At 51.6% G+C, this 128,695-nt stretch overlaps 45 protein-coding genes and 1 non-coding gene across 46 annotated transcripts in view; 21 read left to right on the top strand and 25 right to left on the bottom strand.

Annotated features, from left to right (window-relative positions):
* Positions 1-1,318, top strand: part of BDQ94DRAFT_161678 (general substrate transporter) — a gene marked incomplete at both ends in the record, with an annotated part of 1,647 nt that extends 329 nt beyond the window's left edge. The window contains 3 exons of the mRNA XM_026769412.1: positions 1-210; positions 250-576; positions 639-1,318. The exon at positions 1-210 is cut by the window's left edge and continues 120 nt beyond it. Coding sequence (XP_026622918.1) covers positions 1-210; positions 250-576; positions 639-1,318 — 1,217 coding nt within the window. The remainder of the gene's footprint in view (positions 211-249; positions 577-638) is intronic.
* Positions 1,319-1,551: 233 nt separating this feature from the next.
* psoB (hydrolase psoB) lies at positions 1,552-2,948 on the bottom strand. The gene has a single exon (XM_026767432.1). The coding sequence runs from the start codon at positions 2,856-2,858 to the stop codon at positions 1,638-1,640; it is 1,221 nt and encodes a 406-aa protein (XP_026622917.1). The 5' UTR covers positions 2,859-2,948; the 3' UTR covers positions 1,552-1,637.
* An 817-nt stretch (positions 2,949-3,765) lies between these two features.
* Positions 3,766-6,948, top strand: BDQ94DRAFT_181914 (Zn(II)2Cys6 transcription factor; the record flags this gene model as incomplete). The annotated part of the gene is made up of 9 exons (XM_026774012.1): positions 3,766-3,796; positions 3,886-4,061; positions 4,140-4,538; positions 4,614-4,855; positions 4,929-5,161; positions 5,262-5,601; positions 5,674-6,313; positions 6,398-6,482; positions 6,566-6,948. 9 exons carry the CDS (start codon positions 3,766-3,768, stop codon positions 6,946-6,948), a joined length of 2,529 nt encoding a protein of 842 aa, XP_026622916.1.
* A 318-nt stretch (positions 6,949-7,266) lies between these two features.
* BDQ94DRAFT_161675 (MFS transporter) lies at positions 7,267-8,813 on the bottom strand (the record flags this gene model as incomplete). Its single annotated transcript, XM_026769411.1, has 3 exons — positions 7,267-8,377; positions 8,439-8,628; positions 8,699-8,813. 3 exons carry the CDS (start codon positions 8,811-8,813, stop codon positions 7,267-7,269), a joined length of 1,416 nt encoding a protein of 471 aa, XP_026622915.1.
* Positions 8,814-13,573: 4,760 nt separating this feature from the next.
* Positions 13,574-14,443, bottom strand: BDQ94DRAFT_149670 (uncharacterized protein). The gene has a single exon (XM_026767431.1). It carries the CDS (start codon positions 14,087-14,089, stop codon positions 13,847-13,849), a length of 243 nt encoding a protein of 80 aa, XP_026622914.1. The 5' UTR covers positions 14,090-14,443; the 3' UTR covers positions 13,574-13,846.
* A 1,302-nt stretch (positions 14,444-15,745) lies between these two features.
* On the bottom strand, positions 15,746-16,237 carry BDQ94DRAFT_149669 (uncharacterized protein). The gene has a single exon (XM_026767430.1). The coding sequence runs from the start codon at positions 16,094-16,096 to the stop codon at positions 15,806-15,808; it is 291 nt and encodes a 96-aa protein (XP_026622913.1). The 5' UTR covers positions 16,097-16,237; the 3' UTR covers positions 15,746-15,805.
* A 136-nt stretch (positions 16,238-16,373) lies between these two features.
* Positions 16,374-18,414, top strand: BDQ94DRAFT_149667 (arylsulfotransferase family protein). The gene is made up of 2 exons (XM_026767429.1): positions 16,374-16,958; positions 17,009-18,414. Exons 1-2 carry the CDS (start codon positions 16,485-16,487, stop codon positions 18,308-18,310), a joined length of 1,776 nt encoding a protein of 591 aa, XP_026622912.1. The 5' UTR covers positions 16,374-16,484; the 3' UTR covers positions 18,311-18,414.
* Positions 18,415-18,921: 507 nt separating this feature from the next.
* BDQ94DRAFT_149666 (alpha-ketoacid dehydrogenase subunit beta) lies at positions 18,922-20,430 on the top strand. The gene is made up of 3 exons (XM_026767428.1): positions 18,922-19,568; positions 19,641-20,203; positions 20,253-20,430. The coding sequence occupies exons 1-3, from the start codon at positions 19,006-19,008 to the stop codon at positions 20,288-20,290; spliced, it is 1,164 nt and encodes a 387-aa protein (XP_026622911.1). The 5' UTR covers positions 18,922-19,005; the 3' UTR covers positions 20,291-20,430.
* A 333-nt stretch (positions 20,431-20,763) lies between these two features.
* On the bottom strand, positions 20,764-22,146 carry BDQ94DRAFT_149664 (uncharacterized protein). The gene is made up of 6 exons (XM_026767427.1): positions 21,629-22,146; positions 21,521-21,576; positions 21,409-21,468; positions 21,274-21,345; positions 21,127-21,210; positions 20,764-21,054 (listed from the first exon to the last, which is right to left on the bottom strand). The coding sequence occupies exons 1-6, from the start codon at positions 21,919-21,921 to the stop codon at positions 20,882-20,884; spliced, it is 738 nt and encodes a 245-aa protein (XP_026622910.1). The 5' UTR covers positions 21,922-22,146; the 3' UTR covers positions 20,764-20,881.
* Positions 22,147-22,839: 693 nt separating this feature from the next.
* Positions 22,840-25,645, bottom strand: BDQ94DRAFT_79723 (uncharacterized protein). Its single transcript, XM_026776576.1, has 6 exons — positions 25,313-25,645; positions 24,934-25,099; positions 24,681-24,848; positions 24,125-24,606; positions 23,942-24,076; positions 22,840-23,890 (listed from the first exon to the last, which is right to left on the bottom strand). Exons 1-6 carry the CDS (start codon positions 25,436-25,438, stop codon positions 23,120-23,122), a joined length of 1,848 nt encoding a protein of 615 aa, XP_026622909.1. The 5' UTR covers positions 25,439-25,645; the 3' UTR covers positions 22,840-23,119.
* Positions 25,646-26,031: 386 nt separating this feature from the next.
* BDQ94DRAFT_149660 (uncharacterized protein) lies at positions 26,032-27,291 on the bottom strand. Its single transcript, XM_026767426.1, has 2 exons — positions 26,400-27,291; positions 26,032-26,283 (listed from the first exon to the last, which is right to left on the bottom strand). Exon 1 carries the CDS (start codon positions 26,887-26,889, stop codon positions 26,470-26,472), a length of 420 nt encoding a protein of 139 aa, XP_026622908.1. The 5' UTR covers positions 26,890-27,291; the 3' UTR covers positions 26,032-26,283; positions 26,400-26,469.
* Positions 27,292-27,295: 4 nt separating this feature from the next.
* On the top strand, positions 27,296-28,989 carry BDQ94DRAFT_79717 (putative MFS transporter). Its single transcript, XM_026776575.1, has 2 exons — positions 27,296-27,559; positions 27,627-28,989. Exons 1-2 carry the CDS (start codon positions 27,372-27,374, stop codon positions 28,966-28,968), a joined length of 1,530 nt encoding a protein of 509 aa, XP_026622907.1. The 5' UTR covers positions 27,296-27,371; the 3' UTR covers positions 28,969-28,989.
* A 347-nt stretch (positions 28,990-29,336) lies between these two features.
* BDQ94DRAFT_181907 (potassium channel family protein) lies at positions 29,337-31,097 on the top strand (the record flags this gene model as incomplete). The annotated part of the gene is made up of 3 exons (XM_026774011.1): positions 29,337-29,381; positions 29,433-29,542; positions 29,609-31,097. 3 exons carry the CDS (start codon positions 29,337-29,339, stop codon positions 31,095-31,097), a joined length of 1,644 nt encoding a protein of 547 aa, XP_026622906.1.
* Positions 31,098-31,758: 661 nt separating this feature from the next.
* BDQ94DRAFT_149658 (uncharacterized protein) lies at positions 31,759-33,230 on the bottom strand. Its single transcript, XM_026767425.1, has one exon. It carries the CDS (start codon positions 32,379-32,381, stop codon positions 32,061-32,063), a length of 321 nt encoding a protein of 106 aa, XP_026622905.1. The 5' UTR covers positions 32,382-33,230; the 3' UTR covers positions 31,759-32,060.
* Positions 33,231-33,366: 136 nt separating this feature from the next.
* Positions 33,367-33,875, top strand: BDQ94DRAFT_173378 (uncharacterized protein; the record flags this gene model as incomplete). Its single annotated transcript, XM_026772134.1, has 2 exons — positions 33,367-33,497; positions 33,722-33,875. The coding sequence occupies 2 exons, from the start codon at positions 33,367-33,369 to the stop codon at positions 33,873-33,875; spliced, it is 285 nt and encodes a 94-aa protein (XP_026622904.1).
* A 2,499-nt stretch (positions 33,876-36,374) lies between these two features.
* Positions 36,375-41,348, top strand: BDQ94DRAFT_181905 (putative ABC multidrug transporter). Its single transcript, XM_026774010.1, has 2 exons — positions 36,375-38,255; positions 38,315-41,348. The coding sequence occupies exons 1-2, from the start codon at positions 36,516-36,518 to the stop codon at positions 40,835-40,837; spliced, it is 4,263 nt and encodes a 1,420-aa protein (XP_026622903.1). The 5' UTR covers positions 36,375-36,515; the 3' UTR covers positions 40,838-41,348.
* Positions 41,349-42,337: 989 nt separating this feature from the next.
* BDQ94DRAFT_173376 (uncharacterized protein) lies at positions 42,338-43,342 on the bottom strand (the record flags this gene model as incomplete). Its single annotated transcript, XM_026772133.1, has 3 exons — positions 42,338-42,474; positions 42,550-42,992; positions 43,059-43,342. 3 exons carry the CDS (start codon positions 43,340-43,342, stop codon positions 42,338-42,340), a joined length of 864 nt encoding a protein of 287 aa, XP_026622902.1.
* A 1,109-nt stretch (positions 43,343-44,451) lies between these two features.
* BDQ94DRAFT_173375 (non-ribosomal peptide synthetase) lies at positions 44,452-48,699 on the top strand (the record flags this gene model as incomplete). The annotated part of the gene is made up of 1 exon (XM_026772132.1): positions 44,452-48,699. One exon carries the CDS (start codon positions 44,452-44,454, stop codon positions 48,697-48,699), a length of 4,248 nt encoding a protein of 1,415 aa, XP_026622901.1.
* Positions 48,700-49,323: 624 nt separating this feature from the next.
* Positions 49,324-51,607, bottom strand: BDQ94DRAFT_173374 (Zn(II)2Cys6 transcription factor; the record flags this gene model as incomplete). The annotated part of the gene is made up of 2 exons (XM_026772131.1): positions 49,324-51,438; positions 51,548-51,607. The coding sequence occupies 2 exons, from the start codon at positions 51,605-51,607 to the stop codon at positions 49,324-49,326; spliced, it is 2,175 nt and encodes a 724-aa protein (XP_026622900.1).
* Positions 51,608-52,406: 799 nt separating this feature from the next.
* BDQ94DRAFT_149643 (uncharacterized protein) lies at positions 52,407-52,904 on the top strand. Its single transcript, XM_026767424.1, has one exon. The coding sequence runs from the start codon at positions 52,573-52,575 to the stop codon at positions 52,849-52,851; it is 279 nt and encodes a 92-aa protein (XP_026622899.1). The 5' UTR covers positions 52,407-52,572; the 3' UTR covers positions 52,852-52,904.
* Positions 52,905-56,288: 3,384 nt separating this feature from the next.
* Positions 56,289-58,775, top strand: BDQ94DRAFT_79627 (cytochrome P450). The gene is made up of 2 exons (XM_026776574.1): positions 56,289-57,126; positions 57,203-58,775. The coding sequence occupies exons 1-2, from the start codon at positions 56,725-56,727 to the stop codon at positions 58,391-58,393; spliced, it is 1,593 nt and encodes a 530-aa protein (XP_026622898.1). The 5' UTR covers positions 56,289-56,724; the 3' UTR covers positions 58,394-58,775.
* A 181-nt stretch (positions 58,776-58,956) lies between these two features.
* Positions 58,957-60,649, bottom strand: BDQ94DRAFT_181898 (uncharacterized protein; the record flags this gene model as incomplete). The annotated part of the gene is made up of 4 exons (XM_026774009.1): positions 58,957-59,082; positions 59,120-59,918; positions 59,979-60,572; positions 60,621-60,649. The coding sequence occupies 4 exons, from the start codon at positions 60,647-60,649 to the stop codon at positions 58,957-58,959; spliced, it is 1,548 nt and encodes a 515-aa protein (XP_026622897.1).
* Positions 60,650-61,686: 1,037 nt separating this feature from the next.
* Positions 61,687-62,292, top strand: BDQ94DRAFT_173371 (uncharacterized protein; the record flags this gene model as incomplete). Its single annotated transcript, XM_026772130.1, has 2 exons — positions 61,687-61,740; positions 61,804-62,292. 2 exons carry the CDS (start codon positions 61,687-61,689, stop codon positions 62,290-62,292), a joined length of 543 nt encoding a protein of 180 aa, XP_026622896.1.
* An 886-nt stretch (positions 62,293-63,178) lies between these two features.
* Positions 63,179-75,114, bottom strand: BDQ94DRAFT_181897 (uncharacterized protein; the record flags this gene model as incomplete). Its single annotated transcript, XM_026774008.1, has 3 exons — positions 63,179-66,105; positions 66,184-74,412; positions 74,484-75,114. The coding sequence occupies 3 exons, from the start codon at positions 75,112-75,114 to the stop codon at positions 63,179-63,181; spliced, it is 11,787 nt and encodes a 3,928-aa protein (XP_026622895.1).
* A 2,159-nt stretch (positions 75,115-77,273) lies between these two features.
* On the top strand, positions 77,274-78,356 carry BDQ94DRAFT_181896 (zinc-binding alcohol dehydrogenase family protein; the record flags this gene model as incomplete). Its single annotated transcript, XM_026774007.1, has 1 exon — positions 77,274-78,356. The coding sequence occupies one exon, from the start codon at positions 77,274-77,276 to the stop codon at positions 78,354-78,356; it is 1,083 nt and encodes a 360-aa protein (XP_026622894.1).
* Positions 78,357-79,940: 1,584 nt separating this feature from the next.
* Positions 79,941-80,954, bottom strand: BDQ94DRAFT_79595 (uncharacterized protein). The gene is made up of 2 exons (XM_026776572.1): positions 80,390-80,954; positions 79,941-80,246 (listed from the first exon to the last, which is right to left on the bottom strand). Exons 1-2 carry the CDS (start codon positions 80,712-80,714, stop codon positions 80,134-80,136), a joined length of 438 nt encoding a protein of 145 aa, XP_026622893.1. The 5' UTR covers positions 80,715-80,954; the 3' UTR covers positions 79,941-80,133.
* A 592-nt stretch (positions 80,955-81,546) lies between these two features.
* On the bottom strand, positions 81,547-82,157 carry BDQ94DRAFT_79611 (uncharacterized protein). Its single transcript, XM_026776573.1, has one exon. The coding sequence runs from the start codon at positions 82,007-82,009 to the stop codon at positions 81,677-81,679; it is 333 nt and encodes a 110-aa protein (XP_026622892.1). The 5' UTR covers positions 82,010-82,157; the 3' UTR covers positions 81,547-81,676.
* A 905-nt stretch (positions 82,158-83,062) lies between these two features.
* BDQ94DRAFT_149636 (uncharacterized protein) lies at positions 83,063-83,814 on the top strand. Its single transcript, XM_026767423.1, has one exon. The coding sequence runs from the start codon at positions 83,342-83,344 to the stop codon at positions 83,525-83,527; it is 186 nt and encodes a 61-aa protein (XP_026622891.1). The 5' UTR covers positions 83,063-83,341; the 3' UTR covers positions 83,528-83,814.
* Positions 83,815-84,159: 345 nt separating this feature from the next.
* BDQ94DRAFT_181894 (threonine/serine exporter family protein) lies at positions 84,160-87,037 on the top strand. Its single transcript, XM_026774006.1, has one exon. The coding sequence runs from the start codon at positions 84,188-84,190 to the stop codon at positions 86,744-86,746; it is 2,559 nt and encodes an 852-aa protein (XP_026622890.1). The 5' UTR covers positions 84,160-84,187; the 3' UTR covers positions 86,747-87,037.
* Positions 87,038-91,963: 4,926 nt separating this feature from the next.
* BDQ94DRAFT_181890 (uncharacterized protein) lies at positions 91,964-92,900 on the bottom strand (the record flags this gene model as incomplete). Its single annotated transcript, XM_026774005.1, has 3 exons — positions 91,964-92,542; positions 92,593-92,751; positions 92,829-92,900. 3 exons carry the CDS (start codon positions 92,898-92,900, stop codon positions 92,192-92,194), a joined length of 582 nt encoding a protein of 193 aa, XP_026622889.1. The 3' UTR covers positions 91,964-92,191.
* Positions 92,901-96,741: 3,841 nt separating this feature from the next.
* On the top strand, positions 96,742-97,575 carry BDQ94DRAFT_173366 (esterase/lipase family protein; the record flags this gene model as incomplete). Its single annotated transcript, XM_026772129.1, has 1 exon — positions 96,742-97,575. One exon carries the CDS (start codon positions 96,742-96,744, stop codon positions 97,573-97,575), a length of 834 nt encoding a protein of 277 aa, XP_026622888.1.
* BDQ94DRAFT_149629 (putative siderochrome-iron transporter) lies at positions 97,553-100,018 on the bottom strand. The gene is made up of 7 exons (XM_026767422.1): positions 99,984-100,018; positions 99,541-99,908; positions 99,469-99,492; positions 98,038-99,412; positions 97,972-97,988; positions 97,846-97,923; positions 97,553-97,793 (listed from the first exon to the last, which is right to left on the bottom strand). Exons 2-7 carry the CDS (start codon positions 99,744-99,746, stop codon positions 97,685-97,687), a joined length of 1,809 nt encoding a protein of 602 aa, XP_026622887.1. The 5' UTR covers positions 99,747-99,908; positions 99,984-100,018; the 3' UTR covers positions 97,553-97,684.
* Positions 100,019-100,041: 23 nt separating this feature from the next.
* On the bottom strand, positions 100,042-100,436 carry BDQ94DRAFT_149627 (uncharacterized protein). Its single transcript, XM_026767421.1, has one exon. The coding sequence runs from the start codon at positions 100,265-100,267 to the stop codon at positions 100,097-100,099; it is 171 nt and encodes a 56-aa protein (XP_026622886.1). The 5' UTR covers positions 100,268-100,436; the 3' UTR covers positions 100,042-100,096.
* A 1,684-nt stretch (positions 100,437-102,120) lies between these two features.
* BDQ94DRAFT_161659 (putative proteinase) lies at positions 102,121-104,365 on the top strand (the record flags this gene model as incomplete). Its single annotated transcript, XM_026769410.1, has 6 exons — positions 102,121-102,318; positions 102,364-102,553; positions 102,604-103,854; positions 103,902-103,977; positions 104,029-104,089; positions 104,138-104,365. The coding sequence occupies 6 exons, from the start codon at positions 102,121-102,123 to the stop codon at positions 104,363-104,365; spliced, it is 2,004 nt and encodes a 667-aa protein (XP_026622885.1).
* A 416-nt stretch (positions 104,366-104,781) lies between these two features.
* On the top strand, positions 104,782-105,779 carry BDQ94DRAFT_173363 (arad-like aldolase/epimerase; the record flags this gene model as incomplete). Its single annotated transcript, XM_026772128.1, has 3 exons — positions 104,782-105,001; positions 105,069-105,376; positions 105,423-105,779. The coding sequence occupies 3 exons, from the start codon at positions 104,782-104,784 to the stop codon at positions 105,777-105,779; spliced, it is 885 nt and encodes a 294-aa protein (XP_026622884.1).
* Positions 105,780-106,067: 288 nt separating this feature from the next.
* Positions 106,068-106,975, bottom strand: BDQ94DRAFT_173362 (D-mandelate dehydrogenase-like dehydrogenase; the record flags this gene model as incomplete). The annotated part of the gene is made up of 2 exons (XM_026772127.1): positions 106,068-106,776; positions 106,830-106,975. The coding sequence occupies 2 exons, from the start codon at positions 106,973-106,975 to the stop codon at positions 106,068-106,070; spliced, it is 855 nt and encodes a 284-aa protein (XP_026622883.1).
* Positions 106,976-108,369: 1,394 nt separating this feature from the next.
* On the bottom strand, positions 108,370-108,441 carry BDQ94DRAFT_t215. Its single transcript has one exon. It is a non-coding gene; the product is annotated as a tRNA-Arg (tRNA).
* A 5-nt stretch (positions 108,442-108,446) lies between these two features.
* BDQ94DRAFT_149623 (uncharacterized protein) lies at positions 108,447-108,691 on the top strand. The gene has a single exon (XM_026767420.1). It carries the CDS (start codon positions 108,513-108,515, stop codon positions 108,684-108,686), a length of 174 nt encoding a protein of 57 aa, XP_026622882.1. The 5' UTR covers positions 108,447-108,512; the 3' UTR covers positions 108,687-108,691.
* Positions 108,692-109,652: 961 nt separating this feature from the next.
* On the bottom strand, positions 109,653-110,132 carry BDQ94DRAFT_149622 (uncharacterized protein; the record flags this gene model as incomplete). The annotated part of the gene is made up of 2 exons (XM_026767419.1): positions 110,074-110,132; positions 109,653-109,988 (listed from the first exon to the last, which is right to left on the bottom strand). Exon 2 carries the CDS (start codon positions 109,955-109,957, stop codon positions 109,655-109,657), a length of 303 nt encoding a protein of 100 aa, XP_026622881.1. The 5' UTR covers positions 109,958-109,988; positions 110,074-110,132.
* Positions 110,002-110,581, bottom strand: BDQ94DRAFT_149621 (uncharacterized protein). Its single transcript, XM_026767418.1, has 2 exons — positions 110,365-110,581; positions 110,002-110,300 (listed from the first exon to the last, which is right to left on the bottom strand). Exons 1-2 carry the CDS (start codon positions 110,465-110,467, stop codon positions 110,161-110,163), a joined length of 243 nt encoding a protein of 80 aa, XP_026622880.1. The 5' UTR covers positions 110,468-110,581; the 3' UTR covers positions 110,002-110,160.
* Positions 110,582-112,299: 1,718 nt separating this feature from the next.
* BDQ94DRAFT_173360 (uncharacterized protein) lies at positions 112,300-113,140 on the top strand (the record flags this gene model as incomplete). The annotated part of the gene is made up of 2 exons (XM_026772126.1): positions 112,300-112,575; positions 112,640-113,140. The coding sequence occupies 2 exons, from the start codon at positions 112,300-112,302 to the stop codon at positions 113,138-113,140; spliced, it is 777 nt and encodes a 258-aa protein (XP_026622879.1).
* Positions 113,141-113,692: 552 nt separating this feature from the next.
* On the bottom strand, positions 113,693-115,022 carry BDQ94DRAFT_181885 (TauD/TfdA dioxygenase family protein; the record flags this gene model as incomplete). Its single annotated transcript, XM_026774004.1, has 3 exons — positions 113,693-113,915; positions 113,967-114,508; positions 114,579-115,022. 3 exons carry the CDS (start codon positions 115,020-115,022, stop codon positions 113,744-113,746), a joined length of 1,158 nt encoding a protein of 385 aa, XP_026622878.1. The 3' UTR covers positions 113,693-113,743.
* Positions 115,023-115,690: 668 nt separating this feature from the next.
* BDQ94DRAFT_181883 (putative FAD dependent oxidoreductase) lies at positions 115,691-120,087 on the top strand (the record flags this gene model as incomplete). Its single annotated transcript, XM_026774003.1, has 17 exons — positions 115,691-115,821; positions 115,880-116,005; positions 116,052-116,325; positions 116,377-116,523; positions 116,583-117,368; positions 117,934-118,123; positions 118,188-118,245; positions 118,296-118,434; positions 118,482-118,560; positions 118,606-118,792; positions 118,838-119,068; positions 119,124-119,168; positions 119,222-119,325; positions 119,377-119,432; positions 119,494-119,609; positions 119,676-119,897; positions 119,964-120,087. The coding sequence occupies 17 exons, from the start codon at positions 115,691-115,693 to the stop codon at positions 120,085-120,087; spliced, it is 3,015 nt and encodes a 1,004-aa protein (XP_026622877.1).
* Positions 120,088-120,806: 719 nt separating this feature from the next.
* Positions 120,807-122,000, bottom strand: BDQ94DRAFT_173356 (extracelular proline-glycine rich protein; the record flags this gene model as incomplete). Its single annotated transcript, XM_026772125.1, has 1 exon — positions 120,807-122,000. The coding sequence occupies one exon, from the start codon at positions 121,998-122,000 to the stop codon at positions 120,807-120,809; it is 1,194 nt and encodes a 397-aa protein (XP_026622876.1).
* A 1,756-nt stretch (positions 122,001-123,756) lies between these two features.
* Positions 123,757-124,173, bottom strand: BDQ94DRAFT_149618 (uncharacterized protein). The gene has a single exon (XM_026767417.1). It carries the CDS (start codon positions 124,032-124,034, stop codon positions 123,825-123,827), a length of 210 nt encoding a protein of 69 aa, XP_026622875.1. The 5' UTR covers positions 124,035-124,173; the 3' UTR covers positions 123,757-123,824.
* A 313-nt stretch (positions 124,174-124,486) lies between these two features.
* On the bottom strand, positions 124,487-124,902 carry BDQ94DRAFT_149617 (uncharacterized protein). The gene is made up of 2 exons (XM_026767416.1): positions 124,577-124,902; positions 124,487-124,513 (listed from the first exon to the last, which is right to left on the bottom strand). Exon 1 carries the CDS (start codon positions 124,854-124,856, stop codon positions 124,602-124,604), a length of 255 nt encoding a protein of 84 aa, XP_026622874.1. The 5' UTR covers positions 124,857-124,902; the 3' UTR covers positions 124,487-124,513; positions 124,577-124,601.
* Positions 124,903-128,695: the final 3,793 nt, after the last annotated feature.

Below are 128,695 nucleotides of genomic sequence, written 5' to 3'. Positions count from 1 at the left end.
CATTCCTAGGAAACCTCTGCGACTGGTATGGTCGCAAGCCGATTCTATTTACCGGACTTGTCCTCATCTGCATTGCCGCAACTATCCAATGTGCGTCGGTAAATCTGGCTATGTTCATAGTAGCCCGCATTTTGATTGGAATTGGAGGGATGTTCAGCTCCCAGCCAAGCCCGATGCTGATTGCGGAATTGGCATACCCTACACATCGTGGTAAATATACTTCGGCTTATTGAACTATGTACTACCTAGGTGCCATTCTATCCTCATGGTGCACGTTTGGCACACAATCACTATCTGGAAGCTGGTCTTGGCGCACCCCGTCCATCTTGCAAGCAGGGTATCCTGTGGTGCAGCTAGCCTTCCTCTACTGGGTTCCAGAATCCCCTCGCTGGCTGGTAGCCCAGAACCGGATCCAAGAGGCTACTGATATTCTAAAGATATACCACGCGGGCCAAAGGAATCCGGATGAAGTGCCTTCACCACTTGTTGCAGTGGAGATAGCCGAGATCACACATGCCATCGAATTCGAGAAGAGCTTCGAAGCCACGGGATGGTCCACTTTAGTAGCAACACCAGGTAATTTCGCCTATTCTCTCCCTTGTTTAGACCGGACACCGATACTAACAACAAAAACAAAGGCAACCGCAAACGAACCACGATCGCAATTTGCGTCGGCGCCTTCGCACAATGGAACGGCATAGCCGTAGTCTCGTACTACCTCTCCCTGGTCCTAGACTCCGTCGGTATTACATCCTCCTACACGCAAACCTTAATCAACGGCTTCCTCCAAGTTTTCAACTTCGCCGCTGCACTAATGGCCGCCTTCCTCGTTGATCGACTCGGTCGCCGCACGTTATTTGTCTGGAGCAGCATAGGCATGTTCATCTCCTTTATAGTATGGACAATTTGTTCGGCCCTCAACAGCGAGACCGGCTCCAAAGCCGCAGGCTACGTCGTCATAGTCTGTGTCTTCGTCGTATACTTCCACTATGATATCGCCTGGACTCCCTTACTCCTCGGGTACCCCACAGAAATCTTTCCTTACTCGCTTCGCTCGAAGGGACTAGCCGTCGAGATGATGTCCGTTTACGGATCACTTATCATTGCATCGTTCTGCAACCCGATAGGAATGGAGAACCTGGGATGGAGGTATTATATTGTGTTCTGTGTCTTCCTTATGTGGATCTTGGCCACGGTTTATTTCTATTTTCCGGAGACAAAGGGTCATACGCTGGAAGAAATTGCCGTTATTTTTGATGGGGATCGATCGGATCTGCGGCACGGTGATGATGATTGTCTCGCGGAGGGGAAGAAATGAAGGCTATCTAATATGGGTCCCGTACAACTACTAACCTCTCGGCGTGCGGCTTAAGTACAGCTGAGTGGACGAGAAGCCCTGTTCTCCAGACCCTGTGGTTGTATGTACTTGTTTTATTCTAGCATTATCATAAATCTCTCCCAGGTGTAAAACCCATAAATTAGTCCGAAAATTATTCAGCGTGTACTTTCTATTGCGTATCTAAGTTCTTTGTTATACAATAATACTAAACGATGTATTCAATGTTCAGACAGCGATCATACTATGTTAACCATAATACTTATAATTGCAAAACAAGGGGAGACACATTGGCGCAAAATTAGAGTGTCCTTTCCGGTTGCAGCCGGGACTCCAAAAAATCAAATACAACCTGATGCAGGCGAAAGAAGGCCCCTTGGTGGCAATGCGTGTCTCCGCCCTCTTCAGCCCCCAGACTAACAAGTTCACATTCACAGCTTAAATTCCTTCTCAGCAATTCCGGTTGGCCCTTTAAAAAGTGGTCATTTTCAGCGTCAACAATAAGACACGGCGTCACGATATCATGACTGATCCCTTCCAACGTATATTTGCTGGTTGCACGGCTAAGCTCTGCTGCTGAGTCCACACCAAAGGTCCATTTGCCATTACGCAAAGCCCAACGAGTCCCCGTCGAGAAGGAAGACACGAACTCAAATAGCAGATTGGGAACAGCGTCATATTTCCGCTCCACGAGCTTCTGGACGAGAAGTGGCTGCGCATTTCGAAATGCAGAACCAAAATCATACACGCCATCATCGAGCACGATCGCAGCCGCGCGATGTTCCTGCGTAGCCGCCCTAGCCACTAAGTACCCACCCATGCTCCATCCGAAGAGAACTATGCCATTAGCGTTAATTTCTGGGCGAGATATAGCATAGTTCACAACAGGCGTGAGCACCTTCTCCCAATCGTGTCGAAAGTGCATCCCTTGGCTTCGGATCGCCGCACCCTGTCCGGGACCATCGAAGGCGAGGAAGTTATACCCCCTAGCCAGAGCCGCTGCCCCAATTGCAAACCATCCCTCGCTCGCCGTTGAGTCAAACCCGCCATTGAAGATAACCGTGCGTCGTGGCTTGTCTGTCCTGTCAAATCGTACAAAATATCCTGGTAGAGATGTCTCCTCGTAAGGAATACTAATCGGCTCATAGCAAAACTCCGAAACCTCCATCGCCTTGACGAACGAACTTTCGGAGCTTTTATAGAGAGACTGTGATAATTCATCTTCGTCGACATTTTCTCGGCGGTAGAATTCCGCCGTTCGGAAGTAATTTGATGCACGAAGGTATCCATGGTAGGCACTTTCACTGTTTTTGGCTGTTTTGGAGTGGTCTGCGTTGGAAACTGCTCGCTGTGCGGCATTCCGCCACTCGCGGACCCAGTCTTCTTCATTTCCAGGCCGGATTTTGGAACATATTGCTATCACTTCCCCAAGATCTGCACCACCGTAATTGCTGTAGCCAGCGGCCCGGAGCGCTTCATAGCTGAAGGACCCGTTGGATTCGAAGAAGTGATTAATAAGCATTGCTGGTATGTAGGTCAATAAAACTATGAAAGAGACTGAGACGATGCGAGAAGGTCACTTTAACATGGAGATCCAGGAAGTGGTTCTGATGTGGAGATGCAAAGGCCATCTTGATTTGTTTGCAGTCTTCTTTTATACAGAGACAATGGTGAGCCGGGTGGTCTGACTTGAATTATTCGGGCCGAATTCATGAACTAGCCATTCTTAACCTGTGATGACAAACCAATTATGATTGACTAAATAGTAAATAACATTTACTGATCCTGACAGTTTGCCTGTCCCCTCATACCTCCAAGTAAACACCTCTTGAGAGTCGTCGCACATTGCTCACTTCACGATCCATACGGAACTTTTCTTGGGGTTTTGCCCGTTGGGCTGGATTCGGCCCGACTCAGTAATCGGGGTACGTTGCGAAAACTGGATCTGCTTGAGATGCTCCTGGCTGTAGTTTCAAGGAAAGAATTGCTGTTTATGCTATGCTTCTTACCCCTCGGCTCAACTCTATTTACAAATAGCACCTATAGCCTTACGACCGGTTGGACCTCTACAACCGCAGATTCATGGTAAAGTCCCTAAATCTTAATTGCATTTTTCTCTCCTTTTTTTTTCGTTTTCTTCTTCTTTTTGTTTCTTTTGGGCTTTTTTTTTTTTTTTTTTTTTTTTTTTTTTTTTTTTTTTTTTTTTTTTTTTTTTTTTTATCATTACTCGGGACATCTTTGAACTCGCTGTGCTTCTGGGACCTGGTCACCTACTATCAAATCATAATGATAGCTCCACAACAACAGCCCTTCGCCGCGCTTAAAATTGTCTCGAAATATAGCAACGGCTACCAAAGTATTTATATTCCCGCCAGCTTGATTCAATGTGGTACTACGGGGAAGCCAGTTGGGTCGAGAAACGACCCACTATGGGGAGGCTGATGGTTGATGAGTGCCTAGGTACATGTGATTCGGCCCGAATTTCGTTATCTTTGACGTCAGCTCCGAACCAAACAAAAAGAAGCCTCGGTATTCGTCGACCTCTTCAGATCTCTCGTTTCGAATTTCAAAATTCGGTCCGATAAGCAGCGACAGAATAGCGCCAATTACTTACTTCCAATCTACTCATGCAGACCGATTATGGACCCCTCCAAAACCCAAGAAAGAGACCAGAGACAAGCAAGCGCTGGGAGTCGCCCATCCATTACTGCATGTTTGCGATGTCGTACGCAGAAGGTGATTACAACACTAATTATTTCTGTACCCGGATATGCCTCTTTTCCTGATAATTAACTCTGCCCAGCTCAAGTGTGGCCGTCAGCGCCCCGTGTGTGCTCGATGCCAACGAGTGGACGCGACATGCTCTTATCCTTTGCCCCCGAACCGTCGGGGCCCACGCCCACGCTCACAACGCGCTCGGCTCCCAGAAAGGGCAACTGAACGCAGCCACCCGCAGGAACATATTCGCCCTCGGCGAAGACCCCTTCAGCAGCCTTACATCGATCAGCCATCGCCATTACAACAGACATCGCCTTCGAGGATTGAGCCGCTGGGCCAGACCATTCTCACCCGAGGCCAAAGCGCGACCCCGAACCCCGTTGGCTTTGATGAGGGTCTTGAAGGGATATCGCATCCTCGCAGCGACACCGCAGTGCATGACGCTTCCGTAGTGTTAGCTACAGGAACGCCCGTATTGCTCGATGTACGCGCTAAGTTGACGCGTGGGGCTTGATACTATAGCGACTCTGGGCTGATTCCCGATTTGATATCTTTATAGTCCTATCCAAATCAGCTACGCACGATGTGCTCAATCGAAAACGCAACAGACTCAGTACATACCCCAAACGGAGACCAGCCACCTCTACCTCCCACTGCCCTTGGTCTCTCTCTACTGGAACTCTACTTCACGCGCATATATAATGCACCTCTACTATTCCACAAGTCTGTTTTATTTCAACAATATCTGGAGCAAAAGCTTCATGGCGCGCTTCTTAGAGCCTTATTGGCATTGGCAACACTGTGCGTTCTCCTGTGGTCCATGCTACCACTGCTTTCTGCTGGAGAATATCCTTTGCTTAACGACTATGTCCAGTTTTCTTCAACCCTGCGATTCCGAGAATGGAAAAGACCTCATTGGAGAACATGCTGAGTTGAAAGTCCTGAGTATATATCACTCTTCTGGACTTCCATGGGCGAAAGCTGCTGAAAAGGAAGCCATTGTTGCTGCCGTAGACAGTCCGTCTCTCATGGTCATTCAAGCACTTGCGTGTCTTCAACACTATTGGTTCGGTATTGGACAGCCTTATCGGGGCAATCTTTGTCTTGGTAAGTTTCCATCCGTCACTTACCGTCAAAAACGAATAACACACACATCGCTGGCAATGTGTAATTTATGGGAAATGCAAACTTTAACAGATTTTAACAGCATTAGCCTATCGTGCCTGCCATCTTCTTGGGTATACCAATAATTCGAATGGTGTCGTTGGTCTTGATCATGACATGAGCCTTGAATCGGAGCTGGCCCGGCGATGTTTCTGGGCCTGCTGGACGTCGACATGCATCGTCATGGAGCCCGAGCCATATATCAAATCCTCCTGGCAGGAAGTCGCCATGCTGCCGCTTCCCGGGGAAATTCGATCCACACCATCAGGGTACAGAATAATGCCTGGCGAAACGATGGATGAAAAATGGAATTCTCGCGCTCTGACGCCGGCAGCAAACTCAGGATCAGTCCCAGCGAACTTGATGAAAATGGTGGGTGTCTGGTAGGTCAGGAGAACTATTTTGCTACCCTGGAGACATGGCAAACATCAGTTAATAATGACGTTACTTGGCAGGGCAAAGGTACAACTGCTGTGCAAAGACAATAAGACCGGCTCTTTACTCTCGGAAAGGTTCGAGTCTGGGCGGAAATTGTCTCAATTAGCAACCTCATTTTACGACGCTGCAGACCATTATAGGAACTCTTATTCAGTTTCTAATGACGAGGGTAACCATCACCAGACTTCAATACCCCAGGACCAAGTCTTATTGCTCGTGCACGATACTCTCTATCACCAGTGCCAAATTAGTATCCATTCAATGATCGTGCCCTTATTTTCGGGCATCGAAAATGAAAACAGCTCGGAAACAATAGACGCAGCCGACCGGAGGCAAAGCGCAACAACTGTTGCAAAGCACGCTGATCTACTATGTCGCCTATTAGAACCGTATCTCTCGGGTCAGCGTCATGTTTCATTCTTACCTCCTCTCGTCGGCTATGCGGCGTTTGTCGTGGGCATCGTTCTTCTTCTCATGGAGATTTCATGCCCAAACAGAAGAAATGGAGTGAATGTGAATGGATTCGGCGTCGAAACCAGTGGGAATGGGAATGAGGAAAAGAATGGTTATGGTCAGGGCTGCAGATTAAGCGCCGTGAAATCAATATTGCATCTAGTTGATCGTCATAGAGTTTATTGGAGGGCATTGCAACGTCCGGTGCGTCTTCTCTGGTATTTTCTCATGCCGTTGACACTCTGGATAGATCCGGCATTGTTCAAGGGGTTGACGATCGGTTTATAGTGGAAAATACTGCAGACTGCACTGCAGGGAGAATCTCAGAAGCATTCAACACAAAATCTACATCAACCGACGAATCTTCAAGATTGTACGTCAACTGAGCCAAGTATCTCTTACAACGTCCTTTATGGAGAGGAAACACCATTGGGTAACTAATGTGCATCTATTCAGGTCATCTCCCGGCACCCAGCCGTGAAAGCGAAAATCCCCAGACGTCCGCCGCAGGATACTCTCAAGTGATGGAGCCCTCAAGTGAAAATCCACGCCCCATTGCTAGTATGCTGAATAACACTGCAGAGGGCGGACCATCATCGGCAGTAGCTCAACATAGCTCTTGCTTGGCTAATAATGTTAACAACAACAATAATTCTGAAACAGCCGCAAATGAAACAGAAGCAAACGCGATTGATCCATTGATTAGTGGGATTAATGTCAATGTACCACAGGACTATGATTGGTATAACCTGTCATTTGCAGACGCTGGGTTCGAGCAATTCGCTGGTCTTGAACCTTTGGCTCTTTTTCAACACGGGTGGCGGAGGACATTTGGGTAGTTGGATTCGCGAGGGCCAGATAGTAATGCCTACATAGGAACTTGCACAATTCTTGAAGTAGCTTGGGCAATAGCCACACCCTGTGGTCGTATGTACCTATTGCATCTATGATATTCTTTGAGTAGAGCTAGAGTGTATTGCACTGGGTATGCGACGCGGTGCAGGGTACTATATTCATGTCTTGATGTAGAGAGGAGATTCTGAGAGACCAGTTTCCGGTCGGACATATTCGGAGTCTCATGTCTCCAATTACATTTCCTTTGCAGCAGGAATAAAATTAATCATAACTATTTAGCCACTTCAGGTCGAGATCAGTCTCTATAACCCCTGAGACTTCATCATCATATGATACTTGCTTCTCATGCGAATCCTCGGCCCAAAGTGATAAAACACCCATGGGAGGGGAGCAAACGCCAGGGCAAAGAATCCTAACAAGCTAGAGCCCCAGGGTACCCCCAAGCCGTCATACAGATACGGGCCAAACAGTGGGAAGACTGCTCCGAAAACCGAACGGAACACTGCATTGGCCGCAAGCGCACTTGCGCCATATGGCCCGTAACAATCCGTGAGATATGAAGTGATGGCGAGAAAGAGTAGAATGAGACTGAAGCCGAACGGTGCCCCTGATACAATGCCCACGATCCAGTGTATCGGGGGCATCGCGGTCCAACCAAACCAGAATAAGCTGGCGGGGATCAGCCAGGCCAAGATGATAATGTGGGGGAGTCGAGCTTCTGGCTCCGGGCCAAGTTTGGTGACATATGTCGCGTGAATCTTGTTCACGTATGGTGAGGCTATTGTGGCTATTGCCATACCTGTGCCCATGCCTAGAAAGGAAAGCCCGGCGATACCGGGGGTCCAGTCACGGGACTGTTCATATACGATCGGGTAGGCTGTGAAGTCCAGGTATAGGATCCCATAGATGAACGCCATATAGAGGGATAGTAGAAAAAGGATGGGCTCCGCGAATAGCATCAGCCAAGGGCGGGTTAAAGAGGTCATAAGTTGTGAGTTTAGAGAGGGACCAGTCTGGACGATGCCCTGGCGACGAGCCTTGTCTCGTAGAAGCTTGGGGGCATATGTTTCTGGCAGGAAGAGCACACACGCCGCATAAACTACGCCACTGACGATGAGGACCACCCAAAAGTTCCATCTCCAGGAGAGATACTCGGAAATGAACCCGCCAGCAACTGGCGCGAAGACGGGTCCAAGAAAGCTACCTGCGGAAAACAAAGCCAAGGGAACAGACCGTTCGCTTTGCGGCCAGAGATCTGTGATAGACCCGCCCGAGTTGGTGACCGACGGAGAACCGAAAAAGCCGGCGAAGAATCGAAAAATGATGAGCGATGAGATATTTGGTGCCAACGCACAGCCGATCTGGAAAAGAACAAATAGTCCTAGAGTAACCCGGAAAATGTGGTTGCGGCCGCTAGATCAACCCTAGACGCATGAGCCAGCAGCCACAGGACAGAGGGATTCGACAGACTGACTAGACTTCAGACAGAGGAGCGAAGATGAGGGGCCCTGATGCAAATCCCAACAGAAATGTCGTCACTCCAAGAGTGGCAACGGTGCGTGAACAGCCATATGTGGCAGTGATGAGGCTGGTTCCAGCGGTGTAAATACTCGAACAAAAGGCGATTACTCCCGTCATCACCGCCACGATCACCGTACACACCCCTAAATCATCGTTGGATGTTGATTAACTCCATGATCCCACTGTCACAGACCAAATAGGAGCATTTCTTACACTTTCTGGCTTTTGGCCATTGTCTGGGATCTTCCTTCTCATCGAGCTGGAGAAGCCCCTCACTTGCATTAGTAATGCACTGACCAGGGGTCTCGGTCGCTTCCGGATGACCCATTGATCAACTCGTGGCTAGCTGGCGCTGGCCCCAATTGAAGGATAGCGGTGGAAGAAGGAGAATTGAATACTGAGCGATTCAAGGCTACCTAAGGCCGGGGTGGCTCTTTAAGTAGAAACATGGTAGCGCATTAGGAATCCGGTGAGGCTGGTAGTCCTTCCAAGTGACTAATTGCGATAATCCTTTGGCGCCTGTAACCCAACAGGTCTTAGCATAGGGCTATTTCGAAACTAGAGCAAACCAAGCCAGGTACCCTGGTTCAAGCTGACGTGGCGCGCAAAGCTAATGATCGGAAGCTTATCTCCCCGCCGTCAGCATGCCGGAGGAAACTATTGTTGGCGCATCTCATGATATAGATGGTGTCATCCTCTCCTAGATGTCCCTGAAAAGCACCAATGACAAATACATTGTGCCTTGTAGCGACGCTCTCTTTCCTTTTTTACGCAATTCTTCGTACTCGTCGACACAGGTACGTGTTATGGGCTGATGAGGTCTAGTATCCTTTCTCTGCCACTCCCTCAACCTTCAGCTCCATTAAAGGTCTGAGTTTGTTCCTGGCATAGCCGGGCGTTGAAGTTACGTTGGCCACCCAATTTTAACTTTTGTTCCTCCGTTTCAGTGCCATTATGGACACTGGCATTGTTGGTTCAGGCATAGCCGATCTATATCTGGTCCTCTTTCTTCAATGTCTTGTCCGACGGATCAAGGCAGAATAATTGCCCACTGGTGTGACGAAAGGGTGTATATTGTATCGGGAGCAATACTCTGGTCAAATTGCGCTGGCGTGTCTCTCACCATCAACACAAGTCAGGATGGGCAAGCGGTGCTTATCCCCAACATACAAGGACACCCCTCAAAACCGGTGATCCCGAAGTTTCGTCCGATCTCAAGGTACCATTGTCACCGAATACTAGAGAATGTGCGCAAGGGAGCCTCGGGAGGACCGATCACCCCTTGGCTGAATTTGTTGCACGCAGATTCCGATGTAGGGCTTGATCGGGTCCTGCAGTATGACGTTATATCCCCCCAGCCTTGTTCCATCTTATTACTGGGTGGCTTTATACAGTGGCCGATTCCTTGAGGTTGGCGACGAGTCAATCGAACCAGTTTGAGCTCAGCTTCTAATCAAGCGAATTATTGATGATGATGCACGAATCTGAGCCATTCTGCAAAGATGAAATCCCTTTCTCATTGTAACTGCTGTACAGCTTGTAAGTACTGAAAATATACATATCGAGAAGGGCGAACCCGATGGTTGATCACTCGGACGAGAGAGTCACCTTGCGACCATCCTCGCCTTTGTACACCAGGCCGACCGTGGAGGAGATTAATGAGCGATGACGGCTTTTGCATTCCGCATGCCAGGATTACAGATAATATGAATGATGTCTATGACGATCAGGGCCCTGGTTTCGGGTTGAGATTAAACATGCAAGGGACTTGCCCTTCCTTCGACATACCTTCCGCCTTCGGAATTGATTTACTTCCCTTGCTATGCATTTGTCAACCCGACTTGATCAGCAGTATAGCAATAAGACCGTCGCACTCTCCCATCCTTTATAAGTGGGCTCTTCGGAGAATTACGGGACCCTGATCGTCATCAAGTTGAAGGTTAGTAACCAAGTCAGCATCAAAAATGGAGCCGAAGGGCACCCGCATCGCCGCAGTCAGACTCTTATCGGAAAAGCCAGCAGTATACTATAATCGAGCATCATCTAAGCCGCAGGCCCCAGTCTCTGACTATGGTCAAGCGAAGGACGCCGATATGTTGGTGCATTTGGCTGGCAGTTGCATTATTTCCCACTTTCAAGTTTCCGTTCGAAGCAGCTATTCACCTTCCTTTTCAAACGGACACTCGACAATGGACGAGTATGTGCTTCCTTCATCAGTGTGAGTAACCGAATAGCAGAATGAGGTGATTATATACCTGGAAAATTTGGATGCCTCGAAGATGACTCCGGGTCTTGCTTAAACATCATCTGAAGCATCTGACATAAACTGCCAGTAATGGAGATTACGCCAACCCCTATAAGGGTGGCTTACCACTGCTAGCCACATTGAATCAACGTCGCTGACTATGTGGAGTGGTCGTCTACACGTGATATAACCAAGTGAATTGAAAGCCTTCTTTGTCTTTACGATTCATCAAGTAGCGACGCTCTCCCGCTTTTCCCCACGGAGCAGGAGCAATTTCCCTCCAATGCTCATGACATTCCAGGATTAATTCATTCCACATATCTCTCTTTCAAAGATGCAGAGACGCTACCGGAAGAAGAGGCAGCCCAAGTCTCGCCAGGTGAGTACGAGCCTCTTAGATGGACTGATCGGAGTTACCTAGCACTCCTCAGAGCGACTTCCTCATATGCAATCCGGTAGCAGTGTAACTGACCGATTCAACCAGGGCACGCCCGAGAGCCTCCACACGGAGGAAAAGCACAGTGATTGTCGCAGCTCTCTGTCTAGTCGCGAAACAGATGGAACCTCCACTTCATCTCCCCCAAAGCCGGCACAGGCAGGCTCCGTCCCAAGCCGCCGATTTAACCCGGACGAGCTATACCCAAAACACTTCACTTTGAGCGACATCGAGGTTCCAGCACACAACATGGTCTTTCTCGCTTGCCCAGGCTCGGAAAGAAAATGCCCCCACTGCAAACGCCACACGCGTCACCTGGGCTGTATCGTGATTGCCATAGATGGAGCGTGCCGCAATAATGGCAGATACGGAGCCCGGGCGTCAACTGGGGTCTACCACGGCCACGACCATCCCTTAAACGGAAGTGCCAGTCTTTCCCCCAATCTCAAGCAAACAAGCCAGGTCGCCGAACTCGCGGCCTGCGAGAGGGCTCTGCTTGGTGCGTACGTCATGCAAAAGTGCTGGGATGGATTATCCGAAATGACAGGAGATGGAGAAGAAAGGCTTCACACCGTGGTGATCAAGTCAGACTCGGAGTATGTGGTGCGCGGAATGACCGAATGGATCTTCAAATGGAAAGCCAATGATTGGACTACCGCGAAGGGCTTGCCCGTCGCCAATCAAGAGCACTTTAAGAAGATTGATTCTCTTGTCGAATCTCTTCAAAATGAGCAGGTCCCTGTCCAGTTCTGGCAGGTTCCGAGAGATTTAACCAGGAGGCGGATAGGCTGGCAGCGTCTGCTCTGGATGATGATTGAATCACTATACTCGCCGTTGGAAATAGCTTCACTTAGTGTCGATGTGTGGGTTGACTCTGTGGATACTAGTTATTCTCTAAGCTTGTGCTGTCATATCCATAATATCTTTCAATTAGCTTATCCAACACCGTGCAGTAAGCATGCGTACGCTTTTTCGAGTACCAACCTAAGTAGGTACAAGAGACCCCACTATCCCCATTTTATCCAAATTTAAATATGAGTGATGATGGTAAATTGATACAAGCAGTACATAGAAAGATTCACATTCATCATAAACCCATGTCAACAATGCCAGCACTGACGTCGATGCAACTAACAAATTTGACTATCCGAGATTGTAGCGCATCCCCTTAGTAGACCCTTTGTCATACAACAGCACCATAATATCATCCCACTAAAGCCACGTGCTAAGGGCTCAACAAATCTTTTGGATCTACCAAGAACAGTGCCCGGAATCAATCCTCAAATCCGCCCTGGTCATAAGATTACTCTCATCCTCTAGTATACAATACCGAAGCCCGGAACTCATCGATAGTACTCAAACTAAACAGCATATTATTCCCAACTCACCGTCTGTAGATTCCTGGTTTCTGGAGCGCCTCCGCCGTAGCCGCCGAGAGAAGATGTACAATGAGATGCACTCCCTACCAGATGATGTTCCTGTAGACTATCAAACTCGTAATGTTTCTCTTGGGAAGACACATCACTTGTGAAAGGCCAGCTCCTGTGTCGTTGGCCTGTGTCTGTTCTGTAAGGATTCAGCCATCCTACTTCGTTCTGCAGACTCAAGTGTTAAGCAATGACATTTAGCATCGGCAAATGGAGATGATGGATCGTTAATCAGTGGTCCACAATAGTTGGATGTCTGGCAGACATTCATGAACCGTTCAAGAGGCGCGTTTGGGATACATCAGCGCCATCTGTTGGATAGGAACAGTCGTTGGGGCCCTTGTCGCCGCCTGGACATGCGATCTATCTGGTCGGAGAGTAGGAATCTACGTCAGAATATTTCTTGTTACTGTCGGCATTTTACTACAATCCGAAGAACCGGATTATACTGTCTTCAAACTTGGTCGCTTTATGGTCGGTAAGAGCAGCGGGTTTATGAGCAATGCAGCCCCATTGTTGTTCTATGAAACTTCTATCCAAATCAGCATCATCGCCTAAGTGAACATAGTCTTTGCCAGAACAACAATCCTTGGAAATATTGAACCATCTTGTTTGAGGGGTGCGTACGCATCAGACAGAGCAGCATCTGCTGAAAGGTACAACAGCTATCAGTATAAACGCTTGCACGTTGATGGGAACAAATCTTCTCACTTCTGTTTCCAAAGGTATACGTGTTGTAGTAAGGCACTGAATTCAACTAGCAACCATTGATCCATGGAGGGCTTTTATTGCCAAGAGGGATGGGCACTCATAGCGCTTACAACTAGCGGGGTCGAATCCACAGATATTAATCAGGGGATAAATTGGAATATCCACCCGAGCCAAAGAGGGAAAGAAACACGGGTACGAGATAAATCGTATCTAGATACTTCTGTATCTGTACATAGTAGAGAGATAAAGTGTAAATCTCTACCTAATGCATGCTCTCTACTCACCGTTGCATATGCACCCCACAATATTTTTCCGGGATAACCTCGGCCCCTATGGCACGCGACCAACAGGCACAATACACTTTTGCAACTGCATTGGCATCTTGGCAAGCATGGTCTCCATGCGTACTGCGTCCAAAGTGACCAGATAAGTTATGATGGCCAAAGATAACACGCAATCCAAGTCTACTTTTACCAACACACTATCCGGGTACGGTTCCCTAGTCCAGTAAAGTCTCCACTGCCTGAGTCAGCGCCTGGACGCTAAATTTGATTTCCTGGGTTAGCGCCAAGCAGTACATTGAGCACTGCATACTGTTCGAAGACCTGCACAACATCGGATAATTCTGGCCTTGGCAGATGCTGTTTACACGGCAATGTGAGCACTCTGTCACCGAGTCCTACGAGGTCAGAGAAATTCAACAATGTTCTTAGCGAGCCAGTCAGCACATATTGACTTGCGCAGGATGACCGAAGCTCATGACAGAGAACTGTTCGAAGGACCATTGCCTGATGTATACCGGTTCCTTCGTTAGTATGGGGCTGCCAAATCTGCCACGGGCATAGCAGATTAGATCAAATGAGCATCGATTTCGGCCATCTAAGAACGGCGCAATCGGGGAGAGTATGCGTTAGCCATCGATGAGCACCTCTGCTTTTCGCTAGCTTTCAAATGGCCTTCAGTAATAGCTAGAATTGTTAATGGCGCATCCCGGATCGCTCAGGGCGCGCATTTCTGGGGCCCACGCTTCGGCCCGCTCTGTGAGCATAAGCGCCAAGCCCGGCCGACAAAGGACAGATGGATTCCTCGGGCTTTGTAAACTGGTTAGAGCATCCTCAGTAGCCTAGAAAAGATTGTACTGGGATCCCCAGGAACAGATCGCAAATAATTGCCAGATCAGGACCAGAAGACAGCACGCATGCCACCGGTCGAACCACCTCGGGTTCTCGGGTTCGGGGCAGATTACCGAATCGACGTTAGACCCAGTCATATTTGACGGTGCAGTTCAGACATATCATACATTATAGCAGGGTGTGATTGCTGCCAGGGCCAGATTAAGCTCAGAAGCAATTAGAAGGTGCGCTGCACACGAAATGCTGTGTTGAGTTCGTGCGATGGCGTCATCTTGGCACTGCAAGTGACCATGCTAGTTGTGCTTGATTCCGGATATACCGGATTATTATCTCTTCTGCCTAACGAGCCCCTTATGCTGATTTGTTGGCTCTAAAGCACTGTTGATACTTGGTCAGATGCCGGTATGGCATCAATGCCGAAACGGAATTGACTGTTGGTGCTTGGGTCTCGTTTTTGGCTTTGTCCCCGCCTGTACCCCATGTCTGCTATCGCTAGCCTCTGAGCGGTGTCTTGATGTTGAGCACTGGAATAATATCATTCGCCAGTGTACCTGCTGCTAGCTGGGCGCCATGATAAACGAAGGATCAGATCGCGTTTGTACACTATACAAAGTAGCTTCCAAGCCAAGGAACTAATTCTCCGGATTCTCGGAGCAGCCACAAACATCATTGCGCTCCGTTGTCCGACTGTTGGCTCACTCCGCTTCCACTAGGATTGGACGTCCTTCCAGAAGGATCCGCCCATAATGAACGGCTTCCAGGCTTCACCATCGTCAATTTGGATGCTCTGCGTTCATTGGCGATAAAGTGCTGACCCTATCTGATTGGGGGCAAGCCGTCTTGCCGAGGCCTCATCACGCGTGCTGCCCCACTGTCAATCTAGGGGCCAATCATTAACGAGTGTAGACTAGCGGGTAGGCCGAATCGGTTTCACGCGCATGGCAAGGAGTCCAGGTTGTCTCAATCAATAGTCCGCCAGTGATCGTCCAGCTCTCTCCTGTTTCACCTGAGGTGGTAGTGCGCGTCCTCAAAAAAGAGCCAAGCATTGAATGTCACGCATGGAATAATGTATGCATTCTGTAATGGCGCGGTGGTCATTGATCCTGACCAACTGGGCGCTAACCAATCCGCCTTGGAAAACGGTAAACTTTACGGATACGTACTGCGGTAGATGACGAAGCGAGCGGGTCCGAGTGGCTGTCAGCGGTGGCACTTATCGCTCGTCACTCGCCAGTCGACCGTCATCACAAATCAAGCAGGCCACTCGCAGGATAGCATCCGCCACAGATCAGATTATTGCCCCGGATAAAGACACTTTTGAGTTTCCTTGCTTTCCCCAAATGTCACAGCCGAAGTGTTGTCTTGGCCTCACGCGGGCAACCTCGAGTACCAAATCCAGGCAGCGTGGCCAATTGTATCTCGGAAATAAAACAACCTTGCGCGGTTGTGCCAAGAACAACAGATTGAAAGTATCTCGCAGCGCTGGGGCTGGTGCCGCCACTCAAGCGGGGAAAAATTAATTGCCAACGACCGTCCCAAGGCCCCCAATGGTGCGAAAGGGAAGAATTCACAGACAGGATAAGTGATAACCTCTACAGTGGATCCAGCTTCAGGTCCGGATCCACGGTGGCTTGCTTGGCGGTGCTGGAGAATTCCCATCGAGGCCAATCACGGCCAACTGCGACTCGTTCGCGTCGTCGTTGGTCTCCGCCGCGAATGGATATCGGCTTCGATGGATCGCTTCGACGCCGCGTGGATGGGGCGCTTTGGTATCCGTTTCGGGGGTTGAAGCTGTTGGAGCCACCCTCTCCTGAACGACTAACCCGACCGTATGCGACATTCTTATTCTCGCCGGTGCTCCGCCTGCCTCGAGGCAAAATTCGATGATATGATGAGTGCCGACTCTCCGCCCTGCCGTCGCTCCCGAGAACACTATCTTCCCAGATAGTTCCTTTTGTTCCGCCTTACCCCAGATCCGAAACTTTGTCTCCTTTCCTCCCTCCTCCCTTGGACAGCTCTCGTCGCTCTGGCCATCCGCGATGATCCAATGTCCTCGTGGACTTCTGCCCTCTCTCGCGCCAATCGCCTGCGTTCAAGGCTCTCAGCCCTCCATGTCGTTACGGTTGGCGCCATAATCAGTCTCTCCTATCTCTTCTACACCTTCGCCGTTCCCCAGCTGAATCGACTGAGGCTTCGCGCGGATCTGAGTTGGTATGACCTGGGCCTGTACGGTTTCGGTCCGTCGAAAAGTTATGTTTCCTTCGATTATGAATCTCCCGCGGTACAGATCTCAGAATGGGAGTCGGGCTGCGACTTGCGATATACCTTTCTAGCCCCTAGGGGTGACTCGGTGGCCCAGCCGGGGCCTATGATCCTCGATTCCAAGGGGGAGCTGGTGTGGATGAAATACAACTGGGACGTGACTCAGGACTTCAAGGTCCAGCGATATCAGGACACTGACTATCTGACATACTGGGAAGGTGGTGAAACCGAAGGTCGGGGCTATGGGGCATGGTATATGGTAGGTGGTACACAACCCTGTCGTATGGTGTAGCGTGCTGATCTAGACAGCTGGATTCGACATATACCCAGCGATATGTGATTTCCCCAGTAGGGAATTATGGTGGTGATCTCCACGAATTTACCATCACCCCCGAAGGAACGGCTCTCGTTACGATATACGATCCAGTGCCGGCCGACCTCACTCCCGTTGGAGGCCCCGAACTGGGCTGGGTATATGATGGCGTCTTCCAGGAAATTGATATCTCTACGGGCGAGCTGATCTTCGAATGGCGCGCGTCAAAGCATTATCCCATTAACAGCACGTACGAGCACTTAGGCAAGTCGGGAAGAGTGCGCGGGTATGCGTTTGACTTCTACCACATCAACAGTGTGGACAAGGATGACAATGGGAACTATATTGTTTCCGCACGCCATACTCATACCGTGAGCTGCATAGACAAGGACACTGGTGAAGTCTTATGGACCCTGGGCGGCAAGTTGAATGAGTTCCACGATCTTTCAGATGGGCAGGCCACCAATTTCGCCTGGCAGCATGATGCACGGTGGCACGCCAACAATACCTTGACTCTTTTTGACAATGCATCACATTCAAACGATGATCCGGATAACGAAAGTCGTGGAGTGGTTATCGATCTTGACGTTGCCGCTCGCCAAGCGTCATTGCGCGCTGAGTACTATCATCCTCAGCAAATGCGGTCCTTGTCACAGGGAAACGTCCAAGTTCTGGACGATAGTGGCCGAGTTCTCGTCGAGTGGGGCCACAGCGCAGCTTTCAGCGAGTTTAGTGCCGACGGGCAACTGCTATGCAACACTCATTTCGGCGCCTCTGCCTTCTTTGGGTTTGGCAGAGTAGTATCTTACCGTGCCTTCAAGGGCACCTGGGTTGGTAGACCGCAGACGGTCCCCGACGCTGAAGTCTTAGGAAACCACGTGTATGTGAGCTGGAACGGCGCAACAGAGGTTGTTGCGTGGCGACTGGAAGTTTGGGACTCGGATGACTTGAATGACAATACGTTTCGTGTTGTGTCCCAATTCCAAAAAGATGGCTTCGAGACGGAGATAGAGATTCCCGAGGGTCTTGAGCTTCCTTTGTTCCGACTGGCAGCGCTGGATTCCGATGGGAATGTTCTAGGCGCCACCGAGCTGCTCCAGCGAGAGCAGGGTGGGAGCTTTGAGCAGGTCATGAACCCTCAGTACTGGGTTATTGTCATGGCCTTTGTCATCAGTGGAGTTGGTTTGTTTGTTGGTCTCTATACGTGCTGCGGCTGGGGCCGTTATTTCCGTCGGTGTCGCTCACGGTCCAGCGAGTACCAATTGGTTGCCTTCAGCGACAGCGATGGTTCCGTTTGAGGTCTTTTGCGGATCGGATGTGGCAGGCCGCTCCGTTTGTATATATCTGTCTCAACCTGTACATATGATACCCTCATTCCAAAATGTCATTGGATGCATTACTGGCTTATTGCAAATGTTCACGTGTTGATCGATGGGTGTAGGACAGAAGACCCATCTAAGAGGACATAGAATGAGACTTCTTTATCCCTATAATGATGAAGTGGATACCGCTGCGCCTGGGACACTCACAGCAGAGAATTGTCAAGGTCGGCCTTCCAAATGTTGACGGTCAGCTGCTGGCGTCTGGCGAGCGATCCATGTGGATGGCAGAACATTAGCTAAGAGGATATCCAGAGTGGGATGAAAAGCGCTAAAACGTGATGAAAATGAAGCACGCATGAGAGGGAGGAAAGTTGGTAAGTCTTATGCAGAACGAGAGTATAGATTCACCTGGCTGTCCCAGTTAGGCAACTAATCGTGCTAGTCCTGAACCGGATCAAGCTGACTCAGCCTCCCCGGTAGGCACACAGGCACCAAGGCACCAAGGCCGCCAACCCCGGTTATCCACGGGGATCGGGGCGCATTCCCCGCATGAAGCAAGATGCCTTTATTGATAAACCAAGGGGGGGGGAGGATTTCCCCGTACCTCCCTCGTCCTCCAGGCGTTCTCATTCTACTATCTGAGCCTCCGAATCCCTTCAGAGTCCTCCACGATGCCTTCACTCCGTCTTCCCAAACTACCAATACCCCGACCCTCCTACCGGGGCTACTCCACCTCCGCACCTTCCCCTTCCTCACGCCTGAACCTCCCCATCGACTACAGATCGACACCGCTCCTCCACCACACGGCCTCCAGCCTCTCAAACCACCCAGACCTCCCTAGCAATGCGACCTCCAAATCCATCAACTTATATCAAGCCATCAACTCCGCATTACGCACCGCCCTCTCCACCTCCAACAAGGTGATGCTCTTCGGCGAAGATGTCGCTTTTGGCGGCGTCTTCCGCTGCTCGATGGATCTACAAACCGAATTCGGCTCTGAACGGGTCTTCAACACGCCCCTAACAGAGCAAGGCATCGTCGGCTTTGCAATCGGTGCAGCGGCACAGGGAATGAAGCCTGTTGCGGAGATTCAGTTCGCAGACTACGTGTTCCCAGCGTTCGATCAAATCGTGAACGAGGCGGCGAAATTCCGGTTCCGGGAGGGAGCAACCGGTGTGGATATTGGGGGGATGGTGGTGCGGATGCCGTGTGGTGCGGTCGGACATGGTGCTTTGTGGGTGGCATACTATATTCCTGTTTGCTGAGTAGGGGAAGAAGATGGCTAACGCTGTGGACTACAAACTAGGTACCACTCCCAATCACCAGAAGCACTGTTCGCACATGTTCCTGGCGTACAAGTCGTCATGCCTCGCTCTCCATCCCAAGCTAAAGGCCTTCTCTTGTCCTCGATCTTCGAGTCTCAGAATCCCGTCATCTTCATGGAACCGAAAATCCTCTATCGTGCCGCGGTAGAACACGTCCCGAGCGAGTACTACACCATCCCATTGAACACGGCGGAGGTTATTAAGCCAGGGAACGACCTGACGATAGTCTCGTACGGACAGCCACTATACCTCTGCTCCGCGGCCATCGAAGCAGCCGAAAGGGCATTCGGGGCGAGTATCGAGCTGATCGATCTGCGCACGATCTACCCGTGGGACAGACCAACGGTATTGGATAGTGTGAAGAAGACGGGACGGGCGATCGTCGTCCACGAGAGCATGATCAACTACGGAGTCGGCGCCGAGGTGGCTGCTACCATACAGGATGGAGCGTTCTTGCGTCTAGAGGCACCAGTTAAGAGAGTCGCGGGGTGGAGTACGCATACCGGACTGATGTATGAGAAGTTCGTGATTCCGGATGTTGCGAGTACGTATATCTATCCCATACACGCCTGAAATATGCTAACGATACCCAGGGATATACGATGCGATCAAGCAGACTCTTGAGTATTGATTGACAGAGACATATCAGCGAAGTGAGAATAATGTACATACCAGGATCAAAGATCCAACATGTGAGTGCTGTTGCCTATAGGACTACTATAAAGCGGCATCATGATAGACAATATCAATCTACCTACATACATTTTCCTGTCTTCCAAATTATTTCATACCATGTGCCCACACCTCAGCTACGTCGTAAACTACATGCGCACAATGTCCACGTCACGATTATTTACACCATACCTCCGGGAGATTCCCCAAACTACCCGACCGGCAAACGGCGAAGAGAAACCCGAAGATGCCGTGTATTCCGGCACCCCAACGAATCTCCCTAGCCAGGAAGGCTGATTGATATATACTAGTAGCTTACAGAATATCAAATTTTTATTGCCAGTATCTTTTTCTTCTGAAACCAAGATGATGTCGATGTTACATGTGTAACTAGATTTTATATTCTATCATACATCCCTCCCACGAGCTAACAACAAGCATGAGGAAGAACCCAAAGAATAGAATGAATTGCAACTGACTAGCAGCCACAAATCCCCAAATTACATACATCTCAACCAACTTCAATAATATCTCAAATAAAACCCACTGTTTAAGCCTCAACATTGGCAAAGGTGTCCTTGGAGATCTTGATAGCATCGGTGTGCCAGGTTTTGCCCTTGTCGGAGGTGGTGAGGCCGTTAGAGGCAGAGCCGCTGTACAGGGAGAGAGTGTCACCGAAGTTCTCGTCGGCAGCGCTGAGGTGGATGGTGATGTTGTTCCAGCCTATTTAATTCCATATTAGGTCAGGTATCCGCTGATGTAGAAGGGTGCAGGGGGTGAGAGAAGTAGCCGTACTGTAGGATTGGAGAGTACCGCAGTCACCGGAGCCGGTGTAGCACTCGTCTCCGGAGTAGAGGTAGAGGAGGGGGTTGTCGAGGGCTGGATTATTGGCAGTTAGTATGATGTTAAACAAGTTTGAGGATGGTACTGGGAACAACGGACCGTCGCTCTCCTTGGAGACGGTTTTGCCGTTCATGGTGACGACCTGGTACACCTTGTCGTTTTCGACGTAGACTGTTTGTAGTCAGTGTTAGGACAATTGCTCACACTGTTGTTTGACTTGATGTTTGAACATACCCTCAAAGTCCACCTGGGTGTCCGCGGGAACAGTCACGTAGGCCTGGCCATTCTGACCATCTAGACACAGCATTAGTATATGGAACCGGGACATTTGAGCTAGTTCACTAACCAGGAGTGTACGTGCTCGCAGCGACACACCACTCGTCATCCGGGGCGGGGCATCCCCTTTGATCGTTAACATACACTTCCTAAATCATTGAGGAGTTGATGAACGTACTGGGACTCGTTGTCGGGAGACCAGTTCAGCAGGGGCTGGTAGAGATCGGCGTCGTAGTCACCCGCAGTAGAGGACAAGCCAATCCACAGCGACACCCAGACCTCGTCGTCGGAGTTCTTCACAGTGACGTTCGAGGGAACATCGGGAGGCACCAAGGACCAGGTGGCCCTGGTGATGTGCGCGTTCGTGGGGGGACCGGTGTAGAACCCGTTTCCGAAGGCCCAGGCATCACTGGTGACGGCAGCGGCACGGGCAGCAAAGGCCAGAGGGACGGCGACGGAGGAGTAGCGCATGTTGATCAATACGAAGGAATTCTTAAAGAACGTAGAATTGGAAGCGAACCGGTCGCAGAGAAAAAGAGTGACAATGCAGAAAAATGAACGAGTGTAGAAAGGATGAAGCGATGAGCCAATATGGTCTCCAAGATGCCGCGGGCCCAATTATAAAGGCCTCGAGGCCTGATGGAGGCCATCTCCAACTTGGGGTCAGGAAGACTTCAAATCCGTTCTGGCGCGAAGATTGTCTCAGGAGCAATGGTGGATCCACCAGGGAGCGGAGTCGGCAGTCAAGCTTGTTTTAAGTTGAAACGTTAAATAATGCCGCCCTTGAACCGTGCTCGCCACAATTTCTTTTCAACCCTGCTGGGTTGAACGCGTCAGGGTTCGGATGTTAACCTTCCAGTACACATTTTGCACTCTAGCGATGACTTGACGATCGTTGGGCCTCGTTCGTTTCTCTATCTTCGGGAGAACTAGCGCGGGCCTACTCCAGTTGCGAGACCATCCAACCCCATCCCCATCTATCATGTCCGCAGCCCTATAAGGAATCAACCCATGATCCGATGGATATCCACACACCCCTGAGCCCCTGTTATTATGGGCCCGGTCAACTCCGGCAAAATGAATGCCGCTTACTACACAAGTATCCGCCATCAGGGACTGGGTATACGCAATAATAATTGTCTCGACCAATCGAGGGAGTGTTTCCTGGGTTGGCCTAGACCTGCCATTTTAATGGACATGGCTTTGGTGCTAGTTAGGCTCTAAGCTAGTAGCGTTTTGGTTGACGGTCCTAAGTCAATGACATGATTCCAATCCTGTCCGGTATTTATTGACTTGATATCTCCACCATCAATATGGAACAGACTCCGAGGGTATGCCGAGGCATATATGGAGCCAGTAATAAGTCCAGTGTTCCTTAAGTCTCCATGCGTATATGGAGTCATCCCCTACGGGTAATTGACCCGGCATTCATCGACGAAAGCCTTGCGTGCTGTTTGAAAGCCTTTCCCGTAGATACCGGAAGATCAATTAGGACGGTACTCTCAGCAGGGAAGGCGAAGCCGATATGGCAAACTCTCTGAATGGAGCTGCGCTATATATCAGCTGCCACAAAAGTCCCACCCACCGGCATACGCGGAGACAGGAAAAGGCCGTGAAATGTGTACAGTGAGATTCGTCCAGCGACCCACAGACCTTGATCTTCCATCCATCATGCTCCTGTAGCCATCTCAGGGGACTGACTCCGTGGGGGTCCGGCCCGAGGAGAAATCTCGGACATGTTGCTCCCCCACAGGCCTAGGGCATGTCGCTTCTCAACCAGTTTCAACACCTCGTACATGAACTGCCGTTCCGGTCCTCCATCCGGGAACACCTCCCAGGCCACCCTGACCGGAAACGCAAGTCGGTTAATCATGTTTCCTGGGGCATTGACTATGTACCATTCCAAGGAGCGGCAGATGCCACAACCCAGGGAGTATTGTTCCAAAGGTCCAACGCGATCCGTTGGTCGCGTGTCAGCGGACGAGAGAATTAACCGCGTGGAGTAATAAAGACACATGGTTTGTGCGAGCCGGAGGTCCCGATAGACAAACATTGGAGGTGTGATTATACCTCCGGTGCGAAAGTCCCGGCAATGGAATCGGGGGAATGGGTCGTCCGGTGAGACTTCCACTTCTTGGGGTGGCCCGTCCGGGTTGTTATCAACCCATTGAACTTTCCATTGGCGGAAGCGGTTTGTTAGGTCAGCGACACCGCTCCATAGTGAGGCTTGCTTCATGCTAATCTCATGTGCACTGTACATGTTCGATTTGAGGGTAGCCTCGATGTCATCGAATTGCCAAAGCAGAGCAGGAATCTCAACCGCCAGGTCTAGCAAGTAATGCAGGATGTCTCTTCGGTCAGGGTTAGCTGACCAAGGCAGGTTGATCCAGTCTGCACTTGCGAGGGCGGAGGGAGTTCGACTGACAATGGCCGCAGCGACCTGCTTCTATCTCAGCAAATGGATCTTAGAGAAACTAAAATGGATACGTACCCAATAAGGACGCAGCTCGGTATACAGCAAATGCTCCACACCATGTATGTGATTCTCTGGTCCTCGATGCTCAATCAGGCGCAGTGCACCGTGGACATGAGCAATCAGCGACACTTGTGTAGTTCGTTCCACACTCTACAAGCAGTCAGAACATTTCCTAGAATTGAAGATCGAGACTTATACCTCAAACGCCATCAAGAGGGTGACCGTCACTAGAGTCGACTCAGCCTTGCTGCGCTGGGGATCTTGCAACGCCTGCTGCAAACTCCGCAGCACACGGGGGTATAGGCGGAAGCCAGCTGCTTCGAGATTCTTATCCTGAACAGACCGCCCAAAGTATGCTATGGAGACAGATTCGAACGCATCCATGAGAATCGGCGAGAACATGCGTATCTCAGCAGCCCGTCGTAATGCACCAGCCTGTCCTGTCTTGGATTGGACTACCGGACTAAAAGCATCCACGAAGCGTTCAATAAACACATCCAGCATCGGCTTCCACGATCCAATGTGACTTATCGGATCATAGCTTGAGTCATCGCTCTCTTCTGATGAAGACCGACTATCGCTATTACGGCCAGAGAGCGAAAATACCTCGTCTTCCGAACCGAGGGAATCGTCATCGCTATCGTATGAATGGGACCGACGAAGAACGACAGGGCCATGTTCTGCTGTGGAACATGGCACCGTTTAGCCCCCAAATCAATAGTCTGTACCCCACCAGGATGCGAGGGACACCCACCTTCCAATTCATTCAAGGGTCCCACCGGGATTGCCACTTCGTTTGTTTCCCCGCGAGGCTTTCGGATTTGGGCGACGAGCCGATTGACGGTATTTGGCGGGGCTGAGCGGATGGCGTTGACGAGGCCTTGTAGCTGGGCTCGTCGCCGTGAAGTCTTGATCCGGTGTTCTAGAACGCCAATGTCAATGGTTTCCACTGCAGAGGCAGCTCCAAAGCCACCGAGACGATCCGGGCTCCAGATTGGGGCACGCACCACAGTTATGAAGGCTGGCTGTTAGCTCGCGGATTTCCTCACGGAGATTACGGATCTCATCGGCTTGACTGATGGGTTGCAGGACATCTTCGGGACTGGTATCGTAGTGGCATTTTGACGGGTAGCCATGCGCACAGCATGCATGACAGGGTTTAACTCGATCACACTGTCTCTCACGATCGTCAATTAGGTCGGATTACACACATGCAGGTAAGCCAGCAAAGTGCGTTGCACGGGCCTCCTCCCACCCCAACTAGCAGCGCATTTCGCTCCATATTCTTGTTTCCCTCCATCATCCTATTCGTCTGAACAACTGTATTGTTTTATTCCCCCATAACGGAGACCCATGCCCACACCTTAGTATCGGGTCGGGACGCACCTTGACTTTCCGGAACCGGCAGGCCTTGCAGGATCGCAATTGACGGGTCAATTGACCCGACGTAAGGGCGGGCTTACTGCGGATGTGATCGGGGACCAAGACTGGCTGCGAATCGTGGGTGGCCATGTGCGGCAAGCTTAGACAACGAGCTCCAGTCGTACCAGGCCACGAGGTCACGATAGGGGAAGGTCAACGTCGAGCTTGAGCGGAAATGGGGCCAACAGAACGGCGAGATCACAACCAGCAAGATCTGGGCAGACATGACCGAATTCCTCCGAAATTTCCACCTTCGCTTACGCCGAGCCCCGCGACAACCGTTGCTAGTTGTGGCTTGAGAAGACCAATAACAAGTTGCGCTGAAGGCGATGGCGGCCGCAGAAGTGGGTTCGGTGGAGGACTAGTTATTCCCCTTCAAGCGCTCTTCCTGGGATCACCATTGGGACCCTCTGTAAGTCGGGCATAGCGCAAATAGAGAGCTTCCAGAATTGCCACGGAAAATCCAGGCGAAGGAAGAAGATAAACGGAACGAAGGCCAATCGATCTCATTCGTTACCAACCACTTAATATTTGGAGAAAGGAGAGATTTAGTGGATGATGTTGAACGGGAAATAGTATCCAGCCTGAGGCACCAATCAGGCCGATCAGCGGGTGCTGGTTAGCGTCATCCGAGGAGCAATAAATAGTAGCAGTGGCAAGGAGAAAAATGATGATTGATCCAGTGATTATCTCACTTATTAGATGGATATTGTAGTATGGGGGATTCAGAATTGAAATTCAGTTACAATTGTAAGTAAAAACGGTCCCATCTTCATGAAACATAAATGATGTTGAGAACTACTACCATTTGTAGTCGGATATATATTTCGTGAACTACTTATAGCGCCCCCCAAAACAAGAGGGAAAGAGGAGGCAACGAGGAACTTCATAGTACAAGTGTACTGCGAAGGCAAAAGTTCAGCTTGCTGCAACTAGTAAGTATCCAGGGTCAACTGGTCTGGAAATTCACAGGTAGTATTACTAGTGTTGAGTACCGCCAGGAATCCTTCGTCCACACGTGCCTAGATCACCTGACTGACAATCACATGAGCCCCTCAAGGCCAAGCCAGTTAGCAGAAGTTGAACTCTCCTCGGCTTCTCCGTGCGATGAAATTTTCGAGTCAGCTGCGTGGAATCGGCATGTCACTGACTACTACTATGTAGGAAGAAATGCCGACGGGAAGACGGGACGGATGTAACTTGCAGGGTGTGACGACATCAAGAAATTCGAGCTGACCTGCTGGCCGGAAGATCACCGACATTACCCCAGAACGTGGAGCTGCACGGATATTCTGCGAGCCAATCCTCGCCTTCCCTGAGGTGAACAAACACGGGAGCTCAACAGTTTTTGCCCGAATGACCAGAAATGCATGTCTCCACGAGCGGACTTGTGTACAGCGAGGATGCAAGTTGCGAAACAGACTACTTCCCCCCGATGATGGAGCCATGGACAGTGGATCCCAACAACATTGGGAACTGCCAAGTATACGTCGATTCGCTGCTGAAGGCGGGGATTTCAAACAAACTTTCCCCAGACCCATCCCCACCCGAGTTATAGGAACAAAGATACGAAGCGTCAGGGGAGGCCCGAGAGACACCAACGAGTCGATCGACTCCACTTCCCCGGACGATGTCCGACAGGAGAGCTTCTGTCGCACGATGGATGAAGAAGAATAGCACGGGAGGTGGCTAGCGGCGTGGGGGTGAGAATCAGCCGAGCAGCTTCTGGTTCGAATGTTAACTGTCTTCCCCGCATTTGTGCATCCAACCAGGAGTCTGGATGGCGAAAGCTGGGTAGAAGGTTTCCCCCACGCTTTGCCCCTCCCCCGGATTTGCAGGTGGTTTGGCCCTTCTCATGTTGTTTCCTAGAGCTCATTCACCTTATACCAAGCATCAAGCTTCTTCCCTTTTCTTGGGACATATATAGCTGAAGCTTTCCCTCCTTCTATGATGGAGTCGCAACAGCATTGTCCGTGCACACTGTCTCTCCCTGCATCTTGACTCGCCTCCCAGAAGTATCATCATGGCGGAAGGAGTCATCACCGACCATGACGCCATGGGCGAAAAGGCTGAGATCTCTCATGAGGAGGTTGTCCATTTGGCGCAGTTGACGCCGGAGGAAAAGATTTTGGAGAGGCAATTGCGGCGACGGATTGACACCCTCATTATGCCGTTGGTAATCCTTGTTTATCTAATGAATTACATCGACCGGTACGTCTCACAGATTCCTGGCATCGGATTGTTTTGAGTTGCGATGTGCTGACGTCTTTCTTGGTAGGAATAATTACGCCGCTGCAAAGCTTCAAGGATTAGAACAGGACCTCTCCCTCGATGAGGCCAAGTACGAGACAGGACTGTCCATTCTATTTGTGGGCTATATCCTGATGCAGGTCCCATCGAACCTGCTCCTCAACTACATGGGCCGTCCTTCACTATACCTTGGCTTCTTCACCACAGCGTGGGGCCTTGTCTCGGCCTTGACCAGCCAGGTCTCAAGCTACGGTGGCATCGTGGCGTGTCGATTTATTCTCGGCTTGGTCGAGGCACCATTCTTTGCAGGTGTCCTATTTTACCTCTCCAAATGGTACACCAAGAAAGAGTTGGCCCTCCGCATGAGTATCTTCTACTCTGGCTCATTGCTCAGCGGTGCCTTTGGAAACCTGATCGCTGCGGGCATCCTTAATGGTCTTGCCGGAAAGAGAGGCATGTCGGCCTGGCAGTGGTTATACATCATTGAGGGTACCATCACTGTCGCAATCGGTCTGGCCATCTGCGCTGTGCTGCCCGACTTTCCCGATACCTGGAAACTGTTGTCGCCGGAGATGAAGCATGTCGCCAATCGTCGCTTGGCCATTGAGGCAGCCGAAGCGGATGTCGATGACGGCGACAAGATGACCCAAATCAAGGGTCTGAAGCTGGCCTTCACGGACGTCAAGACTTACGCCCTGGCCATTGCATACATGTCTCTCACGGCCGCAAGTGGCTTCCAGAACTTCTTTCCGACTCTGACAGAGACCCTGGGGTACAACCATATCATCTCTCTGCTCTTGGTAGCGCCGCCATACATATTCATGGTGGTATACAGTCTCTTCCACTCCTATCTCTCTGATCGTTTCGCCCATCGATTCTGGTTCTTTGTCGGCCCCATCCCCATCACCATCGTGGGGTTTATTATCTTCATGACCACCCACTCCTTCGGGCCTCGGTATTTCTCGTTTTTCCTCATGGTCTTTGTCTTTGCTCAGAACGGCACGATATACTCGTGGATCGCGAATGCGATTCCACGGCCTCCTGCCAAACGGGCTGCTGCGTATGCCTTTATCAACTCGCTGGGAAACTCGGCCAGTATCTGGACTCCGTATACCTATCTGGAACGAGAGGCACCGTATTACTATACAGCTTTGGGAGTGTGCATTGGCATGCAAGTTCTTGGCACTATAATGGCGACGTTCCTGTACTTCCATCTGCGGTCGCAAAACAAGCGACTGGCACGCCTGGAGGATGAGGATGCAGTTTTGACTGATAAGGAGCTTCGTCGGCTACAGAAGACGGCGGATGTAGAGGGCATCGACATCGCTGCCGCCCGCCGGCTCCAGAAGGGGTTCCGATATGTTACCTAAGTTTTTACAAGCAATTAATCGATCGTTCTCTTGATCTGTTCAAAATTTATTTTAACCCCACTTGGGTTACGCTGAAGCTTCGAAAATGAATGCAAATGGCAGTAGTGTATAGAGTAATCAGTATAGGATTACGCAAGTACAACTAAGGGGAAGATGGCGCTTAAGACATTCACCTCCTTGATCAGTGTACTTCCAGTGAAGCTACTACTACTGTAAAAGGCATAAGTATGAGTACACCGGGAACGTGTTGGTCCCCGTGATGTCAACCTCGTATCCCGACTTCAGACGCAGAACGGACCACAGCACGTCTCAGATTTCGGACTACAGAGTCTACTATTCTGCTGCTCAAGTAGAATTACTCGGTCGGAATGTCTCGATGGTGGCTTGCGTCTACCAGTTTCCCCGTTCTGGCGGTATTTTTCCATCTCAATCGGATCAGTGATGATAATCGCTAAGATGTCCAGGGAACCATCAGCGCCATGGCAACAATATTCGGTATATGTGCAGTTAGCCACGGTTGGCAGGAAATTGTTTCTTCAGACGCAGGGACTGCGATGGCAGCGCAGACTACTCGGTGTGTCACCATAAACTACGATACTTGAGTTTTAGTTTCCCAGTACCGCTTCTAATAACCCAACAGGGCCGTGACTCTCAAGACTATATCGTTGGCCCTTTCGGCTACCGCAGACCTTGCCCTCCTGCTGACCATGCTGCTAAAATGGAACGCAGTCAGAGGATACCTTGCGACAGCACTAGTTTACTTCATATCCTCAATGCTTCTCTTCAGTCTCATCGGCGTGACCGTGCAGCAACCACCCCAAATTATCGCCTCCCAGACATGGCACCACACACAGAATTTCTACTACGGCATCTTCGCCGCTACTTCCTACCTCTTCGTTGCAGTTCTTTTAACAATCTACGCATGCAGCGTCCGTACCATCCACCTAAGCATCCAAGATCGCCGCATCATCGAAAACACGAGCATCATCCTCCGCGCATTCACCCTCGCTACTTTCCTCCTCGGCGGCGCAGCCATCTACATTCCCATCGAAGGATGGTCCCTAGCAGATGCACTCTACTGGTCCGCATACACCATTCTAACAGTCGGGATTGGCAACATCGTCCCGAAAACTCACCTGGGACGAAGCCTTCTAATCCCCTACGCTACGGGGGGGATCACCTGTCTAGGCTTATTCGTCAGCTCGATTGCCTCGTTCTCAAGAAAGATGGGCGAGCTACGACTGAAATTCGAGCTCGAACAAGAAGGTATTCACCTCCACAAGACACCACATCCCGACATCGTCAAAATCAAACAAATCAAATCCCACTGGCAGCGCCGCCACCGCTGGATCATCTTCTCCTTCTACTTCTGCGCATGGCTTCTCCTCTGGCTCGTCAGCGCCCGTATCTTCAAGTCCTCCGAGCGCAGTCAGGGATGGACGTATTTCGAGTCTTTGTATTTCACGTTCGTGTCGCTGACAACCATCGGGTATGGGGATTTCTATCCGACTAGTAATCTGGGGAAGTCATTCTTTGTGTTTTGGGCGCTGCTGGCGGTGCCGGTTATGACGACGTTGGTTGGGGTCGTGGGTCAGGTGGGGTTTCATACGGTGGTTTATTTTGTGCGGAGAATTGGGAAGGGGTGGTCCTGGGGAGGATTTATGAGACGGGTAGGTGTGTTTGTGGATGGGAGGAGGCTTGATTTGTCTGCTCCTGCTGGGAGAGGGGCAGATGTGAGGGTGGCAGGTGGTGATGTGGAGGTCGATATAGAGAGACAGACCTGCCCAACTCTTGACATAGTGACTCTGCCACTTGAGAGACCGCGTCCAGGACAACACAAACTGCACCTGTGTGAAGAGATCAAATCTCTCGTGGACATCCTCAAAGATGACGACAGAGACGTAGATCTACATCGTGAATGGGCACGTATTGTGTCTCTCCTCAGTGTTGATGAGGGTGACGGAGAAGTGTTTGGGGCTGAGAGTCATCGGCAGCAAGTAATCAGAGAGGTGGTATCTGCGAATCAGTCCGCGACGGATAGAGACAAGGAAATTTTGTGGATGGCCAAGTTGCTGGTTGAGAAGTTGTGCTTGTGTTTGAGGGAGGATGTGAGGTGTGAGGGTAGATAGGGGGGTACATGGTGAGATAACTATGGGTAATTTGGTTTCATCCCTTGCTACCAGCCCAGTAGGCAGGGTACATAGTGTATTAATTACCTTACCGGTAACTATACAGCATGCGTGTCTCAGCCTTTGATGATTAATTACATGAATATTTGGAAGGAATTGCTCATAGCAACTAAGTCAAGTTGACTGCAGTTTCAACAGATAGTTTCAGTGCAGTATACATCATGTATGAGAACGAGAGATTGTACTCCGCACAGCACACTTAATTGATAATTAGTTATGAAAAGTAGAATAACGGCATATATGACTAATAATGCACGCATGCATGCACAACCCTTCATAACTAGTTGTACAGTGTTGCCCAGACACATACACACCCCAAATGTTTGAGTTCGCTTCATCACAGATTTGACCAACTATGAAGTCTGTAGCATTAATTCCGTAGTTTTCTCTATGCAACGATCGTAGAAAGACTGGTATCGCTTGAAGTCTGCTGACTGGCAGTACACGATGAGTATTGCTGCTAATGGTAGAAGATGATGGATGGAAGCTCTTATAGAGGAAACGATCAATAAGATTGTTCTTATTGATTACTACTTACCTAGTAGTGCTAGTATCTAGCGTGTTCGAATGTACTAGTCTGACGAAGTGGAGTCCGTGCTGAACAGCATGATTGTAACAACTGTTACTATTGGTAGTATTATATATTTTACTACTGGTAAGTAGTGGTGGTTCTTACCTCAAGTCAGAGGGCAACCCAGCATGATGATATTTTCAAGCTGGCAATATTTCAACTGTTAGCGTAATAGTACTGGATGATACTCTGTACATATATCTACTATGTAGTATACTGTAGAACTGAGAAGAGAGCCCCTCTACTATGCATACTGCCTACTACTTTGCATGGGCTAGTCTCAGCAGTGACCCGCCCGAGGAGCCCCCGGTACTAGCCGCCCGCGATCATCTTTAACCAAAGCTCGCCTTCAGGCGATGATGAAGGCAAAGTGTGACGCTGACAAGGTACGCACCCAGGGATACAATCGGTGGAATTAGCAGTTGAGTTTGCCAGCACCAGTTTGAGTAACTTGGGTATTCTCCTGATACGCTGCAGCGGAAAAAGTAAGAACGCGCGCACTCTTCGGATGACCTTCCCTTGGTATCGAGGTTCTGGAACCCTTTTTCGCTCAAACTGGCGGGCAGGAGTTTGGATCCCATTCTTTCGAAGCCATGTGGCTGTTTAGGGGATGGAGGCGGAAGCAGAATGACGTCGATTGTCACATTCACCATCAACCAAGCTTGAGCACTGGAAAGCAGCTTGAGAAGCGCATTTCGGTTTGTTTTTGGACGTTTAATTAGGAATTCAAACTGGGTGAGGTATTTAGTACCATTGCGTTGGTGGCATGCAGGATTATCACCGCGGCCTTTTTTGGCAGGGTAGGACAGATAGCTGTGATGTTGCAGATTCGCATACTACCTTCGTATACCTTCCGTGCCAGCAGCCAGAACGTTGGCCCGAGCTGGCTGTTCTGGTGCCGTGGGAAATGCCAGAGACCGGCAATCATTTGTCGTGGCAATATGGGCTGTCATTGGCCGGAGCAGAGGTGTCCTGGCAGAGTTGCAGCCGACCAGGAGTGACACAGCTCACCCATAGGACCGTCTTTGCAGAGATTGGCATGTCCATCCCCGCAGATGATATCATACCACATGGTTGATAAACAGAGCACCACCAATCCCACCACTGATCGTAGTAAACTGGGGGAGAAAAAGGAAAGGAAGTGCTCATCCCTTGCTTCCCCGGGCCTTTCTCTTCCTGTCCAATGATGCAAAGCAATGACCATCACTTGTCTGGCGCGGGGACGTCAAGGCCGGGGGATGAGAAGGATGCCGATCCGGGGATTCGTCGATCGTGGCGGTGGCGGAGGACACTGGTCCGTTGTTGTGATGGGAGATGAAAGATTGGTCTCAGGGCAAACAATTTGGTTCGCCTGAAAATGGGAAGCTGAATTGCTGCATCAATCCGAACTTTGGTTTCAGCATCGCCGGATTGAGAGGGGAGCCGAGTCACATGACGTTCACGGGACAATCAAGTGGTTGTATATAATCAGCCAGTCGCCCAATCGTCCATTGCTCGTTCTTCTCATTGAATAACGCTACTGCTCATTTAGACGTCTTCTAACTGATATTTTGATCTTACTGCGACGGTCACTCCTTCCAACGGCTTCCCGTGCTTTGCATCAGCTCCAAGAGATACCCATCAATCTATACCGTCATCATGTCGCCTCTCAGCCAAATGTCACGTCCCCTTGTCCGCAGTTCCAGCAACATGCGATCTTTCTCGATTGCCGTCCCTGCTCGACGCGAGGGACAAGTGATCAATCCCAAGCCCCGTGGATATCTGGCCGAGTAAGTGTGAACCTGACTGTTATCAAAGTATCTATCCCCTTGTGTTGGTGGTTGTTGTTCCCCTTTTCGGAGTGCCGTGGGGACCACTGCCGGGCCCTGTTGCAATGACGTCATGGACTGTTTCGGAGCACAGTGATCCACTCTTGTTCCCTCCAGTTGCAAACAGCACCACCACCACCCTCAGCTCAGCAACACCCGCAGCTAACCGTCACATTCACATGTAGCAAAGAGCCAATCACCCGCCGTGAAGCTACCAGCGAGCGATACTTTGTCAGGACCCAGCCGACGCAACCTGAACAGCCCGAGACATACCAGATGGTGCGGCAGAAGATGCTCGAACATCGTCGTCATCTCGACGAACTGGACCAATATCTGTGAGTGATACTGCTGAACGTAAAAAAAGGGAGCAGTTTACTGACTGGTCGGTTTGTTCCAGCCAAATTCTCGGTAGAAAGCAGGGTCCCACGAGCTATTATTAGATGGCTTGAGCTCTGTTTTGTCGGCTTCTTGTCCTCGCATTCTTCGTCCTTGTTCTTATCTTCGCTTTCCGATGGAACCTTGATGGTTCCCGCTCCTTATATTTTATAACACCCACCCAACGGTCACGATGAGTTAGTTCCTAGTGAAGTAACTTGTATTCTGACCACCCCAAACGAACCCCCGCCGGATTGTCAAGCAGGATCTTATGATGATGACAGTAGGGGGATTGCGATCTGGGGGAATTGAACTAGACTGAACTGGATTTGTAAATAAGTACTACTACTGGTATGTGGTATGTGGTCAACGGACCAAGGTTATGGTGTGAATGAGAAATGTCAATTATTACCCCTTATTCAAAAGTTACGATGCAAAAAGTAATTCAAGGTTGAAGTAGTGGTACTAGCTGGAGTACACCTTACTATTCTATAATTATTTGGACAATATTGAGCAAATTGGAATTGTTCAATCTTCCGTCCGAAGCCTGCTGGTGTCGTACCAAAATACACTTTACTATTACAGCCAGGAACAATTTCTGAAGAAGAATGGTGAGCACGGTCGGGGCTCACCATTGAATGACAAATCCAGAGTACCAAGCACAGCTATCAACAATTTTAGTCGGAATATATCATGATATAACTGCATAGCAAGAACACAAGAGTTCGCCCAGCTTCTATCTTGCCTACGAATGAGGCATAAGGGACTATAGAAACTCCGAATTGGTTACCTAATAAGTAAGCTCACACTACACCAAGGCAGCTAAGGCAACCAACCAGGTGGAACATTATTCCGCAATAGAGGAACAACATTTCTTTCCCATGTTCATAATCAACTTCATAAGTTTTATCTTGTACTGCGCATGACTGACAGCTGGTTGTCGTGTGACTAGCTGTCAAAGGTTCGGGTTGCGACCGTAGTAAACAGTCACATAAGGCTGACTGGGCTCGGAAGCGGCCCGGTCGGCAAGCTGGACAGGAGAGGGACAGCAGGGACAGCAGGGACAGGGTCACCAGTCACCACACCCTCTCTGCTGCAGCTGCAAGTCGTAATCACCACCCAAACAGGTATAGATCCACAAGTAAGGTAGAAGGAACTGTGACCGGAGATAAGACAGCTGAAAGGAAAATCCCGAGGCAGATCGGCATCTCGGAGGATGGCATGAGCGAGGTTGTGATTCAATATTATTAATGCGCTAGAGGTTGGAACAATGAGTTAGTGGTTGACTTTGGTGGCGTTGCTCGTGTCAGGCTGATGATCCCGGATTGACAGCTTGGTATACTATTTTGAGGATGGATCGGATGTGCCATTGCAGGGATTCGATGTGTTTATCTGATGGGATGACTGAGGTGGTAATCAGTCGACTAGACTAGATTAGTTTGTTAGGTTGCGAAGTAGTAGGTAGATGTACACAGCATGTATGGCTGCTGCGTGGCTGCATGTGAATAATCCAGTGAGATTTTAAAGCGAGGCGAAGTAAATAGCTCACGTCTCATGTACTAAATAATTCAGGCAGACTGGAATGGATGCTCTAGAAACCATGTCCAGCATCTGTGTGTCAGTAGACAGCACCCCGTAGAGATGTAGATCTTGTTCAAGAGGTGATTTCAAGATGGGTGCTTGGTGACATACTGTCTAACACCATCAGCCCAGTTCCACAGCACATCATTGACCCTGAAGGTCCAAGCTCCAAGCTCGAAGCTCGCCAGAACGATGAGACAGGTTCCATGCCCAAACGTTCTGGAACAAGGCAATGGATCGCAGGCGCCACTAGGATCCATGATACGAGAAAGTCCAAAGGCCGAAACGGCAGGGGATCGTGGTTAGGAGAGCCGCACTGTTCCGCTGAGTCATTGGAGACACGAGAGTGACTGTGAAGCAATTCACCAATAGGAATGCATGCAGTAGGGGTTCATCCGCTGACTCAGAGGAAAGAAGGAAAAGAGAGAATCCCGTCGAGCGGAAATTCGGCGCTTGGATGGCGCCGACTTGATAAAGTCGGGCCTGATTAGTCTGATTAGTAGTCGCAGAGATTGACAGGGAGCCACTCACGGCCGTGGATTTTCCCGAAAGACCCACTAATCTTGCACGAAAGAGGAAAAATCAGCGGAAGTGGCCCGCATTACGATTCTGAGGGACAAAAAGAAAACAAATTCTGCTTGCAGAAGCCACGGAACCGATCCCCAGGCCCCATAATGGCAGGCCGCGAACTATCTCTTACATTCCACTAGTCCACCTAATCGCCTTTCCTTACGTACCTCGGTCCCTGCTCTGCCTGATGTGTCGAAATCCTCCTGACTCAGCGGAGCTTTTCACGCTCCCGAAATGTCCGGTGGATCTCGGAGATGGCCTGGATCCCGATTCCCTGAGGGAAGTTTTCTGGACCCCCCCCACCGGCTCCCCCCCGAGTTGGATGGGAGGAGTATATGAGCTTCTCGCACCCCCAAAGGGCCCCCGGTCGAAATGATTATCCCTACTCCCGATCAACAGGGTGACCCTTGACTTTCACAGTATCGTCAAGTCGCCCATTATCCCAATCCCACCATGGCGGAGGATCAGGAGAAGATCGCCTACACCCTCGGGGCCCCCGAAGGCAGAGATGATACCGACAGCACCGCTACCGTCCTCGATGAAGATCCCACCGTCACTCCTCGCAACCCCGGTGCCAGTCGGGCCGAAGGCTGGGCCTTGATGTCACAGGTTAAGCAGCAGAATGAGCGGGACATGCAATCCGGCTTCAAACGCAAGGAGCTCGGTGTCACCTGGAAGAACCTCTCCGTCGAAGTCGTCAGCGCCGAGGCCGCCGTCAACGAGAATTTCCTGTCCCAATTCAACATCCCTCAGCACATCAAGGAGTCCAAGAACAAGCCGCCATTGCGTTCCATCCTCTCCAACAGCCATGGCTGTGTCAAGCCCGGAGAGATGCTTTTGGTTCTGGGTCGGCCCGGCTCCGGTTGCACCACCCTGTTGAAGATGCTGTCCAATCGACGCCTCGGTTACAGGTCAATTGAAGGTGATGTTCGCTATGGTTCGTTGACATCGGACGAGGCGGCCCAGTACCGCGGCCAGATCGTCATGAACACTGAGGAGGAAATCTTCTTCCCCACCTTGACGGTGGGCCAGACGATGGATTTCGCGACTCGTCTCAAGGTCCCCTTCAACCTGCCGAACGGCGTCGAGTCCCCCGAAGCTTACCGCCAAGAAGCGAAGAAGTTCCTCCTCGAATCCATGGGCATCTCGCATACGAACGATACCAAGGTGGGCAATGAATACGTACGTGGTGTCTCCGGTGGTGAGCGGAAGCGTGTCTCCATCATTGAGTGCCTTGCGACTCGTGGTTCCGTTTTCTGCTGGGATAACAGTACGCGTGGTTTGGATGCCAGCACGGCTCTCGAATGGACCAAAGCTGTTCGTGCCATGACAGATGTCTTGGGTCTGTCTTCCATTGTCACCCTCTACCAGGCCGGAAACGGTATCTACGACCTGTTCGACAAGGTGCTCGTGTTGGATGAAGGCAAGGAAATCTACTACGGCCCCATGGCCCAGGCGCGTCCCTTCATGGAGGATCTGGGCTTTGTTTGCCGCGAGGGCTCCAACGTCGCAGATTACCTTACCGGTGTCACGGTCCCCACCGAACGCATCATCAGACCGGGCTACGAGAATCGCTTCCCTCGCAACGCGGACATGATTCTTGCTGAATACCAGAAGTCGCCTATTTATACGCAGATGACCTCCGAATATGACTACCCCGACTCCGATCTGGCACGCCAGCGCACTGCCGATTTCAAGGAATCCGTCGCGCAAGAGAAGAACAAGAAACTTCCCAAGACGAGTCCCTTGACGGTTGATTTTATCGACCAGGTCAAGACCTGCATTGCCCGCCAGTACCAAATCATCTGGGGTGACAAAGCCACCTTCGTCATCAAGCAGGTCTCTACTTTGGTGCAAGCGTTGATTGCTGGTTCACTGTTCTACAATGCCCCTAATAACTCGGGTGGTTTGTTCGTCAAGTCCGGTGCTCTGTTCTTTTCCCTGCTCTATAACAGTCTTTTGGCCATGTCCGAAGTCACCGACTCTTTCAGTGGTCGCCCGGTTCTGATCAAACACAAAAGCTTCGCATACTTCCACCCTGCCGCCTTTTGTATCGCGCAGATTACTGCTGATATCCCGGTTCTCTTGTTCCAAGTCAGCGTGTTCTCCCTCGTGGTCTACTTCATGGTTGGCCTCACCATGTCCGCCAGCGCTTTCTTCACCTATTGGATCCTTGTTTTCACTGCAACTATGGTGAGTTGACGCGAAATACTGCTTATTAACCAAAACTGTACTGACTCGTTCTCGCTTAGGTCATGACAGCACTGTTCCGCGCGGTCGGCGCCCTTTTCAGCACGTTCGATGGCGCCTCCAAGGTCTCTGGTTTTCTCATCTCTGCTCTGATCATGTACACCGGTTATATGATCAAAAAGCCCCAGATGCACCCTTGGTTCGGCTGGATTTACTGGATCAATCCTTTAGCCTACGGTTTCGATGCGCTCCTGTCCAACGAGTTTCACGGCAAGATCATTCCTTGTGTCGGAACGAACCTCATTCCCAGTGGAGAGGGCTACGGTGGAGATGGACATCAATCGTGCGCTGGTGTCGGTGGCGCCGTCCCCGGAAGCACCTATGTCACCGGTGATCAATACCTGGCTTCCCTGTCTTACAGCCACTCCCATGTCTGGCGCAACTTTGGTATCCTCTGGGCTTGGTGGGCGCTCTTTGCTGTTGCCACCATCATCGCGACGTCCCGCTGGAAGTCCCCCGGTGAGAGCGGCTCCTCCCTTCTCATCCCCCGCGAAAGAGTCGATGCCCATCGCCAGGTTGCCCGCCCCGACGAGGAATCTCAGGTTGACGAGAAAGCCAAGAAGCCTCATGGTGACAACTGCCAGAGTGAAAGCGATCTTGACAAGCAGCTCGTCCGAAACACCTCCGTTTTCACCTGGAAGGATCTCACGTACACGGTCAAGACCCCTACTGGCGATCGCGTGCTCCTCGACAAGGTATACGGATGGGTGAAGCCTGGCATGCTGGGTGCCTTGATGGGTTCCTCCGGTGCTGGTAAAACCACTCTTCTGGACGTGTTGGCTCAGCGCAAGACCGAAGGTACTATCCACGGCTCCGTTCTTGTCGACGGTCGTCCTCTGCCTGTCTCCTTCCAGCGCTCTGCCGGTTACTGTGAACAGCTCGATGTCCATGAGCCTTTTGCCACTGTCCGTGAGGCATTGGAATTCTCTGCTCTGCTCCGCCAGCCACGCCATGTGCCCTCTGAGGAGAAGCTCAAGTACGTTGACACTATTATTGAACTTCTGGAACTGCACGATATCGCCGATACTCTCATTGGACGTGTCGGAAACGGATTGAGCGTTGAACAACGCAAGCGTGTCACCATCGGTGTCGAGTTGGTCTCGAAGCCCAGCATTCTCATCTTCCTGGACGAACCCACCTCCGGTCTTGATGGTCAATCCGCATACAACACCGTCCGTTTCCTACGTAAGCTCGCCGACGTCGGCCAAGCTGTTCTCGTCACTATCCACCAGCCCTCCGCGCAACTCTTTGCCGAATTCGACACCCTGCTTCTCCTCGCCAAGGGTGGTAAGATGGTCTACTTCGGTGACATCGGTGACAACGGCCAAACCGTCAAGGACTACTTCGCTCGTTACGGTGCCCCCTGTCCCGCAGAAGCCAACCCAGCCGAGCACATGATTGACGTTGTCTCTGGCGCGCTCTCCCAAGGTCGCGACTGGCACCAAGTTTGGAAGGACTCCCCCGAGCACACCAACTCCCTGAAGGAACTTGACTCTATCGTCGATGAGGCCGCCTCCAAGCCCCCCGGCACCGTCGATGACGGCAACGAATTCGCCATGCCCCTCTGGCAGCAAACCCTCATCGTGACCAAGCGCTCCTGCGTCGCAGTTTACCGCAACACTGACTACGTGAACAACAAGCTGGCTCTCCACGTCGGCTCGGCCCTCTTCAACGGTTTCTCCTTCTGGATGATCGGTAATCATATCGGCGCCCTTCAACTCCGTCTCTTCACCATCTTCAACTTCATTTTCGTCGCCCCGGGTGTCATCAACCAGCTGCAGCCCCTCTTCCTCGAACGTCGCGACATCTACGACGCTCGTGAGAAGAAATCCAAAATGTACTCCTGGATCGCCTTCGTGACCGGTCTTATCGTCTCCGAAATTCCCTATCTCTGCATCTGCGCTGTCCTCTACTTCGCCTGCTGGTACTACACCGTGGGCTTCCCATCAGACAGCGACAAATCCGGTGCTGTCTTCTTTGTCATGCTGATGTACGAGTTCGTCTACACCGGTATTGGCCAATTCGTCTCCGCCTACGCCCCCAACGCCATCTTCGCCTCACTCATTAACCCAGTAATTATCGGAACCCTCGCCTCCTTCTGCGGTGTCTTGGTCCCCTACACCCAGATTCAAGAGTTCTGGCGCTACTGGATCTACTACCTCGACCCCTTCAACTACCTTATGGGCAGTCTCCTGGTCTTCACCACCTTTGACACCCCCGTCCGCTGCAAGGAATCTGAATTCGCCATCTTCGATCCCACCAACGGCTCGACCTGTGCCGAGTACCTGCAGGATTACATGATGGGTGCCGGCGCGCGCATGAACCTCATCAACCCTGACGCCACGGCCGATTGCCACGTCTGCGAATACAGCCGCGGAAGTGACTACCTGTATACCATCAACCTGAAGGATTATTACTACGGGTGGAGAGATGCCGCAATCGTCGCTTTGTTCGCTATTAGTTCATATGCCTTGGTGTATGTGCTGATGAAGTTGAGGACCAAGGCGTCGAAGCAGGCTGAGTAGGATGTGTCTTTCTCACCTTGCTGTTCCCTGTTGGCATTCAAATCTGCCAGTCATGTCTTGACTGGTCGATCACTATAGACATACATATGCATACATACCCCTTTGTTTTTGAGTTACATTACCCCCATCACTATCTGTTGCATATAGACTGATACACCTTTTCTTTCTCTTCTCTTCACTTACTCCTTTCTTGATTACACATTTTCTTCTTTTCTTTCTTACGGATGATTGTCATCGTCTGTTAATCTGGGGAAACAATTGCGTTACGCGTGTTCGCGTCTTGACTGTTGCACCCTTTTTCTTTCGGCTTCATTTCATCTCATTCTGAGATTCAGAGAATCAGACTCCCCCCACCTCTGTCTTGCACGCATTGTGGAGTTGATCTGTTCTATTTTTCACTAAAAGACATTGATTTTTGATCTTTGATTTTGCCCCATAGATGGATATGTGTTGATGCGTAATGCTGCATGTGGATGGCTAATGTATAGTAATAGATGAATCCTTAGCTAGATTTCGAATTTCATTATATTGAAAAGAAAACCAGTCAGTGTTGTTGAATAAATGTTTATTACCATCTCCCGTAGCTCCACCGCATAGTTCCAAAATAATAATTAGTAGATATTAAGGAATGAATGTTTCAGACTCAAGAAGGATAGTAGATAGATAAACAGACCACTCTTGCGTAATAGAGGCAATAGTATTGCCTCCATTATGAAACTCCTGCTCAAGCTGCTATTCAACCAATGCCCGATATCGAGGTCGTTCTTTAGAAAGTCTGACTACTTACGAATCAGGATAAAAGACTAGAAGTAACCGGGTATGATGGGGCTGTGCAATTAAAAACTACGCTTGTAATACATTATACCTAACTATTCACTTGAAAGAATTTCATATGCCAGGAGAATCAGTGCGGTTCGCATCTATGAGCTCTGATCGAGTACGGCCTGACCCATATGTGGATGTGGAGGTCACATAAGTTCTGGTCGTTCATTGAAAAGGTCAGGCCAGCTGACGAAGTGCTCGATGTGCTGAATAGAATTCGCAACTTGAGCCAACGCGACACCCCCTCGGCCTGTATACACACTAACAATTTCAATTTCGTGATATCTGTCCGACCATTGAACCTTTTCTGGCCCTTGCAATTCAACAGTACTCAGTGCATTATGTCGCAAGACTCAGGACCATAACCCTGCTTTGTCCACTTCATGTCAAGGGCCATTATCAATTCCAGAGATTCGCAAAGAGAGAGACAGAAAAATTCCTAGAAAGGGGTATTTGGTATTTAGCAATTGCTAACAAACTACTCTAGTTCTCGAAGTTTTGTTTCAAATGAATGAACGGGTGCTAAACGCTAAAAAAACATACCAAATCAAAACAGATTCGCCAGATCTCTGGACTTGCCCGCAGGGGCCAATCCCAAAGGGTTTATTATCAATCCGACACAGTGCATGGGTATAGGCGGGCGCGCTTTGTGACGAGTGGAAGGGAAAGCCCAGATCTTTACATAGCCTCGACAGGCGAGGTGGTTCCCATGCGTCCCTCCTCGGCACTTTTCTCCTTGTTCAAAGTGTGGTTGGGGGAAGAGGAGCGTCTCTCCACAATGGTGGACTCGTCCGAGTTCCTTGTCTCGGAAGCTTCTACGAATTTGTCAGCGTGTGTATTCGTCATGGGAAAGAATCGAGATCACGCTAGAACATGATGATAGGACTTACCAGGCTCGGGCTCCTTGGGCGGGGGGCAGTAAAAGCCAACAGCGAGGCAGATGATCATGAGGAAAATCTCCTCGAGGACGCCCATGCAGAGATTGACGGTGGGGTTGGGCTCAAACAGGTTGAACCGCTCGATGTCCGTGTAGTCGCCCAGGCAGCCGTAGATGGTGCGCACGATGAGCAGCGGGGCACAGGCGTAGACGGAGTACAGGATGATTCTCTCGTTGCGAGGCATCTCGTGGCGGTAGACGGTCAGGTACCCCAGAATGGCCAGCAGGAGACCCAAGCAGCCGACGAACATGCCCAATGCGGCTTGGAGCATTGGGGGGATGGTGTAGGTGTCAAGGGCCTTGATCGCGCCGGCGATACCAAGGGCCAGTCCGACCAAGCTGACGATGCTGACGAAGATGAAGATCCATTTGGAGAGTTTGTTGATCGAGGCGTTTCTGAAACAAGACATGTCTATGTTAATCTCGAGTCACGCGTAGGTGGATATCAGGGTTGCGACTTACACTCTTTGCAGCAAACCCACAGCCGCCAGGGTTAGGGGAGCGATACCCAACAAGTCGCAGGTGATTTTGGTGGTGATAACATCGATCGATTCGTCAGTGATGGTGATGAGCTGGCATACAGCGCCGGCGATTCGGAGACAGGCGAGGATAATGAGGAATCTCCAACATGATGCCACGGCCTTCATTCCTTGCTGGTAACACAACAGAAGGGCGAGGAAGAGGCAGGGCACGAAGGCGATGAGCTGCAACAACGCGATACCATCTTCATAGGTAAATTTCCCCATCTTGGATCGAGCGGGGCCGGAGCGGCGGAGATAGCGGATGGCTGATTGATGGGCAGTCTAGACTAAGAGGTCAGGGCAGGTATGGAAGGCCCCGGAGAACTGGTATGATCTGATAAAACAAGTATCAAGGATAGGGCTGAAGTCGGGAGTTATTCGAACACCAGCTCCTTCTGCCTTGGAGGAGAAAATGATCCGAGTGGAATAAATGAAATAAACGTCGAGGGGTGTAAAATGAGAGAGAGCGAATTCCCGTGGTGAAGCAGGTTTAAGATGAAAAGCGATTGAAATGCGTTCGGGCTGTGCACCTGAACACAAAGACGAACGAGGTATTCAGTGACATCTTGAGGGTTTGCGGGCATCTCCATGTGGAACCCTTAACATCGAGCATACCCCATTAGGAATAGATTGAAGATGTAAGGGCATGTGGATAGCTGCCGGCTAGACTAATCTAGTCCTAACTGAACTACTGAACTACCTGGTCATCGCCCCCCTCCAAGATCTCCTTCCCCTGTCATCTTTGGCACCGCTATTCTGTTTCCGTCATCGTTTGGTTCCTTTCGCCGGACTTCGAGCTGTCCATTTCGGGTAACATTTCCCCCAACCTCACAACTCTTGTCTCTTACCTCGCACTTTGCAAGCCACACCCATTCTACGTAGCCATCCCTCCCTTAAGGCTTGACAGCTGAAGCACTGCCACTAAACCTCACCAGCTGCCCACTAGCCCCATTTTAGTGTGATTGATCCTACGAAGCCCCCCCATCCTACTAGAAACACAGTGCAATCTCCGTCTCCTTCCTTTGAACAGCTTACTTTCCGCGTGGTTCGTATTTCCTCTGACTAAACTATAATCTTACACCACTCTTCAAGATCGTTACTACATGCAGACAATGTCAGTCCGGAGGATCATGAGTTAGGGTTCGGTTTCTACTTGTAGCAATCCCCCTAGGAACACTGCTGACAACATGATCGCTTTCCCGTCTATATAAAAGACAACATGACCGGGATGTCTGCTTTGTGGGGCTGAACATGTGTTGACGATCCATCCTCTCGGCCTTCCATCGTCCTGGCCTTTTCATTCTTTACCAATAACAAAAGATTAATCCATCACAATGGCCGAGACCGAGCAGTATCAGCTCGCGTACTGGCTAGAGCAGCTCCAGGGAAGCCAGCCCGCCCAGCTGCTCTGCGACAAGCCCCGGTCGGCCATTCTCTCGGGCAAGGCGCAGGTCCACCACTTCGCCCTCGATGACCAGCTTTACCAAAAGCTTCAGGCCTTCTGCCAGACACATCAAGTCACTCCCTTTGTAGTGCTCCTCGCCGCTTTCCGGGCGACGCACTACCGCCTCACCGGCGTCGACGATGCCACCATTGGCACACCCACTTCAAGAAACACCAACCTCCTATGCCTTCGCACCACCGTTGAGCCAGAGGACTCGTTCCATGCTCTCGTCCAGCACGTCCAGCAAGCCAACAGCGCGGCCTCTAGCAACCAGGATGTCCCCTTCCAGAAGATCGTCTCGAAGCTGCGTCCTGGCGCCGCCGACCAGTCCCGTCACCCGCTCGTTCAGACGACATTTGCAATTCACTCGTCAGAAGATGCCAACAGCCCCCGGTTCGACGGTGTGACGGTAGCCACGTCCAACTTCGACATTGAATTCCATCTCATCCAGGAGGCTCAGCGCATGACCGGTCACATCCTCTTCTCGGATGACCTGTTTGAAGCTTCGTCCATCCGCTTGGTCGAGTCCGTCTTCACTGAGATCCTCGGCCGTGGCCTCCAGACCCCGGAGGCCCTCGTCTCGACCATGCCTCTCACCCAGGGTCTCTCAGCACTGACCGATATGGGCCTCGCAGATGTTGCGCGCACCGATTACCCGCGCGACGCGAGCGTCGTCGAGCTCTTCCGGAAACAGGTCTCTCTCAGCCCCAACGCCGTGGCCGTCAAAAACGCCTACTCGGCTTCTCAGCTCACGTACGCCGAGCTGGATCGGCAATCGGACCAGCTCGCCCACTGGCTGGTCCAGCGCGGGCTCGCCCCGGAAACCATGGTCGCAGTGCTGGCACCGCGGTCGTGCGAGACCATCATGGCCCTGTTGGCCATTCTCAAGGCCAATCTCGCCTATTTGCCTCTCGACATCAACGTTCCCGTTGGCCGCCTCGAGGCTATCCTCTCTGCCGTCCAGGGAGACAAGCTCGTCCTCCTCGGTGCCGGCGTCACGCCTCCCACTCTGCAGCTCAAGGACGTGAGCTTCCGCCACATTGCCCAGGCCCTGGACGAGCAAGGCCAGCTCTGCGCTGGCGCTCTGCCGACGCCCACAGCTTTGAGCCTCGCCTACGTCATGTTCACGTCCGGGTCAACGGGCAAGCCCAAGGGCGTCCAAGTGGAACACCGCGGTATCGTGCGCCTGGTGCGTGAGACTAACGTGGCCTCCAAGACGCAGTCAAGTGGCAACATTGCGCACGTTGCCAACCTGGCCTTTGACGCCGCCACGTGGGAGATCTACGCCGCGCTGCTCAACGGCGGCACGCTCGTTTGCATCGACTACATGACGGTCGTCGATCCCATCACTCTGGGACAGGTGATGCAGCGGGAAGCCGTGCGTTCCTGCATGCTCACGCCGGCCCTCCTCAAGCAGTGCCTTGCCAACGCGCCATGGGGTCTCTCCGGCCTGGAACTCCTCTTCGCTGCCGGAGACCGCTTCGACCCCCGCGATGCGGCCCAGGCCAAGGGAATCATCAAGGGTGACCTCGTCAACGCCTACGGTCCCACCGAGAACACCACCTTCAGCACCATCTACAAGGTCCCGGCCGACGAGAAGTGTGTCAACGGCATGCCCATCGGCGTGGCCATCAGCAACTCGGGCGCCTTCGTCATGGACCCGGAGCAGCGCCTCGTGCCTCCTGGCGTCATGGGTGAGCTCATCGTCACGGGCGACGGTCTTGCCCGTGGATACACCGACGCGGCGCTCAACAAGAACCGCTTCGTGAATGTGGTCATCAACGGCCAGTCTGTCCGCGCCTACCGCACCGGTGACCGAGTGCGCCACCGCCCTTCGGACGGCATGATTGAGTTCTTTGGCCGCATGGACTTCCAGGTCAAGATCCGTGGTCACCGCGTGGAGCTGCCCGAGATCGAGCATGCTCTTCTGCGCATCGAGTCTGTCACCGATGCCGTGGCTCTGGTGCACCAACCTGAGGGCGCGCTGGCGGAGCTTGCTAGCTTTGTCACTGTTCAGGATGACATCGTGGATGCCGCTGCTCAGCAGGACTCTCAGGACGCCGGCCACGACGGCCGACTCGAGAACCAGGCCGAGGCTCGGCTCAAGGCGGCGCTGCAGGCCTCGCTGCCCAAGTACATGATCCCGGCACGCATCGTCGTGCTGGACAAGATGCCCATCAACGCCAACGGCAAGGTCGACCGCAAGGAGCTGGCCAGACTGGCGAGCGTGTTCGGCAAGGCGGCCAAGGGCTCTCGCCAGATCGTGGAGCCGCGCACCGAAGTGGAGCGTGCCGTGTGCGAGGAGCTCTCCAGTGTGCTCAACGTCGATGCCGTCGGCATCACCGACAACTTCTTCGACCTTGGCGGCCACTCGCTCATGGCCCCCCGTGTTGCCCAGCGCATCAACCAGCGCCTGAATACCACTATCCTCCTGCGTGACGTGTTCGCCTACCCGGTGGTTGCGGACCTGGCGAAGAAGATTGGCGAGTTGCTGGCCGATTCGTCCCAGGACCAGCTGGACCAGGACTTCGGCGAGGACGAGGCCATTGAGATCGAGGACGAGGAAGAGCTGCTGACCATGTCGCTGGCCACAAAGCTGCGACACTTCAACTCGGTTGCCCGTCCGCAGTGCGTCGAGTCGCTCGGCATCGCCAGCGAAGACATCGAGGAGGTTCTGCCCGCCACCGGGGTCCAGACCCGCATGCTCGTCTTCGTCGAGGAGGCCGAGGAGATGAACATCACCAAGCCCTGCATCGAGCACTTTGTCTACCACGTTCCCGACGAGCTCGACCCCATCCGCCTGGAGCAGGCCATCCTCGACGTCACCAAGCGCCACGACGCCTTCCGCACCGTCTGGGTGCAGGTCCAGCATCCCCTGAGCCCCTACGCCCAGTGCATCCTCAACCCTGCACACCCCCGTGCCCAGCTGCCCCTGGTCCACAGCGTCGTGCACGAGTACGACCCCAGCCCGGACAGCCTCTGGGAGCAGACCATCGGCAACGCGCAGCGCAGCGCTGAGGAGTACATCCGTCTGGACCGCCCGGGCGCCGTTGTCCAGTTCGTGCGCTCAGCCGACAACAAGCACCACGTCGTCATCTTCTCCCTCTTCCACCTCATCTACGACGGGATGAGTTTCGACTTCCTGCGCCGCTCGTTCGCCAAGGCCTACGAGGGCCTTCCCCCCAGCAACCTGCCCGCGGTCGGCATGCGCCTCCCCGTCGAGAAGCACTACAGCACCGACTGGCTCGCCACCAGCATGTACTGGATGAAGCGTCTCGCCGGGGTGGCGCCGTTCAAGGCTGGTGCGACAGTGCTCACGCGTGCCACTCCCGACCAGTACACGTCGATCCGCACCGCGCAGGACACCGCGTGCGAGATGCTCGAAGCCTCCATCAGCATGAACGACCTCTTCTCCTTCACCCGGACCGCCAAGTTCCCCTCGCCCATGGCGATTGTCCAGGGCGCCTGGGCCATGACACTCGCGCAGACACTGGTCAAGGCCAAGAGCGCCGGCCCGGAGCAGCCATCGGCAGCCAACCTGGACGTGCAATTTGGCAGCGTGTTCCACGGGCGCTACAGCCCCGAGGCACTGCGCTGCGTGGCGCTGATGCTGGACGTCCTGCCCACACGCATCGTCTTCTCGGACGGGTCCAAGAAGCGCACGCATCGCGAGATCTGCCAGGAGCTGTTCACGCAGTACGTCGACTCGTTGGAGTTCTCGGAGATGCCGTGCCCGACCATCGACTTTGCCAAGCTGACGCGCCGGTTCGACAACACGATCATCCTGCAGGCCTACCCCAAGGAGGAGGTCGAGGTGGATGTCGATGCCAGCGGGCTGCCCAAGACCAGCATGGAGACGTTGCCCGGGTTCACTCGCGAAGAGCGCCTCCAGGAGCCCTGGAAGGAGACCAACCACGGCTACCCGGTCTTGATGGAGCTCTGGCCCGGGCGTGACAACGAGGACGAGAAGTTCCGTCTCCGCTGCACGTACAATAACCGCTGGCCGGGCTACGAGTTCATGACTCAGGAGTGGGCCCAGGGCTTGCTGCTGACTCTGAAGCAGTCGCTGGAACAGATCTTGCGCAATCCTGATGGGGAGTTTGACCCAGTGGGACTTGTCGAGGCAGGACAGCAGTAGATATTTATAATATTGGTATTCTATACCTTATGTAATCTGTATATAATTTGCGAAGTTGGTCTTGGATGCTTGGCTTTGGGACTGACTGGCTGTTTTATCCCTTTTTTATTGTTGTTGATGATGATGCTTCTTCTTGTTATTTTCCCCCATTTGTCTTGTCAATTGGTCATGATTGTATTTATTAGCTTATTTCATTTTTAGTTTAATTATGTCATCACTATTCAATTTCATATCTGGAGAGTTCAAAGAGATGTTGTGCATTGCGTAGTATAAGTTTGATTTTCAAACCCCTCTTGATAAGCCGCTGTTGTCAACGGTAAACTATAGTGCAGTCGACAGATGCAAATAAGTAGTACAACACATGGTATCCGTCCACCCATATTCTAAGTGGCACGTCTTTTGCTTTTTGACAAGTGCAGGGATGCAACACACCATATGATTTGCAAGACGTGAACATTTTTACACAAACACATTAAATCCTTCCAGATGAGGCATTTTTAAACTTTTGATTAGTGAAAGGATATATAAATATATATATATATCCGTGTAACCCTATGTACAGTGTATGCTCTATATGCAGATTATCGCTGTATTAAATATGTACAATTGAATGATGCTGCCATACTATCCACTTAATGGTGGACGGAGGTTGCTTGATTGAACAAAGTTGGCGAAATCCTCTGCCTGCGCAAGCCCTGCTTCGCAGCTGATTCGGCGCAATTGGGCGGCCGTGTACGCACGGGTCTCGTGGCCGAGGTTGTGCATGCAGCCCACGGTGAGGAGAACCCAGCAGGCAAAGTAGCCGCCGACGGCCGAGCCGGCGATGTTCTTGGCGCGCTCGGGCGGCTGCTTCTGCTGCTGTTGCTGCTGCAGCTGCAGCTCCTGTGTCGGCGAGGTGGCGTAGCCCATGAGCTGGGGCACGGAGGCGAGCATCTCGTCGCGCATGCGGACGATGGTTTGGGTGGCCTGGTGCAGGCGCTCGGCGTAGTTGTTGGCGAAGAACCAATTGCTGTCGGTGTTGGCCCCGCGGAGGAGGAGGTGGCTGATGGCGTGGTTGGCCAGGATGCGGCAGGTGCGCATGCTGTTCCAGACGTCGGCGATCCAGACATCGTGGTAGATGTGGTGGACGTCGCGCTGGATGCGAGTCGGATCGTAGGTGTTGCTAGACGAGTTGGATTGGGTGGTGAACTGCCACTCGGTAGGGCAGTTGGAGAAGGTGCTTTCGAGGCGGTAGTCAATCTCGAGCGCCTGGGAGAGGTAGCGCTCGAGGTACTCAATGGACATGCTGGCACCCTTGAGAGGACCGGAGGCCATGGAGGAGGTAGAGGCCGGGGACGAACCGGAGACAGCAGAGGGGGAGTTGGAGGAATCGGAAGGGGCGGCGGGAGCGGAGGAGGTGGAGGAGGAGGAAGAGGAGATGCCGGAAGAGTTGGGAAAGAACGAGTAGCCGCCCGGGGAAATGTGTTGATAGAGATCGAGAAGCTCAACCATGCCGCTGCAGGCGACCCAGTAGGGATCCGAGATGCTGAGGGCGTTGGTGGCCTCGATGCGCAGCATGCGTAGGCTCGAGGGCATGGGAGAGCCGGAGCGCATGCAGTTGGTGAGGAGCTGGGAGAAGACATCCTTGAAGATCTGCAGGCCGGTCGGGGTGGAGAACTGGGAGCGGCCGCGCAGGTTGAGGAGCGACGTAGCCCCCTCAATGTGGTGCTTCCAGCCGTCGAGAGAGGCCCTGCTGAACTCGTAGAGGGCGAGGACGAGGACCGAGACAATGGTGCTGTCGCGACGGGCGGCCTGGGGGTCGGCGAGGGCGAGATTGACGCGCTCCATGGTGCGGGTGTACATCATCATGGACCGGGTCAACAGGTCGGACTGGTTCGTGGTGCGAGCGAGCCCACTGAAGCCGAGCGCCAGAATGGCACCCTCGAGCATGTCATTGCCGCCGTCGTCTTGCGCTAGCATGGCCGGCGCGTAGTCCAAGAAGCCGGAGGAGGGACCGGACTGCGGAACGACGTAGTGAGAGAAGAAGAAATCGAGACCGATGACGACGAGAGGCAAGGAGATGGGACGCGCGATGACCTCGAGCTGACTGCTGGTGAAGTCGTTGTGTCCGAGCTGTTGGCGGTCGCCGCGGTGGGTGCCGTCATCAGGAAAATGATCGAGAGCCACATCATCGCCGCCTACACTTGAAGCACCGACACGCGAACGGCGCCCAGACACGGAGGCAGGAACAGAAGCAGCGGATGCAGGACCGTCGCCCGATATTGGCATGGCGCTGGGCGAGACATCTGGATGGAGGGAGAAGAGCCCCGTCTCGTCCGGGTTGAAAGGGTCGGGGAAGCTCATTAAGTCGGGCATGAAGCTGGCGCCGGCGAAAATCCCGGCTCCAACATCGACGTCGGTCATGTCCAGCATGGTCTCGTCGACAACATCGGAGGGGCGGCTGGTTGGATAGTCTGGTGCGGAAGTGTTTTGTTGTTGTTGTTGTTGTTGCTGCTGCTGCTGCTGTTGTTGTTCTAGTTGTTGTTGTAGTTGTATCTGTGCCTGTGGTGAGGCTGTGCGTTCCACCGAGCGGCGGTCGGTTGGAGTGGTCGCCGACGTCCTCTTGGAGACTTTGGAGCGGGCGCGATTGATGACTTGAGTGCTCTCATCGCGAAAGATGAGGCTGGAGGGATCTCTGTATCCCGGGCATTTCTGACCCGTGCGCCAACATTGGCCGCATTCTGGGACTGCTTTGTCGCACTGTTGTTGTTTGGGAGGTTAGACATGGGCCAAAATGTCTTGTTTACACTACTCCAATCCTAATGATCTTCGGTGATTTGTAAAGGGGCGCAAAACAGGAATGACTTACTCTTCTCTTTTTGGCGCGACAATTATTGCAACTTGTGGAAGGGCGACCGCAGTAGACCATGATGGCGATTCTGCCCTGTGAGAGTGTGTGTGTGGTGGTGATGATGATGGTGATGATGATGGATGAATGAATAGGCGGGGAAATGGGCCAAGCATCAAACCCTACGCACCGACGTAGTACGTGGGAATCACAGAGAAAGGGAGGGGGGGGGGATTGTCCCGGTGCCGCGTGGAGACACACACAAGAGAAGGCCAGATGAGAGGTGGAGGCCAAGTTCGGCCAAGAACACGGGTAAAAAAAGGATTGGAAAAGAGGAAAAAGAGAAAGCAAAACGACAAAGACCATTGGAAGTGGGCGAAAAACGGTGTGCCTAAATAGACACAGACACAAGATTTTTAGCGCCCGGTGGCCAAGCCGGAAGGGCACAGCAAAGCACAGCAAAGCACCGCAGCACAGCTATCACTGATCGACTATACATGTCATCACCCAGTATAACCCCGTATAACTATAAGCACCCCCTGCTATAGGGATGGGACTGCTCCACGTGGAGCATCGAAATCATCCAGTCTGAGCTGATTTCATATACTAAACGGCTTCCAACTTTAATTCTGGGAGGTGGCTCAGACTTTAAGTCTCTCCCCATCTAGAAATACTATTATTAAGGAAATGAGGGGTTTAACATAGCTAATTATATTAATAGAGTCGCCCATTAATGAGCTTAAATACAGCCACGGTATGGTATAGTCATGGGAGAAATACACCAAGGCACGTGACTCTCTCAACTGGTCAATTACTTATACACAGACAGACATGATTTCTCAGCCCGGTACCTGAAACCGCGTTAGTTAGTCCTGATTTAGTGCCTCAAAACAACCCCCTCTCATTGTATTGGGATGTTAGCGTCCAAGAAGTCACTGTATAAGACCGTAATTATCGAAGTAATCTTCACACAAAAGGGTGAAGAAAGATCGTGCAGTCTTTCTTCCTCATTCCTTTAGGACTTTCCGTGTTGTCTGTCACGTCTCATGGATCTCGCTTGCCATCGCTTCTCCCTCCTTATTCGCGCAGAATGTCTGCTGACATTCTGGCCCCCACGTAAGCTGACGCAGATCCAGTGGGTCGATCGGGTGAAAGGGAGCGACAGCCCTTTTCACTCCGGCTCCATCCCCCCAGCCTCAAGCGCGAGGATCCCTGGGGGCCAGGATTTTCAGGATTCTCAACATTCCGCTCCTCCTTCGGGAGACTTCCGGAGCCCTATGCCACACCCGGCCAGATTATACTCCTCCCCTATCCACCTTCCTTGACGACGAACCCAGTCCCGCAAGCCGATGTCGAATGAGCCCCTTGACCATGGCGGAGAGAATTCGAATAGGAGAAGGACAAGGAATCTCCGAGGCAGGATAAGCACTAAATCAGTCACGTGAAGGCCAAGGTATTTAAGCAATTGCCATGCTGAAACCAAGCGGAAGATACCGACAAGGGGTGTGAGGGTCTGATTTCATCTTCACTTGTAAGCTTTTAAGCGATGTCTCAGAATCACAGTCTCTCATGCCGGATAGCCTCGTGGTCGAGGATCCGGAGGAATCACGGCCTGAAACACACCAGGCTGAATCCTGATATGATTCTGAGTCAAGAATCGCGGGTTCATTCATAGATTGTACACGTGGCTGATAATTAGAGATGTAAACTAGTTAACCATGAGGGAATACATGACTAGTTTTGGATTCGAATTGGGGGCCAGTTTAAAAAGCACCTGGGGGCTGAAGAAATCCCACTGGTGAAGTGGGGAGTGATACGAGGATCCAACCTCGTATTCCTCCTGGAAGCTTATAAGGGATGTCTCAGAATCTTAGTCCGTCACTGGATCGCCTAGCGGTCAGTACCTGAAGGATTCACGGCATGAAGCGCACCGGGCTGAATCATGGCAGGCAGCCCTATGTGAGGATCGGCCTCATATTCCCCTGTAACCTTATAAGGGATGTGTGTTGAGTCTGTTGGCTCCGAATCCTAAGCTTTTATTGGGTCGCTTAGCCGTTAGTATCTGGAGGATTGATTCAGGCTGAATCCTGATAAGCCGCTCATCCGATAACGCTATCGAAAATTACTTTTGATTTGAAGACAAAGAAGATGAGACGTTAGTTTACCAACATCGACTATGGTTATAATGAATTTTTTATGTGATAATTCTCCAGAATATTTGTCTACAAATGATAATTAGTATTATAAAACCTGTATTCTACTACTTGTATTCAAGATAATTTATATATTTAATTTAACCAGATCTTGTCGAAAACTATTGAATAATTATAATATATTTATCTCCTAATCATTAATCACTAGAGAAAGTTCTAGCCTCAAAAATGTGGTTAAACAGGTATAATAATTCGAGAAAGATACATCTTTTACGGTATTATATGGGCCGCTCGACCGTCCGGGCCACGCGATCGTGGCTTATGTTAGGTGTGGAGTCAAAATCCTCCTCCGTATTCTGAATCAACCGTGATAGTAGAGCTCTTAACTATTTGGTCTTAGTTTCCATTCCAACAGCAAGCCTACTAAAAACCCACTCGTTGTGAGGAAAGGCCTGACTAGAGAGAATTGTGGTGACTAAGCCACACTTGGATACGAATATCGAGGCAGATGTCAGCATCACAGCTTGCTGTATTCGTAGGCCTTTCATAAGAGACTCTTTACGCCGGTCTCGTTTTTATCTCATTATTTTCTTGGGTGAGGCGGGGAATTTAGATGACTTCTACTACTCAGTTGATTCAAACGAGAAGCTCGTTCTAGTATGGCATGGATTATGTGATTTCCTGCTGATGAATGTACTAGGGAAGGCTTTTCACAATCTCTGACTGTGGTGGTTTTTAGCTATGAGAGCCTGCACAGAATAACTAGAAGAAGATTCTTATTGCTCGAGGCAGATGTGCCGTTGCGCAGTGCAAGGATTCGGTCGATCTCACGTCACCCAAGCTAATAAGGGATGCACGTTCTGCGTCTGTTGACTCAGAACCCTAGTCTTTTACTGGATGGCCGAGCGGTTTAAGTCCGGTGGATTCATTGCCTGAAGCACACCAGGCTGAAGCATGACATGCAGCGCATGCTTGGCCATTTTGGAGGCTTGGCTACTTGGTCTCGAATGTTCTCTAGACCTAGGTCCATGTTTCTAGGCCTGACATGTCTCCACCACCGTTATCTAAGACCACTATGGCCAGGCCATGCCGCCCGAGCCCTACAGCTTGACTCTCTGAGCCCCAGTTGCCATTCCGTCGTTTTGTTCCGTACGGGTTCCGGAGCATTCAGGATCCTGACAGCCGGGAGGGCACTGCTACCCTAACGGGGTCTAATGGATATGCAGTGGTATTCATATATTATCATGAAAGCTGATTACCCGTGCTGTATGTCACCCTTGGTGAGTATGTCATTGACATGGCAGGATAGAATAAATGATCATGAACTGGTGCACCGTGCGTCGCTGTTTGAGACTGATACTAGTACGGTACTTTATCCCTGATCTCTCCTTATTTGTGCCGAATTAGCCGAAGCAAAGAGTACTTCTGGATCGGTTTGTGCGACTGTTAATGCATCAACATAATCCTCAAGAGGCTTTGCTTCGGGTGGCTTCTCTGATGCTGATACAAGTGTCTGGTAAGATTGTTCTGTACACGATGGGAGAGTATAATCATGCACGTAAGCGTACCCACACAGCTGAATAAAATGCATCCTCATCGACCACCACCGACCAACCAGCATAGTAAGACTTATGGCCGGAAAACTCAGTAATTCCCTTCCATATGAGGCCAACGATACAGATAACAAGAGTAGTCGAGATATATGGGCTATACTATTAATGATAGGTTTCCCTTCTGCTATATTCATTTGTTTCTTTGAGGCAACTCTAATCTCCTGCTCGCACAATTTTCCAAGCACCGCTTGATTTGTACGAAAAGTTGCTTTCTTTTGTTGCCTACAATGAATCGCGTCCGCGGTCGGAATTTTCGCCGACGGCTAGTAGCACCTGCAACCTGAAAATTGTTTTTGAAGCTGTAGGTCTACGCCGTTGATAATTCAACGTCACTACGAGCCCGCTGTTTGTCGGGTTGCTATTATTACTAGTCGAACGTCGAACGGTAAGGAATGTGCACTGGCAGACTATCGAGGCACCGGCCACTGAGATGAAAATTCGCCATATCAATTGTTGCTGCCGGACAGTCCACTTACCTCAACTACACAGCTTTGAAGTTCTGCTATGAAGGCCCCCTGAGCAACTGCTATGGGTCTTTGAAAAATTGGAATTTGTGCGTCGCTGTGATCATAGAGTTGGAAAACCCGATCGAAAATTATTCGACAATCATTCGACAATCGGACTCGACCAGTTCGTGTGAAATCGACTGCGGAAAAGGTTGAAGTGGAGAAATACGCAAAGCCACGAGGTCAACAATCATGTCATTGACAGCCCATTGCCATGTGCTACCACTGACGACGATCCAGGGGGTTTTCCGTGATTGCTTGGTTGGGATGGCTCAACGTTGCCCAATCGCTTACCGAGCATTAGCAGACAAGACATAGTACTGGGGCGATTTCCCGAAGGGCGTCTAAGCTCGCCAAGAGCCTTGCGCGCTGCAGGGTTCAGTAGTACTATGGGTCCAATTCGTATCGCCAGCAGAAGGCGGGAAATGCACGTGTTTGGAAGCTTGTATAAGTAGAGCATCGTACGACGCAGTCGAGCGTGTCGGTGGCATGATTCACCATCAAGCTGATTACTGCAATGAGGCTCATCAGGACTAGCAATCCAACGAGAAACATGAAGGACAAAACAGGGCAGCCCTGTTGGTGTCGGGCTGTGCAAAGGCGATAAAACGGGTGGGATCCAAAGCGGGTCAAGTTAGCAACGTTTTCCCAATTGGGTAGCATTTCCCGGTAATCCACTCCGATCAGCCACGGCCCCGGAAGGATCTACCAGACCACAGTAGATCCGATGTAGTGACAGTATAACCACTGCTGACTACAGAGTTACCGGGTGGAATAGTATCGACTCCTGCGGGATTCACTAGGAATGGCCAGAATAAGTGATCATGAAACATGAAAGGGAAAACGAGGATATATCTATGTATGGACGCTGCTGTCGGAAGGGATCATCCCCACCCTTCTAATCCTCAAGTACTACTTCGACCATCATGGGACTTGCAACCCTCCTCCTGGTCCTCGTCGGCCTTACTTTCATCCTGCGCATCGTGAGCGAGAAATGGAGGCACCGTCAAAATGCCAAACGCCTGGGCTGCCAGCCAGCGCCCATGGCCCCGTCCAAGGACCCCCTCGCTATCGGGGATATCCTGGAGATCATCCAGGCGGACAAGGACAAGGTGGTGCCAGAGCTGCTCGAGAGCCGCACTAACATCATGCGCGACAACAATGCCGGACGCTACGTTTCGACTTTCCGTCTCAAGAGAGGTCTGGGCGAGAACTTGCTCACCTTTGACCCCGAGAACCTTCAGGCCATGTTGGCCAAGCAATTCAAGGACTTCTCCGTTGGTGGTGAGAGACTGGGATGCATGGGCCCGTTGTTGGGCAAGGGAATCGTACGTTCTAGAATTTCCTCTTGTTTTTTGCGTGTATGTAGATCGGGCCAACCCAAGCTGACAATCAGTGTTGCAGTTCATCAACGACGGCGCCGAGTGGTCGCACTCGCGTACCATGCTCCGGCCCCAGTTCACCCGTGAGCAGATCAGCGACCTGGGTCTCGAAGAGCGCCACGTCCAAAACGCCATGCGCGCCATCCCCGCCGCCGGAAGCAACGGCTGGACCGAGGTCGACATCCAGAGCATCTACTTCCGTCTGACCCTCGACTCGGCGACCGAACTGCTCTTCGGCGAGAGCTGCTACTCCCAGCTGGCCGCCATGGGCGACGCCGAGGACCGCATGGCCAGTGGCGGCAAGGTGACCGACTTTGGCAAGAACTTTGACCGCGCCCAATGGTACATGGCGCAGCGCCTGCGTCTCCCTCGCATGAAGTTCCTGTACGACAACAAAGAGTTCCGAACCTGCTGCCAGGAAGTCCACCGTTTCGTCGACGAGTGCGTGGCCAAAGCCCTGCACGACCACAAGAAGAAGAAGAAGCAGCAGCAGCAGCTCCTCGAGGAGGGCGCGTCGGAGCACTACATTTTTGTCCACGCCATGGCCGAAACCACCAAGGACCCGATCGAGCTGCGCTCGCAGCTGCTCAATGTCCTGCTCGCCGGCCGCGATACCACCGCCGCGCTGCTGAGCTGGACCACACTGCTGCTCTCCCGGCACCCCGAGGTCTTCCACAAGCTGCGCGAGGCCATCATCGCCGACTTCGGCACCTACGAGAACCCCCAAAACATCACCTTTGCCACGCTCAAGGCCTGCACGTACCTGCAGCAGGTCATGAACGAGACGCTGCGCCTGTTCCCGCCCTTGCCCACCAACGCCCGCTACGCCACCAAGGACACCAGTCTGCCGCGCGGCGGCGGCCCCGACGGCCAGAGCCCCGTGTACATCAAGAAGGGCCAGGCCGTGCTGTACAACGTGCACATGCTGCACCGCCGCGAGGACGTGTGGGGCAAGGACGCGAAAGAATTCAAGCCCGAGCGCTGGGAGGCCCGCCGCTCCGGCTGGGAGTACCTGCCCTTCAACGGTGGGCCGCGCATCTGCATTGGCCAGCAGTTCGCCCTCACCGAGGCGGGTTACGTCCTCGTCCGTATGCTCCAGCGTTTCGACGAAATCGAGGACGTCCACGCCGACCAGAGGATTCGGTGGGGCTTGACCCTGGTGAGCGCTCCTGGTGACACGGTCACGGTGCGTCTCCACGAGGCTAGCCGGTAAAGAAAAGAGCAGGACTTTCTTTTGGACAAGTATACGACATTCTCTTTTCAGCTTGTAAAACTCTCACACTTTTTATGGATTCTCTTGTATTTATTTACTTATTTATATATTTATTTTCCTTTTGTCTCTTTGGATCTGCTGCCGATTTGTAATAGTTGATCAGTACAAAGTGTATGGCGGGTATTCTGGAATGAATGTATTATCTCGGCGTTTTGATCATCATCCCCAACAGTGTTGTCTGCGCTAAGGATGGCTTTTATGATTGCTCTGTTTGTATATTCTAAAAATACCTCTCGATACCAACCTCAGTATCCGGGTCTAGCACGGGCAATTAGCATTCTTTGCATCATCAAGAGCAAATAGACTACACCAGTAGAGAGCATGACCTTGACGTGGCCTAGAAGGGTCCATTTTCGTCTGATTAGGGTATTTAGTCTATTGCACAAGATCATTCAACATTCAGATTAATGCAAAGAAAAATCAAAAAAATCATCCCGCATAACATCCGCTATTCCACGTAAACCGCCAAAAAAGACATGTTGCATGTACCATGAAATGAAAGTTTAGTACGCTGGAGGAGGCATCGTCTCGGTCATGACACTGTGACCATATTCGTGCTCCAGTTTCGACGAAGCGGCAGCAAGAGTGGCGTCTGACGGAAGGTTGACGATCATCAGGTACAAAATGTTCTGCAAAAGGCCATGGCCAGTCAGAAAAAAACATGACCACCAAATCAGCATGAGTTAGACTTACGCTCTTGATGGATCTTTTACCACCTTCTAGCTCCCTTCTCCTCTTGCGGAACTGCTCCAGACGAGGCTCGTAGTCCTTCTCCAACCGCCTCAACTCCCGATCTGTCTCGGATTGACTGCGTCGGTCGTTCAAGATGCGATCCCTCCGGTCATTGTATTCGTCAAGCACTCTCCTCTCCTCCTCATCAATCCTGGCAGCCTTCTTCTGTGCACGCTGCTCCGGGGTAGGACTCAACACGCCACCGGACAGCACGCCGATCAGACCTCCGTTGACGGCCGGATGATTGGGGTCCAGGTACCGGTTGCTGAAGCCACGACCAGTCGGCCCGCTCAGCGCGTCGGTGCCGTTCTCGGCGGCGTATTTTGCGCGAGCGCGACGGTCGAGGTAGTCGTTGAAGTTGTCAAAGGCCTTCTTGGCCTTCTCCTTGGTGGAGGTCTTGCCTCCGGCGGGGACGACACCGCTCTGGGAGGCGGGTGACTCCGGCGGGGAATCGGACAGGTAATTCTTGTGTTGGCGGCGGTTGTCCATGTAGACAAGCAAGGCGACGGCCGTAGGCAGACCGTCCGGGCCCTGCGACGAGCCGGAAATATGATTACGCATCCATGCACTGCCGCCGCCGTTGCTCGAGCCGTTGACAGCCAGTGAGGCAAGCTGCTTGAGACGGCCGGGATTCTTGGGCTCCTTGAGCTCAGGATCGTGTTTCATAATCATGCAGAACAGACCGTGAGGTGCGAAAAGCTCGCGGTTGTACTTGTCCATGACGTTGTTGGTCCTGAAGCGATCAGCATCGTTGGCCTTGAGGGGGGAGAGTCGGGGTCTTGTTGGCACTTACTTTCCTCGGACGTAGCCCTTGTTGGCCATCCAGGCGCCCGCTTGCACCGCCGCGGCGACGCCCATGACGATGACCTCGGGAGTGAAGCCCACGCCAAGAGAGACGACTTGCACGCCAGCGAGGTACTTGTTGCCCTCTAAGGCTGTGTTCGTCTCATCGATGAAGCGCAGGAACGTCTTTTGGTCGATGCCGCACGACTCCAGCGCTGGCGCGTAGGCGGCCATGAAGCCTCGCTCTTGAGACCCTGGGCGCTGCTGCGGGATCACGACGGGCAGAGGCAGTGGCCCTCCCATGGTGGTCATCCCCGATTGTGAGTCGTACCTGGGGTCTGGGGTGGGTTGCCCTCCAAACACGGGGTTGGGACCGGGCTGAAGCTGTCCGTAAGGTGTTTGGCCATATTGTGGCTGTCCATACTGAGGTTGACCATATTGGGGTTGGCCATATTGTGGCTGCCCGTAGTGAGGCTGTCCTGTTGGGGGAGGTCCATACGGAGGCTGTCCGTACTGGGGTTGTCTCACTGGAGAGGCCCCGTACTGGGGACCTCCCGATTGAGGGCGGCCGTACTGGGTTTGATCGTATTGAGGAGGCGGGTAGCTAGGTGGCTCGTATTGGGATTGTGAGTGCCTCCGGTCTTGCCCATACATGGGCGACTTCTCGGACCGCGCGTACATGATGGTGGAGCTGATCTCCCTTGCTGGGGAATCGCGATACACCAGTCAGTACTCGGTTGGCCTTGGCGTCGGATTGTAAATGCGTTCCGTAGCACGTCTAGAACTCTGGGCTTGGCTTGCAGTGGCCCCCAAACCTAGTGGATACAGTGCTAGTGATGCCAAGAATGAAAGAAATAGGGCTAGTCTCGTGAAGGAATTGGGACTAGAGGACGGTGGAAGTGTGAATACGAAGCAAAGATAAAGAGAGTTGTTGATGATGGCCAAGAAAAAGAGAGAGAGAAAATCATATGTAAGTAAGAAAGAAAGAAGAGAAAAAGCAATGATCGCTTCGCATCGTGATCCCAGGATGGACAAGCCGTCGGAGCGTCTCCTGGCAGTGCATCTGATGGTGCCGATAGTGCCCGACATCCTGCATACCCGATTGGGAAAGGGTTGTGGGAGGATCTCCGCCTCCGTCCCATTTAAGTTAGCAGAGCGCTAGTGGCTCTCCCTTTGAAGCTGTGCCTGTGGCTACGTCCCTGGTATGTCTATGCTTTGTTTTTACCAGCGTCAATGGGGCATTCCCGGGCATTGCTCCTCATTGAGGCAACTTGACACATACACAGCCATTCACCATTACCGCAATACTTGCGGCTGTGCCCGCCCTATACACCTTGTTGGCGGGATTCTCTTGATCCCGGTCGACCCCCGACGACATGCGGCCCCCAAAGGACCGGCTTTCTATGCCCGACGCGGCAAACGGGGGAATTCACTACGCCAGTAGTGTTTGACACTGGCTGACTGACGTCCACTAGGCAGCGACATGCTACTCCATGTACAACTGAATACTCGAAGTGGGATGAGTCGTACCAAGTGCCAACAGAACATAGCGTGTCATCTATAAACAACGAAAGATATATGAGTAACGTGTTGGAAGCTCCAGAAACCCAGAAACAAGATAAGACAATCAATCAATCAATCAACCCACCAAACCTCAATTCCATCTTCACCACTCATCCCTACCCACATACCCACAAAACCACTCCCACACCAACACAATGGCCGCTCCCGCTTCCAAGACCATCCACGACCTTAACGGCTCCTGGACCACCGTAAGACAACCCCAAACTCCCACATCTATCACCCAACTCCCATATACTAACAATACCCCACAGAACAACGACCTCTCCGAGTCTTCCGCCGACATCCTCAAGGTGCAAGGCGTGAACTGGCTGACCCGCAAGGTGATCGCCATGGCGAACGTGACTCTGAACATCAGCCAGCGCACGGACGAGAACGGCAACATCCTGCTGGACATTGAGAACAAGCCCAGCGGCGGCCTGCCGGCCACGCAGGAGAAGCGAGTCCTGAACTGGGAGCCCGTGGAGCTCCACCACGGCCTCTTCGGCAACATCCGCGGTCGCTCCCGCCTCTGCAAGCTCGCCGATCTCGACGACGACTACCTCCGCCAGGGATGGGAGGACGGCACCGAGGAGGTCATGCACTTCAAGACCGAGCATCTCGAGTCCAAGGGCGTTGTCACCCAGCAGGTCGCCGGCTTCATTGTTATCGGCGGTGTTCGCTACCACGCCAGGCGGGTCCTGGTCACTAAGGATGACGGCGAGAAGCTTGAGGCTAAGCTCGTCTATGACTTCCAGGGTTAGAGATAGAAATCTTCTTCGGTGTATATGTGTTGACGATTGTTTCATGGGGGTGGGGCTACATCAAGGGGCACAGTAAACCTGCCTTAAGGCGATGTATATAGATCTTTTTTGTTTGTTTTGACGATACCGTTGTTACTTGACTCTAGAAAGCATTTGTTGTATAAATGAGTTCCTTGCTTGATTTACTTAGCAATACGTGTCTCTGCGTGTCTAATGTCTATCAAAATTAGCGGGTATGTTTCAGTGATCATAAGTAGCTACACAAAGAACGGCTCAGAGCATATGGCAGCAGTAAAGCATCTGTACATGTCCTGCAACATAAATGAATCACGGCCTGACTTAAACCATTTCCGACCACAGGAAACCTCAAAAGGGCCCTGTCCAATGCAAACATCGCGAACTGTAGGAGCCAATGTCTACTGGCTTGATTTTGCCGGGAAAAGTCGACATAGATTTACAACCACTCTTACCTAAGAGCAGCTTGCATTGCTTGCGAGAAGTCAAAGATGAGATGTTAAATGATGCTCACCGTGGTTAAGACGTTGTTGTCGTGAAACTAGAAGACAATTTAGTGGAGTAGATGCTCAAAGTCTTTGCCATTACGCAGTCAAAGGATTAGACAAAATTGAAAACAATGGATTATGTGATTCGATATCTCCAGCTTCTCAAATTAATACATACAAACTATGCTTTAAAGCAAAATTGAAGTTGGAAACAAAGAAGATTTCAAAAGACAGGAAATTTTAAGGCACCACTGCAGAAAAAGGAAACAGTTTTATACAAAGTCTGATGTAAACAGGAGGATTTGAGACAGAAGAAAAAACAATGAGAGTGATAAGTGAAGCTATTTACAAGAACAGACACGCCAGGTAGAATGGTCAACACTCTACCGCGACAGCGTAGCGAGGCCCTTGCCCTCGGCATCCTGCAGGACCATGTTCATGGTGCTGAACTGGTAGCGCAAGCCGGCAATCTTGGCCTTGCCGACCCAGACGTGGGCCGGGATCTTGGGCCGGCTGCTCTGGGCGTACTCAGGCAGCGAGCCCAGCCTCTCGACAACCTTGGCAATGTCCATGCGGACGGAGCTCAGGTGCGAATACTGCTTGACGTTGTGGCTGGAGATCTGGTTGTCGGTCGAGGCCAGGGCCGTGAAGGCGTGGCCGACAATGTCGCGAGACAGACGGTCGGCGGGGATCAGGTCGTAGTGACCGCCCCAGGTGGTCGAGTTGGGCAGCTCGGTCATCTTAGCGGCGACGTCGACGAACTCCTGGAGGATCTGGTCGAGCTCCTCGCCCTGGGCCTCACGACCCTCGGGCACGGGCAGTTGGCGGTGGATGTGGACGGGGAGGCGCAGCTGTTCGGCGTACTTCTCGAGGAAGCGCTCGCTGGCCCACTTGGAAGCGACGTAGCCCTGGGAGCCGTCCGAAGCAGGCTCGATGGTGGCAGCCTCGCTGCCGGAGAGGAAGTGGAAAGGCACGACGCGGCGGTGGTCACGCAGGGAAGCGGCAGACATGAGAGCGAGCTCCTTGGTAGACTGGACGTTGATGGCCTGGACTTGGTCGTAGGTGCTGAAGAAGGACCGGTTGGCACCGCTGTGGATGATCATGTCGGCCTGCTGGGCGAGAGCGGCGAACTCGGTTTCCGACAGGCCGAGGCGAGGAGCGCTCAGATCACCCTCGTGTACGGAGATCTTGGAAGAAGAGGCGACAACGGCGTTGAATTTCTGACGGTGTGGCAGCTCGTCAGACAGGGGACGGTGGGCAATGCAGTGGATGCGGCCGATCTTGGGGACCTGGATAAGGCTCTCCAAGATGTGACGACCAATGAAACCAGAAGCACCGGTGAGGATGACAGTCAGGGGCTGGGCGTTCTTGCGGGTGGTGGAGGAGGCGTCAGCGGGAGAGATCTGGAGCATGTCCTCGGGAAGGGCAGTCTCGAGGTCCCAGTTGATGCCAGAGTTAGCCAAGAAGTCATCGATCAGGGCACCCAAAGCAGAGAGCTTGCTGGACTCGATGATCTTGGGGAGAGGAACGACGATGCCAAAAGCCTCGCGGATGCGAGACTGGAGGCGGACAGTAAGCAAGGAGTTACCTCCGAGCTGGAAGAAGTCGTGGTTCACGTTGATGACCACACCTTCCATAACGGACTGGGGCAGGATCTCCTGCCACAGCTCCCAGACGGCCTGCTCAGTGTCGGTGACCTCGGTAGAGATCTCAGCAGCATCGACCTGGGATAGGACAGGGATGGTGGCAAGGGCCAGCCTGTTGACCTTTCCGTGGGAGTTCAGAGGAATGCGGTCAAGGGCAGTGAGCATGTTGGGCTTCATGTACTGGGGCAGGGGCACCTTGTTGAGCAGCTGAGTGAGGTAGGTCTTCTGCTGGTCGGTCGGGTAGCCGTCAGCAAATTCGACGAAGCCGACCAGGTAGCTGTCCTGGCCCTCGCCGCGCACATTGGCAACGACGCGAGAAAGGACGCCGTTGGAGGCGCGGACAATGGTGGCCTCGATGTCCTCAAGCTCGATACGGAAACCGCGGAGCTTGATCTGGGTATCGCCAGTGATGCGGCCCAAGACAACGAGGGTGCCGTCGTCCATAAGGTAACCCTTGTCGCCGGTGCGGTAGGCGCGGTTCCAGCCCTTGGCAACGTGAGCAGAGGAAGCGTTCTTGTCCTCGATGAACTTCTCGTTGGTCAGGTCGGTGCGCTTGTAGTAGCCGACGGCAGTACCGGCACCACCAATGAGGATCTCGCCCTGGACTCCGGTGGGAACAACATTGAGCTCCTTGTCCACAATGTAGAAGGAGTAGTTAGGGAGAGCAGGACCAGCAGGGATGAGAGTAGACTCAGCAGGGTAGGCAATGGGCTGACGAGTGCACCAGACGCTGTTCTCGGCGGGACCGTAGCAGTTCTGGATCTGGAGGTTGGGCAGGTTGAGGGTGGCAAAGGAGTCACGCAGAGTGGCGTTCCAGCCCTCACCACCAATGTTGGCGCGGCGCCAGCTCGTGGCCTTGGACAGGGTGGGAGCGGCGTAATTGATCCAGTTGGAATACTCGGACGGGGTTGCCATGGTGTAGGTAATCTGGTTGTTGGCGATGATCTCAGCCATGGCCTGGGGGTCGGAGCGTTGCGCCTGGGAAGCGACGTAGAGGTTGCCACCGTTGACGAGAGAGGTGAAGATTTGGTCAAGAGAGATGTCGAAACTGTAGGCGCTCTGCTGAACGACGTTGGGGCGGCCGAGGTTCCAGATCTGGCTGTCACCCTCGAAGAGGTTGAGCAAACTCAGGTGGCGGACCTCGATACCCTTGGGGACACCGGTGGAACCACTGCTGGAGACGATGATGGCAGACGAATCACCCTTGGACAAGTTGGGACGGCGAGCGGGAGACTTGTTGGCCTTGCGGACCTGGTCAACGTTGATAGTGCTGGCGTCGGCAGGGAGAGCGAGCTGGGCAACATCGGCGGCAGTGGAGCTGTCGCAGAGCACGGAGCTGGGCTCGACAACACCGCAAGTGGCCGCCAGACGGGGCAGGCCGTTGCGGGGATCAAGAGGCACGTAGACGGCACCGCTGCGCCAGATGGCGAGCAAGGAGCAGATCCACATGGCCGAGGGCTGCTGGAACACACCGACCTTGTCACCGGGCTGGATGCCAGCCTGGACGAGCTCCTCGGAGATCTGGTCGATGGCGCGGTCCATGGCCTTGTAGGTCATGGAGTCGCCGAGGCCGTCGCGCAGGGCAATGTCGTTGGGGAAGTGGGCAGAGACTTGGTCGACCTTGAGGGACAGGGTCTCGGGCCACTGGATGTCAAACTGGGGGCCTACACAGAGGGAAAGATAATTCAGTTAATCGAAGTTCAGTAGGAGTAGGAATAGGGGGCAGTTCATCTTATACTTACCACGTCCAGCCTCAATAGCAGCCGCGACATGCTCATCCCGATAGAGAGGAACAGAGGCGATGGAGCCGGCGGGACCCTGGGCACAGTGGTGCAGCAGGTGCATGTAGCTGTCCATCATCGCCTGGGTGTGGCGGCCGTTATACAGCGACTTCTGCGTCTGCCACTTGATGGTGATATCCGAGGCGGCGTCGTCAGTGACGTCCAGAACGACGTCGTAGGCGGTGGCACCGAAGTTGCTCTCACCCTCGGTCTGGGACTCGAGCATGGGAGGCGTCTTCAGGGAGAGCTGACGGTAGTCAAGGAAAGCCTGGAACATGGGGCTGTGGGAGGAGGAGCGAGGCACCTCGAGCTCCTGCAGCAGCAGGTCAAAGGGCAGGGCAGAGTGGTTGAGGGCAGAGTATGAGGTCTGCTTGGCGGCGTTGAGGAGGGCAGCGAAGGTCTCCTTGCCTGTGAGGCCGCCGAAGCGGAGAGGGATCAGGTTCAGCAAGAAACCGACGGTAGCCAGGGTCTTGATGTCCTTGCGATTGGCATCGGCGATACCAATGCATAGGTCGTCAATCTCGAGCCAGCGGGTAAGGAAGAGGCGGAAGGTGGCGAGGAAGAAGTGGAACGTGGTGCAGCGGTTCTTGCGGCAGAGGGTACGGATCTTCTGCGCAATGGCCGGGTCGAGCACCATCTCGACCTCCTCGTGCTCGTACTTGGTCTGCGGGAGACGGGCACCGACACCAGGGAAGGGGAAGAGAGGCAGGGGGTCGGGCAGTGTGGTGTAGATCTTCTTCCAGAAGGCAATGTCGTCCTGCAGGCGGCCACTCTCAATATCCTTGCGCTGCTGGATGGCCAGGTCGGTGAACTGCGAGGCAATCCGGGGCACGGGCTTGCCCTGGTAGAACATGTCCATGTCGCGGATCATGAGGTTGAAGGAGAAGCCGTCAATGGCAATGTGGTGGACGGCGAAGATGAGGTGGTGCTCACGGGGGCCGACAGTCAGCAGCAGCATGCGGATGACCTCACCGTTCTCGATATCGAAGTTGTACTTGGACACCTCCTTGTGGGCCTTCTCGGCCTCGCTCTCATGGGCAATCTTGCTGACCTCGAGCCGGAGCTTGGAAGCGGGCATAACACCCATCATGGGCTCGCCCTCCTCGTCGACGTAGTAGGCGGTGCGCAGGGCCTCGTGACGGGCACCGACCTTGGTGACGGCCTCTCGGACACGAGCAACGTCAACCTGACCGGTCAGACGCGTGCGGACAATGATGTTGAAGCAGCTGGCATCCTCGAGGTACTGGCGGAGGAACCAGAAGCGAGAGCAGCCGTGGGTCATCTTCTCGACGCGGACAAAGTCGGGACGAACGACAGCCGGCGCAGCGGGGGCAGCGTCAGTCTCGACCTTCTCGTCGGCGATAGACTTACCAGTGACAGAGCACTCATCAAGGTCGGTGGTGGCAGGGCTGTCCTCATCAGAAAAGGTAGTCTCATCTTCAGAGGGAGAAGCGGAGGCACCCTCACTAGGTGTCTCGGCCTCAGGCTTGGGCTCCTCCTCGGCAGCGGCGGCGCCGCCCAAGTTGGGGGCAATGGACGGTGACAGGTTGGCAACAGTGTCCTCGACCAGATCAGCAAGAGTAGCACCACCCAAAATCTTGATGATGGGGATGTCATGATCGAACTCGCTGCTGAACCAAGAGCGCATGTCGACGGCGACGAGAGAGTCGACACCCATCTCGACAATGGCAACATCAGACAGGACGCTCTCCGAAGGTCCCAGGTCGAGCTTCTTGTGAAGCATGGCCTGTAGGGCCGTCAAGATGATGTTGAAGGCGTCCTTGTCGGTGGTCGCCTCCTGCAGCTGGGCCTTTGTGGACAGGGCACCCTCAGCGCCCTTGTCACCACCCTCGCGAGCGCTCTTGTCAATGACATAGTGGCCGAACTTGGGGTCCTCCCACCACTTGGGCGGGTTCTTGTCGGTTTTGGGGTTGACGAACTTGAGACCAGCAGAGACCTCGGGGTCGCGGCCGGAGTCGGGAGGACCAGCCATGACCGCCTCGGCAAAGAAGTACTTGTAGTCAAGCTCGGACATGATACCGTAGCCCATGATGTCGAGGCGGTTGAGAATGTTGTGGTCGGTACGGGTGATGTAGCCGATACCGTTGATACCACCCAGGTTCATGACACTGGCGCACTGGCCGCGCTGGCGACGCTGGTGGGCCAAGCTGACCATAAAGCCGTTGCCGGCAGCGTAGGAGGTCTGACCAATGTTGCCAGTGATGTACACCAGGGAGGAGTAGAGGATGAAAAAGTCGAGATCGACGTTGGCAAACAGTTCGTCCAGGTAGATGGTACCGTCGATCTTGGGGCCCAGAGCCTCGTTCATGGTGGTCGCGTTGGACTCCATGAAGAGACCATCGCGCATGATGAGGGCGGCGTTGGCCACACCCGCGATCGGGGGCTGGGTCGCACAGATCTCCTTGTACACGCCCTGCAGGCTCTCGCGACTGGTGATGTTCAGCGGGTACGCCTTGACCGAGGCGCCAAAGTTGGTCTCAACCTTGTTCAACCAGCGCTGGTCGATATTGGGGCGACGGGAGGACAGGGCAAAGTGCCTGGCGCCGCGCTCCATCATGAACTCGCAGGTGGACAAACCCAAGCTGCCAGTCATACCGACAAGGAAGTAGGTGCGGTCAGAGCGGAAGCGCACCTCGTCCATGGCGAGGGTCAAGTTGGCAGGGAAAGGAGTAGGGTCAGTCCAGTCCACGGTGGTCAGGGGCTTACTGAGAGTCTGGTCAGCGGCAAGCTGCTGCACAAAGGTATTGGCAACCTCGTCAAAGGCAACTGACGAGGCCTCAGAGACAGCCTTGTCATGGGCGTCCTTAAGGGCCTTGGCGAGTTGAGCCTCGGTCGTATCCGAGTAGAGGACGGACTGCGAAGGGAGGTAGTCTGAGAGAGTGCGGCAGCGAGCGCGGAACGGCAGCTGAGCCTTAAGGCGGTTGACAACCTCGCTACCCTCGCTGGCGGGCGAGAAATTGACAAACAGGCTCGTGTTGGCCTGCACCAGCCTGCTCACCTCGCGCTCGGGAATGTAAGCATGGACGTGTTGCCAGTAACCAGTGGCTTCCTTATCGGTGGTCGTGAAGACGACCTGGGCGCCGGTCTTGCGGGCCTTCTCGCGGAGAAGCTCGGCCAGGACGGTGGGCGCCTCGTGGAAAACGAGTCTGTCGCTGGCAGTGGACTTCTCGAGGAGAGCCGAGGCAAGGAGCGTAGCACCGACAGAAATGAGCAGAGTGCGACGCTCCTTGGCTGCGACATTGACAGCCAGGAGGCGGGACTCAGGAACGGTGAGTAGAGACTGGTGCTGGTCGGTCAGCGCGAGGACAGTCTCGCGAGTCTCCTTGTTGGTACCGATGCTGAGGTAGAAGTAGCCGAGGTCGCCAACCTTGAAGGCGGTTGACAGGGAGTTCTCAACGATGACGGAGACCTTGGCCTCCTCGACACCAATGGGAGCCTGGGGGTTGAGGCGGAACTGCTGGAGCCTCTTGTCGGCGGTGATGGCAACCACGCGGTCAGCAGTGGAGACATCACCCACGACACGACGGCGCAAGACGTTGTAGTGGTCATTGAGCTCGGCCTCAGAGTCGTAGCGGGTGATGTGGAGCTTGTCGTCGGCAAGCATCAGCTCACGCTCCGAGGTCCACAACGGGCTGTACGCAGGGATCTTGTCTTTCCAACCGTCGGCAATGTGCAGGCGCAGCAGCTGCTCGGCCAGGACGGTGGCGTGCTGGCCGATCTTGACCTTGCCCTCGATGTTGAACATCTGGCAGTGAAGGTGAGGAATCTCGATCAGCAAGCAGCGGACGACACCCTTCATGACATTGGCGTAAGGGTTGTCACCGTTGGCACCGCGAGTGGCCCAGACAATGTAACGCGAGCGGAAGAACAGAGTCTGCAGGGCCTTGTACTTCTGGTCGGTCAGGTCCTGGAAGAAGGGCTCGTCGAGCTCAGTGAGCGAAAGCACAAGAGGCCTAGACGCCAGCATGGACGACTTGAACTCGCGCATGCTCTGGATCGACGTGATGTTACCGCAGTACGGGGCGAGGCTGTTCTTGATGTTGTCGATCAGGCGAGAGGTCTGGAAGCGGCGACCACCGATGAGGAGAATCTCGTCAATGGTGGTCTTGTTACCGGCAGCCAGAGGAGCACGGATGGCGTGAATTTGAGCGTCGACGGCCTGAGACACGAAGACGCTGAAGGGGCTGACAGAGTCCGGAGTGACAGAGTCAATGCCGGAGAAGCCAGCGTCCTGAAGCAGAGCATCGTATTCAGAGAGCTCGGGAACCTCCGTCTGCGACGTCAAGCTGGCCACGGTCAGGCCGACGTGGGCAGCACTGGCGTTGGTGATCTGCTGGGCAAAGAGGAAACCACCAGGCCTAGTAAGCCAGCGCAGCTTCTGGATGGCCTGGGCACGATCCTGCACATTGTGGAGGCCGTTGGGGGCAATGATGAGATCAAAGCTAGCGGCGGAGAAGCCCTGCTCCTCGAGGTCCTGGTCCAAGTCGAGGGTCTGGGTGAAGAGGTCATCACCGTGCTCCTGGTTAAGGGCCGCGAAGTGCTCGTCAGTTGAGTCAGTGACGGTGTAGGCGGAGTACAAGGCACCGAGTGTCTCCAGGAGAGGCTTGGTAGCGGCACCGTTGCCGGCGCTGAGCTCCATGATGCGCATGTGAGGGTAGCGGCGGGAGAGCTGGTGAACCAGCGAGATCAGAGCGCTCCGAGCCTCAGCAGCACCGAACGCCGAGGCGTAGAACTTGTTCAGCAAGCCGGACTCTCCAGAGCCAAGGGCCTTGAGGACAGCAAGGTTGGCCGCGGAAGCCTCGTCAACAGTGACGCTAGAGCTGTCAATCTGCTCAGTGGAGGCGTCGGTGCCAGCAACCTTGAGGACACCCTGGGCCCAGGTGCGCAGATGGGCGTGCTCGGAGTTACCAGAGGCAACCATCTTCTGAAGCTCTTGGAGCGCGAGACGGTCAAGAAGCTGGTGCTCCTGCTCCTGCTCAGTGGTGATGGAGACAGTCTTGGCCACGGCCTCGGCGTCAGGAGTGCTGAGCCAGCGGCTGGTGTGGCCGAACATGTGGCGGTCATCCTTGGCCGTCGGGGGAGACACGGGGCTGACCTCCATCCCCTCAACCTGGCACAGCGAGTGGTCGCTGTGAACAGGGAAGATGTCGACGCTGCCGGAGAAGGTACCGTCGTCAGCGCGGTTGGAGGTAGCCGAAAAGCGGACCTTCTCGTCAAGACCACCGTTCAACGGACAGATGACAGGGTTGATGACGACGCGGCGGATGGTGGTGGGAATGTGCAGAGCCCACAGTGCACCGTCGCCGGGGTAGCTGATGGCGGCAAAGATGGCCTGGAAGGCAACGTCAAGAGTGGACGGGTGCAGCAGGAACTCGTCCATGGGGCCGCTCTGGCTGGCAGTAGAGGTGATGATCTCACCCTGCGCCAAGTCGCAGCACCGTTTCATGGAGGTAATACCCCGGAAGAGGTCAGCGTAGTTGTAGCCGATGGAGGCGAGGTAGGCGTAGAATTCCTCACAGTTGACGTCCAGCATGCCGAGGCCAGCCTCCTTGGGGTACTCGACCAGGGCCGAGGAAGAGGGAGTGCCAAGGCTCATGATGAGCTTACCGCTGGCGATGGAGGTGAAGACATCAGAACCTTTCTGGAGGCAGGCATCGCAAGCGAAGTTGGCAGTGACAGTAGAGGTCTCTGGACCCGTTTGGACCGAAGTGACGTTGGACAGGGTGAAGAGGGTTTCGATACCCTTGTCCTCGTTGACAGCCAGGGCGCGGTGGATCTGGGAGTTCTGCAGCTCAATGGCGTGGATGGCCTGGTCACGGCCGACGATGCGAGCAGCCTCGACAGCCATCACGAGGAAACCAGCAGCAGGGAACAAGGTCTGGCCCTGAATGCTGTGGCCAGAGAGCCAGGGAATCTCCCTGGAGCTGATGTAGTTGCGCCAGCGGTACTCGCGCTCGTTGATGGAGTCGGTGCGTGTACCGAGCAGGACGTGAGCGGGGTCCTGACGAAGGCGGTTGACACGCGACTTGCGAGCCTCGTACCAGAACAGGCGGTCGTGGTTCCAGGGGTAGCTGGGCAGCTCCTGGAGAATGGTAGGCACGCTCGAGGAGAAGACCTGCGAGTAACCCTTCCAGTCGGCGGAGCTGCGGCCAAACTGAGCCCAGAGGGAACCGAGGGTGGAGGCCACGGCATTGACGTCGTTCTGGCCACGAGCAAGGGTGCCGGTGTAAGGCAGCGCGGTCTTGAGCACCTCCTCGATAACGTTGGAGGCCGGACCCTTGAGGGCGGGGTGGGGACCGACTTCAATGACCTGAGTGGGCTGGGGCACAGCATTGTTGAGAGCGGACTTGAGGGAGGTAGCAAACAGGACAATGTTGACCATGTTGTCGACCCAGTACGTGTGCTTGAGCTCCTCGCAAGGCTCCATGAGCTTGCCGTCGTACACAGACGAGTACCACTTGGTCTCACCAGAGGGCTTCAGAATCTGTACCTTGCAGTTGTCCAGAGCCTCATAGTATTTGGCGGAGCAGGGGAGCATGTGGTGCGAGTGGTACGCGGTGTCAACCTTAAGCTTACGGTTGAAGACGCGCTCGTCGTCCAGAACCTCCTTGACCTCGTCAATGGCGTCAAGGTCACCGGAGAGGGTGACGCTGGCGTCGGAGTTGTATGCGGCGACGGAGACGCGACCCTCAAAGGCGGGGAGCTCGACCAGCTCGCGAGCGTCCTCAAGAGTGGTACCAGCAGCCAACATACCACCCTTCTGGCCCTCAGGACCCTTCGCCATGAAGGCGTAGCGACCACGGTAGAAGGCAATGCGGATGGCATCAGTGGCGCTAAAGAATCCGGCGGCGTACGCGGCACCAATTTCACCACTGGAGTGGCCGACGACGACATCGAAAGTGATGCCAGCCCGCTTGAGCACCTCGACCAGGACGACCTGAACGGCAGTGCACAGTGGCTGGGACACTTCGCCCTCAGCAATGCGAGACTGAGCCGGGTCCGCCATCAGCTGCTCCATGATAGACCAGGACGGCCGGTCAGAGACAGGGAGCTCGGCGAGGGACTGCTCGAGCTTGCCAATGATGTCCTGGGCGAACTTTGAGGCGCGGATCATCTCACGACCCATGGTCGCCCACTGAGCGCCCTGGCCGGTGAAGACACCGAGCAGGTGCTTCTTGGCTGAAGTACCGCGGACGACGCTGGCCGAGTTGCCAGACTGCTGCTCCTCAACCGCCTTCTGTAGCTTGGGCAAGATTTCCTCAACTGACTGGCCAGCAATGTGGCTGCGGTACGCAAAGGTGGAACGGCGGTCGTGCAGGGTGAAGGCCAGACTGGTAAGGTCGACATCGGGGTTCTCCGTCAGGTACTCGACGTATTTGGCCATGAGGTTGGTGAGAGACGTCTCCGTGGTGGCGGAAAAGGTGAGGGGCAAGGCGATAGCAGCCTTGGCCGCAGCCTGCGCCTGCACGGGAGAGACCTTAGGCTCGTACGCCTCAATAATGGCGTGAGCGTTGGTGCCACCGAAACCGAAGGAGTTGATGGAGGCACGACGAACGGCGCCGGCGGGCAGCGCGGGCCAGTCCTGCGCAGTCTTGGCAATTTGCAGCTTGCCGTAGTACGGGACAATCTCCGGATTGAGGGTCTTGAGGTGCAAGTTTGGTGGGATGGTCTTGTTCTGGATGGCCAGGGAGGCCTTCATGACACCGGCGATACCGGCGGTACCCTCGGTGTGTCCGATGATGGTTTTTATGGAGCCAACCCACAGACGCTCGTCAGTGGTCTGGCCCTCGGGGAAGAAGGCGCGGTAGATGGCCTTGGACTCGACACCGTCACCAGCCTTGGTACCAGTGCCGTGAGCCTCAAAGTACTGAGGACGGTCCTCGGGCTTGCTCAGGTCCAAGCCGGCACGACGGTAGGTGTCATGAATCAGCTTGGTCTGAGCCTCCTGGCTCGGCATGGTGATACCGGGCGTGTGACCGTCCTGGTTGCAGCCCGTCTCGCGGATGACGCACTCAATGTGGTCACCGTCGCGGATGGCGTCGGACAGACGCTTCATGATGACAGCGGCGATACCCTCTCCACGGGCGTAACCGTTGGCGTTGGCGTCCCACATCTGGGACTTGCCCGTAGGGGAAAGCATGTTCAAGTTCGACTCAGCGATGAACATGTCTTTTGGTCCAAAGATTAGCAAATTTTCTAGAGCATTTCGGTAGCAAGGGGAATGGTGAGGAGACACATACTCGGGCTGAAAATCAAGTTGGCACCGGCGGCCACGGCGACGTTGGAGTTTCCGCTGCGCAGAACCTGCACAGCCTGGTGGATAGCGACCAGGGACGACGAGCAGGCAGTGTCAATGGTCATGGACGGACCCCGCCAGTCGAAGGTGAAGGAGACACGGTTGGACAGAATGCTACGGGCCGTGCCGGTGGCAGCGTACGTTGGGACCGCCTCCTGGTCGACGTAGCAAATGTTGCCGTAGTCGTCACACATGACACCAACGTAGACGGCCGTGTCTGAGCCGCGCATGTCCTCAAGCACCAGGCCAGAGGATTCAACGGCTTCGTACACAGTCTCGAGGACTGTGCGCTGCTGAGGGTCGATGGAGTCGGCCTCACCAGGGGGGATGTTGAAGAACTGGGCATCGAAGTAGCGGGGGTCTTCGGAGAGGAGGTAAGCGTCACGGACGTTGCTGGCGCCGTGGTAGTGACCATCTTGGTGGTAGAAGCTCGAGGCCGCGAAACGGTCGATAGGCCGGGCCACCTCGCGGGGCTCCTTGAGCAGTTCCCATAGCTTGGAAGGAGATGTGGCATCTCCAGGGAATCGACAGGCGCTGCCAACAATGGCAATGGGCTCTTTGGGTGAAGAAGACATTTTGGCGGAGGTGATGAGAATTTGATGGATGGTGCTTCACTTGTCTGGTAAATAGAATAGGAGAGAATTAAAGACGTTCGAGTAGCTAGACTCGAATTAAAAGGCACAAAGAGACTTGATAAGACTTGGTGCACTATAAAATTAAACAAAAAGACTGGGTAAAGACTGGGTCAGACTTGATAGACCTGATGAGACTTGGTACAGGTATCAGACCAGACACTGAAGCGAGGGGAAAAGAGAGCTGAGGCCGCAAGCGCTGAGGATCAAGATGGATGGACGAGCTGAGATGCCATGAGGGCTGGGTTTTATGTTTATACCTGACAGCTTCAGATCCGGTCTCCGTTCGAGCGAACCTGCTATGCTCTCGCCTCAATGAGAACCCTTGCATGGCCTTCCATGCGAACGCCTTGTGGTGAGAGTGTAGAAGTGGTATCCCGATGAGGAAAGAACTGACTCAGGAACTACTGACCACGATGCTACATGGATTCAGTATCCACAGATCCTCTATTATTCCGGTAACCGTGCCTGCACGCCCCACTGATCCTGCTGAGCCATGGATTTTCGGCTCAACGGGTAATCTGCTAGTTCTGATTTGTGAAGCCTCCTCAATACTACTCCTTCTTTCAGAGCTTCCTAATCCGATTCTTCACTGTTCAGCGACCCGCAGGGTGATTTGCAGGTGACACATGGGCGTCGGATTGGATTGTGGAGTTCCTGCGGGTCGGCGATGGAGCCAGAGGAACACGAGGCAATCCTGCGTTAGGCTTGTCAGCCTTTCCGAGTCCAGTCGCACCATGAGCTGCTAGCTCTGACATTTGCCTCGTGGAACTGACGATAGTGGGGTTTCGGATGAGACACGGGCAAGGCGAGCGAATAGGGTCGTATGTTGAGGCGGACCTTGATAGATAAGCCACGAGAAAGGATGTTACTTACTTCGTATTTTGGCTGCAGTGGACAAGACCATATGGGGCAGACTAGATTAAAGTGTGGAAAAATCTAGCCGAAAGATGGAAGGTGTAGGGTGGGGGCCAACAATGATCCCTCACAAACGTGCCCCTGTCAGTGTTTCTGAAGATAGAGCCGCAGATGGATGAGCTAGATGGCTACTGTTGGAGTTTCAGATACGCTGCATGTATAATTGTTGGGGGACTCTATGCCGCCAGCGTTTGTCCTGCAGCAGCATCGTGCTGGTGGTTGAGATGCAGTCTTGGCGAGACACCTCGGGCTGTCTGGATGTAGTATGTACGATTAAGCATCGTGGGTAGATCCGATCCGTGCTCGGCACCGGGCCAAGCCAGTGTCGATAATAGAAACGCCGCAAGGATATTAGCATCCCTGGCGATAAACCTATTAGTCACGAAGAAGGCATGTGCAGTCTAGCCGCCCAATACGAGATTCTTGCCGCCAAAGCTTACGGGGATCCTTTAGGGCAAATCCTACGGGATTCCTCAGGCCAAATCCTACGGGATTCTGGGGGCCAAATCCTCGGGGAATGAGGTCTTTACAAGTGCTGATTTTAAGACTCTGCGTCAGAAATTAAACGCCTCCACGCGAGCGGTCCATCTACCACCCTCCACCGATTCTTCGCCCCTGTTTTATTCTAGCTTCCCTCTTGTATACCCGATCTGGATGTATTTACCGGCCCTGCCATGCTGGTTTCTTCTTTGAGACAACAACTTCGTCCGTTTTCCTTGCCAAGGCGTGCGGCCATCTCTTCTCTTGCCATACTGGGAATGTGGGATAGTTTGCCCCGAGTAAAGCCTCCCGTGTGCGACGGCTGGATGGAACGGTGATGGGAATTTCGCAAACCAACCCCCAGAAGAGAGAAGAGGTTGCCTTTCTTTCCCATCTCAGTCCGCCTTACGCCACACTTGTACGAGATCGCGCCAGTGTATATAGATCTTACAGTCGACAACCACCGCGTCAAAAGACATGTCGATATTGTTGTTGTTAAGACATTAATTACGAGTTTAATGCTGTCGCTGGTTTACGACGACTACATCCCATTCCCATACTTTCCGTCTCTCCTCCTGTCATTTCCGATCATCCTTTTCTTCCTCTCCCTGATTAATCAACAACGACGAGGTAAACAGCAGCAACACCACCACCACCATCACCGTTACGAAACAGCATCGCCTGCACCACCACCATCCTTCATAATGATCGCCCCCATTCCCAAGACGCAGACCGCCATCATTGCTGCTGACGAAGAGGGCACTCTCCGCATCTCGCACGATGTGCCTGTGATCGACCTGGAGCCGGATTCCGTGCTCGTCAAGACGGCGGCGCTGGCCCTCAACCCCGTCGACTCCAAGATGGCCAAGGGCTTCGCTGTGCCCAATGCCATTCTCGGCTTCGACTTTGCCGGCGTCGTCGTGGCCATTGGCAGCGGTGTCACCAGGCAAGACCTCAAGGTGGGCGACCGGGTACTAGGCACCGCCGACAGCATGGACCGTAACAGACCGAGCGGCGGCGGCTTCTGCCAGTACGCCTCGACCGTGGCCACCCAGGCTCTGCGTCTGCCGGATGACATGTCCTTCACCGATGCCGCTTGTATAGGCACGTCGCTGTCGTCTGCAGGCATTGCCTTGTTCCGCTCCATGAAGTTGCCCGGGTCATTGACCGCACCCAACTCGGCCGCCAAAGCGCCCTACGTGCTCGTCAACGGTGGTAGCACTTCGACGGGCACCATGGCCCTGCAGCTGCTCAAGCTGGCAGGCTTCCGGCCCATCGCCACCTGCTCGCCGTCGCACGAGAAGCTGGTCCTCTCCTACGGCGCCGAGAAGACGTTTGACTACCGGTCCGCCGACTGCGCCAAGGACATCAAGGCGTACACCAAGAACGCTCTGGCCTACGCCATCGACTGCATCACCGTCACTTCGTCCATGAAGCTGTGTTACGAAGCCATTGGCCGCGCGGGCGGTCGCTACACCGCGCTGGACCCGTACCCCGAGGCCCAGGCCACCCGCAAGGTTGTCAAGCCCGACTGGATCCTGGGCTCCACCGTCAAGGGCCGCGGCAGTACCTGGACGGCCCCCTACGGGCGGGACGCGGACCCCGATGCGCGTATCTTTGCTGACGAGCTCTACGCCGGCGCTCAGAAGCATCTGCTCGAGGGCAACCTCAAGAACCACCCTGCCAAGGTCATGTCGGGCGGGTTTCCCGGCATTCTGGAAGGATTGGAGATGATCCGAAGAAAGGAAGTCAGCGGTTTCAAGCTTGTTTACGAGGTGGATCAGTAGGGTTGAGCTTTTGGGTATAAGGCGTTGCTCATTCTTTTTTTTATCTTGTTCCATTTGTTATTTACGAAGCTTCTCTGTCAAGGGCCTCAAGGGGATTTTGGGTGCTGAATAGTGATAACCTTGAGGCTATGTGCTGACAGCAAACTTATTTGATGAATTGTAATCATATCAACTTAATTTGATTTTATCAGTCTATCCAGTTATGCTCGTAGAAGCATCCAAAAATATTAATATACAAAACATCCTTAAAGCTCCTCGTTATATAGCTCGAGATCCTAATTCTGTACTTTCCACCTCGATATTCATCTCAAACCCCCTACTCCTCCAGGGAGCAGCCATGGGGGCAGTTATAGCCAGTTCTAAGAAATATAAAAGCAACAGTCCCAATTCCCACCTATACCTGTGAATGTGGCAGTCAAAAAGAGCCAGGCGGGCATAAATTCTTCAGAAGAAGCTATACAAGATATGGGAGACCCTCCCGAGCAGCCGCCCATACCTGCTTTGGTCCCACCTCAGCCATATAAACAGGCACCTGCGAAATGGGATGATTGTGAAACGATACGACATTGGAGTAATGGGTGTGTTAGTAGTTAATTTACTTCATATTTACGGTGTCAGAGTGATTAAAATGTATGTTTTCAAAATAATCGGCGGTTGGGTGCGGCACTCGCTTGGGAAATATATATTTCCTTCGAAGCACCCGTGGTAGTTTCCAAAGTCGTATAGTCTTGTCGCCATGCCAGTTGTCAGCTATCATTGAAGAATATTACTGACTAAACTAGATTTGGATAATTAAAGTCTCTATAATATACTCGAAGAATAGTCTCCAATTTAAAATCCAGCTAGTATAGTCTTGTAAGATATGTTGTATATTCCAGGATTATATTACTCTGGGTCACATATCTATTAGTCGCCTAACTAACTGGAAGCAACTTATTTCTTTTTGGTCTAGCGGTTAGTGCGTCAACAGGTTATAAGCCCGGTCGGGTTCGATTCCTAGCGTGGTCAACCTGGCTCAGCCCATGCAGTTCCAGTATGAGGGGGTGTCTAAGCCAGAATCTGGGCTGTGTTAGGACACATTTATCTCCGTCGCCTGGCTAACCTGAAATGATAATATCTTTTTTATTGGTCCTAGCGATTAGTTCGTCTACATATAATAATCATGAAAGCTAAAAGCAAGCATCTTGCTGCCAGGCAAGAAAATCATTTACTGAGATCGATCAGAATAGACTCTAAGAAGAGTTCAATATACGTTCTTCATCTGTAAAGTAATAACAGCTTTATAGTCTCGTTAATCTAACCAGACATAAGTAACTGGCTATTTGTTGAGAACACCGCCAATAAAACAAAGCCTAAGTAGCTCTAAGATACTATTTTAGATCCTTTATTGTGGAGCCTCAGAGCCACAAAGTACAAGTATTAGAGCTACATACAAGTAACTTACTGTCAGGAGAGAAAACTGCTGACCAAAGTCCCTCTCAATAATCTTCAAAACTTTGCTGTAAAATGCCTGTGGCAGTAGTATACCAAAATCAGATAATCCGTTACTGGAGCTAGATACTAGTATATGTTTAAATGTAGTATGAATTAACCTAATTTCTAAATAGTCTCCAAGCATTCACTGCAAGGCCCCTATGATAAAATTCCAGAGACAGATACTACCTCGGCATCCCCCGCCCCTCGGGAAGAAGAAGCTTGCTTCTAAGAGCTTGGCCTCTTTCAAGGATTTGCCACTGTTGCGGGAGATAGTCGATTTCTCCTGTCCCAGCCACAGGATTTAGCTAATATATGCATCTACCTTGTAGTGACATGACCAATTTTGTGGTCTAATGAGGGAGCTCTGTTTGGGTACCGGAGGAGATTCATCCTCATGTTGATCCATATATGAGTCTGATTCAGCGCCAGTAGCGATCAGCAATTTGTCAAGACCCAAATCCTGGTGGATCAAGTCTGCACTCCAAGTCACACCGGCTAGGACAGCCTTGAGTAGAAATAAGCAAAGCATTTCCGATGATTTTGGCTGAGAGACCTACATTTTGTCGATCTGCAAAGACAAGTTGAAGATGGTTTACACCTCCCGAGAACATGGATGATTCTGTACACCTCTGTGCGTCTCAAAGGCCATCTGTGTGCTGGAAGTCCGAGTCTTCTCATCATGCCCTTTTCTCTCCCAGGATCAATCTTGATTTTCCAGGGCTCCGAGTTCAGAAAGAGTCGGTGACATAATTGATTAGCAACGAGGGAGTGGGAAGCTTTGTGATATGAGGCCATGAAGTAACTCAAAGAGTTTCTTAACAGCCCCTTCAAGGCCCGTAATAAATCGCTGTAAAGCAACGATATTATTCGAGCATATTTCATCTCTTGAAGATAGCCACCACATATTTTCACAACGCTGCCGGTGAGTTATATGACACCAAAGACGCTAGCTGCTGCGGAAGCCCCTTCCATATTTGAACATGCAATCAATCTGTGATAGCTACTATTTGAGCCAGGAGGACTGAATCATGTCAAGGACATATGTAGTTGACGGCGGATGTACCATCCGTGACCGCATCCCCGGTCAATTTGAAGAATGGTGCATTAAAGAGCGACATGTCTTCCGTAAGAAAATGCCCGGCGTGAACATTGATCTGAAAACACGATTGATACAAATAGTTAGCAGGACTGGAAGCCAATCTACCTACTGTGCCATGCCTGGCATGGTCGGGATGGCAGAATGCCGAATAATTCCATCTAAAGCCGAGATCGCGCTCCAGGCCTCCCGTCCCTCGACCATCATCCGTCCACAGACTTCCCACATTCGGTGCATCCCCAGGACCACGGAATCCCATCCCAACGATGGGGTTGGGCATCGAAGCATATATTGATCAAGGACTATTGACAGGTCATGTTGGCTGTGGGGGTGATGCGTGGGAGAGGCAGAAACCGATGGCGGTCGGTAATGGGAGGATCGGCGGCCGGGACAGCAGTCATGGCGGGCCGAGTGGGAAGCAACGGCACGCCATGCACGGGATCAAGCACCAACACTGCGCTGCGCAACTATACGCGGTGTTGCAATAAGCACCGATAGCCGTCTTTGATTGCATGCTTGTGTACTACGTGGGAATCCCCCGAGATGTTACAGGGGATGTCTGGGTGACTTGCATGAACTTTAAGAATGGGTGTAGACTGCGTCATCCGGGGAGCTTCCACAAAGATCAGGCAACCGCGGATGCCAGGAAGGTGGGTGTCACCAAATAGCCAACACTGGGATTGCTAGCCTTCTGAATGCTGCTAGCGTGGAGAGGTTTCTCTTGTCCCGTGGGACATCATGCCCCCTGCTATGTACTACCCACGCTGACTGGGTGGGATCGCACAATCGGTACAACGCGATGGAGTACTTGAGCAACGAATCCTGCACAGCTCCGATGTTCACAGTTGGGATGTTGATATACCCTTCCAGGTCCTGATCGACCACTGGATCTCTCCCGGGGTGTCCATTCGGAAGGGCGGAAGGGCATTGATGAAGATGGCGCAGCGGACCAGCGGTGGCTAGCGCGGATACAGTTTGGCATGATGGGATCAAGAGTCCGGCCGCCAGAATGCCCCCTTAGGAGAAGCCAGGATGCCATTAAAGGCGGCGGCGTCGGCCATGACATCGTACAATCAGGCATATGCGTTCAGCAATGACATCCGGATTCCCAGACACTGGTGCAGAAAGACGGAGGAAAAGGCGATAACAGCTATAATGGGGGCCATCATAGTATCCCGCAATCTTGGACCGGGAGCGGAGTCCACGTTGCCTTCTTCAAAGTGAAATGTCGCTGTATTATCGCGTCGCAGCTCGGCCATCAGCCCGCCTTGACAGTCAGCCGGGGAGATGGCACCAATCGGAATACCACATACCCAATTGAGCTTGTAGGATCTACCGGCGGCGTTGTTAGTCAATGCGATCGAGGACGTCTACAGGAAGAAGGGCTCTCACCTGGACATTGGTGCCCCAACCTCGGAAACAACACAGTTTCAGCGGCATGAGGCTGAGACGACTGCGGAATGGAGATAAACTTTGTGATGGAGACTGCAGGTTACAATCATGGCCAGGCAGTTCTACTCAGCCGTGGTTGTTGACACTTTTGTCAATCGGGAGAATCTCTGCAGTGAGCGTGTCTCTTGGTGTCACTACGGATCATTTGATCCGGGAAGGCCGAGACGCTGCCTGGGTTCTTTCCCTGGCGATGCGGCCATGGACCATGAACCGATCTCATGAGTGCAAATAGAAGTGGCCGTGCAAGCGATCCGAGTGGATACACAACAGATAGTACGATTGGGTCCGATCTATCTATATACTATGGATCGATATTGGCGAAGTCGTGGGTAGCAACGACCACCAATTAGGAGTTTAAGGCCGAGAAGCGCGCAATGCGCCATCTGGTGTACGTACACCATGCAAGATGGACGATGCACGGGAACCAAGTATAGCAGCAGCGAAGGGGAGATAAAACATTCTGGAGCAGCAGTCATGTTGCAATCGGGACATCCCCCTGACCCGAACTCCACCCAGAGTCTGGAAACCTCGACTGGTTGTCCCTTGGGCCGCCATGATTGGCGAGTTGCCACCACCACCACGCCATGGACTCCACCACACACAACTTGACTGGTTGGCATTGGATGGGGCCCAAACCAATGGCGGACCGGATAAAGTGAAAACTAAAATGGTTTGCAATGGTGAAAACTTTCCTTTTGGTCGGCCCGGGGAGGGATGGGATTGGGTGGGATTGGGTGGCCAACCCGGTTTTTCTTCTTTCTCAGGTACCACAACGTGTCTGGACCCATTCATTCCCATTCATTCCCTGAACAATCCCTCAGTTGGTCTATGGCAGTCCCATACAACATGTGAGGTGGAAGTGAAATTGTGAATATTGGGGCAGATTCAATTCACTCTGTGCTGCAAGGAGAGCAGCGATGACGATGACCAGCAGGATCCAATATCAAGTCGGGATGAAGGGATGGGAATCGTTCTGCAACATTGGCCGGTGAGCTGTCAGTTGGTTTCATCGTGCAGCGCCGATCCTGCATTCAATTTCTCCGGGATCCAGGCCGGCTTGTCCTTCATCACCAATCACGCCCGCCCTCCCCAATGTGCCATGAAGTCATGCTTCTCCTCCATCCCATCCTGTCCCGGCCCTGCTTAAAACCACTATCCCGACGGGTCTCTCATCTCTCCTCCCAGACTGCTCTTGGATTGTTTCTTTTCTTCCCGTGTCTCGTGCCTTTCCGATCCCGACTTGTGGGTGTTTGCTGTGGACTTTATTCTGGTATCTCCGACACTGCATTCTTCCCTTTCCCTAATTCTGCAGCAGCTGGTGCTGGTCTAGACTGCGACTTATTTTTGGTCGGCCCCCCGTGGACTTTGCCTGTAGACGCCCGTTGGGATTCCCACGCTTGCTCTCCACCCACCCACGCTTTTCTTATCCACCTTTTTATTTTTTTTTTTGCCTTTTTGACTCTCGTCGCTTTTTCCCTCCTGCCATTCAGAGTAATTCTCCAGTACCTCCATCCATATTCTATCAATCCCGTCCCCATCACGTTTACCCGTCTTTTGACACTTGCACTCTTATTCATCGGGTTCTCCCCGTCTGCCTCTTCTCATTCGCTGGGGTGCTTTATATTGCCGAGTCTATCCGAACTGCCCTTTTTTTCTTTCTTTGTTCGCCGTTTCCCCCCAGCTTTTCAGCTACATATCACGCATTCCTCGCCCATTTGATTTCCTCCTTACATTTTTCACCCCCCACACCTTTCGTGGCTTGACAGATTCCTGATTGTCCGCGCAGCTGGCTGCTCGGACTGTTCCAATGTCGGAGTCACCACGCCATGACGATGCCTCCTATGAACTCCTAGGCCGCCAGAACAGCTGGGATGGAAACGACGGGAACGACGACACCCTCGTCCCACGCAATTCTGGCGAGCCATCCGCCCCCTCCCATCCCGAAGGCGAACCTCCTGCTGCTGCAACAGAAGAGGGTGCCCCCAATGAAACCACCAGACCCGCGCGCGTTCGATTTCGCTCCGTCAGTAACCATAATAATGAGACGGTGCCCCAACGCCCGCCCATGCCGCGCGGGGATTCCGAATACTCCCTGCGCTCAGTGCATTCCTTCGTCCCGACGACCGCGGAATCGACGGATCTGGCCGACTATTTCGAACGCGATCACGCGCAGGAAAATGACCCGGAAGAGCGAAAAGGCGACCACCCGGAAAAACGCTCCTCGCCCACCGCCGATGAATCGCGAGACACCTCCCTCGACAAAGATGAGCCGCAACAACCCGTCTCCGCCAAGGACCGCTGGAAGAACGCCAGCAAACTGATTCGCCAGAAGACCGTGCTCTTGGGTGAACGTCTCGGTCGACCCTTGGATGATGTCGGCGATTTGGGAGCCGCCATGTTGCCCGATGATCTGGAGGGCGGCTATCCCCCCCGTCGTAGGGGCGAAGAGAAGGAGCCTCTCGATCCTCATGGCCGCAATGACGAAGCGCCTCCCCCGCCGAGTGCCGAAGCCCATCGCCTAGTTCGCAGCATGACCCAGCACAACATGCATCAACGCCGCAAGCCCAAGTCGGCATATGCCAAGTCGGGCCAGGAGACTCCCGATGGGCTGGGTCGTCCGGACTCGTGGTACGGAGCTGGGACTCCTGGTGGTCGCGGCGGGGGTGGTATTCTCTCGCAGCTGCTCAAGTTACACGCACAGCAGCAGGCCAACCGAGACAATATGTCCATGACGGACTCCTCAGATAACGAGTCCGTAGCATCCTCCGGCACCGCAACGCCCAGGAGAGACTTTTCCGCGGGTACCTTCTCCTCCGGAACGGCGACGCCCAAGAAAGAGAAGGTCAAATGGTACAAGAAGTCTAGTCATCAGTCCACCGCTTCCCTGGTGGAGGCGTCGATGAACCTCAGCCGGGCGAGTTTGCCTGCGTCGGCAGACACGTTGGTCAACATTCCCAACAAGAAAGGCAAGAAGAAGCGCAAGACCCGCCTCGAGGACGAGATCCGCGTTACGGTGCACATTGCCGAGATTCTGGCCCGCCAACGATACATCATGCAGCTCTGTCGGGCGCTCATGCGCTATGGTGCCCCCACTCATCGTCTCGAAGAGTACATGCAGATGACGGCTCGTGTGCTGGAAGTCGAAGGGCAGTTCCTGTACCTTCCCGGGTGCATGATCATGTCCTTTGACGATCCGGCCACGCGTACGGCCGAGGTCAAGCTGGTCCGTGTCGTGCAGGGAGTTGATCTGGGTCGCTTGGCGGAAACACACAATGTCTACAAGAACGTCGTTCACGACATGATCGGGGTGGAGGAGGCCATCCAGGAGCTTGATCTGATCATGAAGCGACCTCCCCGTTTCAACAAGTGGATCCTGGTGGTTACCTACGGACTGGCAAGTGTTGCCGTCGGTCCCTTCGCCTTCGACGCCCGCCCCATTGATATGCCCATCATCTTCTTCCTCGGATGCCTCGTCGGCTTCATGCAACATGTGCTGGCGCCCCGGTCGGTGCTGTACTCGAACGTGTTTGAAGTCACGGCGGCCATTCTGACCTCGTTCCTTGCGCGAGCTTTTGGTTCCATCTATGCCACCGTTGATGGGACGCACGAGCGCCTGTTCTGCTTCTCGGCCTTGGCTCAGTCCTCGATCGCTTTGATTCTGCCGGGTTTCATGGTACTGTGCAGCAGTCTGGAACTGCAGTCACACCAGATGATTGCCGGTTCAATCCGCATGGTCTATTCCATTATCTACTCCATGTTCCTCGGTTATGGCATCACGGTCGGCACCACCATCTATGGGCTGATTGACGGCGACGCTGCCTCGTCCACAACCTGTAAAAACGAGGACGTATGGGCCAGCAAGTATATTCAGCATTTTATCTTCGTTCCGATCTATGTGGTTTTCTTAGCCATCATCAATCAGGGCAAGTGGAAGCAAGTGCCCGTGATGATCGTCATTGCGGTCTGCGGCTACGTGACCAACTACTTCAGCACCCTCAAGCTGGGCTCCAACTCCGAGGTCGCCAACACGGTCGGTGCATTCACCATCGGTCTGTTGGGTAATCTGTACAGTCGGCTGTGGCACGGACATGCCGCCACCGCCATTCTTCCGGGTATTTTCGTGCTCGTGCCGTCTGGCTTGGCATCCAGTGGTTCCTTGCTGGCGGGTATCCAGTATGCCGACGAGGTGCGTGACAACCTGCGATCGGGAAACACGACGGCGACCGACAGCACTACCGACTCATCGATTGCCAGTCTGGGTTTTGGTATGATCCAGGTTGCCATTGGCATTACGGTGGGATTGTTCGTGTCTGCCTTGATTGTTTATCCCTTCGGCAAGCGTCGCAGTGGTTTGTTCAGTTTTTAGATTGTTTGCCATCTGATAATTTACCATATACACCGAGCGGTTTCGAATTTATTTAGTGTTACGATGCGTTGAATCATGTATTTCGGGATCTTGTGTTGCATTTGAGCCGGCTTTGCATAGATATGACTATTGATTGATTGATTGATTCACTGCTCTCTCTCTCTTCTTTTTATTTCGGGTCATTGCAGGGCAATGTCTAGCCTTGATGAATATACCTTGGTTCGGTGGATAGATAAAATAGTTTCAGGATATAATTGACATGATGTCTCAATTCGATGGTTTACCTAATAATTCACTACGATAGACCTCTGATTCATCCAGATCAAGCACTCAGTAGAATGATGGTTGTCCCAAGCAGTCCAAGCTACTCCACGATCGCAAAGGACACTAGCAAATCAAATGAAAACAAAACCATGGTCTGCACCCCGCGCAAGATATCTTCTCCAGACCAGATGAACCAACTCCAACACATTAACCATTTGCCTCCCAGCGCATGAACCACTCCGGAACTCCTACTCTTGTTCCCTGAATACTCTGAAGTACTGAATGCACTGAAATAATTACGAGGGATGTATTCCTTTACTAAGAAGTAGTAGGCTTTGGGGCCCGATCACGTAGAAATCGTTCTTCATCTATCTATCTTCATCGATAATGACTTCAGTAAATACCAACTACTAACCAGATGTGCGATCAGATACCCATCCTTCTTAAGATCACTATTTATTCATCAATACCATAGTCAGAAAATAACCAAGATGTTAATCTTGAGACGATGAGACCATTCCAACTCGTCATCATCATCAATCATGGCCCATATAGCATGATGCGTCCCCGAGATGGACATTCAGTGTATGTATGTAAGTACAAAGCCACCCCCCCATGTCAGATGCGTCAGTATGATAACCAATGCCACCACTATCACCCAGCAAAGTCACTCAACCGCGGTGGGTAACCCCCACATCATTCATTTCTTTTGGATAAAGATCTTCGTTTTCAAAGGGAACTATCTCTCCCCCCGTCCCCCCTTCCTCTTGTCCACTTCGTGAACCTGCATGGGTCTGTGATGTTCGTTTTCGCGGCTTACTGATCGATACTCCTCTCTTAACTTTACCAGTAGGAGTTCAATGACCTCGAGCGGCCCTATTCAAGCACACTAGGACCCTCCTCAGACGCCATGTATTGTTTCCTAGGATTCGTCTTGGTTTTCTTGCCGTCTTTGTTTGCCCTCTCCTTCTTCATACATGCAGGCATACGATGTTGATGCTATGGTTCGCCCTCTTCGGCGCTGAAGTAGGAATCAGCAATTCTGTCCAAGTTCCACGTCGTCCTGTTACAATAGCACAGCACACTACCTCAACTTTTTGACCGCTGAGCGTACGTAATCTTCTGGGATGATGTGATCGTGGCTTTTCTTCGTCAAATCATCCGTATATATGTCGGGGTTGTATAGAGGCTCGTGGTCCCATCTGCCGTGTGTGTCGCTGTGCTTGAACGGAAGATCCAGGGATGGGAAGATGTGAGCGAGTACTGCTGGAGGCTTAAAGGTTTCTCAGATGCGTCTGTCTCCTTAGTAGGTAGGAGGATCGAGAAGCCGGTAGGTAGGAGTTGGGAGTATGTGCCCACTTCGGAACTTTTCCCCTTGGTCGGATATGAAATAGAACATGTGAAGGATCAAGTGGCTTTGTCGTCATACTTTATCATCAAGGTGCGATGCTCGCAGCGTTTAGGATATTGCAGTGAGAGGGGTATATACCACGTATGGGTGGATAAAATGATGCAGGTTGACACGCTGCTCAATGCATAGTGCCTCTAAAGATGTGTTCGCAGACGCAGCACGCTCTGCCCGGAAGCCGTGGATAGTAAAGAATGTAATTAGCATCTCGCCTTCTGTAAAACATCCAGCAAACGGCCAGTTCCGTTCACTGCATTATAAGCTCTGTTTTTCCTCCAGGTCAATGGTGATTGGAGGACCCCGTAGATCTCACCTTTCGACGGGAGAAACGTTTTCTGGTATGATTTCATCATGCAACGCTCTGGCAAAAGGACTGGGTTGTTTGTAGACGCAGAGACTGTCCAGGGTTTCCTTGAGCCGGGCGGAGGATTATGTCCTCCTGATTCACGCATAGACGGTCACTCCTCTAAAGAATGGAACAGTGATTGGGTATGACAGCCGTCCAGGGTTCGACATGTCTCGCATGGATTATATAGAAGTGAATTCAAGACGTCTTAAGCAGACAGGAAGTGGGGATGATACGTCCGCGTTAGCGATGAGTTCCGCAGGGTTATGTCCTCCTGATTCACGCATAATGATAGTTGCCGACAACTCATACCAACGGAAAGCGAAGGTAGTTGCTGACGAAATGAAGCTTAGACTGATAGTACTCCTCAGCTTTGAATAAAGACTAGCAAGGTTCCCTAAGCTGATTGATGAAGCGTTGAACGATGCGTCCGCTTCAGATATGAGTCCCGGAGAGTTATGTCCTCCTGCTCACGCACGTTAATAATCGCTCCCGACACATACCAAGGGATGGTCGAGGAGCATGAGAATCCTCCAGTTCCTAGGATATACTGCCCGGCTTCGAATATGCAGTAGCAAAGCTTTCCCAGCCGACAGGGTGTCGAATGATATACCCGTGGTTTAAGTTACAGCAGTTGAATGCAGTCTTGAATCCCATCTTCAAGCTCGCTCGAAGAAAGACTTCGCCTCAGCTGTATCGTTATCCAGCATGGACAGGCGATCAGTTTGAAACCTATCCAAGCGCCGCAACAATACCGGGATAGAACAGCAGCAGTAGTAACATCATCTGCTCCTTCCCTTAGATCTTAGAAGCGGACAGCCTCTCGCAAGTGTGTCCATATCGACTTTGCGACAGGGAAAGACCAAGGAAAGTGTTCTGCCGTCTGGGTAACAAAGTCGACATCTTCCCTAACAGCAGCCTCCAAATAAGACCCAGGGAAGATTCCAGTGTCTTCATTCGATGTCTTCTCTCGTTCGATATCTCATCTTGCCTGCGACGAAGGCATGAAGGAGACGGGTAGTATGGCTTCTCCTCTAACCAAGAATGATAATTGGTGTCTTGCTCACTGGGTATGTATGGCAGCTAGCCCTGCCATAGTAGATATCATCCCCACCCTGTCTCCTTAAAAGGAATTGGGTAGTAAATTTCGACCCCATGGTACATCCAGAAGGTGTGGCATGAAGTAATTGCGGTGCCATTATCACGATCCTCCGGCCACGGCATAAGGGACAACAACTCTTCTGAAACGAAGAACTGTTGAGCGAGATTGCTGCAATTATATCATAAACCACAGCTCCATTTTCGCGCTGGTTTGGATCAACATCTTCCGTCCGGTCGGCATGTATGGCCCTAGCTTGAATTACATCTGGGCCGGCCTTGTCATTGCCGTTGTTAGATTCTTAATGGTCGCATCTTTCAACCTCCGTAGTTTAGAATGAAAAAGACCATCCTGGGGTATGTTAGATGTAGGGCGCATCATCCTCGTCATGAGCCATGCACCACGGATCTGACAAGCATTCAGTCAAAACTGGTGTTCGAATCTTGAGTTTCAGCGACGAACTATGGGCGTTGTCACCGCATCTTCGAGCGGACGATGGCCAACCGGCATATCCATAGTATCTTCTTCATCCACCACCACTAACGAAGGGAAGATATAGAGGTCATACATATGGGCTGCATTGTTTCGACAGTGCTACAGTCGGCGACCCATATAGCGGACAACCACCTCCACAAAATGACCGAAAGAAAAGACAACGGCGAAATTTCTGAGGAATATTTCGCAAGAGGACGATGGAGCATTGCCACTTATGCATGTGTCCCATGGAGCTGCTGAGGATGTGCCTTGATGGTAGAAAATGCAAATGAGACACCCGATAGCCAGTAGCTGGCATTAGGTGATCTCACAACCGCGTTGCTGAAATGCTTGGGCAATATGTTATACCCAGATTTTCTGTAAATAACCTGGAACGAACACAGGACTAGTGAAATGCTGATGGTACAGGGCATGTTCGGTCATTCTATATGTAGGTTCCATAAACAAAGGACGGAAGATGAAAACTCCAGCAGCAGGTCTCTTAATGGCGCGTGGGTGCCAGACGCAGTGCATAAACAATGAGCCTCAGGGACAATGCCACAAGAGCATCTCCAATTGCAAGGGTATGCTGAGCCCCATGTTTATATGTACTGTGTAGATGCAGAATATAGCAGGAACACGTCTCGTTAGCGAGAGTTGGCAACCGCGCAAGGTGTTTCCTTGACTATATCGCGGGACAGCACACAAACTCTGTGGTCTTCAGAGTCATTAGCAGCACATGCCTTGATGGTAGAAGATGTGGTGTCGAAACGGTCGTAAAATATCCAGCGTAAAAATCTGTCACTTGGACAATGCTTAGTATTCCGAGGGTGAGTGGCCTCTAGAGCCGTTTGCAATACGTGCTCTGAACATAAGAAGATGCAGTTGGTGAGAAAGTCGGTAGCCGTCATTAGTAACCGGTGAACAGTCTCTTCGATCTTGTTATGTCTTCCTTGGGTGACTCAATGGCCTCATGTCCTATGTCCAGGATGATAGAAAATGCAGTTCGAGAACAGCCTGTAGCTGGCCATTAGTCGCCGCGCATAGCCTGTAGAGACGAAGTAGCGAGGCTAGAACTGGACATCTTTTGGGTTTGGCAATCGAAAAACGTGTTTTGTGGCGAAGAGATATGCACTTGGGGCACTGATACAGTGACCTGCGATTGCCCATTTCTAACTGGTCTGTGGAACTGCGTCGACAGTTTCTCACAGGCCTCCGTTTCCGCAACTCTCATTCAACGATGGATCATATATGAACTAACTCTTATATCTGCAACAGCCACCTTGAAGGGGTCAATGCAGCGACGTATGTGCATTTCCATTATATATGCTCTATTTGCATAACCGTTCGTATCCAAGCTCTGCTGGAGAAGTATAGTGTTTTGTTCCGGGCATCGTCATGCAATCATCAAACCACGGAAGGGCGACGGCACTTAATGCACACGTTTGTATCCAGTTTATCTTCCAAAACAAACGAGGCCGCGTATTGTCAAGTGAGCTCGAACCACCTTAATCTCCACAAATCAGGTTGACTACCGGCAGTACCAGGTTTGTGAGATAGTCCTTAGTGCGCCTTAGAAGGCGACTGAGTGGAACACATGTTCCAAAGGGAGCTTAGCTTCCAAGCCCTTTGTTGTTTATATGAAACTGACGCATATTCTGAGGTATAGCCCGATTCTGAGGATACTCAACAACCTTGTCGAACGGGAATGATTGCAGTTTGATAATGATCATGGTAGTTCCTAGACCTGGGACTGGAGACTGCGGACTTGAAGGTACTCGCGGTTGATGATTATCTTTGAGGTTCTCCCTACTGGCAATCGAATAACGGCGACCGCATCAGCTGCTGCAGATTCTATCGATGCTCACAGCTCCATAGCCCTGGTAGCTTCATTACAGTTGGAATCAAAGTCGTAGCGTTCACTTCTTGGATAGTAGCCAAAGAATGGAGGTTGTCAACGTAACTCCAGGGCGTGAGGTAAATGTGGCCTCTCAGCCTCGAATGTAGGCGTTGGTCAAGCAGTCTAGCCAACTCATCACCCTCGAACTGGAGGGCAACCGCCTCAGAAACGCCATCCCTCAGTGACCGTTCGCATGCCCACAAGACATAGCCAGGATCACCAGGCATAAGAGAAAGCTTCTCGACATTGACGCCAGGAAGCTTACGATGTCTAGCCAGGAACGTTTCGTAATGGGCAGTGTGGCGCTAATGAAACGTCAGCATATCGGTTTCTAAACGAGCCTACCCATACATACTGATTTCTGCGCGACCGTCAAGCGGGCGCCCCGCTCGTGCACTGGGAGCATGACAACATGGAATCTATCGAAAAGCTTCCAATGGCAAAGATCAACTCTGGGTCGGTAATTCTGTGGAAAGGTGTTGCTAGTATGTAGATGGTGGCCTGGACCTCCCGGCTTCGCTCAATGGGAGCACCATCCTATAATGAACCATCGACGCCAAAAATTGGAGTCAATCCGTGAGAGACTGATACAGACCGAACAGATTCAGTTGCCAAATCGTTCTTCAGCTCTTTGAGTGGTTTTGCTGCAGAAGAGTTTGTCATTGCTAGAGCCTGTCTTCCAAGACAGAGCTTCCACTTGCGTCTTATCCTGAATCATCTGTTTCGGATGTGAAATATAACACGAATGGTTTTCGGGTACCTCATAGCTACAACCACCATGTAGTCGTTCCAGCCATTGCGACCGCCATCTTCGTCCGGAGCCTAATCCGGCAGGCATAAGGCGAAGAGGAGCAGCACGAGTATTATGAGAATATTAATATACTCTCCCCACAGTCTTCGATATCAGCGAAAGTCGGCTGAATAGCATAAATAGTCGTATGGGAATTCGAAAAATATATATGGCTATCAGAGCTGCTTTTGTTGACGTAGATGCTTTTCTTTCACCCCTGAGGCAAGCTGCACAAAGGGGACGAGTGTCTCATTCGACGTTAGCCGGCTGGTGGAGAGCGTTTGTGTGGTTGGAGGCAGTGCTACCGCACCACCAATAATTTCCGAGGACTGATTTGTTCGGACGCGTCTCTTGTGCATCATACAGCCCCTGAAGTCCCGTTTTGGTAGTGAGATCATTGGGAGACTGTCTTGAGACCGTCCGTTTCAAACCTTCGCCCAGAAGCACCCCATGGGCACCAACTGGGAAAGGGTACCCCAAGGTATTCCATATGTAGGTTATATCAGACCATGTACCCATGGTCCTCAGACGACTCTGCAGGTGAGTATTGCAATAGGTACAGCGAGGAGTTAGCGTTGGCTCGCTACACACGCGTCACGAATCTGCAGCTTCTCATGAACCGACAAGACCCAGACCTAGTATATAGATCGCAGTACCATTATTCGGCTTTCCTTAACTCATGAGGTTGTGGATGACCATTTCCCTTAGGGAGCCTCTACATGCGGTAACCAGGGCTGCATGTAGAGAGGTATGTCCAAATCGTGCCGACAGGCCATTTTGGTAGAACGTGGTACTCTCAATTATCCCAGCGACTTTGAACTGGCTCAGCATGGACTCTCAAGCATAATGGTACTCGAGTCTGGGAGATCCAGTCACCTTGCTGGCAGATTGAGACTCTCTGCTACCCATCTAAGTCCCTTCCATCGAGCGTGAGGGAGAGAAAATCAAGGTCCGGACCCAGAACCAGACATTTACTGCCGGATTTGAGCTAAGAGGGAGCCTGCTGGTGCTCTTCAGAGGCAAAATTGTTGTAGCTGAAACGGAGAAGTTTATGCGAAGACAGAAGACCACAGCCTTGGAGAAGGAAGCCCACGCATAGGCTCTATCAGAGAGCAATATAGAACCGTTGGCCCCTAGGCGATCCACGCCGCCATTTGGGCAGTTTCAACTTTCTCTCCTGATTTCGAAAATTGGTAGATAGGTACCGTAATGAATGATCTCCGAGATTTCCCCAAAGGACAAGCGAAGCAAGACCTGACCGGCTCTTTCTCCACTGCAGTCTGCTGCCCAAGCTTTCAACCTCATACACACTTTGTTGTATGTACTGCCTCGATTTTCTCCATGAATGGCCCCGTAGGCTGGGCTTTAAATATAGGAGCTTATGCATGGCCTTCGATTGAGAATGCACACGCAGCCTTATATTTCTAGTTCCGATGCTCTGTCCATGAATGCTACCCCGTTGCGTTCTTTGCTTGCATATGAATGCCGTAGGCAAAAGCGCGTCAAGTTTTCTAGGGTAGAATGCATGCTTTCTGCAACCTGGACGGTCATGCCAGAGAATTGCTGCGTCGCCATCATGCAACAAAACCCATGGTTCCGTCGGTGAAAATACGCCTGTCGGTTGGTCCAAGTGCTCTTCATATTCAAGCAAGCGCCAGCATTTCGCATTCGTATGTATACCCTTGATGACTGGGTCTCCAAACCTATCATCTGTCATAGTGAAGGGTTGCCGGGAAGCAGTTAGACAATGAACAACTCCCAGAAGTCACCGGTCGGACCCTGATGAAAATTTGAACTTTGCTCCGTTCTAGGACGCCAAGGCTGGGCTCTTTCTTAGAGGGTTGACTCAGTATTGTTCGCTATCGTCTTTTCTCTGACACCGTACACTCGGGGGCATTGGAATGGTTTATGAGTAAAACCATTGCATCCAGGAAGCCGATAAGAATAAGTCCAATAGTATCACTTTCCAGGGGGCTGTTGTCCAACATTAAGTCGACGTGCTCACGAATCCCCGGCTCTGGATCCTGGTCCTTTGTATATAGACTGACCGATTCCTGGTTAATTGGCACATTTGAGGGCCACATCTGTTGCCATTATGCCTTGTCGTACGGCACATTTACTTTCGGTGTATCGTATCGTCCTGGAACTAACGGGGATATAATGCATGGCCCTGGATGAATGAAGGGAGCTTGAAATCCCCAAGATGTGCCGAGGACAATGCTTGACCTGGTAGGTTGAGTATCTTTAGACAGGATTTTCAAAGGGGTCACAAAGGCAGCATGCCACAGTTATTATATCGCTTTTTTTCTTTGGCTGCGCCCAACCCGTTCATTGGTACAGACATACCAGGTAAAGTAAAGTCAGTTGAGGTGACACACGAGGTGATGTACCGCTCGTGGAGCTCTGAACGACAGCTCAATGAAAGTAATGGTGTGGTCGAAGGATTGTACCATAGCTCGCTCTCTTGCTTTTTACGGCCTTCTTGGAAAGCGTGTGCTTTTATAAGGAGTGAGCTGCCAGTGTCATTTGCTTGGGCAATGGCAGCTAGTCTGCAGAAGCTCATCCTGGCTGACGCTATACCGGAGACGATGTCGATGTCGTCTTTGCTCAGAGGCCCCGAGTCGTTTGGGGCACGTCAATAAAGTAGTCTTCGCTGCTGCTTGAAGACATGATCAAGACACGCGGTTCGACCTTCGAGTGTACATTATAACCGTAGAATCGCTTGTGACTACTAAGACATATGTTAGTGTGTGCAGTGGTAAAAAGCGACTTCTCTTCTTCGATCTGCGAGGTGGAGATGCCTACTATGATCGTCATCCAACTTGGTGTCTACAAGAAGGACACGAGCTTAGTTCCGACGAGCTAGTGAGAACTCTGTAAGATATATAGGAGCATCAAGAGTCGGACTTGCTTAGGAGAGTGGTTAGGGTTTATTGATGCTCGCGGAAGCTCTCATATAGATATGAAGTATCGGTGAGTCGTAGTAGTCTTTGTATTATAAAGGGAGAAGCTGAATGGTGTGGGTCATGATAATTTCCATGTAATAGCGATTATAGCCCTAGATCGATGGTATCTTGAGGCATAAATGATAGTATCAGTGGACATATCCTGAGATGAGAGGATGATATGGGATGATAGAGATGAGGAAGAAAGAGGAAAGAGAGAGGCAAGAACAGAGATTTTATACCTTTGCAGAGCAGCCCATCCGTCACTGAATTCAGGCATCTTCACTCCATATCACGAGTCAACGTGAAGTTGTATAAGCGTAGTGACAGGCCGCAGTGACGGACCATCGTCACTGCGGTGGCTATCCGTGACCGATCTTGCTATCCGTGACTGCGTTGACTCTGGTGAACCAAGTGTTCGGGAAGGGGTGAAATGAAGCTGAAGCGGGTCAGGGAACATTCCAAGCAACACTAGACGAGTCAGCGACGAGCCAGCGATCCACTCGGTCTCACCCGCTCCCAATAGTCTCAATTTGGTGCCAATGGCAACTAAGCACTCCATCCACTTTTAATTAAAGTGATCAGCGGTGCACGAATTCACATGCTGGATCTGGTACAGATCAGATTAATATCTCCTGGAATACGATGAAGGCCCACCTCAGGATTCACGATAAATTTCTGGTGACTGCCAGCCCGAATGGCATTCTCCGTCACTCTACACCTGCCGTTGGTTAATTCTCCGAACCTCTAATTAACAATTTCTGCCAAAATGCGTCTATCATCGCTGGCCCTGGCATCCAGCGCCATCCTACCCGCCTTAGGCTACAGCATCAACGACTTCTCCTGCAATAGCACCGAACACCCGAATCCAGTTGTGCTCCTACATGGGCTAGGCGCCACCTACTACGAAGACTTGAATTACCTGCAAGGTTGGCTACAGGCCCAAGGCTACTGCACTTACGCCAAAACCTACGGTGCATATGAAGGCTTTCCCTTTGTCGGCGGCCTCAAGGCCATTGCCGAATCGGCCACGGAAATCGCCGCCTACATCCGCGAGGTGAAAGAAAAGACGGGCGCCGACAAGATTGACCTTGTCGGTCACTCCGAAGGCGCCTTCCAAACCCTCTACGTCCCTAAGTTCGAGGATGGTATCTCGGAGATGCTGGATAAGCTGGTGGCCATTGCACCTCCCACCAGAGGCACCAACTTGGCGGGGATCTATGACATCGCATATGTTCTGGGAAATCTGTCGCGCGATCTGATAGGCGACGTCCTGGATACCGTGGGCTGCGCCGCCTGTGATGATCTGGGTCCGGATGGAGCAGCGATTGACCGCTTGAACGATGGCGAGCCTATCGTGCAGCCGGGAAATAATCTAACGGTGATTGCATCGCGGTCCGACGAATTGGTCACCCCAACCACCACCTCCTTTGTGCATGAAGATGGGGTGACCAATGAATGGGTGCAAGACACTTGTCCTCTAGACCCTGTCGGCCATATCGGTGAGGCCTACGATCTGAACGTCTGGAACTTGGTCAAAAACGCCTTGGACTCTACGCCGAAGCGTGAGTTCGTCTGCTCGCTGGGATCTCCCGGCAGGTGAGACTATCATCGTCTGAAAATTTGTATATAAGCATTTTTATATTTGGATACCCGGTTACCAGTCATTAGTGTCATAATGTATAATTATATCATCACAATTTCCTCCAAGCTTATGTCTCATAAAGATCCAAATTCCTTCTATGCGCTCTTCTCTCGTCCACCAGTGTGGATTCAGAGCGCTCGGGAGGCTGTTGGCCCTGAACAAGATTATGTCCGTCCCTAGCGACTTATCAGCAATGAAAGAAAAACCGGAAGCTATGGGTCATCATACCCTAGCTGTTTGTTGGGCAAAAATAGCGACAGAATTACGATAGGGGCAGAAAATGCCAGAGCTGCAATAGTGATCGACCTAAATTTGTCAGTTCAATATTCGCTTGGAAGCGCGTGACATACGTACCCCATTACATCTGAATACTAAGCGGCGCGTTAGTGTTTAGCTGGCAAGGCGAGGCAGATTACTTACAGCTCTGTCAATCGCTGTCCGCTCGGCTGACCCCCATGTTGGAAGAGTACCCGAGATCGAGTTGTACAGCCGATCCACCGTAGACTCACTCACACCAGACCCCAGATGTAACCGCAGTTGTTGACGCAACTGTCCCGAGTATATTCCTCCTGCAATCGCAGAGCCTATCCCGTTGCCTAAATATGCGGCCAGCAGGACCAACGAGGTGACCTGCGCTAGTTCAGCGTGCGATACCGTGATCTGTGCTGCAACAATGCCGACCGTCTCGATGATACCACTACCAATGCCCTGGACCAGTTGCACGATGAACAACTCGGCCACAGAGCTTTCGTTTGTGCGGAGGCGAACCATAACGCCGTATCCAACCATGCGAACGACCGCTCCGATGACGAAAATCCATTTGTAGGATCGTAGGCGGTACATCAGCAAGCCTGTCCCCATGCCCACAAGGGCTTGCATAACCCCGTTGGTGTAGTAGAGGAACTGCGCATTGCGTGGCGAAAAGTTATGCGACACCTCGGACCAAACATACAAACATGTATGTGTGGCGCCAAAGCTGATGTTGTCGATGCATACCAAAACCACTGGGAGCAAAATTGAAAGGTTACGGAAGTAGCGCACAGGCACCACAGGATGCCGGGCAACGTATTTCTCATATGGGTAAAGGCAAGCCAGAATCACGACACCCACAGCAATCAATGCATCGACCCAGGGGGTCTTCCATCGGCCAGCCGAGGTGGCAGCCAGTGTAATGGGAATCAGAACCAAGGCGAAGCCAGCACTTAGAATAAAGAGGCCACCTAGGTCGATGCGGGAGAAGAAACCATGTAGATTAAGCTGTTCATTGAGTACGAGACCTGACCGCTTGGCCCGCTGCTGGAAGACAAGAAGGGTGGTGATGATGAAACCGGCACCGAAAGGCATCAAGATGGCGAACATGCCAATCCCCCAACGCCAGCCAATGCCATCAACAACGCTCTGGACAATGAACGCGGACACCCAGGGAATGACGAGGAATGGAAGGTAGAGAATATTATAGGCGAAACCTCTCCATCGCATGGATGATAGATCCGAGACGATCGTAGCATTCAGAAAGGATGTACCTGCCTGTCCGATAGAATAGAGGACGTATCCGCCTGCGTAGGTGCTGAAGGTTTTAGAAGAGGCGCATAGAATGTAGGATACCACGTAGCATGTGACGGCGAATACATAGGCCTCACCCCGTCCAAGGACGTCAGAGATCTTGGCGATTGGGGGCTTAGAGATGGCAGAAATAATGCTCGCTGCGGTGTTCAAGGTAGCCAGCTCAGCAAGAGCGTCAAAATCAGATGTAGCAAAGTTACGGTAGGTCCCCACGGTTGAGTTGTCTAATTCACTGAGATGCAGACAGCGATCAGAAGGAGCTGCCGCTGTAGAGAGATGATAACTTACTAGATGACCATCATCATCGCCAGTCTGGAAGTGATCAGCACTTATAATATAATAAAGATATGACATACATACCCCGCATACAACAGATACCTGCCTTTGCGCCCGCTGACAGCTTCGGCAGCTTGAATTTTTGATGCCCCAGTTGCATCTGGAAATGCGGCACTCGATTCGTGAATGGTGACATCGATGGTATTGTGCTTTTCATCATCAGTCGTGAAGGAACTAGGGACATTTTCCGGTCTCCTGGACGGGCGGAAAATTCCGCTCCAGCCAGCCATTGTGTGGATGTGAGTACTCGAGGGCAGAATTCAGGCAGGCGGGCCACATCAGGTATGTATGCTTTTCCGAGGCGCAGACGAAGATCGAGATAGCCGGAATCGAATCAAGGTCGAGTGATCAAGCTCATTAGTGCGACAGACCGGACTCACTTATCTCCATCCCTGGCGCTTTCAAATGCAGGCGGTCAGCAGAAAGACGGGGATCGTGATCAAAATGGCGTCAGTAATACCACGCACAAGCATTGACACACCTTCAACTGGCTGTGGCCGATACTGGGAGAGTGGATGGATAAATGGAGAGAGACAGACCTGGCGGACAGCCGAAGAGATCGCCGTGACGAAGACATCAGCTAACGTGACTTATGGGCTGGTGGGGGGGCGAGCAATGCCAATCCATGACCTCGGCGGTGCGAACTTGCCTGCCTTGGCCAGCAAGGGCGCAGAGTAGCCACCGACGGTGCCGATCCGGGTGAAGATCGACGACTATAGGACCAAACCTGGTCGCGAAAACGGGCAAACATTTCGTCGGATTCAGCACCGACAACGGCAGTGGACGAAGAATGTGACCATCGGTGGGCACTTATTGATAAGAAGCTGCATTAGTCACAATGGATCCTGCGGGGGATGGCAATAATGATCCTCTGCCACGCACGTCCACTTCGGTCGATCGGCGAAGAGGCAGCTGTCAGGCTAGTGCTGAATTGCTCGCAATTACCGGAGTATCGGAGTATTAATCGTGAGTCAGTGTCAGTAAGTCTCTCCATTCGGTGCCCAGGGCAGATGGAGAGGCGCCTGAATGTTGAGATGCGCTGCGGAGAACCGAGGCTGGAACTTTACCCTTTCCGGAAACTGGGATGGGGATGGGGAACTGTTCCCCGCACGTGATGCATGCGGGACGCGTCTCAACATTGGCTCGAGGAGTCTGGGGATGGGGATGATGCTGCAGCTGCATTTACTTGTCTCCTGCTTCGACCCTTGACAGCACCAGAAACTACGCTGAACCACATTAGGCGGGAAATCTGCCTAAGCTTTGGCTCTAGCTTATTCAAGCTCGTGGCCTGTTTGGCAAGCATTACCATATGCGCTTAACTTTGTCTCTTCTTGATTGATTGACACCATCGCTAGGACTTTAGTTCTATTTGACACAAAAGAGGGAACGCTGGGAAAGGAATTGGCTCCCCTGCTAGTGAGCGTCAAGCACTAGCCTGAGATTTTAGCTTCAGCGTACACTCCGCCGTTCATCCCGTAAGGAACAGGCAGACCAAACGCACGTTGGCATTTGTCATGACCAGGTCACATACTCCGCCAATTTCCAACGATACAAAAGAATGAATAGGCAGAAATACAGCGAATACATATGGTGCGGCATGGTACCCCTTACACTGGCTCCCTTGGCTGGGAGTGTTTGAAGCAGAAGATGGCACACATCATGGTCCCTCACCTCTGGACAACAGAGTGGGGAATGAATGGCCTTTCTGCCCATTAGTTGCTTTGATACACGACTGGTGTCGGTAAATTGCTCGACTCAGTCAGTCTGCCTTTCACGTAACGAATACTACGGAGTCCGTGAAACCCCTCCATCGAACGAGCCCATATGGGGCAAGGAAATCAACCTTTTCCAGCGAGGACTATTGAGTCCCAAAGGCCTGACTGACATTATTTCGGATATGCGAACAGTAGTAAATAGTACAGTATCATTACTCACCCTGTGAATTGGGCAGATCGGCCACATACAAAGACGGAAGGGTCAGCGCCAAAGCACAAGGACCAACATCAGCTTTATCGACTGTCGGGACATTTGAAGGCTATATGAAGAAGTGGATTATATCTCTGGCTGCGATGACAGACCCACTGTTCCCAGATGCTTTTAGCCACTTCTATCATGGATGCTGGTCTTGCATTGGGTACGCGGAGTGTGATAAGGGCACCAGCCAATAACCTCCCGGTTGATCCATGCTAGTCCCCGAAGAGTTTGCTACTAGGCAATTAGAGGAAGGCCGAACACAGCCCAAGAAAATGCAAGGGATCACAGGCCACCAGCGCTGATCCGCCATCTGGCCTGTGTTTAGTTTTTCCGACCGCGATCTTCCCTCTCAATCTCGGCATGCGCGGCTTATCCTGGTGAGTTGAGCCCCGTGGCTATTCAACCCCCACTTCGGGCTCATTGCAAATCTCTTATTCTTAATTCGTCGTCATGGTTATGCAGATACTGCCGGCCTTCATATTCAGCTCCAGGTGAATGACCTGTCAGCCCGCCCGTATCCTGGGTACACCATGGCTTGTTCTGCATTTAACTCGTGGGGCGCCCTTGACTATCCCCTCGCGTGCGTACACTGATAAAGTGGATGCTGTGGATTGTCTAGTCGGAGAATACATGGAACCCTTAAAATCCTCTGAATTCGGGTCCTTTCGGGCTCACGTACATCCTGCAAAACATGGAGCATGGCGGAATGTACTCCATGGCATGGGAATCGCTGTAGTAACTTTGGCGGGTCTTGGGTGGTGGACGTCACGTCTCTATACTGGAGCGCATACTGATATTATCATCCAGTCGGAGTTTAGCTGGGATCAGGTGAGAGAACTTGCATTTATCACCAGAGGTGTCTAACCGGTAAAGATAACTCCTTCGCAATCACTTGTGTACCATGACTGCTTCGATGGGTTCCAATGCGCCCGTCTTGAAGTCCCCATGGACTACAACCGGTCTGATGGTCAAGGACGGCGCTTCGCGATCGCCATTACTCGTCTTCCAGCTAAGGTTCCGGTGACAGATTCCCGCTATGGTGGCGCGGTTTTGACAAACCCAGGTACGTTTCAAGATGTCTATGTCATTTTGCCCTTACTAATTGCGTCTCAGGTGGCCCGGGTGGCTCAGGCGTCGCCCAGGTGCTTGTCAGCGGCAAAGCCCTGCAAAAGACCGTAGACTCGGAGAACGACCCAGGTATTGTCGATCCAGAAAGCGCTTCGCGGGACAAGTATTTTGATATCATCGGATTTGATCCCCGGGGTGTCAACAACACGACTCCAGGGTTCAGCTGCTTCCCCCATCTCTTCGCTCAGCGAAACTGGGAACTGCAAGTGGCAGCCGAAGGCACACTCGGTAGCGCAGAGGACGCATTCTGGCATAACTGGGCTCGCTCGACTGCCCTCAATACTGGATGTGCTGCCAATTTGTCCACTCCTCCGAGAGATGGAGAGGAGGCTTTGGGCGAACATCTCAACACGCCCCCTGTGGCTAGAGATATGCTAGAGATCGTTGAACGACACGGTGAATGGCGTGCAGAGCAAGGCTTGCTGGAGCAACGCCAACAGGACCATATGCATGGCTATGATCCGGGACAGAGTATAGTAGCGCGAACACGATGGCAGCAGGGACGGGAGAAGCTCCTGTACTGGGGTCGGTCGTACGGAACCGTTCTAGGTTCCACGTTTGCAACTATGTTTCCCGATCGTATTCATCGGGCTGTGCTTGATGCTGTGGTAGATGTCGATAAGTACTACTTCGGGGAAGGGCCCAATGCTGTCGAAGACGCTGACGCCATTTTCGACCAATTCACGCGATACTGTCATGCGGCTGGAGGGGATGTCTGCCCCTTCTATGTCCAAGGCGGACCGGCTGCCATCAAGAAAGCGTATTTGGCACTGGAAGAGGCTCTCTACAATCGCTCATTACCGGTTCCCGCATCAGCTACACGAGGTCCGGAAGTCGTGACATGGAGTGATCTGAAGATCATCTTGCGAATCGCTTTGTATCAACCACTTTACGGATTTCCTCAGCTGGCAGAAATAGCGACCGAATTATCTCTGGGCAGTGGTGCCGCCCTTGCCGACTTCAAAGTTGGGGGCCGCTCCCCATCATGCCCTTCCGATCAATGCCTTCAAGCTGGGCCGTGGTCTGCTGAGTGTCAAGTGTCGGGCCACAATGAGGCGTATTCGAGCACAGCCATTCTTTGTGCCGATGCGGAGTATTTGCAGGATGCCGACGAAGAAGAGTTCAAGCGCTCCTGGGCGTCGTTGCAGGAAGATAGTGCCATGCTTGGGGATTATTGGGCCAGTCTTCTGATGAGCTGCGTAGGGTGGAAGCTCAAGCCGAAGTGGAAGCTTACAGGTAGTGTCTCATTGATCTGGATCGTTCATTGCTGATTTTTTTTTCAGGGCCATTTGCAGCCAACACCTCCCATCCACTGCTGTTTGTGAGCAATACGCTCGACCCAGTGACGCCTCTGCGCAGGTAGTTTTCATACTTTCTCAGCAATTTGTCATCAGGGCTAATCTTTTGCAGTGCGCGCAAGATGTCCGAAAACTTCCCCGGCTCGGTGCTTCTGCAGCAGGATTCCGAAGGCGTAAGTGACCTCGCATGTCGAGCGTGAACAGGCGATCTGACTTTCTAGCACTCAACATTGGCGGCACCGTCCGTGTGTGTTCATAGGAAGATCCGACAATATTTTCAGACAGGCGAGCTTCCGCCTCCTGGTGTAGTATGCAAGGCAGATGTTAAGCCCATACTGGGAGCGTCGCCTTCGACACAAGAGGGGGGGATGAGTTCCGAGGACCAGAAGCTGTATGAGGCACTGATCGAGGACGCGAAGCGAGTGGCAATAGCCCGGCTACCACTGTAGACTTGGCATCACGGCGTCAATGTGTCTGTTTTCTCGCGCGACTTGTCTATCCAACACCCGGCTCCGAGTGTATATACCAGTAGACCATCCTCCAGCAGGGTAGTGAATAGATATTTCCACCGGCTGTATAACCGATCACATTCGTAGATCCATCGCAAGCCAGGTGTTTCCAAATCCAGGCACTTCCGGAGTAGCCATGAAGCAAATTCGGTCGAGATCCCATTGCCATGCGGTGCAACCTCGGTTCAGATCCGTCGGGTAACCTTGATTGCCCTGTTTTGGTTCAACCCCGCGCCTGTCAGATAAGCATATCTCCTCTTCGTCTCCCCTCATCCTCTTCCTCCCCTCTTCACCATCAGACCCCTGCATTAATTGTCATCCGCCCAAGTTGATTCAATCTTATGCCCACATCCATCATGGCCCCTCCCACCGCCACCGAAACAACAATCTTCTCTCCCGTTCCCGTCCAAACCCATTCCACCCAAGAAGCGGCTGCCGAAGCCGCCAAAGTGAAGAACACCCCCCAGAAATTTCCCCAGCCCCCAGTCTTCGAAGACAAGTACAAGGAGCGCGAGTACCTTAAGGGTCGACTGGCAGCGGCGTTTCGCATTTTCGGCAAGAATGGCTACGATGAAGGTGTGCCATCATCACCATCCCTACTACTTACTTTCCGATTGGCACATAATACTAACTTCTGTTGCAGGCGTGGCAGGACACATTACTCTCCGTGACCCCGTCGATCCAACCACCTTCTGGGTGAACCCCTTTGGCGTAGCATTCTCGCAGATTAAATCATCTGACTTGATCCATGTGAGCCATGCCGGGGAAATCATTGGCGGCGGACCCGTGCGGCTGCTTAATGCTGCTGCGTTTATGATTCACTCGGCCATTCATGCTGCTCGTCCGGACGTGCTCTGCGCTGCTCACAGCCACAGTATTCACGGACGAGCTTTCTGTACCCTCGGACGGCCGCTGGATATCATCACGCAGGATGCGTGCGCATTCTACAATGTCAGTGCCTCCCTCCAGCAATGGAACTCTCGACTAACTAGCGCAGGATATCGTCTTATACAACCAGTTCAACGGCATCGTCCTGGCCGAAGAAGAAGGGAAGAGCATTGCTCAAGCCCTCGGCAACAAGAAAGCCGCACTGCTGCAGAACCACGGACTCCTAACCGTAGGACGAACCATCGAGGAGACGGTGTTCTGGTTCGTCAGTCTGGAGAAATGCTGCTACGTGCAGCTGATGGCCGACGCCGCAGCCGCAGGCCGGGGCGGACAGACCGTCAAGGTAGACGAGGCAGATGCAGCATTCACATACAAGTCAGTGGGCACACCCAGGGCAGGGTATTTCAGCGCGAAGCCAATGTTCGATTTGATCCACGAGGAGACAGGGGGAAGCTATCTGAACTAGCAGCTACACCACTCATCATATACTATTCTATTCAATCCAAATCCATCCTCCCACAATACCATTCACTCCCCCTTCCCCATTCTCTCCCACACCTCCCTCACCTCCCTCCCATTAACAGCCGTGATCGGCTCCCCGACAACCCTCCCATCCTCCCCAACTACCCTCAAAATATTCTCCATCGCCAACCTCTCAAACCCAATCCTCGTCTCAACCGCCCCACCCCCAACATGCGTCGTAAGCGTAACATTCTCCATCTCCCTCAGTCTACCATCAACAACGGGCTCAAACTCATTGAACATCCAACGCCGCAGCAGCCACCTTCCCACTCCTCAACCCCTGCACCAAATCCTCCTCAACCACCACTCCCCCCCTCGCCACATTAACAACCCTCACCCCATCCTTCATCCACCCAATCTTCTCCTTATCAATCAACCCCCTGGTCCCCTCAGTCAACGGACAATGCACCGACACACAATCTGCCTCCTCCAACACCCCCCTAATCCCTCCCCCCCATCTCACCCCCAATTCCCTCTCCCTCTCCTCACTCAACCGTACCGCATCATAATAAACAACCTCCATCCCTAACCCACCCCTCACCTTCCTCACCACCTCACTCCCGATCCTCCCCAGTCCAATCAACCCCAGAACCTTCCCCCTGGGATTCGTCGACACCCCCGCTAGATTCCGATGACATTCTAGAAACTTCTCCGTATCGCCCGACCGCGCCGCGATCTGCGATGCAGTGAAGTTTCTAAACACGCTGAGGATCATGTATAGTGTTGTGTCGGCGACGGCTTCGTCGGAGGCGCCCGCCCCGTTGGTGTAGTATATTCCGCGCGCGGTGAGCGAGGGTATGGAGATGTCGTTGTAGCCTGCTCCCGCTGAGGCGAAGATTTTGACGCTGGGAGGCAGGAGGGAGACCAGGTCGGCGTCCCAGGGGGACATGGTCGTGCCGGAGGAGAAGTGTGGGCGGAAGATGGCGACGAAGGGGCCGTATCTGGGGTATTTCTTAGTGTGTGTGGAGATGAATGAAAGGGGAAGAGGTCTTACTTGTTGGTTTTCAGCGCCTCGATGAATGCATCGCGGGTCGGGGAGGTGTCGCGGATGATGGTGAAGCGGGTGGAGAGGGGGCCGTTGTAGAGGTCGTGGTTGTAGGCGATGGGGTCGCCGAGGTGGAGGATTATGGGCTTGGTCATGTTGTTTGGTTGGTAGTAAGTAGTTAGTAGTGATGATGATGTTGTAGGCAAAGGGTGAGAGTAGAAGGGATGGGATTGTGGAGTGTTACTATGAAGGATAGTATATTTATGAAGATATAGTCTGCGGATAATTCTCCGATTCAACTCGGACTTGTTTCCTAGACGATGATCCTGAGGATTGAGGAGGGATGTTTACCCCGATTTGGTTCTTTTAGTGGAGAGTGGAGATCCATGTGCTCGGGCTTAAGATGTACCTCTGTGTCTGTGTGCAGGTTTATGTCTTATCCCAGCTAGCTGGTATACCTTCCATTGTCTTTCATCTCACCTCCGTCAATCCCACCCGTACTTCCCTCAGCATTACAGACGCAGGCATACTATCCCCGATGACCTAGACGTTGCGCCGCGCAGTAAGCCGTTCAAAAACATTCTGCTTATATTTTTGCTGTGTAGATTCGCAAGGCCGAGTACCGGGACAGATATTGCAATAAAAAGGGGTATACACATTGTTCTGGTCACTAGCAAGTCCAAGCGAGGGTGAGTCGCTACTTATCAGGGCCATCATGACAAAAGGTTAGTTAAAGGCATTCTGGAATATCCGATATTATTGGAGATCATTTGAATCTGAGTCAGTGTTGAGACGTGCCAAATGCTTCATCAGTAGCGCTTACCAGCATTCAATCCTGGGAACTTCCTTGAGTGGACGGACTATCATATTTGTGATGTTTAGGAACTAATTCATTCAACATATAGATCTCTCGATATCCTCCTCTTCGACCATATGTAGCTATAGATGTTGAATAATCCAGACAACGATTGTTCAGAAACGCACTCGACTCGACCATGTCCTCTAGTGTCTGGATAGGGTCATCATTGGCTGGCTGTTTCATGGTTGCAACATAGACACTGGTGAGGGGTTTCCTAGCCATGCTGCTAAGATCTTCTCTGCAACTATATTGTGGACTGATTTTGTTGTTCCAATGTGTACGATAGAAGAAGGTAAGCAAGCTCCCACGGAGCTAAAGCGTATCGGACAAGGAGCTCGGCCGAGATTACTGCAAGGGTGGATAATCGCGATGAACATTCAGGCCACATTGGCTGTGGAGGGAAGTCTACTTAATGGTAATAGATAGTCGAGATACGTAGTCCGGTGGTGACTGGAGTGTGGTAAAGTAATGTTAATAGAGACGAGCATTCTCCAGACTGGGACATTACCCATTCATCAGCGGTTTATTCCTGAAATAGGTGAGTACTAAGACACAAGCAGGCAAACAATCAACAAATCAAGGTAATAATCTTGATGAAGCAGAGATGCGACCGCGTCTATGGCTGCTTGTTGAGCGGAGCCCCCGATCGATGAGAAGCGGGAAGGGAGAAAAGGAAAAAAGCAAAAAGAATGACCTACGCAGGACTCGAACCTGCAATCTCTTGATCCGTAGTCAAGCGCCTTACCATTGGGCCAGCAGGCCTTTTTGTTGCGATTACAGCTACTAAATGTTTATATAAGGACTTACATATCTATAGACTTCCAAGCGTGCTCATGACGCCTGTGAAACTTGTTAGACACAAGAGTGTCCATCGGTCGGGGGTTGCAACTGTTCGGGTCAGTTATCTACTACTACCTTTTATTGGCTTCTCCCATGCTATTTTCATTATCTATGGGCGGTTACGGTCCCAGCAACCGCCACGACCTGGTAGTCTACAGAACAAATGATCAGCACTAAGCAGATATATACACCAAAGCGTAGCCTAAATCCAGACCCCAGCAGTTGAACAGTCCGTGGCAAACATGCATCGAAATTAGGTAGATACCGGCCCCTCCCCCTAGCCGAACTCCACCAGAAGTACCCACGAAGTACCTCTGCAGTACCGACTGACATGGCCACCCACCCAAGCACCACTCAAGGCAACAGTCCAGTCCAGTCTAGTCCAGCTCAGCTCAGCTCACTCAGCATTCAACCAACATTCCAGTGAGTGAAAGGATGGTGCGGGGGTGCCAAGGATCCGGGGGTTGATCATGCAACGACACCTTCACAGCCATTCCCAAACATTCTGACTGGTCACGCCGGGCGGGGTAGGCGAACTTTACTGCATCGCTAGACAAAGCCACCGCTGCATTACCATCCAATGATAGGATGATCAACCCCTCCATGACACTGTGTCGTCCTCACGGATGTCATCCCTAGTAACCGACTAGTACTGTAGTTACCTTGACCGGATGGGTCGGAGGATGGCGACGAAAGGAAACTTAAAAACGAGAGAATCTGGGGTAGTTGTTATGGCCCACTTTTGCCATGACGGGTACTGCTACTAGGTACCCATGGAGGTCCGTAGTGGGTGCTTAAGCTCCTGTTGTGGGGTTTGTAGTATGGACATACTAGTGGTTATCGTTGATAAGAGGGTAGCTAGGTAAATATTCGCGATGAAAAGACTCAACATCGCAAAGTAGGGGATAAGTAAGTAGATGAATGTGATCAGACCACGCCGACTGAATGAATGTACTTCATAGGTAGTACTGTGGTATGGTATGGCTTGAGGGCAGCCGCTGACGCAGCGTGGTGTGATCCAATGGGTTTGAGGTAGATTACTTACTGTACTAATGGACTGACTGCGCTGGTTACTGACTACTACCTATTCACGGCCAATCCCTGTCGCGTGTGCTGCATTATTGTGCAGCTGGTATTAATACACACGGCAGGCAGGCAGCCAAAGGACACACACACACAGAGAGAGAGAGAGAGAGAGGATGATCACACGAGTGCCACCCCTGACCAGGTAGGCTAATGAAAAGACACGACAGGGATTAGAATGTCTGCCCCTCACTAATAATGCATCAAGCTGTTGTATTTGTTTCTTGTATTTATGGTCATTCCTTGGTGTGTGTATGTTTGTGTGTTTGTTAAATACATGATGATATTGGCCCAGTGCAACCCAAAACGCGTAAAACTCCGTCATGTCATGATCCCTCCTTGTTGCATATCCCATCCCGTCCGTCCAAAGTACCTGACCCCAGAGGGTAATCCCCCCCCCCCCCCCCAAAAAAAAATGGAAAAAGAAAATGATGTGAAATGAATGGTCGGTAAATAATAATGAGGATGTAGATCGCTGTCTCAGACAAATCCCCCTCCTCTATTCCAGTTGCATAGCTTGCGGTAGCCAGACTCGCTCGCTCACGGAGAGGGGGGGATTTATTTCAAGCGACGCATGTAGCGTAGCGTCAGATAAACCGCGCCCATCGTCGTGTAGGCTGCGCCCCCTGCAGCAATCCAGACCGGCTTGTGAACGCTAAACGAGGTCGAGATGAGCTGTGCCCTCCTCCTGCGCTTCTCTAAATGGGCTATTAGAATGCTTTTCTTCTTACCATACTCCATCTGCAATGATGGAAGACCTACCTGTAGTCAAGAATCTGTTTCTCAAAGTGGCCAGCTGCTGTCTGGAGTATGCACCGACAGACGAGCCCACAGACGAGAGACCTTGGATAGCAGGGGTCGACATCTTGAATAGTTGATGTGCTTGTAGTATCTTGAGTGGAAAAGTAGTTACAGCAAGAGACAATGAGAGAACAAAATCTTGATCCTGATATTGATGAGAACACAGGCGAGTTTGAAGGTGTCGCCCTCCATTGTCTGGCCGGGTGACACAAGGTTTATATGCTCTTCCTCGTAACCCGGATGCGGGGTAGTCACCAGATGAGAAGCTGCAACACAGTAACAGCTGGCTCGACCTCTCGTCATCCCTGTCTTTGTTGATCCGTGTCTCGTAGGTTACATTCTGGAGGGTGGTGATTGGAGCTCATCGTTGGGCCTGCCCGGTGTTGGCGCTCTCTCGCCCCTGGAACGGGCGTGAGCTATCACCAAGTACGGCATGCAATACCGACCAAGCGATCGAGTACATCACAGGTACATCTACCGCAGACTGGGCGCTCTTCGTCGTGATAGGATATTCTCCATATGGGCTGGGATGAGGGTGGCGTTGTCAGTAATTTAGGGCCTCGCTGCTGCAGCCCAAGCAAGAAGTACCGTGAAGAACAGTCTTGTAGTTCTACAGATCAGTCTATACCAAGTAGGGACTTTATGGTTGCTGACTGGCACTGACGAAAGAAACCATAATTGTCTGATTGAGTTTAATATATGACACCGACAAGTTGATTCTGTAGACATCGGTAGATTCACTTGCCGGTTTCATGAGAGCCGTTGAGTACCATGAACAGAGTCAGGCCGTAAGTTTGACCATGCCATGGCAGCAATGCTTGCATCTGGCCTACGGTAGGGTATGTTCTTCCGCGATAAATGCAGACAAATTGACGACCTCCGCGCGTGCAGATGGCCTGATGAGGGAAGCTCCCAGTGTAGACCCTTTCCTATTGTGTAGATGTACAAAGCCCACGACGATCACTTTGAATGGGACCATGTATGGCAACTGCGTCGGCGGAATTAACAACATGCAAGTGGTGTTATTCACTCCAGTTCAGCTCCTTCCCCGCAATTGCAATCCCATTGCACGCTGACGTCTTCAGTTATGCAAGGATGGAAATCGGATTCCCATGTGTAATTTATGCCGTCATTTGGCTGTATGTTACCTAGCAGACGGCTCTCAGCTAGGATTACCTCCTCGGATTCATCAGAAAGGAAGTAAGCGGCTGGAATTCACTCCCACAAAAAAGGCTTATCCATGTGGCGGCATTTTTAAGTGCCACAAAATGTTGGGGAGACTTGGACCCGCGAACCAACGGGGGCAAGCTGTAATTTCTTTCACTTTCCATAGAGGTCGTCTGGCAGTTCTAACGCCTCGCACATGACTGGAGTATATTGATCGTGTGCAAGACATATAATGTATTTGCGATAGAAGTGTATGGATGTATTCATGGTGAATGAGCGACTGGACCACACTTTGCAGTATTGTAAGTACGCTTGCGTGCGACAAGCAGACAAGCAACGACGAGGTAAGTCAGAAAGGAGAGTTTAAACAGCCTCATATTGACAGTGATCGAAGCCATGCACTCGAATATCAGTAATGGGACGAAGTAAACTCAGAAATCTGGATTAGCTGCAAATACAGGGGTCCACTTCAATATCTACCATCCTTTCTGGGTGTAAAACAATGGTTCCTTGCATCTATCGTAATTGCTGCATATAGTACAGTGTGATCTGTGAGAAGGCGCAAACCAACGCCCATTAGGCATCTTCAATGCTCAATGTTCGAATATCAAGTCCATCACTGGCCTGGTGGGCCTCCGCCAAACCGCCGATAAGATAGCCTTCACGTGACCGCAATCCGCGTTTTGAAACAAAGTTTGGCCGACCGTCAATCTTCCCTTCTCGCACATCATGGCTGCCCCGCCAAATGTGAGAACTCACACAAAAATAGCAGGCACCCCCGACTATGATGACCCAACCTTCTGGGATACGAAGTTTGCCACTGGTCGGGATGTCGGGGAGTGGCTGAATTCGGGAGAAATGCTCATCGATGCGGTAGTTTCTCACCTGGAGAGCCGCTCGGCAACGAACCCAAGAGTGCTCCATCTGGGGCCAGGCATCTCGAAGCTAGGAATTAAACTTTGCGATGAATTCATGAAGCGCAATTGGGCCGGAAATGGAATCGTGGTATGTGCTTGACGTGATGGCGCAGTAGAGCCATTGGGACAATACTTACTCATCTTCTCGACAGAATGTTGACTTTTCCGCCGAAGCCGTTCGCCTTGGACAAGAGACCGAGAGCAATAGGGATCCATCACATGCGATGGGCTGGGTGCAAGCTAACTTGCGGTCCTGGGCTGATGTCTCTAGATTAGCTCCTTTCTCGCCCTTCGATGTGGTTCTCGACAAAAGCACAAGCGATGCGATTGCAACATCAACGCCCGTTACCTTCCCTTCGCCCGCCGACGCATCGAGTACATGCCCGATGGTACAAGAGATTGTGGATAAACATGGGGCGATAGAGTTGTCGCCTGTAGAGCTGTTGGCGCTACACTTGGCACCCTTGGTGCAGAAAGGGGCCCTCTGGGTCACTCTTTCCTACTCGACTATGCGCTTCGATAACCTGTCTCATATGGCCCAATACTGGACTGTTGTTTCCCGGACACCTTTCAAAGCACCCCAAGGAGAGACTTCGTCATTTGCTTACGCGCCTGAGGTTTTCCACTGGATGTATATTCTCCAACGGAAGTGAGATCCACTACACAAAATTATGATTTGCGACTATAAATAGCTCGGACTACTGGACAATGGCACGAACTAGCCCCCGACAATAGGAATCGGTTACCTACATCACGGAGCCATCAATAACGCAGCGCGCGACCGATTGAAGTTGGACGCAGGAGTGTTGGCATACATAGTAAGTCAGGTGTTCACCGCTGAGCTCCTTTATGTCACCTTCAGGCGATTCGTAGAAGACAGGTCTATCTTGTAAAAGCCGAAAGCTGGGGCTTCACTCCATTGCGAGCAACAGTTGCCCACTTTATAGTAGCATTTTGCAAAGTTCGCCAACAATTACTCTATGATGACGGCAATCTAGAGTATGTATTGCGCCCAACTCATAGACTCCTAGAAAATCCGTTGGCTGAAGCCGAAGCACACTTGAAGATTGCAACGAGGCTTAATAAACCATTAATGTGGCAGAGTGATTTTGACTTGTGTAAATAACTATTACGACTGGTAAATGCTATCATGTGAGTCGAGGTCACGCGGTGGATCACAAACGTAGCAGACAGTTTCGCGTCCAATTTCTCAAAGCCACATATTCGATTATGGTGGACAGTTGCTATTGCAAATTTCAGTTCGCGCGAGCCAATTCCTCCTTCTCAGCACGATCAAGCAGTCCCAGAGCTTCCCTTCGAGTCGGAGCATTGGGATCAAAGAAAGGCTTCTCCGCAAGGGCCGTCACTCTGGTACCATGTCTAGGCTCGGAACCTTCATAGTCCCAGCTGGCGTTGTGGATGGTAATACTGCCATACGTCAGATGCATTCAAGGCCTTATTGGATGCAAAGTAACTGACCGGTTATCCCATAGCGCGCTTGTTCCAGGACTCCATTTGAAGCGAACCTGGATGTCAATGTTCTTTTCATATACGTCGCACAAATACCCCAGGATAACATCACTCTCCGCCTTGTCGAGACCAACAATGCGGTCGGTCATGGCTCGGTTCACCCACAGCGCTTTCCAACCCGTGGCAGGGTGAACGCGAACAAGGGGATGCTCACGTTCGACGTACTTTGGGCCTTCTTCGGGGTGGTTGCGATCAAGGTACGGGTGGGCGGATCGGTAGATGGCAGTTTTACCGTCGATTATCTTACGAAAAGCAGGCGACAGCTTCTCATAAGCCGCATAGCCACTGGCCCAGAGCGTGTCTCCGCCGATGCTGGGGATGGTGTCATTATGTAAATGGGTTACACCTGCAGGTTGACGTTCGTGTACAAGATCAGTGTGCCAACGTGAGGCTCCTCCAGGGCGGCGGAAGTTGGCAGGAGACTCCGTTGCCTGCAGAGCTGGCCAAATGACCGTCACCCCCGCGACGCCAGGCACTTGGGGAACTTGTGGCTGGACAAGGACGAGACCATCAGTCAGCGAGTCCGTTATTTACTGACATGGAGAAGCATAGTGGGCTTACATGGACCTCGATCTCGCCAAACCATTCGCCAAGCTCTTTCTGCTGCTGGGGAGAGATATCCTGGTCTCTGAAGAAGACAACGCTACGTTCAGCGATCAGCAAGCCCAGCTCATCCTTCTGCTGGTCCGTTAGGTCTTTCAATTGCAGTCCCACAATTTCCGTGCCAATGTGTCTGGTCAGATGGATGACCTCTTTTGCTGCCGACAATAGCGCTTTCTTTTCTGGGTCCGCACGGGTGCCTGGATCCACATGGGGCCGGTCATAATCGCGGATCTTGTAGACGTCGTCTAGATACAAAGGACGAGACGGCCTGTAAGGGTATCCCTCAGACAGGTCTACTCCCGCCTTCTCGAGGCGCTTTCGGGATGCTGGTGGAAGCGGAAGCGTTTGCTTCAAAGGTTCCGCAACATCAACTATTCTGGGGTCAATAGGAGCTGGAGCCATGATGATCAATTGAGCTATGAATCTGACTATAGAATCTGTCTTATCTGGTTCTACAGCGCTCAAGCGAGATATTTCTATGCGGAGCTCATTGCGTACCAAGATTATTTCCCCTCACCATCATTGTCGTGGTACGGGATCCGATCACATCATCACCATCCATCATTGCGCCTTCTGCATCCCACCACCCAGAGAATGGCAGATTAAACGGCTGTCGCGGCATCTCCTCGCCTGAACCCCTCTTTTCTGCTGAGTATGCTCTCCGTCGATGACTTCTTATCTCCGTTTACCCCAGTGGACAAGCCTGGCCATCCATTAACGGGGTCTTCGGAGAGCATCATTCAGGGATTCGATGGCCTCATCCCCTCTTCATGATTATTGATAAGCAACAGAAGGACCACACGCAGCAGGTTACTCCTCGCTTGGTGGTCCGCTTTGGAACTGAGTTATCGCTAGTGGCTCGTTTCGAGCTGTCTCAGATATGACAGGCTGCAGGCTGGTCCTCGCCTAGTAGCGTTGCTATTACACCACACTTGACTAACATAACGATATCATCTGGCGCCATGTTTCTTCGCAATCCATTGGGAACATATGAGACGGCTCGATCTCACTAGATGTCTCTTATGCTTTACCATTGTGCTTTGAGTGGGACGGTATAACCAACAACCATCATGACTCGTGAAATCCAGCAAGTGGCCGTGATCGGTGCTGGCATTAGTGGTGTTGTCTCCGCGGCCCACCTTCTTGCGCACGGGATCGACGTCACTGTCTTTGAACGGAATCATGCAGCAGGTGGCGTTTGGTAATCCCTCCTTGTGCTGTGGTTTTGTCGAGAATCCGGGATCTAACGACCGACCCAGGCTTCACGATGAAAGAAAACCACTCGAACCTAATTACCCGGCCATAAAGCCGTCCATCTCAGAGAGACATCGAGAGGAGGACCGTAGACATGCCGATGCATTATTATTGGAGCACGCTCCACCAGGGTGCGTATCTTTATCTGTTTCTCCGCACGACTGCTTACAATATTAGACCATGCTATGATGGACTCAAAAACAATGTGGCCACATCGCTGATGCGGGTCAAACTCAATGCCTGGCCGAAAGGAACACCGGAGTTTGTCAGCCATACGGTAATGAAGGAGTACATCCAGGATACGTCGAAGAAAGCCGGTGCCGAAAGCGTTACAATATACGGAGCTCGAGTGACCAGGTTGCGCAAGATTGATCGCAAATGGGACGTTACGTGGACGACCTTGAAGAAAACCACACAATCGGGAACATTTGAGGAACAGGAGGAAACTGCTGTAAGGCAAATTACTTCAGGATGAAGACACTACTGACTCTTGTGTGAATAGAAATTCGATGCGGTAATAGTCGCTTCAGGCCACTATCATGCGCCTCGGGTTCCAGATACACCTGGGCTGTCCAAAGCGAAAGCACAGTGGCCGTCGCGCATAACTCACTCGAAGGGGTACAGAAGCCCGAACCCTTACGCTGGCAAGGTATGAAACTTATCTTGTCCTCAATACCCAGGACCTGAGGAAATAATAACAATATTCAGAACGTCTTGCTCATTGGAGGCGGGGTATCCTCAACGGATCTTGCTCGAGAAATCGGTCCCTTGGCCAAGAACGTCTACCAAAGCACGCGGAACGGTGAATTCGATATCTCTGCCAGTGTCCTTCCGGAGAATGGTACAAGAATCAGTGAGATAGAACGATTCGAAATCGAGGCAAAGGCTGCTACAGATGATGAGGCTTTGCCGATCAAGGTACACCTGAAGTCAGGGCAGACGCTTTGTGGAATTGATGCGATCATCATCTGTACCGGATACCATATCACGCTGCCTTTTCTGCCGGAATATCACGACGATGCAACACCAGCGGAGCGAGCAAGTGATACAGTCTTAGTGACTGACGGGACGCAGGTGCATAACTTGCACAAAGACATCTTCTACATCCCGGATCCAACCTTGGCATTTGTGGGAGTCCCATACTACACAGCGACGTTTACGCTGTTTGAATTTCAAGCAATAGCTGTAGCGAACGTTTTTGCCGGGATTGCGGAGCTACCAGCGGAGAGTGCGATGAAAGACGAATACACCCGTAAAATCGAAGAGAAGGGTAGTGGCAAGCGCTTCCACTCTCTGAAGGATATTGAAGAATTTTACGTGATTGACCTGTTGGAGTGGATCAATGGATACAGAGCTAAGCATGGTCTCTCCGCGATCGAAGCCCACTCAGACAGTTGGCATCTAGCGAAAGCCGAGCAGAGGGAGAGAGTTAAGGTGCTACTGGGGACTGGCCGGAGACGAGACAGCGGCATCGGGGAGCTTCCGGTGTTGGAGGTATGCAGCTAGACAAGCTATAGACCAGTTCGCATTTTAGTGTAGATGGCACAATTAGACACAGACATTGCTACTACATTAGAGCACCAAATACAAGCTTATCAGGCGAGATCGGCACCGTCATCAGGGCATTAATTATAATAGCCGGCCGGCATCGCACGTCCATGCACAGGGCACATCATCCGAGATCTGGATGACGAGCTCCGGAGCGTGCATGAGCAACCACTCATCCTTCGCGGACCCGACATGATTCAATACCCCCGCACACCGGCAGACACGATCGTTATCTTTCCTTCTCATCATTGCATCTGACAGGATCAACCCCGCAGATATTGCGTGAATGCGGTGGATGATGATGCATTGGTCTGGATGGTCCTCCGCCCATCAGATATCGCGTCCAAACCATCTGCATCAAGCCTTGCTACCAAGCTTGAAACAGGGATAAATATGTGCGGCTATCATGTGAATCTATATGCAATGCAGCGGACTGTCAAAAATTTACTGTACTCTCTCTGTCCTGCTCTGCCTCCGCCTACTCTGCCGGTCTCCGTGAATTTAAATCAAGACCGGAGTAACCATGGCTCCATCGCCAACTACGGTTGAAGAAAGAGCAGTTGACACATCCAGTGGAATTGTCCAACAAAATCCAAAGCGGAGATGGGTTAGCTACATCTGGGATACATTCGACAAGTCTCCCGAGGAGCGCAGACTGCTCTTCAAGCTGGACACAGCTATCCTAACATTTGCATCGCTAGGTAGGCGACAGTTCCATTGCTCCAGCTACATCCAAACATTCTGCTAATATTGAAAATGAAAAAGGCTACTTTATCAAGTATCTCGACCAAGTCAACATAAACAATGCCTTCGTTTCCGGAATGTTCGTGTCCCAAAACTCAACCATACTCAACTCCCATTGACAAACCACAGGAAGGAAGACCTTGGCTTATACGGCAACCAGCTCAACTACATGCAGGCGTGCTGGACAGTGGGCTATGTGATTGGTGAAATCCCAAGTAACATGCTTCTGACACGCATACGGCCTAGATACTGGATTCCGGCCATGGAGGTGTGCTTGGCCCATTGACATAAGAAATCCAAGCTGATCATGTCTAGTTGCTATGGACAGTCCTTACGTTCGCCTTGTCGCGGAGTACCAATGCGACGCACTTTTATGTCTTGCGCTTTTTCATCGGTATGAGATCTCCCTCCTCATTCTATCTTTAACTAACGCAACCAGGCCTTGCCGAGAGTAGTTTCTACCCCGGAATGCAGTACATCATCGGTTCGTGGTATCGAAAAGACGAGCTCGCAAAGCGATCATGTATCTTCCACACCAGCAGTGGAATTGCGAGTATGTTCTCTGGGTACCTGATGGACGCAGTGTATCATCTTGGAGGACGGGGAGGATTGAAGGGCTGGCAATGGTATGTTCAGATCAGACCACTTTTTTCAAGCAACTAACAGAATAGGCTCTTCATGATCGATGGAATTATATCAATTCCAGTGGCTCTTAGCGGCTTCTTCATTTTGCCGGATGTTCCTGAAATCTCGAGTCCGTTTTACCTCAGCGAGCAGGAAGTAAAGTTGGCGCAGAAACGGATGCAATTTGAAGGACGGAAGAACAGAGAGCCATATACCAAGTCGAAACTGAAGAAGATCTTCTCTTCTTGGCGCATCTACTTGCTCACAATCGTATACATGTGTGTTCGCAACCCCGTCTCCGTCAATGAACATGCCAAGCTAACCAATGCCTAGCACATTTAACAACGGCGCAGCAGGCAGTCAACCTGTCTTTCAACAGTACGTTCCACACCTCAAGACACTCCGAACTACAACTAAATCTATCTTAACAGATACCTCAAAGACTCCACCAACCCCAAATACTCCGTTGGCCAAATCAACGCCTACCCGACCACCACAAACGCGGTGCAGGTCGTCACAACCCTCATCTACGCATGTATGCACCCTTGCCCCACCCCAAGCACCACCATACTAAATATCTGACCAGGGACTTCCGACACAATCCTCCAAGGCCGCCGCTGGCCCTGCATCATCATCGGAGCGGTACGCCCACGCCCGCCCTTCCCCCTCACACCCCACTCACTACTAACTCACCAAAATCCAGTGTATAAACATAATCTGCTACGTCTCCCTCGCGATCTGGAACATCCCTACAGGCTGGAAATGGACCTGCTACATCCTCGCCGGCGCAGGCTACGGCCTGAGCGGACTATGCATGGCGTACGCCAACCCCTCCCCCCCGTCCCATCCCTCCATCCCTCGAAACTAACCTAATAAAATGTAAAGATGGGCCCACGAGATCTGCACCGACGACAATGAAGAGCGCGCGCTAGTCGTCGGCAGCATGAACGAAATGGCGTATGTGTTTCAAGCCTGGTTGCCGCTGGTGGTGTGGCAGCAGGTGGATGCACCGCAGTACCGGAAGGGGTTTATTACGGTGACGATTATGTCTGTGATTTTGATTATTTCGACGGTGGCGACGTGGAGGTTGCAGATTTGGGAGGGGGAGTAAAGGTATGTTGGTATTCTGTTTGCTGGGGTGAGTGATATGCTCATTGATTGTTTTCCGTGCAGGCCGAAAGTGGTTCAGGGTGAGGGGATGGAAGTTGAGAGAAGTGAGAGTGATTTGGGGGATACTAGTAGTAGTCATGATGGGCGTGTGGAAGGAGTAGATGGGGGGCAGGTAAGGAAGATTTAGTTACTACTGCGAGCAGTGGTATTTTACTTGGGTCATGACTGGTGCGTCATGTATATATTTCCAATCGCGGGGAGGTCGTGCTATAGATGTGTTGGAAGTTCGATACAGTACTACCGCTTTATAGTGGACACTAAAAACAATTGAGTTAATCTATTTGATATTAAGATGCGTGCTACTACTACTACTATTACTACTATTGGTTGGCATACTACATCAGCCTAAAAGATGCTATTGCCATGATTTGATATCGTTGTCTGGATTTGTGAGCAAATGGCAACATTATTTGACTTCAAAGACTCTAGGAGTATTTACGCCGTCAGAATTTGAAAGTTTACATGGTATACATCAAGAACAGATGAGGGGGGCTCATCGTGTAAGACATGTAGTATAAATTCCGCGAAGTGAGAGGGGGTCAATACTAAGAATTAGAGATGATAGTCAAGCAAGTGAAACACTATAGTGCTACGCGATGGACTACATTCAGAGAAGGTTTCAGCCGAATTTTATCTTTCTACAGATCTGGTCAAAGGAATGACTGGTTATTGAGTGATTAATGTACACAAGCGTCCAATCCATCACACCTTCATCCACAGTTGTTGTTGTTCCGGTCCACGCCGACACAATGGCATTGTCGATGTCCTCGGTGGAACTATTGCATCAGCGTCAGATGATTTGGAAGGTGTTTATTGTCGATCGAAGTCCAAGACTTTCGCAAGGACTTAGTAAGAAGCACCCGAGGGAGCGGCGGCGGGGGCACCCGAGGCAGCGGGAGCACCACCAGCAGCGCCAGAAGGAGCAGCACCGCCGAAAGAGCCGGAAGGAGAGGGGCCGTTTCCACCAGCGACGCCAGAGGGAGCAGCACCGTTACCACCGAAGGAGCCAGAGGGAGAGGGACCGTTGCCACCAGCGATGCCAGAGGGAGCAGCACCGCCGAAAGAGCCGGAAGGAGAGGGGCCGTTGCCGCCAGCGACGCCAGAGGGAGCAGCGCCGCCGAAAGAGCCGGAAGGAGAGGGGCCGTTGCCGCCAGCAACACCGGAGGGAGCAGCACCGTTACCACCGAAAGAGCTAGATCCAGAGCCCTGCTCAGAGGAGGAGCCCTGCTCGAAAGAGCCCTGAGATCCCTCAGAGTCAGATCCCTGGGACTGGAAGCCCTGGGACTGGGAGTCCTGAGACTGAGAGCCCTCGGACCTGGAGTTCTGGGACTTAGAGCTCTGAGACTTGGAGTCCTGGGACTGGCCCTGGGACTGGGGGTCCTGGCCGCCGAAGCCGCTCTGGCCCTGCTGGCCGCCAAAAGAGCCGGAGGGAGAGGGGCCGTTGCCACCAGCAATGCCAGAGGGAGCGGCACCGTTGCCGCCGAAAGAGCCAGACTGGCCTCCCTGGCCACCGAAAGATCCCGAAGGAGAGGGGCCGTCACCACCAGCAACGCCAGAAGGAGCGGCACCAGAGGGAGAGGGGCCGTCACCACCAGCAACGCCAGAAGGAGCGGCACCAGAGGGAGCGGGACCCGAAGGAGCACCACCGAAGTCACCTCCAGCAGCAGCGGAGCCGGTCGGGGCGGGGACGTTGGAGACGGAAGCCGGGATCTCGAGCTGACGCCTCTTGTGGCCACGAGGAGCTCCAGAAGGAGCAGGGGCAGCGGAGCCAGTGGGAGGAGGCTGAGGAGCATCGCCCAAGCTCACGGTGGGAGCCTGGCCCTGACCGTTAGAGTTGCCGAAGCCCTGGCCTCCGAAGCCCTGGCCCTGAGGAGCACCCGAGGGAAGGGGAAGAGGGGAGCCGGAGGGAGCAGCACCCTGGAAGGAGGGAGCTCCGGTGGCCTGAACACCGTTGGGAGCAGAGTCTTGCTGGGCGCCCATGGCCGGCAGGGCGGCAGCGTAACCGATAAGACCGGCGAAAGCGATTCCGGTGAACTTCATCTTGAAGGAATAGAGAGTGATGGAGTTGTAGTAGTAAGCAGAAAAAAAAGTAAGGCGAAATGAAGGTACGAAGCACAGCTTCTTAAGGAATGGTAGTTGAGATCAAAGGAAAGAGAATTTGAGCTGAATGAGGAATGATGCTGGCTGGGGCAAGAGAGGCTTTTATAAGGCGCTCTCCAAGCGCTGGGTCGGCAGTGACCCAGCGATGATGACCTCCATCCATCTGGTGAGATGCGTGGAAAGAACCAAGCATTCGTCATGCACTGTTGTCACCGAATTCGGCTCGCCTGCATCTGAGACGTCGACTGTCAGCAATAGATCAGGTTATGCTGGCCATGCAAGAACCGCACGGATCGGCAGACCCGGCGCTTGTGGGGGGTGGTAGAGTGGCTCAGGGGCAGGGCTGATGCAAAATAGGGTTTGAACGTACCTGCTGGGCTTCTGTGGGTCGGCTAAGCATGAAGCCGGTAGTTGGATCTGTGAGAAGGGAGTATGTAGGTAGAGGATGCTATTGATGAATAGGAAGAGAAGGGAAGAAGTCTGTCTGGCTGGCTGTCTGGCTGTCTGTGGCGGCCCCACGTGCGCGGCTCGCCCTGGAAGCAGTCACAGGCCAGCCGACACCCCAGCGTTTCATCTCTTCATCGCCTATTCAGAATAGCTGACTCGACTTTCCCTCTCCTTGGCCCCCCTGCCTCTTGGAGGTGGCTTGATCCTGGCTGCGGCTGTTGTTGGTGGTCTATTTGCGGTTCCGTCATGAGTCCCTTGGTAATGCTTCGTCTGGTTGTCTCTCTACCCATCGTCCACCCACACTCAGTGGACTCACTGGGAAAGCCTCAAAAAGTGCCTCAGATCGTCGGTGGATGAATTCAACTGGTTGATAATCTCTGTCCAATGGCAACCAGCGTGCCAGGGAGCTGACGTCCTCGATCAAGCTGTCCCCTGCCGCTGTGGCGGTTCCAAGTTGGTGGGTCAGCCCAGTCTCGACTCTCGACTCTGACAGTCGACAGGTCGTAGTGCTAACTAAGCGGAAGGCTAGTCAGCTCTGGTGTGTTCTTGGGGGCCCAACGATGGCGGGTCCTTGACTCTACGTTATTTGGGTGGGTCCATCTCGAGGAACAGAAGTTGTGGTCAGTGTCCTCTACGTGCAGCATAATCTTCTTCCGCTTACAGATCATCATGCAAGCTATGATCAGGACAACATGATAATCACTGTGGGGGAAAGTCATTCCTCTACCTGTACTTCCTATCCATCAGAAAAAGTCGTTATAATGAGGTCCTACATGATGCCCTCGCTGGGAACGTTGTAGCCGAACTCGGAATAGAGCTTTCCCCGTCAAAGTTGGGGGAGCCCACAAGGTGGATCCAAGAATAGGGGGAGTAACAGGAATGGGACCCTGAGGGGACCCTAGAGTAGGGTGGAAGTCTTCTCTGGCATCTGTCCATGCCGGGGTTTTGCTAGGCTATCCATGGTTTCCTGCATGGCAGAGTTGAAGGTGATGGATGGAATGGCCCAAGATGACGACAAATGGGGCCTGGACCAAGTCGTCACCATGCTAGCGAGCTACTCTGAATGAAACAAACGGCTGTCGGATTATGGCATCTGTTCGTTTCAAGCCTTCGATTTGATAGCGCGTTGGAGCAGCTGGCGTGGCCCTATGCAGATCCCCTGGGCTGCGTAAGCTGATTGGCCCCCCGTCTGCACGGCCCATTTATCCGATCGGGATGTTTCACTTTATCTTCGCACCCTCGCAGTCCCCTCCTAACTGGCGGTCCACCGGTCCTAAGTCGCTACCAGTCTCTGCGCGATCGGCAGGCTTGACGAAATCAGATAACTGACTCTCGACTCTCAATATTTGGCCTGACCGGCGTGGCTCCCACTGTCATAGAGGACTGCTCATTTGACCCCCGGGGCAAAGGATTGGGAGCGAGCCGGCGTCCCGCAGCGGACTCGTGGACTCCCGATGATTGCGAGTCAAGGGGGCCAAAATGAGAAGGATGCGATACAGTCGATATGGGTATAATCCTGAGATTCATGTTATTTTCATTAGGTTTAGAGATCAATCCGTGCTATACTAGTGTCGCTATTTCTGTCACCATCAGGACGCTACGGGCCCTTTTCCGCCCTTCAGTTGTTATGTGTCGGATCCGGGTTTTCCGCGCTTCTCCTTTTCCTGTCAATTGGCCCGTGCATCTGTCAATGGCAAGCGTCCTCGTCACAAGAAGGCTGGGGAATAGCGTCCCTTAGCAGCACAATCGATCATACCAGACTCTAATACGGCTTGGTCTTCCAGATGACGCGGCCAGCACAGTAACCGCCCCTGGGGCTAAATCCCGCATGCAGCCCAATTTGATAATGACACACACCGACGGACCTTCCTTTTTGTCCATCAATGAAAACTAGGAGTCGCTCTGTATAGGCCCAATCGGCCTATGTCACTAACTAGTATGAGGAAGTGTGTTTTCTCCTGTTTTGCCAAGCATGCAAAGGAGAGAAGAGGACTGGAGCGATTCATGTATGTGATGGCCCTGCATATGTGTCGCAAACACGCAGGTGTGCTGAGATCCGGGCCTCATAGGTCACTTTTACCGCGACGGAGATATTCATCTCCAAGGACGGGAAATACTTCCCGTCGTCCATGCTACGAGGGTTGCTTGGCACGAGGGTCCAGGTCGTGCACCAACTGAAAGCGCCATGTCCCTGGAAGGGACCAGGGTCCATTGCAGACGCGTAAGTCTGGTTGCTTGTAGTTTTGCCATTGTTCTTTTATTTGCGTACGCTGTATGTTCATACATCCATGTATACCAGCCAGAACGAATTCGTCTACCTTCTGGCCGTTCCGACTCGCGGTATTGCATGAGCAATTGCTAGGGTGATTCCTTATGATGAAGTCAAAATTGTGACATTTTTTGTTCTATGTCTTTGCCTTGGGCTGTATCGTTTCCCTTCGGAGGTACTTCGCATCTGACGCCGCTCTCATTCTCTCTACAGGGGCAAACTGGAGCAATGTGCAGATCTTGTTGTATGAGCTTGAGGCATGCTATCTTTCTGGACAACCGACACTGAATCCCAACGAGGACCATCTTTCGAACGTGGTTCAAGCTGGAGAGTACAAAGTACAAAGAAGACATTCATGGGTAAGTGAAAAAGAGATAGCGTCTAGCCTATCGTCACAACCACTAATATAGAAGCTATCTACTCCCTGCAACTGAGTAACTCGATTTACTGTAAGTCCCAGACAACGTTTGTCCTATGTTTTTCATTCTGACCTTTGACTTCAAATCTCGAATTAGATACTGCTCTGACCTAGTCGACCCATCCTCGTCATGCCAGTCCTGGACGACAGAGGAAGAGAACCAGCGAACTCTTCTACTGCCCCAACTCCCAATTTTGACACCAACTAGCAACGGTGATGCACACAAGAAAGAAATTGCTGGCAAGGGGGCATACTTTCTGTGCATTCGATAAGCACGTCAGTGGTTCAGAACGTCTTCTTGGATCTTGAACCTAGACATACGGTAGACCCAAGTCTCAGCTTGTTTACATATATCAAATTGACTTCGCCGCCCACAGACAATAAGCACAGTGCAATGCGGGAATCCAGACACGGTACTTGATTGATGGAAAACAGACCCTTCGGGGTAAGGTAGGATCCCGATGGACTAAAAGAAGTATAGACAAAACAACAGGTCAAAAGCTGGATCTGGATTGCGTAGAAGGCACTTTTCTCTTATCCTTCAATTCAATTCAATTCAATTCATATTCTTATACCTGATCGAGCCCGCTAAGTAAGATGCTAGCTATGCAGGTGCTTCACCGTTTGAAGCAGAGAATATAGCCCCGAACACCGTCAAATTCCTCAAACTCGCAGTAAACATATAAAATATAAAATAATATAAGCTATGATGTAGGAAGGTCGTCGCCGTAGCTTAATATAATTAGACTAGATATAATAATAGCAAAGCACTATTATATAAAAGTAGATTTAAATAAATATTATAGCTGTCCGGCCAGCTGCCTGGCCAGCTGTCTGTAAATTACTATTCTTTCTGTTTTTCGTCTAATCCCTGCTTCTAATATATGTATTTCTTTTAGTATGCGTGTCTTTCCTGCTGACTTAAACAGGGCATGTTTATTTTTTCTATCTAGTATTTTTAGTATCTATTTTTATAATTCTAAGATTTACATGTTCCTGGCCTGGATTAGGATCAGGATCAGAATTGAGTTTAACCTGACTGAACTGCCTGAGTAAGTCTGTTTACAATATAAATTTAGTAATATAGTAGATTACCTGTGAATCTGATATAATAGAATTATAATTAGTAATCTTATTCTCCGAAGTAGATTCTTATATAGTAATCTTATTAAGCATCTGATTACACAGCCCCATAAAGTAAAAGTATATTAAAAGTATATATTTAGAAGTTTAAAATCTTTTTTTATAGCTGTATCAGTTATTCTTCTATATCTTAATTTTGTAGAGAAAGTGCGCGAGGCCAATTCTCTATATATATATTTATATAATTACAGATATATATATCTTAGAAATATTTTTATAGAGTATCAGTATCTTTTTCTCAGAGAAGATTTCTATTAATTTTTATATTAATACTATTATATATTTAATTTTCTATTACTTAATTTATTTTTTCTAGAATTTACTGCAAACAGTCCTCTTGGCCGCAGATACAAGCCAGATTATTTATTATTTTAATCTAGTTCTATATTTTATTATTTATTTTATCTTAGAGTCTATAATCTCATTTCCTTTAATCTCTATATAAACAGAAATCTAATAAATTATAAGATCTATATTTTACAGAGCTTTAAATTTATTATAGATAATTTTTATATATAATTGTCTAGATAGACGGCCTGGGGTCTCTACTATCTAAATTATAATCTGATTATTAATAAAAATATAGATCTTACTAGAATTACATCTTGATAGAATATCTTCTGTGAGGATAAAGATTATCTTAATATCTTCTAATTTAGTTATATATATAATTAAATTTATTTTAATATCTAAATATACTCTCTGGACTTATCTGGTATAGAGACTGATTATAGAGACTTTTATATCTTTATAATAACTGCTGTTATCTGTATATAAGATAGCTGAGACTGATTGGATATAATAAAATTAATTATAATTAGTAAATATAATCTTATAGAATTAAATATTACTTTAAATACACAGCTTCTAGAAAATTAATATAAATATATTATAGATTTCCCACGCCTCTTTCCATTGCAGAGTGGTAGAGGTAAGAACTATATTTTTTATTTATTTAAAAATTTTAAGCAGACTCATATCTCTGAATATAAATATCTTTTTATAGTATTAGTATTTTAAGTTTTAAGATTAGGTAATCTCTGGTTCTGTTTAAATATATAAAACAGTTTTTTTAATTATTTATTATATAAGCTATCTTATGGGCAGCAGGTGAAGTTTAATATCAAGTATAATTACAGCTATACTTTTAAAGATTTTATTAATTAAAATAACTATATATTTCTAGATTCTAGTAAACTTTATCTTTATACAGGCCCACTGCTTAGCAGGGATCTGTCAGCTGATAGAACTGTATTATATAATAATTTTATATAATAACTGCAGAATAACCACCGCGCGGTAGATCCTGTATATAAAAATAATTAAGATATTTTATATAAAGTCTGTAATATTCTGAAAGATTTTAAGATTTCTGCTGGCCTTGGTAACAGCCTTAGCCTAATAAATATTAAATAAGAGGATTTTATTAAGCCAGATACTAAGATATCAGATTAATTTTAAGAATTAAATAATAATTAATATATTTATTAATTCTGGAGAGACAGAGATTATAATAGATAAACAGTTATAGTTTTTTTATTTATAATATTTCTAGATATTAATACTCTCTGGCAGTTTGTCCGGTTTATTCAGATCGGGATCAGGAGCGTGAGGGTTTTTAAAATAAATAAGTTTAAATTTATCAGATGCGAATTTTAATATATAATATTATAATTATATATTAGCTTTTATGAAAGCTTTTTCTAGCAGCTGCTTATTAATAGTATAATTTTTTAATATTACTAGAATAATTATATTATTTATTCAGCTGAATGCCTGGATCTTTTCTTTGGAATGAAATTTAGAGTAAGCTCGGAGAAGAGAAATATTAAATAATAAAAATAAAATTAATAAGATAAATAAATTCTGTAAAATATTATTTAATATTAATAGTAGTTTGCTTAGATATTCCTGCATCCAGAGCTGGGTTGTTTGATTATATAGAAATACTACTATTTATAATATAAAGTAACTTAATTTCACTTATTTAAAGTTATTGTCAAACCCTAGGATCGCTTCCCTGTCCCAGTTAGCTTAGCCCCGTTGGTATACGTACCGCTGAACTACGTCAAGGTAGTATTGACTGATGACTATCTGAGAGACAACTAGGTCGTGGACAAGAGAAGAGAAGTAAGGCCGAATAGTGCCGCGCAGCTATCCGTAAGTAAGTGCGGACGAGCGTTCTGTAGCTAAGCTTCCAAACGTATGGTTACTTAAAGACAGTAGTATTGAGCACGAAGAACAGAACTAACTAAGTACATGAGCGAGTGTTCTTATATATCCTATCCTCCGTATACCATATCATATACCATTCAGGGTAGATCGGTGGTCGACCCTGAGATTCCTGTATACCCTGCG

This window comes from Aspergillus welwitschiae (assembly GCF_003344945.1).
Source record: "Aspergillus welwitschiae strain CBS 139.54b unplaced genomic scaffold BDQ94scaffold_33, whole genome shotgun sequence".
Taxonomy (NCBI): Eukaryota; Fungi; Ascomycota; class Eurotiomycetes; order Eurotiales; family Aspergillaceae; genus Aspergillus; species Aspergillus welwitschiae.
This window is presented reverse-complemented; position numbering and strand designations above follow the sequence as displayed.

What these genes read in the sequence shown, in the direction of transcription:
- BDQ94DRAFT_79723 (XM_026776576.1), bottom strand. Translation starts at nt 25,438, where the DNA reads ATGGCCACCCACGATTCGCAGCCAGTCTTGGTCCCCGATCACATCCGC. An exon ending in GCCGGTTCCGGAAAGTCAAG is followed by an intron (nt 25,100 to 25,312) that starts GTGCGTCCCGAC and finishes CGTGAGAGACAG; the next exon opens with TGTGATCGAGTTAAACCCTG. An exon ending in CCGAGCTGCGTCCTTATTGG is followed by an intron (nt 23,891 to 23,941) that starts GTACGTATCCAT and finishes AGATAGAAGCAG; the next exon opens with GTCGCTGCGGCCATTGTCAG.
- BDQ94DRAFT_149669 (XM_026767430.1), bottom strand. Translation starts at nt 16,096, where the DNA reads ATGGGAATTCTCCAGCACCGCCAAGCAAGCCACCGTGGATCCGGACCT.
- BDQ94DRAFT_149617 (XM_026767416.1), bottom strand. Translation starts at nt 124,856, where the DNA reads ATGCAATACCGCGAGTCGGAACGGCCAGAAGGTAGACGAATTCGTTCT.
- BDQ94DRAFT_149658 (XM_026767425.1), bottom strand. Translation starts at nt 32,381, where the DNA reads ATGGTGAATGTGACAATCGACGTCATTCTGCTTCCGCCTCCATCCCCT.
- psoB (XM_026767432.1), bottom strand. Translation starts at nt 2,858, where the DNA reads ATGCTTATTAATCACTTCTTCGAATCCAACGGGTCCTTCAGCTATGAA.
- BDQ94DRAFT_149664 (XM_026767427.1), bottom strand. Translation starts at nt 21,921, where the DNA reads ATGCGCTACTCCTCCGTCGCCGTCCCTCTGGCCTTTGCTGCCCGTGCC. An exon ending in TCTCCCGACAACGAGTCCCA is followed by an intron (nt 21,577 to 21,628) that starts GTACGTTCATCA and finishes TAACGATCAAAG; the next exon opens with GGGATGCCCCGCCCCGGATG. An exon ending in CGTCTCCAAGGAGAGCGACG is followed by an intron (nt 21,211 to 21,273) that starts GTCCGTTGTTCC and finishes CCAATAATCCAG; the next exon opens with CCCTCGACAACCCCCTCCTC.
- BDQ94DRAFT_149670 (XM_026767431.1), bottom strand. Translation starts at nt 14,089, where the DNA reads ATGGTCCTTCGAACAGTTCTCTGTCATGAGCTTCGGTCATCCTGCGCA.
- BDQ94DRAFT_149623 (XM_026767420.1), top strand. Translation starts at nt 108,513, where the DNA reads ATGACGCCTGTGAAACTTGTTAGACACAAGAGTGTCCATCGGTCGGGG.
- BDQ94DRAFT_149618 (XM_026767417.1), bottom strand. Translation starts at nt 124,034, where the DNA reads ATGAATCTCAGGATTATACCCATATCGACTGTATCGCATCCTTCTCAT.
- BDQ94DRAFT_149636 (XM_026767423.1), top strand. Translation starts at nt 83,342, where the DNA reads ATGGGAATCGTTCTGCAACATTGGCCGGTGAGCTGTCAGTTGGTTTCA.
- BDQ94DRAFT_79611 (XM_026776573.1), bottom strand. Translation starts at nt 82,009, where the DNA reads ATGCCTGATTGTACGATGTCATGGCCGACGCCGCCGCCTTTAATGGCA.
- BDQ94DRAFT_181894 (XM_026774006.1), top strand. Translation starts at nt 84,188, where the DNA reads ATGTCGGAGTCACCACGCCATGACGATGCCTCCTATGAACTCCTAGGC.
- BDQ94DRAFT_149666 (XM_026767428.1), top strand. Translation starts at nt 19,006, where the DNA reads ATGCCTTCACTCCGTCTTCCCAAACTACCAATACCCCGACCCTCCTAC. An exon ending in GCGGTCGGACATGGTGCTTT is followed by an intron (nt 19,569 to 19,640) that starts GTGGGTGGCATA and finishes ACTACAAACTAG; the next exon opens with GTACCACTCCCAATCACCAG. An exon ending in CGTGATTCCGGATGTTGCGA is followed by an intron (nt 20,204 to 20,252) that starts GTACGTATATCT and finishes AACGATACCCAG; the next exon opens with GGATATACGATGCGATCAAG.
- BDQ94DRAFT_79627 (XM_026776574.1), top strand. Translation starts at nt 56,725, where the DNA reads ATGGGACTTGCAACCCTCCTCCTGGTCCTCGTCGGCCTTACTTTCATC. An exon ending in CGTTGTTGGGCAAGGGAATC is followed by an intron (nt 57,127 to 57,202) that starts GTACGTTCTAGA and finishes TCAGTGTTGCAG; the next exon opens with TTCATCAACGACGGCGCCGA.
- BDQ94DRAFT_149629 (XM_026767422.1), bottom strand. Translation starts at nt 99,746, where the DNA reads ATGGCTGGCTGGAGCGGAATTTTCCGCCCGTCCAGGAGACCGGAAAAT. An exon ending in GCGATGATGATGGTCATCTA is followed by an intron (nt 99,413 to 99,468) that starts GTAAGTTATCAT and finishes TCTGCATCTCAG; the next exon opens with TGAATTAGACAACTCAACCG. An exon ending in TTGCCCAACAAACAGCTAGG is followed by an intron (nt 97,794 to 97,845) that starts GTATGATGACCC and finishes ATAAGTCGCTAG; the next exon opens with GGACGGACATAATCTTGTTC.
- BDQ94DRAFT_79717 (XM_026776575.1), top strand. Translation starts at nt 27,372, where the DNA reads ATGGCGGAAGGAGTCATCACCGACCATGACGCCATGGGCGAAAAGGCT. An exon ending in CTAATGAATTACATCGACCG is followed by an intron (nt 27,560 to 27,626) that starts GTACGTCTCACA and finishes CTTTCTTGGTAG; the next exon opens with GAATAATTACGCCGCTGCAA.
- BDQ94DRAFT_149643 (XM_026767424.1), top strand. Translation starts at nt 52,573, where the DNA reads ATGGATCTCGCTTGCCATCGCTTCTCCCTCCTTATTCGCGCAGAATGT.
- BDQ94DRAFT_79595 (XM_026776572.1), bottom strand. Translation starts at nt 80,714, where the DNA reads ATGAAATATGCTCGAATAATATCGTTGCTTTACAGCGATTTATTACGG. An exon ending in TCTTTGCAGATCGACAAAAT is followed by an intron (nt 80,247 to 80,389) that starts GTAGGTCTCTCA and finishes GCGCTGAATCAG; the next exon opens with ACTCATATATGGATCAACAT.
- BDQ94DRAFT_181905 (XM_026774010.1), top strand. Translation starts at nt 36,516, where the DNA reads ATGGCGGAGGATCAGGAGAAGATCGCCTACACCCTCGGGGCCCCCGAA. An exon ending in TTGTTTTCACTGCAACTATG is followed by an intron (nt 38,256 to 38,314) that starts GTGAGTTGACGC and finishes GTTCTCGCTTAG; the next exon opens with GTCATGACAGCACTGTTCCG.
- BDQ94DRAFT_149667 (XM_026767429.1), top strand. Translation starts at nt 16,485, where the DNA reads ATGTCCTCGTGGACTTCTGCCCTCTCTCGCGCCAATCGCCTGCGTTCA. An exon ending in GCTATGGGGCATGGTATATG is followed by an intron (nt 16,959 to 17,008) that starts GTAGGTGGTACA and finishes TGATCTAGACAG; the next exon opens with CTGGATTCGACATATACCCA.
- BDQ94DRAFT_149621 (XM_026767418.1), bottom strand. Translation starts at nt 110,467, where the DNA reads ATGTCGACCCCTGCTATCCAAGGTCTCTCGTCTGTGGGCTCGTCTGTC. An exon ending in AAACAGATTCTTGACTACAG is followed by an intron (nt 110,301 to 110,364) that starts GTAGGTCTTCCA and finishes TAGCCCATTTAG; the next exon opens with AGAAGCGCAGGAGGAGGGCA.
- BDQ94DRAFT_149660 (XM_026767426.1), bottom strand. Translation starts at nt 26,889, where the DNA reads ATGGGTCTGGGGAAAGTTTGTTTGAAATCCCCGCCTTCAGCAGCGAAT.
- BDQ94DRAFT_149627 (XM_026767421.1), bottom strand. Translation starts at nt 100,267, where the DNA reads ATGTTTGCCCGTTTTCGCGACCAGGTTTGGTCCTATAGTCGTCGATCT.